General features: G+C 35.8%; 1 protein-coding gene across 1 annotated transcript; it reads left to right on the forward strand.

Moving 5' to 3' along the window:
• Positions 1 to 33,219: 33,219 nt before the first annotated feature.
• On the forward strand, positions 33,220 to 104,405 carry HTRA1 (HtrA serine peptidase 1). Its single transcript, XM_023495494.2, has 9 exons — positions 33,220 to 33,973; positions 64,867 to 64,966; positions 65,570 to 65,774; positions 92,004 to 92,198; positions 97,229 to 97,261; positions 100,304 to 100,418; positions 100,673 to 100,730; positions 102,163 to 102,258; positions 103,985 to 104,405. The coding sequence occupies exons 1-9, from the start codon at positions 33,487 to 33,489 to the stop codon at positions 104,151 to 104,153; spliced, it is 1,458 nt and encodes a 485-aa protein (XP_023351262.2). The 5' UTR covers positions 33,220 to 33,486; the 3' UTR covers positions 104,154 to 104,405.
• The last annotated feature ends 39,774 nt before the right edge of the window (positions 104,406 to 144,179 follow it).

The following is a 144,179-nucleotide window of genomic DNA, read 5'->3' on the forward strand; positions in this document are numbered from 1 at the left end:
CTCGCTAGGTGATAGAACAGAGATAGAACACTGAGTGTGGAATCAAGAAGCCTCAGCTCCTGAATTCGAATGTGACCTCAGATACTTGCTGTGTGACCCTGGGCAAGACACTCAACCCTATTTGCCTTAGTTTCCTCATCTGCTAAATGAGCAGGAGAAGAAAATGGCAAGCTGCTGCAGTGTCTTTGCCAGGAAAAAAAAAAAAAAGCTGACTGCTTCAGAGTTGTACAAAACTAAAACAATTTAATCCCCTCATTTTACAGATGAGAAAATGGAGGACTAGAGAGACGCAAGTGGCCCACAGTCAGAAATCTATTAACTTCCTGAGAGAGGAGTTGGATCTAGGTCTTCTACCTTCATATTTATATAGATGTTAATCCCAAGATTCCAGTGCTAGTAATGGAGTGTTTTCTCCTAGAATTTATTTCTTCATGTCTATTAATATTTATTTTACCCCACTTACCCTAAGGGTCTGAGAGGCCATGTTCTCCTTATGAGTGGCTATTTTTCTCAATGTTTAAAAAAAAGAAACATGTATTTCATGAAATATTTGCTAAATTAATTAAAAGAAGACAGCAGGAGGGGCGAGGGAGAGAGTACATCTTGATTCAACTCTTGTTCTTCTAATTTACTCTTGGTAAAACACTTCTCTCTGGGTCATAGTCCCAAAGTTGTAGAATGTGATTAAATTTAGATGACATCCCAGATAGTTTTCTATGTAAATATTTTGTGATTTTATTATTGTGACATCTCCTTAGCAGTCCAATAAATCTCAATTAACTTTGTTGAATGTTAACTAGTACAACTTTGATTTTTAACTCCCTAAAAAGGACTTTAAAACCACAAATCTACAAAGTAAGGTGAAATGAAATGTGGAATCTTCAACTTGGATGTTTAAAATAAATTTTTTTTTATTAGTGTTCCATTCTCTTCTACATGGAGTCCAGATATTTTCATTCGTAATATTTTACTTTATGTGATATGTTGATATCAAGTATATAAAAATTTTCCCTTCTATTCAAATAATTGAAGTAGATGATCATTTTATCAAATTCATCTAACAGCAGATTTGATAAAGATGTCCCCTGTGTCTTTGAAAGAATTGGTTAATTTTCCAAATGCCTCTACATACAGATGTGATACAAAGTGTGTATAAATTATTTTGTCACCTTTTTCATATATGCATCATCTAACTTGTTTATATTTTCTGATTTTAACATAACATAAAAAATTACTCATCTGAACATTAAGTAGGACAAAATTATTTATTCCAGTATTATCAGATTGAAATAGCCTTTAGGATTTTGATTATTATATCTAGTTTATCGATTGCCAGTAAGATGAATGGAGAGCAGATTTTTCTAATAAACTGAAATTCCAGTTCCCGTAAGACTGTAACACTCCTATGATAATAGCACCACCTTCTGGTCATATGGCAATTCTAGTTTTATAATGTTAGGTCAATTTGCAATAAATTATTTGACACTTCCCCCAACAAACTTATTTAAAATTTAATTTTTAATTTTTGTAATTAATTTATTTTTTAAATTTATTCTTTAAATTAATTACAATTTAAAATAAGTCAGATAAATTTTTTTTTAATTGCCCAATCAATAAAATTTAAGAACAAAACTTTTCTGTTGCCTAGCATGTAGCTGGAATGTTAAAATAAATCAGACTACATTTTCTCAAAGCAGCCATATTTATTTTGAATCAGGAATTGGATATAATACATTTGACACAACTCCTCAGAGCTGACTGGTGATGGAAGAAAGGGGCTTGAATTCAGTTTTTAGATTGGTGAATTCAACAGTTCCTGTGACAGAGAGCCAGAGATAGAGAGATATGAAATTTTTTACAACAAAAAAAGTTCTCTTTCAACACCTCAAATAATTACCTAGCCTGTTAGCAATGGGCATGGTTAATTTTGTGATAGTTGTTACCGTGTGGTTCTAAGGACTATTGGAAATTTTGTCCACTAAATTCCCCAGCAGTATTAGAGCCCTTTATTTGCTTTAATGAAAGATCAACTCGTTTGGTAGAAAATCACTAGAGAAAACTAAATTTGAAATAATAAAACAGGATAATCCTCTATGCTGGCTGATCTTAGCATTAGGATCCAAGAGCTCCAAAACTTAAGTTCCTTTTATGTCTTAGACTTTCAAGTCTAATCTATTTGATGACTTCATCAGAGATGCTCTTTGTCCTAGGCATTTGAAGAAATCTTTGAAGCTTAGTGATGGAGGGCTAGTAGAGGGCTGGAGTTGGAGTTAGGAACATCTGAATTTGAATGTTACTGATAGGTACTTACTGTGTGACTGAGCAAATCATTTAGCATTTCTGAACCTCCATTTTCTCATTTGCAAAATGGAGAACTTAGATTCTATGACCACTGTGGTCCCTTTCAGCTCTAAATCTATGATCTTATGCTTTCTTTAGGAAATACATTCATTTTACAGCTTGTTAGGAGACAACAATATTTTTGAAATTAAATGATATTAACCCTGATAACAAATAAACAGAGAGCCATAGCAGAGATCACACAGCTTATCAAAACCACAGTTAACTTTAAAAAATGAAAATTGAAAAAGAAAGAAAAAAAAAACAGAAAACAGTGACTATAAACAAAAAGCTTTATTCTGTTGGAGGAGGGAAACTAAACACATGTTCTCTCCCCTTTTCCCCACAGAAAAAATGTGGAAAAAAATCTCAATGTTTAGACCCATGGCTAGTCAGTGAGCTGTAACCCTTACAATGAGGGGCAATAGCAACAATATGACAAGTTTGATTCATAGCAGGACTTTTTGACCAGAACAGACTTCTTGACCAGAACATGGGTACTCCAGGTGCTTGCCCAAGCTGAGGGACCACCTGGTGCTGGTGTGAAACAATTCTGGGCTTTTGTTGTGACCGAGATCATCCAGAGAGTGAGTCGCAAAGGGTTGTTGTTCTGCCAAGCTCAGGGCACAGCTTGATTGCTGGGTTTTAGCTCTGGAAAACATGGTAAAAGAGAAGAAAAGCAAAAAAGAGAGGGGTGGTCTTGCCATAAGTGGGGGTAGGGTTCTGACAGTAGTAAGACAGATAAATTGGGATATCTTTAACTTAAATCTGGTAAACACAATATTGTAATATTGGTATTTTTATTTTTATTGGAAACCTTTGTAATTTTTAATGTACATATTATGGTTTATATTTCCTACATAAATTTGTTTTTGACAAGCTTTAAATTTGCATTCTTTTAAAAATTTTATTTCTCCCTATTACATGTAAAAACAATTTTAACATTGTTTTAAAGTTTTGAGCTTTAAATTCTATCCCTTCCTCCTTCCCTTCCCTCCCTCCCTGAGATAATAAACAATTTGATATAGTTTACATGTGTTAAATCATGTGAAAAAATTCCATATTAAACATTTTCTGCAAGAAGACTTGAACCAAAAAGGACAGAAAAAGAAAAAAAGTGGAAAATAATACGTTTCAGTCTGTATTCAGACAACATAAGTTTTTTTCTCTGGAGGTGGATAGTTTTTCATTCTGAGTTCTTAGGGATTGTCATGGATTATTGTATTTGTGAAAATAGCCAAGTCATTCATAGTTCTTCACTGTATATTATTGCTTTTACTGTGTACAATGTTCTGGTTCTGCCTACTTTACTTTCTAACAGTTCATATATGTCTCTCCAGGTTTTTCTGAAATCATCCTGTTTGTAATTTCTTATAGCACAATAATATGCTATTACAATAACATGCCACAACTTTTTCAGCCATTCCTCAATTGATAGGCCTCCCTTCAATTTCCAATTCTTAGACACCACAAAAAGAGCTGCTATAAATATTTTTGTACAAATATGTTCTTATCCCTCTTTCCCCTTTTTAAATCTCTTTGAGATACAGACCTAGTAGTGGTATTAATAAATCAAATGGTATTTGCAGAGTTTTATAGCCCTTTGGGCATGGTTCCAAATTACTCCCCAGAATAGTTAGATCACTTTACAACTCCAACAACAGTGGAGTGTTCCAGTTTTCCCAAATCCCCTTCAACATTTATCATTTTCCTTTATTTTCTCATTGCATATTCTAATTCCTTCAATTTCTTTTTCTTCTCATTGCTATTGCTATCATTTCTAGCAGAGTATAGAATAACAGTAGTGATAATGGGTATCCTTGCTTCACCGCTGATTATATTGGGAAAGTTTTTAGCTTTCCTTATTATAGAAAATGCTTGCTGATGATTTTAAATAAACATTACTTATTTTAAAATAATCTCCATTTATTACCTATGCTCCCAAGTGTTTTATATAGGAAAGATAGGTGTTATAGTTTATCAGATTTTTTTCTTTATCTGTTGAGATAGTCATTTGATTTCTGTTGTTTTTGCTATTGATGTGCTCCATTATGCTAATAATTTTTCTAATTTTGAATCAGTCCTGGATTCCTGATAAATCTTACCTGGTGATAGTGTATGATCCTTGTGATATACTTGACAGTGTTTTATTTAAAATTTGTGCATCAATATTCACTGGAAAAATTGATCTATAGTTTTATTTTTCTATTTCTTCTCTTCCCAGTTTTGGTATCAGCATCATATTTGTGTTGTAAAAGGAATTTGGTATGATACCTTCTTAACTTAGTTTTTCAAAAAGTTTACGTATATAGTATTGGAATTGATCTTTGGTAGAATTTGTTTGTGAATCCATTTGATCCCGGGGATTTTCCTTAGGGAGTTGATTGATGGTTTGTTCAGTTTCCTTTTCTAAAATTGAAAAATTGAGTATTCTATTTCCTAGGCAATTTATGTTTTTGTTAGTATTCATCCATTTCATTTAGATTGTCAGATTAGTTGACATGATTGGGCAAAATAAGTCCTAATAATTGTTTTAATTTCCTCTTCAGTGGTGGTGAATTTAATAAAAGACTGGTATTTTTAGAGAGGGCTAGACATCATTAGAAATCCATGTAAGATGACTCTAACAATATAAGAAGAAAAAAACAATACCCAATGTGAAACTGAACTCTGTAATATTCATCAAGACTGACTCCAAAGAAAAGAGGAAAAAAAATCTCCTCTCTCTCTTCTTTGGGATCCCTGGGTATGGAACATTGAATATACCAACAGACTTGTTTGATGTGTGGTTCAGTTTTGCCTAACTTGTTTTTTGTCTTTGTTACAAGAGAGGGATATGTTTGGAAAGGAAGGTGATATAGTTCAACTTTTTTCTCCTGGTAAGGCTGGTCAGAAAGACCAATATAGTTCTTAGAGTTTTCCTAGCTGTATGAAAAGAGCTCTAGGTATATTTTTCCTGTGTCTGGGAATGTAAATTCCTTTAGGTCAAAAATTATTGCATTCTTGTTTTTGTGTCTCCAGGTCTTAGTACATGAATGCTTGATAAATGTTTGTTGAATTGGACCAACCAATTCATTGACGAAATCAAACTAGTTGTTGGAATCAATATAGTTGAATCAACATTTTCATGTAGACACAGACATGCTGTTGTTTGTTCTTTGTTTTTGAAGAGGACCAGTGACAATATAGGATGATGTCTTGACTTGTGCATGAATTAGATTTAAGTGAGACCATATTTATTATATAAATAAATGTAAGAAACTACATAAAGTTTGTTTTGGTGTACTCTGGGTTTCACCTAATATAGAAAGAAATGACAAAGTGTATTATAAAAATGATAAGATTTAGAATGGGAAGAAATCTTAGATATTATCAGATTATTTTAGGCTCAGGAGTCGCAGGGCTAGAGCCAATTGAGCTCCTAATAATACTTTCTGTGTGACTTTGACTACTTTGCCTTAGCTCCTCCCTTTCCCCCTTCCAAAGTTTCAGTTTCCTCATCTTTAAAATGAATGGTTTGGATTAGATGGCTTCTGAGCTCCTTTTCAGGCCCAGGTGTATGATTCTTGATCTAGTCTAATCTGATCATTTGACAGATTAGCAAACTCAGGCTGAGAAAGGTTGTAGTATAAATGATCTAGAATTTAGAAGTCCCCCTTCTGGTCATCTATTCTCCCATTTTTCATTTTATTTTGTTCTTTCTTAACCTTTTATTTTCTCTTACCATGACCTTCTTTGGACAGTCTTGATTGATCAACTACACTGTTCTCCATCTTTGCTCTTCCTTAACCTATCCTTGCCTATACCCAATCTTCAATGCTGGGAAACATTGCTGATTTGTTGGTGTAGTTAATGGAGCCATTTCAATTGGATCTACTCCAAATTCTCATGATCTAATCTTACCTGAACTCTCTGTGTTGGAAGGGAGTCCTATTTTTCTCTATCACATTTTTTCTCAGGAACATTCCAAGCTTTTATCTGTCTTCTTGGACACGTTATGTCTCTTTTATTCCAACTTTCTCAGCAGATGTCTTTTTCTCCTTCACAAGACAAAACTGGGTTGGGTTCATCCACTATGTGCTCCACCATCTTCCTTATTGTTTTATACATCAGAATCCCTCAATAAATTTAACTATGGCTTCTTAGTTTGCCCAAGTTTCTGAAAAGATGACCATTCTTGTCAAAGCCCATCCTACTTTCTGCCATTGCTCCCATGTCATTTTATCTCCTCCAAAAACTTTGGGATCTCTCCTTTGCTGCCCACAGAGGTTTTTGCTCATCCTTAAACTTTACCTTGTTCTGTTAGCCCCTCAATTATCCACTTTCCTCTCAACTGCTTATAATCAGTCTTCCAAATGTACTAGCCTTTTGCAGTCCCTCTTTTTAAGTGTTTTTAATGCTCTCTTTAATGCTAAATAAAGTGATTTTATTCTCAGCTATAAAAACCCATTGTTCTTTTTACAATTTTTGATTTTTCACCCACCTCATCTTTCTGACTACACTTTTCTCTTGATTTTCATGATATAGCTGTCATGGTTTTCCTCCACCTATGTGATGATGGTTCCTTTTCACTCTTCTTTTTTGATTCATCATCTGTCTTCCACTTCTTTAGTATAAGTGTCCCTCAAGGATCAATCCTCTATCTATACTCCCTAAATTATTTTATGAGCTTTCATAGATTCAATTATCTACGAATTATGCATTATTGATTATTTAGTAGATGTCTATCTATGAATGTCCCATCAGAGTCTCAAAATGGAATTTATTTTTCCCCTGCTTTGCTATTCTCCTTATATATAAATTTGAAACCATGAAATTACCCTTGACTGTTCCTTCTCCATCACCTCCTTCATCCCAGTGGTTTGCCATGTCTTATTCATTTTATATATGTCCCACAATAGTTCTCTATTCCATTCTTATGGCTACCACTAGATTAGGCCCTAATTACTTCTCTTCTGAACTATAATAATAGCCTCTACTGTTTTGGCTTATCTTCTCTTTCCAATCCATCTTCTATGTAATTGTAAAAACAATCTAAGATACAAGAAAGACCACATCCTTCTTCTTCCCCAAACCCTCACTGACTATTGCTTCTAGGACAAAATATCGAGGTTTATTCTGGTTTCTGAGAGGAGCTGAGTACTCCCAAGAACTGAGGACACTTTTTAAGCCATATGCCATGACTGAACTGATCTACCCTTTTCTTGCTATCAGAAATAGGTGCTGAGAACACTGAAGACCTAATTCAGGAGCACTGATTCTAATTCCAGTTCTGTTGCTAAATAGCCATGTGACCTGAGTTAGTCACTTTCCCCTGTGATTTCATTTTTCTTTTCTTTATAAAATGTAGGATGGGTGAGGTTGGCAGGAGAACAATTCATATAGTAACAAAAACTTTGCTCATTGAAAATGACCAATTAATATCCCAGCATACTGATGATGAAGTATTTCTACCCACTTCATGACATTGGTGATGAATTCAGGATTCAGAATGATGTACATTTTTAGATATGAGCAACTTGGGAATTTATTTCACTTAACTATATGTATTTATTACAAAAACTTCCCCCACCTCATCCCTTAATTTTTGGGAATAAGATGAAAGGAAGAGGGATTGCTACAAAACAGAAAAAAGAGAAGAGGACAGAATAAATTCCAGATAAATTGAACAGACTTGAAGATTGCATGTTGAAATTTTTATTTATTAATTTTTTATTATAAAAATCTTCTCTGAATATGGCAATGCCCATTTCATTTGGTGCCGTGTAAGTTCAGAAGTTTTTTTAAAAATTTAAAAATAAATAAAATTAGAACCCTTGCCTATAACAACGATGTAGCTCTGATTACATTTATTTCAGATCATGAAAGAATTTCTAAAGAATTTTATTCCTATCCTGAAAAGTTTTTCCCCCCAAAAGAACTATCCAATTGTTTTACAGAGACCAGATCTCCTATTACATATGGGCAATATGTTAGCATGTTGTTGACTTCAAATTTTTAACCAGTGTGATCTTCAAATTTTTAACCAGTGTGATCTTTGGGCAATTCAGTGCAAATCATAGGTTTATAAAAATGAGCAATATTTGATAGATAAGTGTCATAAGGAAAAGTGTTTTTTTTTTTTTTTTGTAAATCAAGGTCCTGTAATTGTTGTTAACCACATCAAGATACTAATCTATAAATGGAAACATGATCAGGACTTAAATACTCTATGACTCTAGAATATGGAACTGGTACATCTTTGAGAAAAACGAATTGTGTAAAGTGCACAACAGAGAACAAAAGAATAACCTGTAAGGAAGCCAAGAAAATATCCATACTCATGAATAATAATCTCTTCTATTATCATATATGCTTTCTTGAAATGGAAATTTATTATTATATATTTTGAATCCTCCTTGATGTTCTAGTGGATACTTGACAATGTTTTATTTTGTTTTTTAATTTTCCTTTCTTTTTCTCCTCTGTTTTTTTCTTATTTTGTATTTAGTTCAATAAAAATGTTTTTAAAATGAATGGTATAATTCAGAAGATTTATCTTGCAAAATATTAAGGGGTTATATCTTCATATTTGTTGAGATAATAAACCTCTAAGTGACTAGCCATACATAATGTTTACATAGTTTGAGAGTTTTTGTCCACTTTTTTAAGGTAAAATCTTGTTATATCCATGAATTAGCAAAAAAATTTTCTCTATATGAATTTTGAGACTGGGTTGATAAAAATCTATTATGGCTTACATCAAACCACATCAAATATTTTGATTTAGCAGCAGATATTTTGCTGTTACAATAGTTTGTCCTTTGGTTTTCCCCTTTGAGAAAACATGCCAACACTTAATCCTCTCAGGAAAGGCAATCAGAAAGAGATGCTTTAAAAATGTGGAATGTTTTTCAATTGCTTCTGCTTTACTTTTGCTATTGCTAATTGAAAATGTACAACCCTGTTCATACCCAATTTTCACTACTGTTTTTGATAGTCAAAAAATCCTTTCATAATGCCTTTATTATATATCACTTACAAATCTATAAAGTAATTCTTTAAAAAAATATATATATGTATAAAATGTTTTTGAGCCATCAGTGAAGATACTAATGTAAAAGAACAATACAATGATTAATAGCTGAAATGTATCTATTAACAGGGCTATTAGTTTAAGATGAAAATTATCATTTAATTTGGAAAATTTTACTTTAAATCATCTGATGATTCTTCTGGTAAGATCTTTGGAGAATGAAAAATTATATGAAGTTTTTAGAGAGATACTTTGGAAGGGCAGATGTTATAAATAAAATCTTCTGTAGTTTATATTAATTTACTGAGAAGCTAAACACTTGTGAAAGGGAACAAAATCTTAGTGTCATCTGCAATTTAGAATCATAGATCTGGCAAGAATCTTAAATGCAATCTAGTCCAACAATTTCATTTTACAGATGAAGAAATAGGGTCATAGAGGTGAAATGACTTGAATAGTTGTTTTTTTTAAAGACAATAAGCAATATAATTCAGATTCAACTTTAGGACTCAGAAATACTAGCTGCTGCACTATCACAATAATTTTGATAGTGAAAATGAATCAGAAAAGTTAGACTTCACATGAATTGATGCAAACTATTCTGGAGAGCAATTTGGAACTATGCCCAAAGGGCTATCAAACTGCATACCCTTTGATCCAGCAGTGTCTCTAGTGGGGTCTATAACCCAAAGAGATCTTAAAGGAAGGAAAGGGACTCATATGTTCAAGAATGTTTGTGGTAGCTAGGAACTGTAAACTGAGCTCATCATTTGGGGAATGGCTAAATGAGTTGTGTTATATGAAGGTAATGGAATATTATTATTCTACAAAAAATGATAAACAAGTTCATTATAGAAAGGCCTGCAAAGATTTAGATGAACTGATGCTAAAGTGAAGTGAGTAGAACCAGAAGAACACTGTACACAGCAACAAGATTATGGGATGATCAATTCTGATGGACATGGCTCTTTTCAACAATGAGATAATTCAGATGAGTTCCAATGATCTTGTGATGGAGAGTCATCTGAACCCAGAGAGAGGTTTGTGGGAACTGAGTGTGGATCATACCATGATATTTTCACCATTTTTGTTGTTGTTTTCTTGTTTTTTTGTTTAATTTCTCATTTCCCCCCTTTTTGATCTGATTATTTTTATGCAGCATGATAAATGTGGAAATATGTATAAAAGAATTCTACATGTTTGACATTTAAAAAAGGAAAATTAGACTCCAATATAACCAGATTTCCCATGGGAGATGAATTTTCATCAACTGGTCAAAATTTCCAAGGCATATAGTAGTTTCATTGTTATGTTTCTTAGGCATTCTATTCAACTTCCCAGCTAACCCTTAGAATCTATATGAAACCCCTTAAATAAGAGTTTTTCACTACTAAACTTGACATTATAAAGTAACAAGGTTCTTGGATTATAATATGAAACAATACAACAGAAACTACAGAGGTGATGAATGGTGGCATTTGAAATACCAGGTTGTGCACAATTCTACAGGAGATTCGCATATCTTGTGTCTCAGCATCAAAGACAATAAGCTTACCATCTCTATTTCAGGTGAGTTCAGACAATTAAGTGCCTACTGTGTGTAGTTCTGAGAGAAGGTAATATAAGGGTGTCCATCTCAGGAGTTTAGAGTTCACCTGGGGAAGATTCTCACACTTAAAACTGCTAGGGGAGAAAATGTAAGGAAATGCTAATGGGATATGAAGTATAATAAAAAACAGAGATGGAAGATACTACTGAAAACTGGAAGTATCAGGAGACTTTGGGAAGAAATGAATTTTGAGTAGGCTCTTGAGTGATGGTGAAGGAAAAGCAGAGGGTTACACACAACTATTGTGTAACTCTGGCAAAATCCGTACATTTGAATAGAAAATGTGAAAAGTTTGAATTGGCAGATGGAACTGAAATTAGACTTTTCGTTTTCCACTGAGGATGAAGTCTTTTTCTTGCTACTTTCCATTTTCTCCCCCTCCAATGCATCTTATATAGAGTTCTGTAAGACATCTTCCCAAGTAATTCCTATAATCATATCATTCCTTGTCAAAAATCCACAATAACTCTCCTCTCCTCTTTCCCCACCCCCCCTCACTCACTGCTAATTGTATCAACCTCATTCTTCTGTGTGATTTTAAATTGTTTCTATAGGAGAGAGGGGTGAAGGAATTTGGAAGTCAAAACTTTAAAAATGTCTAACAACTGGAAAAAAAATTTATAATTTAGTTCAACTAGAGCTATTCATCTTTATGTCCCACTGTTGTCTGACTCCTCAGTTTAAGGTGCTTTGCATACAACATAGTCATCTTGACTATATTCAGGTAATCACCCACTTTTCTCTAAACAAAGTACTATCCTCAACTACTCCCCTAATTTCTCTTTTTTGAAATTTTGTTTTAAACTTTTAAAAAGTAGCACAATTCAATTTATATCTTATTCTCTAAGTGGTCTTCAGCTTCAAAACTTCTCTCAAATGATCTATAACTTCCTTAAAGATAAGGATTGTTTTCTTTTATATATTCCAGAGTATGCAGCATATAGTGCTGGGACACATAGTAGTTTCTCAATTGTTATGCAACTATGTCCAAAAGCACCACATATGATAGAGGGAATACAAAGAAATATATATATGAAATAGTCTGCCATTTAGGAGGTTACATTGTACTAAAGGCAGGGGAAAACCAACATTAAATATAGCCAAATTAATCTGAGGTAATGCTTATTTGGTTTCTGGCTTTACCTTTTGAATATTTTTAATTTCAATAATTGGCACTTGAATGATTAATATTTTACCTTGGGAAATCTACGCTGATTTAATAGTTTTTCTTTCTCATCTTTATCCCTACTAAAAGTAAATTACCTCAGAATCTTGAAGGGTTAGAAAATGGAGACAGTCCAAAGCTAGCATTTTGTTGATCAGATTGGCATCAAATACGATAAAAAAAAGACAATCTGGCACTTATGGGGAATATAACTTAATGTACTAATGAAACATTTATATAGTACCAAATCATCTTACCTCCATCTTCCTCCTCCTAGTGTTTATTTTTACCCTTCTTCTTTAAACTTTCATTACAGAATTCATTTGCTCCAAAGGCCTTGGTTTTTCTTTTTTCTTATTTTTTCTTGAAGACAGTCAAGATCCCTTCAAAACTTTTTTCATCCGTAAGAGTTATACTGTGCTTATGGGATATACTATTCTTGATTGTAAATCTAAGTCCTTTCCATTTTGTAATATTTTATTTCAAGATTTTCTCTTGTTCATAGTAGAAGCTGTCTTCCTCTGTATGATCCTGACTTTGTAGTTCCTTGATACTAGAATACTTTTTTTTCCATTCATTAGCAGCACTTTTTTTTCTTGATATTGGAACTCTAGATTTTATTTTTGGAATTTCTTTTAGGAGTTGATTAGTAGGTTATTTCTACCTTTATTTTGTGCTCTGGTTCTAATAGATTTGGGAAATTTTAATTTATGTTTTTTAAAAATATGCTATCTTGTTTTTTAAAATGTGATTTTTAGGAAGCCAGTGATTTATACACTATTTCTCCTTGATTTGTTTTCTAGGTCAGTTGTTTTTGCTGATCAAATAATTTTCAGTTTTTACTTTTCAATATTTTAACTTTATGTCAATATTCTCTATTGTCTCATTTCTTGAATAAAGATTATTTCTTTCTCTTTAAAGCTACATATTCTAATTCTTTCTTCCAGGATTTTGATTTCGTTTTTTTTTTTAAATCTCTTGCTTCATTCTTCAAGATATTCATATGTCCTTCTAGATCAATAGATACTGTGACAGATAGACTGCTGATCATGAAATCATAAAGACCTGAGTTCAAATCTTGCTTCAGACACTTGTGTGATTCTGAGCAAGTTACTTAATCTCCTTCAGTCTCAAATTTCTCCTCTGTAACTTGGAGATAATAATAGCATCCATATTATAGTGCTGCTGTGAGAATCAAAGGAGATATTGCCTGTAATTTTTTTTCTTTAAAACTTAAAGCCCTATGTAAATGTTGGCTATTCCTACAAATTCTGTTGATCTTAGGTACTATATAACTTATGGAAATCCACTTTTGTATTTCAGTTTCTGCTCATAAGATTTGCATCTTCCTTGCTTGTGACCTCTAAATTTGCTAATTTTTGATACCCTTGATCTCAAAATTTACTAGTTTTGAGACTATTTGTTGTTTTTGATTTGCTCATCTCTCCAATTTTGGATACTGCACTGGGGCTCTGTGTTACAGCCAAGTGCTCCTTCTCCTATACCTGCATGTTAGTATTTAGAGGACTGGGTCTTCAGGAGTCTCTATATAGGATATATATATATATATATATATTTTTTTTCCTCATTACATTTAAAACAATTTTTACATTTGTTTCTAAAACTTTGAATTCTAGATTCTCTCCCTTATCTCCAACCTTTATTTCCCTATTAAAAAAGTGAAGTTTTGCAACACATTTCCATAAAAGTCATGTTGTGAAAGGAAACATATCTCCTCCCCCAAAAAACCTCAAAAAAATAAAGAGAGACAGAAAGAGAGGGGAGGAGGAGAGGGAGAGAGAGAGAGAGAGGGACAGGGAAAGAGAAGGGGAGAGGGGATAGGGGGAGGGAGGGAGGGAGAGAGGGGGAGAGAATAAGGATGCTTCAATCTGTATTTGGACACAATCAGTTCCTTCTCTTGATATGGACAGAATTTTTCATCCTAAGTCCTTCATTGCTATTATCCAAGATTGCTATTACTTTGCACATAGTACATTTCATTTTGCTTAAACTCATGAGGACTTTCCAGGTTTTTCTGAGAGCGTTCTGTTCATCATTCAGGAGAGTATTAAGGATCCAAGGGACCCTGGGGCCTGAGATGTCCTGTCCTAAGTCCCACCCCATTGCACTAGACATTGCCCTCTATGATGAATCTATTCTTTTTACTGTTGCTACTAGACTGAGGCTTCCAAGGTTCCCACCCTGGAACTTTCAGACCACTTAATGCTTTCTTAGGGGTTGCTTTTCACTTTCTGCCTCTGGACATTTACTTTTGCAGCAAAAACATGTCTCTGGACTTCTGGTTGAGCTGGGAGGCTACTCTGAGGTGAAGCTGGTTTTGCTGGTATATCTTCCTTTTTATTGTCCTCGAGCTCCTGGCTAGCATCCTCATGGAGTTATGAAGTAAAAGTCACTTATTGTAATTTCCCATTAGATTTTGTGACCATTGTTTGATCTGGTGCAAACTTTAGAATTTTGCTAAAGTGCCCCCAAATTTAGGTAACCATCTTGGCTGGAAGTCAGATCCCAGGAAAAGAGTGTTCACGAGCAGACAAAAACTTAGAGAATGAATATATAAGATATTAAAGGTTCTGCACAAGCAAAATCTATATACCTAAAATTAGAAGGGAAATGTTAATGAGGGGAAAAAATCTTTGCAGCAAAATTGTCAGATGATGATGATAGTATTTATACAGTGCTCACTTTGTGCCAGGTATTAGTCTAAGTCCTTTACAAATGTTATCTCATTTGATCCTCACAACAATGCTGTAAGGTGGGTACTATTATTATGCCTATTTTACAGTTGAGGAAACTGAGGCAAAGGGTGTGTGATTTACCCAAGGTCACACAGTTTTTGAGTGTTTCAGCCTGAGTTTAAACTTAGGTTTTCTTGATTCCAGACCCAGTATTCTACTCTCTGGACCAGATATGTAAGAATAACAGGATAGAAATAGGCAGTTCTCAGAAGTATAAATACAAATGATCAAGAGCAATAAGAAATTCATAATTAAAGAATTCAAATTGAAACAGTATTGAGTTTCTACCTCACACCTGTCAGATTGGCAAAGAGGATGACAAAGGGAAAATGACAATTGTTGGAGAAACTAGTGAAAGACAGATATGCTAATTTTGGTAGAATGATAAAATGGTCTAGCAATCCTGGAAAGTAATTTGGAAATAGGGTTCCAAATTCACTAAACTTTTCTTTGACACAGTGATTCCATGACTATGCCTATACCCCTAAAAGATTAGAAACAATGAGGAAAATATCCATATGGACAAAAATATTAAAGTAACCTTTTTGTTATAGTGAAGAGCTGGAAACCAAGGGGGTAAATTTCAGAGAATTCTGGATACTATGAACTGATACAGATTGAAGTGAATAGAACCAGAATCATTTATATGAGGAGAGCAACAGTGTAAAGAAAAATAACTTTAAAAGATTGGAATGATTGTCAATGTAACAATCAACTAGAACTCCAAAGAAGCGGGATGAAGCATGTTATTCACCTCCTGCTAAGTGAGATAGAAGGAGACATATAGTTTCATACATGTCAAATGCATGGATTGGCTTTCCTTGATTAACCTTAGTGGATAGAGTGCTAGAATTGACCTGGACTTGGGAAAATCTGATTTTGGATCCTGCTTTTGACACTTGGGAGCTTTGGCTCTAAGCAAGACTTTCTTAGTCTCTGCCTGACTCAATTTTCTCATTTGTAACATAGGCATAATAGCACCTACCCAAGGTTGTGATGTGAGGGTTAAATGAGAGAATATTTGAAAGGGCTTTATGAACCTTAAAATGTTAAGGAATATTATTGTATTATGTTTTCCCCTTTTATTGAGGAAGGGATTTGGTAGTAAGGAAGGACCTAACAATAGTAATGACCCCCACACATGAAAAAAGAAATGAGAATAACTGAAGCATCTTTAAAAATGCACAGAAGGGAACATGAAGAAATTCAGAGAAAAACACAGATGAGGAGGTCAGCTTTGAAAGTAACATTTTGAATCTATTATATATTCAGTGCACATAGACTCTGTGTTTACTTTCCCAATCCACTCTCACACTACTAGGCCTGTTCTCTTAGAGTAAGGCTACTGTTCTGTCTCCCTTATGCTCCTTTTAATTATTAATGAACCGGAACTTAGAGTACATAGAAAAAGCTACAAAAGAGGAACTCAATGCTCCACCCCTCCCTGGCTGCTTTTCTGTGAGGATGAACACCTTGGGATTTGGGGTTGGAGAGAATAATACCCCCAAGAAATCTGGTGGGCATTCCTCTAATGCTATTACTTTCACACCAGATCCAGGGTGTTCCTCCCTATTACTGATTATTTGACATTTTCCCAATATCATTTAACCCTCCTGAGTGCTCAATATAATCCTTTTTTTTTTAAATAACTTTTTTTTTCAAAACATATGCAAGGATAATTTCTCACTATTGATTCTTGCAAAACCTTGTGTTTCAATTTCTCCCCTTCCCCCCACCCCTGTCCTAGATGGCTAGTAATCCAATATATGTTAAACATGGTAAAAATATATGTAAATCCAATATAGGCATATGTGTTTATACAATTATCTTGCTGCACAAGAAGAATCAGATCAAAAAAAGGAAATAAAATGAGAAAGCAAACAAGCTTTTAAATAAATAATTTACTTAAATATAAAATATTTATAAAATTCAAGCAAACAACAAAAGAGTCAAAATGGTATGTTATGTTCCACACTCAGTTCCCACAACTCTGTGGGTGTAGATGGCTCTCATCATCACAAGATCATTGGAACTGGTCTAAATCACCTTATTGTTGGAAAGAGTTAAGTCCATTAGAATTGATTATTGTATAATCTTGTTGTTGCCATGCACAATGATCTCCTGGTCCTGCTCATTTCACTCAGTATCTGTTCATGTAAGTCTCCCCAGGCCTTTCTGAAATCATCCTCCTGATCATTTCTTACAGAACAATAATATTCCATAACATTCATACACCATATCACATTCAGCCATTCTGATGGGCATCCACTCAGTTTCCAGTTTCTTGCCACTACAAAAAGGGCTGCCACAAACATTTTTGCGCATATGATCTTTTCCCCCCTATTTTTTTTATCATCTCTAGTTCAATATAATCTTGACCAGTCTCTAACTATTCAATATCATTAATAACAAATGAATATCAATTAGTTTTTACAAAAGGATGTCTAATATAATTTAATTTAGTATGGCAAAAATTGAAGTGCAAAAATGTCCCCCTGAAGTAGGATACAGTTGTTCCTTTTCATTTTAGTCTTCGGGGAGTATGGACTCAAATGGAAGTGGTTGTTACAAAACATTCCTCCTACCTAGTTTACTTGTGGGTACAACATAACTAGTGATAATTTATGGAGGAAAAATGTAAATTTCACATTTAAATATTTTATCTTTATCTTATCTTCAGAGAGGTGATCAGTGGATTCTTTCAATTTATAATTTACTCTCTGGTTCTAGAATATCAGGACCATTTTCCTTGATAATTTCTTGAAAGATGATGTCTAGGCTCCTTTTTTTAACCATGGCTTTCAGGTAGACCATTGTATAGCTAATAATAGAAAAGTCATTCACAGCTCCCATAACATTGCTATTACTAGTACACAGTGCTTTTCACTTTGCATAAGCTCAAGGAGCACTTTCCAGGTTTTTCATATCCTGCTTATTTCTTATAGAACAATAATATTCCATCATAATCATATACCACAATCTATTCAGCCATTTCTTCAATTGATGGGCTTCCCTTCGATTTCCAATCATTTGCTTTGAGAAAAGAGCTGCTATAAATATTTTTGTACATATCAGCCCTTTTTCTTTTTAAAAAATCTCTTTTGGAATACATGCCTAGTAGTGGTATTAGGTCAAAATGTATGCATGATTTTATAGTCCTTGGGGCATAGACCATATCATTTGATCATTTATTAATTAGGGAATGGCATATATATATATATATATATATATATATATATTTGACTCAGTTCCCTATATATTTGAGAAATGAGGTCTTCATCAGAGAAATATTCTTCACAATTCTTTTCACAATTACTATTGCTAACTGTATATCCTTCCTGTTTATTCTATTATGTCTATTTTTACCTTGTCCCTCCACAAAAGTGTTTTGATTTTGACTATCCTTCCCCAAATATGTCTTCTCTTTTATCACCATACCTTCTTTCTCATGTTCCCTTCCCCTCCTACTTTCTTGCTGGTTTCTATACCTATATTGAGTATGTATGTTATGGCCTCTTTGAGCTGATTCTGACAAGAGTAAGGTTTACTCATTCTTCCTTTCTTCCATCTCTTGATCTCCACTGTACAAGCTTTTTCTTGTCTCTTTTTTGACAAATAGTTCTCCTAGTACATTCTGATATCACCCCTTTTATTTTGTTTACATATCATCTCTTCATATTCAACTCACAACTATGCTCTCTGTCTATTTATACTTCTAACTGCCTTAATGATTAGAAAGTTCTTATGAGTTACAAATATCACCCACCAATAGAGGAATGTAAAAAAGATTATCCTTTATTAAATCTCTTATGGTTTCTCTTTCCTGAGTATCCTCCTTATGCTTCTATATTTGTCCTGAGTCCTATATTTGAAAATCATTTTTTCTGTTCAGCTCTGGTCTTTTCATCACTAATGTTTAAAATTCTTCTATTTCATTGAATATCCATTTTCATTCTTGAAGGATTATGCTTACTTTTGATGTGTAGTTGATTCATGGTAGTAATTCTAGCACCACTTCTCACTGGAATATCATATTCTAAGCCCTTTGGTTCTTTAATGTTGGATCTGCTAAATCTTATGTTATTCTGATTGTGGTGCTTGCTTGAATTATTTTTTTTTGAATGCTTGCAATATTTTCTCTTTGACCTGGGAGTTCTAGAATTTGGCTATGATATGCCTGAGAGTTTTCATTTTGGGATTTCTTTCAGGAGATGATCAGTGGATTCTTTCAATTTCTAATTTATCCTCTGGTTCTAGAATATCAGAACAGTTTTTTTTTTCCTTTTTTTTTTAATTTAATAGCCTTTTATTTACAGGATATATACATGGGTAACTTTACAGCATTAACAATTGCCAAACCTCTTGTTCCAATTTTTCACCTCTTACCCCCCCACCCCCTCCCCTAGATGGCAGGATGACCAGTAGATGTTAAATATATTAAAATATAAATTAGATACACAATAAGTATACATGACCAAAACGTTATTTTGCTGTACAAAAAGAATCAGACTCTGAAATATTGTACAATTAGCTTGTGAAGGAAATCAAAAATGCAGGTGTGCATAAATATAGGGATTGGGAATTCAATGTAATGGTTTTTAGTCATCTCCCAGAGTTCTTTTTCTGGGCATAGCTAGTTCAGTTCATTACTGCTCCATTAGAAATGATTTGGTTGATCTCGTTGCTGAGGATGGCCTGGTCCATCAGAACTGGTCATCATATAGTATTGTTGTTGAAGTATATAATGATCTCCTGGTCCTGCTCATTTCACTCAGCATCAGTTCGTGTAAGTCTCTCCAGGCCTTTCTGAAATCATCCTGTTGGTCATTTCTTACAGAACAGTAATATTCCATAATATTCATATACCACAATTTATTCAGCCATTCTCCAACTGATGGACATCCATTCAGTTTCCAGTTTTTAGCCACTACAAAAAGGGCTGCCACAAACATTCGTGCACATACAGGTCCCTTTCCCTTCTTTATAATCTCTTTGGGATATAATCCCAGTAGTAACACTGCTGGATCAAAGGGTATGCACAGTTTGATAACTTTTTGAGCATAGTTCCAAACTACTCTCCAAAATGGTTGGATTCGTTCACAACTCCACCAACAATGCATCAATGTCCCAGTTTTCCCGCATCCCCTCCAACAATCATCATTATTTTTTCCTGTCATCTTAGCCAATCTGACAGGTGTGTAGTGGTATCTTAGAGTTGTCCAGAACAGTTTTTCTTGATAATTTCTTGAAATTTGATATCTAGGCTCTTTTTTTGATCATGGCTTTCAGATAAACCAATAATTTTAAAATTATCTCTCCTGGATCTATTTTCCAAGTCAATTGTTTTTCCATTGAGGTATTTCACATTTCCTATTTATTTTATTCTCTTGATTTTGTTTGATTATTTCTTGATTTCTCATAAAGTCATTAAGTTACATTTGCTCAATTCTAATTTTTAAGGAATTATTTTCTTCAAAGAGTTTTTGTACCTCTTTTCCCATTTGGCCAATTTTGCTTTTTAAGGCATTCTTCCACTCATTAGTTTTTAATATTTCCTTTTGCATCACTCTCATTTCTCTTCCCAATTTTTCCTTTACCTCTCTTACTTTGTTTTCAAAATTCCTTTTGATTTTTTTCATGGTCTGAGACCAATTTTTATTTTTCTTTGTTTGTAGCAATTTTGACTTTGTTACCTTCTTTCTGAGTGTGTATTTTGATTTTCTTATCACCATAGAAACTTTCTATGGCCAGAATCTTTTCCTGTTGTTTGCTCATTTTCCCATTCTATTATTTAGTTTTTAAATCTTTGTTAAACTAGGGCTCTGATTCCAGTGGATGGTGCAATATCCCAAGCATCAGGGGTTTTATGCAGTTGTTTTCAGAGATCCCTTCTAGGGACCTGTAGTGTGAGTCAGAACTGTAATCTGGATCTGAGGAACAAAGAAACAGAGTCCTGGATTAGTGCTAGTAAAGCTGCCTTTGCTATAATCTCCTTTTGACCAGCTATTGAGCCTCTTTACTATGGACTGAGACTCTGGAAGCTGCCAGTGTTGATTCAGTGGTTCCCAGAGCCTGCTCCTGGTTTGCTGGATCTCCCCTCATATCCAAATGGAACAACCCTTTTCAGACTACCTTTCCAGTTGTCCCTAGTGGAGAGATCTGGAAACCATAGCTGTTGCTATGATTCAGAGATCCCTCTTCTGGTTTGCTGGGCTGGGGCTCTACTGGCAAGACCTATGCTGAGACTGTAGTCCAGACCCACCCTGTTACAACAGACCTTTCCTACTGACCTTCTAACTTGTCTTCAACTGGAAAATTGTTCCACTGTCTTTCTGTGGTTCTGATGCTCTAAAATTAGTTTAAAGTCATTATTTAAAGGAATGTGGATGCTTTTGGAGGGAGAGCTTGGGTGAGTCCCTGCTTTTGCTTCACCATCTTGGCTCTGCTTCCTCAAAGCTAATTTTCAAAACCACGGGAGGATCTTTCTGATTGCCATTAGTAACAATAAGGATACTATTTGACATTTAGATGATGTTTCAAGGTTTACAAAGCTTGACTCTTGAAAATCCAGTATATTCATATTACTATAAAATACTTTTATTTACTAAAACTATCTAGTTAGTTATATCTCATAAGGATCTTGTGAGAATTAAGTGATATAATACATGTATAGTTTTTCCAGAGTCTGACAGTTTATTGACGGAAGCCAAGATAGCTCTAAATCAATTTTTCTAAAATCAATTCTACTTAAGGCCATTTGCTTGAAAACAATTTGTCTAAAACACCAAATGTTGATGCTAGAAAAGCCAGACTAAGGATTTGAACTTTATCAGGTCAGGGGATATTGGATTTTGAATAAGAGGCTTGGCTTAGAATTTCAGCTTGCTCAATTAATCACTGCTGATGTGACTGTAGTTAAGTCATTTGCCTTCTCTGGAAGGGACCCAGTTTTCTCAATTATAGAACAAGAGAGTTGAACTGGTTGGTTCCCATGCCCCTTCCATCCCAATTCTGTGATGAGACCTATGTATTAGGAAGATTAAGCTGTCAGTGTTACATAAGATAGATGGGAGAGAGAAAAAGCAAGAAAAAACAACTGGATTATTGTGGTAGGTTAGCTGAGATGTGATAAGACCATGGCCAAGAGGGACTTTGGTGAAGATGAAATGCTATATGTAAGATACTGTAGAGCCAGGAAGCAGAATATAATGAGTTCTGGCTCTAGAGTGGGAACATTAGTACTGAGTTTAGGCTTTGCCATTAACCATGTGATATTGATAAATCTACCAACTCAAGTTACAGTTTCATCATTTTAAAAAATGGAAATAATAAGAATGTACTACCCACTCCATGGTTTATTTTTTTGGGGGAAGGAAAAGACTTTTTAAACTTTACAATGCTTTATAAATGTTGTTTGTTATTATTATAATGGACAAGATTTAACTTCTATTTGGAGTTATTCTGCTAGGTGGCACAGTGGATAGAGCAATGGGTCAGGAATATCTCAGTTGAAATTTGACTTTAGATACCTACTGACTGTATGACCCTGGGAAAGTCACTTAATCTTGCTGTAAATAACAACAATACCAACCTTCCAGGGTTGTTGTGAGGAGCAAATGAGATATTTATAAAGCCTTTGGAATAGTACCTGGAATATAGTAAACATTATATTAATGCTTATAACCTTCATCCTATTCCCACCTCCAACTCCAATTAAATTCAATAGTCTCATGTCTTATCAGTTAATAAAAAATTATTAAGCAACTAGTGTATGCTTGTCAGTGCATATCTTTTTAATGGACAGTAATTCAAATAATTATACTATTTGGCTTTTATATCTCCCCAATACTTACCCTTTCTCCCCCTCCCCATGTACATATAAACACTTTCTCTATTTCTTGTGTTACCCTCTCCTATTCATATTTTCACTATTAGAAATCACAGAATCAGAATACACATTTATGCTACTGTTCTTACCATATCTTACCATGAAAGATTATCAAGGTCATGGCATTACAGATTTGAGAGTGGAAGAGATCATAAAATCATTTTTGAACTTTCAACTTTGAATTATCACAGAATCACAAAAGCTCAAAATTGGAGGGGAACACCAGCCCAGTTCATACCTGAACAGTAATCTTTTCCACAATAGTCATCATTTGGTTTCTTCTAAAAATCTGAAATAAGCAAAGAGGCATTTCAAAGATCATGACCAGCAAGAGTTTTGGACCATATCAAATAATGAAGTTGAAGAAAGATTCATATAAAATCATATTTAGATACCAAAAAAACATCAATTTCACAAGTGTAAAATGGGGAAGTCACACCTACCCAGCAATTTGTCTGAAAAAGATCAGGGGAGTTTAATGAACCAAAATATCAACGTGAGTCAACAGTGTGGTATGACACCCTAAAAAAAGTTGATGTGATTTTAAATTACATTAAAAGAAAAGGGGACAATTAGGTGGCAAAGTAGTTAAAATGTTAAGCCTGGAAGGAAGACTCAGCTTCTTGAGTTCAAATCTGGCCTCAGATTTTTATTAGCTATGTGATCTTAGGCAAGTCACTTAAACCTGTTTGCCTCAGTTTCCTCATCTGTAAAAGTGAACTGGAAAATGAAATGGTAAGCCACTCCAGTGTCTTTGCCAAGATCCAAATGGGATCATGAAGAGTCAGACAGAACTGAAATAAATAAAACAATAAAAGAAAAAGGCATAGTATTCAAGTTAGGGAGGTGATCTGCCTTGTACTGTGCTCTGGTCATACCACATTTTAGATTATTATGATCAGTTTTGGGCATCACATTTTGAAGAGGCTATTGGTAATCAGAAAAGCAGCCAGAGGCAATGATCTTGATGTTGACAAGTCTCAAGCTTATGTCCATGAGGACTGATTGAAGAAAATGAGGACCTTGGAAAAGAAAAAAACCTGGGATTAGCACAGGAAGTTCAGAGATAGCCCAAAGTAGATTGACCTGTTTTGGAAAGTAGAATTTTTTCCTACTGGGTATCTTTGAACAGAGGCTCAAATGACCATTTGTGGATTTTATTGAGATCCTCATTCAAGTACATGAGAGGTTGGGTGGCAGCCCATGTCTCTTCCAGCTCTTAAATTCTGGGGTTCTGTAAAAATCTCCCTCTTGAGACAGCTCATTTAACTTTTTGTTCAGTTATAAATGTTTAGTTCCTTCTCACACAAAACCTAAATGTGTCTTTCATGCATTCTATTTTCCATCCAATTAGAACTACTGGCTATTCTTTAAGCCCTGTATTCCAACTCCCTTTTGGCATCCTTTGAATTGGTTGTATATAGCCTGTCTGGAATTCCCTCTCTCTCTACCAAGTACCTCTAAGAATCCTTAGTTTCTTTCAGGAATCAGCTAAAGTACCTCTGACAACAAATCTTTCCTGATAGCTAGCCCAAATTGTGAATGTCTTCTCCTCAAATCATCTTGTACTCAATTATCAATAGAATATAAACTTTGTGACAGCAGAGTTTTTTATTTTTATTTTCATCTTCACAGTAGCTAATAGAATGAATACAGTAGTTACTTAAAAATACTTGTTATATTGAATTAAATTTTGTAGTTCTCATTCAGTTCCTCTAGTGACAATCACAGAATTTCAGAGATGGAAGAAAATTTAATGGGCATCTGATCCAACCCGTAACTGAAAAGGGATTTCCTTTACAACATGGCTAATAAGTGGTAATTGCTTGAAGGTTGACTATGAAGAGAAAACCCACTTTCTTGAGGCAATACATTCTATTTTTGGAGAATTAATTGTTAGGAAATCACATCATATACTAAACTTAAATTTGCGTCTTTGCTAATTCTATTCATTGTTCTTAGTGTATAGGACATAATAGTTCACAAAATACTTTGTATTCATTCCTCAATTGAACCACAAAAGAAGTCCAGTGAATTGAAATACAGCAAAATTGTACCAAAGTGTAACTTGAAGCACAGGGAGCTGTGATTTGTCTAAGATCAAAGTAAGCTATAATTAAGATCTGAACTCAGATCTTTTGGCTCTGACTCAAGTAATATTTCCATTAAATTATATGTGCTAAGTTCTGACCTATAGCAAAACAGGATAGTTCCAACTTCTTTCCCAATCGACAATTGTCTTTGAAGATTTGAAATACCCTTATATCCTTGTCTAAGGTTTTTTTTTTTTTTTTTTTTTTTCCCCTCCAGGACTAAACATTCTTTCAACTCTTTCAATGGCACAGTCTTTAGGTCTGTCTCTTGTGTTCCAATTTTTCAATGCCATTTTTACAATGTGATAGCCCAACTAAACGCCTACAAATGTGGGGTGAGCAGGCCAAAGAACAAGAGGTCTAATCAGCTTTCTTATCCTGGAGCTTGTGAATTTCAACAAAATCTAATATTATCTGACTTTTTTGTCTATGAACTCATTGAGGTTGCAATCTGTTGGTGGCTCTTTTTCATATAAACTTACTATACCTTATTTATTGTACTTGTTAAGTTGCTATTTTGAGTCTTGATATAGGGCTATATATTTATCCCTATTACATTTCTTTTTAATGGATTTGGGAGTCATTATTCTTATCTAGCAAAATCTTTTGGAATCCTGACTTATCTAATGTTTTAGTTATCCCTTTTGGTTTTCTGCCATTTGCAAATTGGATAAGTGTTCTATTTATGTCTTCATCCAGGTCATTGGTAAGAATTTTGAACAGCAGAATACCATGGAGAGCCCTGAGATACTCCATAAACATCCTCCTTTAGGTAGACATTGCTTCTTTAATGACTATTCTTTTTTTAAAAAATTTTTATTATAGCTTTTTAGTTACAAAACATATGCATGGGTAATTTTTCAACAATGACCCTTGCAAAACCTTCTGTCCCAAATTTTCCCTTCTTTCCCTCCACCCCTTCCCTTAGATGGCAGGTAGTCCAATACATGTTAAATGTGTTAAAATATATGTTAAATCCAATATATGTATACATATTTATACAGTTATCTTACTGCACAAGAAAAATTGGATCTAGAAAGAAAAAAAAACCTGAGAAGGAAAACAATAATGCAAGCAAATAATAACAGAAAGAGTGAAAATTCTATGTTGTGGTCCACACTCAGCTCCCATACTCGTCTCTCTGGGTGTAGATGGCTCTCTTCATCACTGACTGGAACTGTTTGAATCATCTCCTTGTTGAAGAGAGACACGTCCATCAGAATTGATCATTGTATAGTCTTTTTGCTATGTACTCATATATATGTTGCTATGTACTCATATATCTCATTTCATAGCATCAATTCATGTAGGTCTCTTCAGGCCTCTCTGAAATCATCCTGTTGGTTGTTTCTTACAGAATAATAATATTCCATAACATTCATATACAACAATTTATTCAGCCATTCTCCAATTGATGGACATCCACTCAGTTTCCAGTTTCTGGACAATACAAAGAGTGCTGCCACAAACATTCGTGCACATACAGGTCCTTTCCTGTATTTATGATCTTTCCCTTTCTTTATGATCTCTTTGGGATATAAGCCCAGTAGTGAAACTGCTGAATCAAAGGGTATGCACAGTTTGATAACTTTTTTATCATAATTCCAAATTGCTCTCCTGAATGGTTGGATCCGTTCACAATTCCACCAACAATGTATCAGTGTCCCAGTTTTCCCACATCCTCTCCAACATTCTGCATTATCTTTCCCTTTCATTCTAGCCAATCTGACAGGTGTGTAGTGGTTTTAATGGCTATTCTTTCCAGGTCCTACTAAACCTAATTCCCATAAAGACAATGAGAAAGATTTTGTCAGATGCATAACTAAAATCTAGGCATGCCATTTCTGTGTGTTTCTTTGATCTACCAATTAAAATAGGTCAAACATGTCAGAAAGGAAATGAAGTAGAGCTTGCTTGACCCCATTTTAATAGTCATATGTCCTCAATTAACATTTCTTTTTCTAAATGCTCACAATTCATTTCTTTAATAATGTTCTTGTGTACATCTTGTAAAAGGTAACAGTCAGTATTTGTACTTTTCTTGACACAAATTCAGTTCACCAAGTATTTATTAAGACATACTGTTCAGTGACCCTGTAGTACTGGGAGAGACAAAGCTTAGATAAGATAATTTACTTCCCTCATGGAGTTTACAGTTTCTTTGGTGGATAAAATACAAATGACTTTAATTTTTAATTAGTATTTTAAATACAAAATAAAATGCTATAGGATCCCAGAGGGGGAAAATGTTGAGTGAGGACAGAGAAGATGACTCATAGAAGGACATATGAAGGATAAAGAGGTAATTGAATTTTGATTTAACAAGATAAAGAGAAGATTCCAGGCTCTGGAAATAGCATGAATAAAAACAGGTGAAAAAGTGTTTGTTGGGTTAGTTTGAGGCACAGAGAGTCTTTCTGTTTGGCCTAGAGCATGTAGAGAGAAGTAATATGAGAGAAGGCTAGAAAGGTGGATGACAGAAAATGGGCAAGCTTCAATTGGCTGAGCTTGGTCAGTTGGCTTGTAGTATCATGCAAGCTTCAGTCTACTCCAGTGGATCAACTGTGAGCCAATCTATTTCATTAGTGACAGTGAAAAACATGAATCATTTTTTGTAGCAGATGTCAGTGAAGGGGTTGTTTCTAAATGAGAACCCGAAGCTCTTGTAAACTTGCTCTAGTAATTTTATAACTAAAAGATAGCAGTCTCCATTGTTCTGATAAAAAGAGTTACAGAATTGGGAGGTGGAGAGAGGAAAGGTTATAAAAAGGGGGTGGGGGCTGTAATGCAAGTAAGCAAAAGGTTGACTTTATGGAGGTCCTTAGAGAGCTCCTTATTTAATGAATTGATAAGGATAGTTTGTGGATTAAGGATTAAAAATGCAAATTGGCTAGAGGTGGGATGCAATGTTGTGGTATGGGCAGTTGGTGGTGCAGTGGATAGAGTGCTGGCCCTGGGGCCAGGAGGACCTGAGCTGTGTGACCCTGGACAAGTGAGTTAATGCCATTATCATCCCCTCCCAAAGTATAGATATATAGATAAAGTGTAATAGAGCACTGTCAATAGACTTAACTTTCACTTGTCTTAGCTCTGATGTTTATAGCTGATCATCTTGAGCAAATCAATATTTTCATGTATCAAATAAGGTCACTTAGATCTGCCAGTTGAATTTAGATGTATAAAGATATCCCTAAACTACCAACTAGTCTAACCCACTCATTTTATGAGCAAGGAAGCTAAGAACCATGGAAGGAAGGTGCTTTTCCAAAGTCACATAATCTTGCAAAGAATTAAATCCAGGTTCTCTGATACCAAGTCCACTGTTTTTTTCCTCCTGTACACTATACTGCAATCAACCTAATGTATGTGAAGTGTTTTATAACTCTGCAATATTAGCCAAATATAATTTATTTTAATTTCTAAAATGCTTCAAAATTGTCTTCTCAAGCATTTTGTAAATTGCCATTATAATATTAATTTGCACTGTCTTTCAATAGTCCTGCTCCAATACCTCATCACCATGTAGAGGTGACTGGGTTTTTCTAGGCTATGTCAAGCAATATAAAGACTCGGATATCCCTGATCAAGGTAGAAAGATTTTAAGTAGTAGTCTGATGCAGGGTTTGTCACTGAATTCAGAAAAATTTGATCACTAGCAGGTCGGGACCATGTGAATAAAGAATTTTTATTTTTTTAAAATTTTACTACAGTAGCTCTTGAAGATAGTCTACTAAGGCTAAGAGGGATTTCAATAGTTACTGATGGGAGGAATACTCAAGCTGAGAATATCCTAAATCATTTATGTTTCCTAGTAAGTTATCACTATTATTCAATTCAAAGATACCTTGATTTATGTAATTACTTACACTCATTATAGGTTACAAAGTGGTTTCTTTTTTGTTCCTGCCCAATTCCCAAAGCTTGTTATCCTTTTATGACCAAGGTTCAGACAGGTAAAATGCCCAAGACTATTTCACAACAAGATGATGAGGTAAATTAAGAAATGTCTTTTTGAAGTTAAGTAATGAAACAAAGTTAACTTTCATTTTTGTGCATAAAATTATATGTAAAAAATTATTTATAATATTTACAATACAATTACATATTTACAATATGATGATCAAAGACATCACAATTTATTTTTATTCCTCCCAATAGGACATATTTTTTGCATTTTTCTAGTTCTACAAGAGATAAATTAAAGAAGGCTTAAAAAAAAAAAAAACCCAAGGACAGAGGGAAACAGTATCAGACATAGACAATATGGCACTCATTCTTTGTGTGAACTTGTAGAAGTTGTTTCTTAACTTAATCTTTCCACCCCACCTCCCATTGAAACATTCACCTTTCCTTTTATACCTTGTTGTTGCTGAGTCATCTCTGACTCTTCACCTCATGTACTATACTGCCCAAGGATTTTTTTTTTCTTTGACAAAGAGATTCGAATGAATTAAGGCAAACAGAGGTTGTGACTTGTCCAAAATCACATAACTAATAAGTGTTTGAAATTTGATTTGAACCCATTTTCCTGATTCCAGGCTCTATGTACTAGGTGGCGTCTAACTGCCCCTAGTCTTGTTTCCATAATATATTTTTTGATCCAGTTAACATGCATCTTCTTGCTGTTCCACGAACAAGATGATCCATTTCTTACCTTTAAGCATTTTCTCTGGCTGTTTTTTTTTTTTTTTTTTTTTTTTTTAATATCCTGAATGATCTCTGCCTACTGATTTCTCTTCCCTTCCTTTGAATTTCAATTAATATCCCACAATCCTTCTTATTTTGGTGCTTTTGTTCTGTTAATTATTTCCTCTTCATAGGAAATTTCCTCTTTATAGCTCGTTTGTGCATTATTTGTTGCTTGTTGTTTCCCTCCTTATGTGGCAAGCTCCTTGAGGGCAGAGACTGCCATTTGCCTTTTAGTATCTTCAGTACTTAACATAGTACCTCACCCATAATATGTGCTTAATAAATGGTTTTTGATTGACTAGCTTGTTATGTTTGATCTATAGTGGGCTATATCCTTTTTTTATCATTACTTCTGCATGGGTATGAGCATAAACCTCTGAAGGACTATAAAATTCTTGGAGGGAAACATTTTTAAATCAACATAAATCATTGGTTGTGATTCTAAGGCATCGCAAAATACTTGCTTCTCCAGGATAGGGGCAAAGATACTGGAGTGGCTTGCCATGTCCTGCTCCAGCTCATTTTACAGATTTGGAAACTGAGGTAGGCAGGTTTAAGTGACTTGCCCAGCATCACACAGCTAATGTCTGAAGCCACATTTGAACTCAGGAAGCTCTATGTATACACTATGGTGCCATCTAGTGGCCCCAATTAAATTCTATTTGCTACTAACCTTAGGAACTTTCTCACCTCTGGAGTTTTTTGTTCTATTAGTGAAATCCAATTCCCCAAGTCAAAAGTGGAGTAGAAGCAATGTTTCTTAAACTTAAATACTTAAATCCTTAAACTTAAGTTTAAGTTTCTTAAACTTAAATACTAATACTAACTTCACTCTACCTCAAATTACCTGGATTGTTTATGTCTGCTTGATGGTGACAATCCATTCCTGTTTCCCAGCATGTGGTTTGGTGAAAAGAACACTAGCACTCACCCACTAATTCTGCATGAGATCCCTGAGCAAGCTACTCGCTTCTGTTTCTTCACACTTGTAAAATGAAAGTGGTTGGAATAGATCACCAAAGATCTATTTCCTTCTAATAATCTATGATGAGGGTGGAGGAGGAGAGTTTCTTAGATTAAGTATTATTACTTTTTGTTTTTCAATAATGTTTTTCAATTAAGCGTTTTTTTTTTATTGTTGCAAAATAATACCCTCATATCATCACTCTGGGGGAAAAATTTAAACCCTCTTAACACATAAAAGTAGTAACAAAATTCCATATGATGTCAAAAAGTTTTATTTTGCATATTAGTTCATTTCTTCTCTGTTATAAGTAGAGCAACATTCTTCATCAATGGTCTTTTAGAATCATAGTTATTCATATCTTTGATCAGGGTTCTTAAATCTTTCAGAATTGTTCCTTTTTACAATATTGAGATTATAGTGTGAATTGTCTTGGTTTTGTTTGCTTCACTCTGCATCAGTTCACACAAGTCTTCCCAGATTTCTCTGAAACCAACTCTTCTTTTTGTACAGCACACTATTATTCCATTCCATTCATGTAATAGTATTATCTTTATAATATTTAATCATGCTCCTTCCCAGATTTGAGAATTTTACCCCATGACTTTTATTGAATGAACTAAAATCATTTATATCTGTTATAGACTAGCCCAACAATATGTCAACATGCTGAGGCCCAGGGGACCTCATATTGTTAACCAACTAATATTGTCTCTGTCCATTCAAATTATTCAACCTTTATGAAATATCTACTTTGTTTAAAGTGTATTGCACCAACTTTTCTCCTTTTACTTTGCAACTCAAAATGTGTTGGTCAATAAACATTTATTAAATGCTTATTAGGTTACAGGCATTGTGGTAAGCCCATGAAGGATTTCACTTGCTTCTAACCTTAAAACTGATGAGTTTTAACAGTATTCTTTAGGAATACTTTACTTTTTAAAATGCTTAAAAATTAATGAGACCCCATATAGTCATGTTTAGTGGCACATTGTTAGTAAAGCAAAGACATAAGGAACCCAATGTGGTTAAGGCAATTTGGCCAAGCATTGGAGGGCCCTCAATACCATCATGGTCCTGCTCCCTTAATGTATCTCAGTTTGGCAATTTTCTCAGCTGGGCTCCCTGGGATTGCTCTTCTTCCTGTTTGCCAGAGCTACTTCACTCTTGAATTCATGATTACTTCCCTTCTCTACTATGAGATTCTATCCATCTCTCCATCTCTTTATCCATTCATCTATCTACCTGTAGCTGTGGCAAAGAGGAGAATGCCAGGCCTGGAGGCAAAAGTCAGCAAGACTCATTTTCATGAGTTCAAATCCAACCTCATCCTTTTACAGCTGTGTGACTCTGGACAAATCACTTAATTCTGCCTCAGTTTTTTTTTTTTTTTTAATTCATAAAAAGATCGGGAGAAGAAAATGGCAAACCATCTCAGTATGTTTGCTAGGAAGACCCCTAAATAGGGTCATAAAGAGTCAGATGTATTGAACAGCAACAACATACACATACATATTTATATTCCTTCTCCTCTCTGTCTTATCTCTGTGACTGAGTAGGTCTAAGGTTAAGGCTGAAGGAATAGAAGCCTCCCTCTCTTTTGGTATAGGATGAGGGTTTATACTTCACAATGTTTTGTTTTGTGCCTATACTGTATCTGATCTCACTCTTATGGCTGGCAAATTTGCTTCTTAAAGGGCCACTAAGAGTATGGGAAAACTTCAGCCAGCCAATAAAAGGTTGCTTCTCGAATTCCATTATACAGAATTGTTCATTGTAAAAAGAGCAATTGTGTTCTACATTTTCATTCCTCTGTTGCAAAGGACATGTATCTATTTAAAAAAAAAATTGGAGACTAAAACAGGGATTTTTTGAGGTGGATAGTCTACTGACATAATGCCACGGCAGAAATTAATTTTCTAAAACACAGATTTCACTTCTATTTCCTTAATTGACTTTTCTTTACGATTCTAGAGAAAGTATTCATTTATACCACTATGCAACTGATCACCTCAACGATCATGCTCTAGCAGGGCTCAATCCTGTGCATATGCTTTTAAGCGAGAACGGCTGAGAACTTTTTGCCTTCCCTTCTTGCCCCACCCTTCTGTCCCCCTCACGTTCCTCTTGGCCGAGAAAGTTTTTAATTTTTTATGAGCCTGAGTCATGGAGAGGATGGAACAGGAACAGCTCTAGAAAGATGAATTGAAACAGAGGTTGCAAAAGTAAAATTCAGTTTCAGGTTGCGTTTCAAGTGTGGAACCCCTAACTCTTACCCCTTTGTCTTCCCGGGTCCTGCTGGTGCCTTTCCCCCGTTTATCATCTCCTCTTCCCCTCCCCCGTTCTGTCAGGGTTTTCCCATAGCATCTCACTGATTCAGCCCTGCCAGTCTTCCCTTGCTCAGACCCGCCTGGCATCCCTTCTTCGCCTGGCGCGCTCCCTCCGTCTCTCGGTCCCTCCTCTTCCTTCCCCCTCCACCCCCTCCCCCCGCCTGCGGGCGCCGGGCGGTCCTCAGCAGAGCCAGGAATCTGGCCGGCCCCCTGGCCAGCGGCGCTTTCGGCTTCAGCCTCTGGTGCCCTTCCCAAATCCTAATCGTCACCGCCCACAGAAGCCAATGAGCTCGGCCGGGCTCACGCAGATATACACACGAGATTGTTTCCCCCCTTCTCTTTTCAGTCGGTTTATAAAGCAACGGCGTCTCGATTCAGAGCGATTTGGAGTCTTGTCCTCTCCACGACTAGTCTAACTCTCCTCCTCCCGGCGCCCTTGGTGCAAGCGGTCCTGCTCTCTGCAGGGGCCTCGCCTCTGCTCCGGGACAGTAGGGACCCTCCGAGTTCCCGAAGCCTTGCCTCCCTGGCTGCCCTAGTCCTCGCAGATTCCTCCCTCTGTGCCTCAGATCAGCGGCTTCGCCGTGCCCCCTCTCCTCGCTCTCCGCGGCGCTTCGCATCCTCCTTCTTTGGGCTGGCCATGCCTAGCCGCGGTTTAGGGGCTGCGCTGCTGCCCTTGCTCCTGCTGCTGCTGCTGCCCCCGGTGCCCGGCGCCGCCCAGCTCTCCAGGAGCCGCTACGAGGCTGGCCCCTTGGTCTGTCCCGAGCGCTGCGACCGCGCGCGCTGCGCCCCGCAAAACGACTGCGAAGGCGGCAGCGTTTTGGATCCCTGCGGCTGCTGCCAGGTGTGCGGAGCCAAAGAGGGAGAGGCGTGCGGCGGGGGCGCAGGGGGAGAGGGCCCGTGCGGCGAAGGGCTCCAGTGCGTGGTGCCCTTCGGGGTGGCGGCTTCGGCCACAGTAAGGAGACGCGCCCAAGCCGGGCTGTGCGTCTGTGCCAGCAGCGAGCCGGTGTGCGGCAGCGACGCCAAGACCTATGGGAACCTGTGCCAGCTGAAGGCAGCGAGCCGGCGTTCCGAGAAACTCGGGCAACCTCCAGTTATCGTCATCCAACGGGGCGCCTGTGGCCAAGGTGAGCGCACGTCGGCTGATTCAGAGGTGGACCTACGGAGAGGAAGTAGGGAAGGGATGACCTGCCTCCTTGTCCTCTGATGTGGTAACTAGATGTGTGAGCCCCCTGTTTGGGACATTAATGAGCCTTTTATAGAACCATAGGATTTGGGGCACTTATTTTCATAAGAATTACATATCCGTCTAACTCAATTCTTGGTTTTATAAATAAGGAAACTGAGGCCCACAATATAAAGGTACATAAATAATAATTTAGATTCAAACTCTGGTCCTCTGATTTCAAATCTAGGCCTTTTCCTTTATTATCCACAGCAAATTACATTTGCTTGGCAGTTTGCATTTTTCCCAAGCCCTGCTTATCTATTATCTCATTTGGCTACAACCAAGGGAGGGGTAGACCTCAAGGTGAGTTTATGCTATCTACATTTTTCAGCTGAGATCTAGAATTCATGTGACTTGCCCAGTCTTACAGTTCAGTAGTAGAGCTAATACTAAATCTGAAATATCTGCTTCTTACTCCTAATGTGATGCTCTTCATCACATTGTTTCCTTATTGAAGGAAACAGAAGTGTTAACTTTTGAATTGGTGCCCTGGCAAGCCATACCAACCTCGATGGCATCAGCCTAGTACGGGGTAATGAGGAATGAAAGGAGATCAGTGGGAAAGGCTCATGGAGGAATGTGGAGGATAAAAGAACAACTAGAATTCCCATGTTTTCATTCAAAAAGTTCCACCTTCCATAACTGAAATCATTTTAAAGGGAACATTAATTTAATAGTTGTGATGGTTTGATAGTAGAACCACTATATGCTTTGCTGTTTTTAGTGTTTCTCATGATGTGCCCCAAAAAGAAAAGGGAAAAAAGTAAATTGCCCACTTGAATAAGAAATTATGATTTAGATAGCTGATGTATAAAGAATTATGGAAAAGGATGGATTTAACTCCTTGACTTCTTTCCCATTTTCAAAGTAATTTTAAACAGAGAACTTGAGGGACAAACATAGGGTTTGTTGAGCAGAGAGTTAGAAGGAAATGTGAAAAGAAAAAAGAGTTTACATTTCCAGGTGGAACCTTAACATGAAGTGTTTCTTAAGCGGGGCAAAGGGGTTGAAGGATGTAAAGAAACCTTATGGGAAAAAGTCCATAAGCAACATAGAGCTGGCAAACCCTCCTCTAAAACCAGATGTTTCTAAATGAATAAAACCTGCCAGTTTGAGTACAGTTTGGCAAAGACCTTCCTGTTGCCACCCAGAGCCATATTTGTTTGTATCAACTGTCAAGCAAAGGGAAGAGGGAAAGGAAATAAAAAGGAATTTAGAGTTTTATCCAAATTTTCTTTATAGGAACATAGATTAGTACAGTAAACCAGGAATATTTAACAGTGTGACATAACTGAGAAATCATCTTGGGATTGGGTTTTTGGACTTCATAAATAAACAAAATAGTTCTTGTCCTCAGGGAGCTTACAGTCTTGGGTAGTCAAAATAGACTCACGTGAAAAAATAACCAAGGAACTTAAGTAAATCAGTATGAAATGAATGGCAAAAAATTTAATAACAATAGGAAATTATATGAGGGAAAAATCACTGTGAGCAGACAGGGAAGCTGTGGAGGCCATTTAAGAGATTTGAAGTCTGAAGATGAGGGTTCAATTCTTAGCTTTGAGCCTCAGTTTCTTAATTTGTAATAGTAAAAATTTCTGTAGTGTTTTTTAAGATTTGGTCTCTAAGTGGCTGAGCATCAAAATCTATTTTAGGGGGAGATTTTAGCTGAACTAGAAGGGAAGAGAAAAAGGAAGGACTTTGCAGCATTTGTCCAGCATGGACAAAGGATCGCAAGTAGGACAGCACAAGAGATGTTTGTAGATTACTGTGAGCAGACGGATTCATTTGAGCGGAAAGCAATGAGGCTGTGGGGATCATTCGTGAGATCTCAGTCTGGAAAGGTCTGAAGTTTGGATTAGGGATGGCCTTGCATTCCTGGCCAAGCGCAGACATTGGATTTGATCCTGTAGACAGCAGGGAGTTATCAAAGATTTTTGAACTGGGGAGTGACATAATGAAATGAAAGTGATATTAAGGATTAATCTGGCAAAGTACATAGGAGTAGGGATGGGTGGGGCTTGGTGGGACCTGTGACCAGACTGAAGGAAATTATAATAGTCTGAATAAAAGGCAACAGTTTTGAAAAAGATATTTTTAGAGAGCAAGCCAATTGTCACTGTTTGTGTTTTAACTGCTCAAAGGCCATAAAAGTCTCAAGGTAGGAGCAGCAGTTGAGCTAGTTCTATTTTATCCTCAGCTGGGAGAATTCACTTAACCAGCTTTGGAATTCACTGAGTTATTAACACTTGGGAGTAGAGAGCAGCCACTTGGTTACCTTAATTACTTTAGACAAACACTGGAGTCCCCTTCTGCCTGCAGCTTTGGAGAAGAAGTATGGGAGAATGTGAAAGCCCTAGAAGCCCCAGGTAGTTGTCTAGACTTTAATTTCCCCAAAGGCAGGGATGTGTGTGCTGTCTTGTATAGGCAGGAAGACAGGCATATCCTGTAAACTGGTGAGATAAAGCTAGAGATGATTGTATTTGCAGGAGCTTTGTGATAAATGTATAGCCAGGGATCCCATCTGAGTTGGGACTGGTTATCAAGTGGTAATTAGAGGTTCCTGTGAAGTGATACTGATCAGTACACAGCCATCCTGGGAATGAACTGAGAATAACTATAATGGCTGGCATTCATGTAATGTTTTTAAGATGGGCAAAACACTTGACATATGTTTTAGCCTCTGATCCCTTCACTATCCCTGTCAAGCAAAGTAGTCTTTGTCAGCATTCACATAGTTTGCTTGTGTTGAAGGTAGAATTCCCAGTTGTCTGGAACCTCAATCTAACACTTTCTCACTGAAGAATTGCAGCAGGGCCTGCTTACTTCTACTTAGTCATTTAATGGAGGCAGCAAGATGATGGTGGAAAGAGAATGGGAAAGGTCCTGCCTTTTGTTTAGCATTTAATCTTGGAGGAAAATCACCTACCCTTTCCTAGCCTTTTTTTCCCTCATTCTCATTTAACTACAATGGAATAGAGAGATATTGAATGTTAAAGGGCTTTGTTACCACAAAATGCCTTACGGTTATAAGCAATTATTATAATTTCTAGATTTCAGTAATTCAAAGAGATTTTAAAATTTCATTTGATTTCATTGATTTGATTTCGGTGGTACTCCCAGTCTCGCTATAATTTAGTAAAAGGTCTTTGGGAGTTCTTAAGCAAAAATAATTTATTACCTTGGATCAAACTGATGATAAGAAGGCATGTTTTACTGCCTTCCACATTGCTTTTGATCCACTGAGATTGATTGACCTTCTTACTGGTCCTCAATGGGTTTTCCATCTCCTGACTCTAGGAATTTTCACCCACTGTCCCTGTGCCTGAAATTCCCTCTCTTTGCATCTGAGTCTCCTGGTTTCCTTCAATGTTAGCTAAAATCCAACCTCCTACAAGAAACTTTTCCTAATCCCTCTTAATACCAGTGACTCTCCTGTAAGTTGATCACTAATTTATTTTGTATACATCTTTTTGTGGATAGTTTTTTTGTATGTTGTCTCCCCCATTAGAATGTGAGCTCTTTGAGAACAGAGATTGAATTTTACGCCCTCCCCTCTCCCCCAGCACTTAGCTGATTTGACCAATGCTTATTGAGCTGGTTCTGAATTTAGCTAGTTCAATCTCCCTCAATTGGCTTAGGAGTTGTGAGAATTTGTGCCCTGCTGGCATTGCTGTCAGGAATGTTCAGGATCACTTCCTCCCCACAATGAGACATCAGAAGAGAACTTTGGTGAAGGATCACTGCTATTATTCTTAAATGTTTGTTGAATGAGTCTATTCCCTGAGTAGTAGTAGATGGGGAGGCAGCATTTTGTAAAACCAAGAAAACCTACTTTTTTCCTTTTCTCCCCATCCTTTAGTAATATATATATATATAAATATATATTTTTCCAATTACATTTAAAGATAGTTTTCAACATTTACTTTTATAAGATTTTGAGTTCCAATTTTTTTTGCCCTTCTTTTTTCTCTTCCACCCCACCCTTCCCCAAGATAGCAAGATACTGACATACATTATAGATGTACAGTCATATTAAACATATTTCCATGTTAGTCATGTTATGAAAAAAGAATCAGAACAAAAGAGAAAAACCATGAGAAAGAAAAGAACAACCAAAAAAATTTCAAATGGTATGCTTTGATCTGCATTCAGACTCCACAGTTCTTTCTCTGGATATGGATAGCATTTTCAATCATGAGTCTTTGGAATTGTCTTGGAACATTGGATTGCTGAGGATAGCTAATTCTATCAGAGTTTTGAGATCACCTTGAATGCAAAGGAACATTACTCAAGTTCCTTCTATATACCAATTGCTGGAGGTATAAAAAAATTGTTGTTTTTTAAACACCACCAACAAAAATGATACACAGTCCTTGCTGTCAAAGGTCACGTATGAAGCTTTGCCCTTCTTGCTTTCTTGTCAATGGGTAAGTTTTGGTTTATTCTTGAAGGGAAAAGATATCCTGAATTTTACCTTTAGTATATTCCCTAAAAGGAATCAAAAAGCATGGTGAAAAGAAAAGAAATATGAATCTAAATATGAGAGACAGATGGGTAAAAAAAGAAAGGAAAAATGGGATGAACCCATTTGAAGCCAAGATACATGCTGAACAGTGGGAAAACAGTTTCTGAGGAAATGATTCTTTTTAGTCTCTAGATCCATAATTCATTGGGAAGAGCAGTGATGGTTGAGAGTATTTAGGTGAAAAATAGAAGCACTGACCTTTGGGGGGAAAATTGTCCTGATTCATACACCTTAATGTATCCTCCTTTTGGTTGCTCTAGCTCAATATTAGAGTTTAAAAATCAGTAATGGGCTTGAAAAAATTATATCGAGACATCTACTTTGTTGCTTTCAAAATAGCTATATGAGTGCTCAAAATAACTATGTATTCAATAAGCAATTATAAAGTATCATGAGCTAATTGTGGTTAGAACTAGTGGAAGAGCCAGGAATTGTGGGCTAGTTTTTGACTCCTTTTTAGATTTATGTGATCCTAGACACCTCTGGGCCTCAAACTGGGTAAGTAAATTTTCCATGAGCTTATATTTTAAATGAATAAATAATTTTGATGCCCATGCTTAGTTTTTTTTTAAAAATATGACATGTCTTAGTGGTGCTTGGGATTTCCCTAAGGACAGATAAATAATAAGCAGGAATGTTGAAGGAAGAATAGGTTTGTGTGATATAATGCCCAATATAATAGAAATAGTTTACATCTCTCTAGTCCTTTACTTTTGAGCAAACCTATGAAGTAGAAAGGAGAGATCATAGATTGACTGTTGGAGTTTCACATATCACCGAGATTGTAAGGAGCAAAGTCAAGATTTGAATCCAGATCTACTAGTTATATCTAATAACTTCTTCTATCCAATAAACCATGATACTTGTCTGTGAAGGACTGAATTAATTTTTTCTTTCCCTATTCAAACTTCTAGGTGGCTCCTTAGTGTATAGAACACCAGGCCTGGAGTCAGGAAGACTCTTTTTTCTGAGTTCAAATCTGGCCTGAGACACTTACTAGCTGTGTGATCTTGGATAAATCACTTAATGCTGTTTACCCCAGTTTCCTCATCTGTAAAATGAGCTGGAGAAGAAAATGGCAAACCATATCAGTATCTGCCCAGAAAACCCTAAATAGGGTTTGTGATCACAAAGTGTCAGACAAGACTGAACAACAAAAATGTCAGATTACATATTCATATAATAAAATATAAATGCAAATGTTATTGATTTGTATAGATGCACATAGAATATTGCTATTATATTATATTATACAGACTACATATTTATGTGTTTTAGAAAGCAGCATAATCTAGTTAATAGAGGACTAACTGGCCTTCATATGAGGAAGACCACATAGTGGCTACATGACCCTCCTAAGTCAACCTTTCAGTGCCTTAGGACACTCTGTAAGACTTTAAATTGCAGAGAAGGTGCCAGCAGGCTTTGGCAGAAGCCTACTTCTGCCAAAGCAGTTTTCTAATTCGGAAGTTCTTTATACCAATGAAATAACAAGTCCAGTCCTAATCCCTACAGTTGAATGTCATTGATGGTTGAAATGACATTCAACTTTGAATGGATATGACTCATTTTCTGTCTGATTATGTTTTAAAACATTCTTAGTTGGCAAGGTAATTTTTGATTGACATCAAAAGCTCCCTTATCCCTCATGTGTTATGGTGACCATATTTTCCAAAACAAAATCTGGACACATGGTCTGATTAAAGGATATTCCTGTTGGAAAGCAGCATTAAAGGGCAGCAACTTTTCTTGCCATTGAGATTCTACCTAAGAAATTTGGATTATTACATGGAAGGAAGGGTACTGTAGTAGAAAAAAAACAACACAACAACATTGGAGTCAAATGAAGAGACTAGAATTTTAAATCCATTTCTGCCATTTCTAATGCCATGGCTTTGGACAAGTTATTTCATCTGAAGAGCTCTCACAGTTCAGTAATTATCAATGAAATGGAATTAGATGGACTAAATATTGCTTATGATTTATTCTAGCTGGAATGCTCTATGATTCTAAGAATCAGGATTCCAGTTAAACAGAATAAGGGGATGAATGAGAGGGAGATACCCTCCTGCAAGCAGAGAATTGTGCTTTCTTTCTAAATCAGCAACTGCTTTGCCCCATGACCCAGTTTCTTCAAAATCCTCTTTGCAGCCTCCTTTCTTGGTAATTAGTAAGATGTGGATATCTTCTGCCTAGGAAAATTGCTGGGATGGTGCTGAAGTCTGACAGATGAGGGCTATGGAATATTTGAGATATTCAAATAATTTTTTTTGATAGTGATAGTGATTTGATATTGGGAAATATTTATTCTCAAAGAATCTTCTTCTCCTTCCTCCCTTATAAACAGACAGCTCTGGTAATTCAGCTTTATCATGCATATTTAATAAAGAGAGATGACCAAGATGATCCCCCCAAATAATCCTGGAGATAGGGCCACCCTGTCAATTTAAGATTCTTGGAATTAGTTGTAGAATACAGTTATTATTATTATTATTGTTAACAAAAAGTAATCCCTTATCACATGGTTCCAAAGCTGTCCTCCCTCCCTCTCTCCTTACTTCCCTCCTTTTTCTCTCTTTGTTTCTCTCTGTTTCAATTTCTCTCTTTCTCTCCTTCCCGCCTTCCTTCCTTCTCTTTCTCCCTTCTTTCTCCCTACCGCCTTCTCCCTTCCTTACTCCTTCCCTCCCTCCCTTCCTTCCTTCCATCTTCTTTCCTTCCTTCCTTCCTCCCTCCCTTCCTCCCTTCCTCCCAGGACATTACTCAAAATAAGGGGTGATGGAGACCAGAAAAGGTTGGGAACTCTTGCTCTATGGTCCATAGAAGGATACAGAAATTGACATAAAGTTATAACAATCATGATTCACATGTGGCCTTAGGTTTATTATTGGAATCTTTGGTAATTTCCAAATTTAATAAACAATCACTCAACAAGCATTTGTTAAGCATCTACTATTTTGCCAGACACTATGCTAGATGCTGGGGAGAAATTATTCCTCCTCTGAAGGAACAATAATAACAATAATAATTGCTAATATTTATATAATACTTTAAGATTTTCAAAACATTTTACAAACATGATCTAATTTGATTCTCACAATCACCTTGTGAATTTATTATCTCCATTTTAAAGGTGAGGACATTGAGACCAAATATACATGGCCAGTATGTGTCTGAGACAGGAAATGAATTCGGACCTTTCTGACTCCAAGTCTAAGACTATCTGTTGTATTACTTTACTGCCTATGAGGAGCCTACATTCTAATTATAACAGATCAACATGTCTTGATCAGTCGGGACTTTGTGCATAATTTTCTAGGCTTGGGAAGTCCTTTCTTTCTTGTTGTGCAACAGGATTCTGGGGAGAAAACAGGATTTGCTTAAAATACATTTTCTTTTCAGTTTTGTATTGGGGCTCATTGCATGGAGGAAGATTTGATATGGACTTCATTGTTCTAATATCTTCCAAGAGCTGAGTCATCTTTGTTCAATGTAAATTGAAGAACATTTGGTAGGCTGCCAGTATATTAAATGGCTAATCAATTCTCAGTGGGGGAGGGGAAATGATACTTATAGAAATTTCTGCCAATTTTGATCCGACTAGAAAATGATGCCATCTGGAGGCTGTAGGAGAAGGCAGTAAAAAAAATCACGATTTCTTGGCAGACAGCGAACCCCAAAGAGGAAATCTTTATTCTACCCCATCCCCCTAGTAGTAAATTCTCCTTGACAAAGTGTGGTAATGAGATGGGCAACAGATGTGGTACCCTGTTGGGACTCCTACCATGATTTTATGAATCAAAAGGTTAAATTATAAAATTTTCTTGTCACTGACTTGTCTTAGTAATTTAGGAGATTTTACCTCCCCTCCTCCTTCTTCAAGACAGCATGAAGTAGCTCTTGATAGACCTTTGCTTTTAAGTTGTCTCTCTCACAGATGTTCAAGATAAACAAAAGTAGGTCTAGAATTAATCAAAGCTATTCAAAAAGAGCCATGATCAATTTTACAACCCCCTCCACTCCCAAGTTCATAATTTATTTATTAGTAAGTAGCACAGTGTAGAGTTAAGGAGTCAGGAGATCTGGGATAGTTTTAGCCTTGCTGACTTTGAGCAAGTCACTGTAGTGTAAGAGATTTCAACAGGAGAATTTCTAAGGTCTCTTTTCAGCTTTAAAGATCCACAATCCAATGAAAAGTCTCTCCATTTGACAAAAAGCTATTGGTTGAGAATAAGTAAAGCCAAAGCCACTGACTTGTCAGCAAAAGAGGGGAGAGCATCATAGACATCATTTGGGAAGTTCCAACCTCAAAGTGCCTGAAGCTGTTTGCCTAGTGAAGGCTATGATTTTCCATGCAGCCTTTAAAAAAAAAAAAAAAAAAAAAAAAAAAAAAGGAGCTGAAACAGCTTTTAAAAACTTCCTTGACCTATAAGACTTGTAAAAAGCTATCCATCTAACTCTGACTCCCCCTAACCCCCATCTCCCCATAAAGTTCTAATCTCAAAAAAATGTCACTGAACCATAATTACAGTGTTAAACTGGAGAAGAACAATCAGCACAGGAATTAAAATGAATGTAATAAAGTTAGTGAATCAGGGCAAAAATGTTTCTAGTTCTTCTAAAACCTCATCAGCCTTTCTCTGGGACAAAATGACCAACCTCTTAAGTCTCTGAAAGCCATGATAACCAATAAGAAAGCAGTTTTAAACTGGAACAACTGGTATAGGATAAAAGTCACTCTATACTCAGTTATTAAATCGACTCCTCCAGTTTACAAAGCTTTCCAGTTAGTGGTTGTTCTTGACTTGGGAAAGACAAAGTATCTTATGATGATCTGTGGTAGGAAAAAGGCAAATGTAATTGAATGATGCTTTGGAATAGGGTGGAGCAGGGTTTGAGTAGAATCAGAGAATGTTAAAGCTTAAAATCATTTAATCCTGTCTATTCATTTTACACTTGGGGAAACTGAGGTCCAGAAAGGGTGACTTGCTCAAGGTCATATAAAACTAGGAAGTGGGGGTTGTTGTTTGTCCTTCCTTTTTCAAGAGGACCAATGACATCACGTGTGATGTCTTGACCTGTACATGAATTGGATTTAAGTGAGGCAGATTTGGACAGAGTCATCAGCCTCACTCACTCTTCCAGAGTCATCAAAAAGTCCAGTGTCAGTTATCCAGTGAGTGGTAGAGCCAGGGGGGGAGAGAATGTGTCTGACTCCTTGTTTCCCATAGCTCATTCTGTGCCAAAGTAACAAAGCTTGTCTTGAACAAATATTTCCTAAATTCAATGGAAGAATGTAAGACAACAACACTTCCCACTTTTTTCCCCCCTCTTACATCATCTTAACCTGAAAGTGGTTTTCTATCAAATCGCTGAAAGGCATTTTTGAATTCAATGTTGCTAAGACTTTTCATGATTATAAAATTATAAGGAAGAAAATGAATATAGCATTAAATAGGAGAATATTTTAGGGAAATTGCAATAATTCAGTAGATAAAAATAACTATAATTTTACATTTGTGAAATCACAGAATGTCAATGATCAGTGGGACCTCCAACATTTTCTAAACTGATTTATTTTAAATATTTGGAAACTAATGCCCGGAGGGGAGAAACCGTTTACTTTCACTCAAATTAGGCATTAGAATGTGACCTTGTGTGTGAGCCTAGACAAGGTACTTAATTTCTGTTTGTCTCAATTCCTTCAACTCTAAAGTAGGAATAATAATGGCAATCTACCTTGCAGAATTATTGTGAAGAACAAAGCATTTAGCACAATGCCTGATACATAGTTGGTGTTATATAAATTATTATTCCTTTCCCCTTTCCCTTAGTGGGAGATTAAGGATTAGAACATAGTCTGACCTCTGTTAGACTAAGGAAGTTGCTTCTACTAATGTGCCCTTGGTTTTAATTGTTCCTGAGCTGATTACTTGAGCCAGAAATTATTTCTGGCATCTGCTTGCCTTTTTCTGACTTCTTCCATTCCTTTCCCCACCCTTTGCTCCCTGAACCTCACCTTGTTCCTTTCTAAATCTGTGTTTTCTTTTTCCTGAGAATATCTTATCAGTCAAATCTATTTTCCTTCTATCTAGTCCTTTGTATCTTCCCCGTTTCTCAGCTTCACTCTGATTCCTTGCTTTTGTATGAACTGGAGAGGCAGCATGATGGGTGCTGGAGTTGGGGACAAATGACCTTCCTGGCTTTATTCTATGTCACCTTAATGACCTTTAGCAAGTCCCTTTAACCCTATGCCCTCTACTTCCTCATTTGTAAAAATGGGTTGAATTAGATTAAGGCTTTTAAACATCTGGAAAACCCTTCTCATTATTTTATAATTTAAATGTATAAGATAAAATACATAGGACTAAAAAGGAAACCAATAATATTTTTTAAAAAGACATTTTATTTTCCATGAAAATTACTGGACCACCTCAAATCTATTCCCAGACTCCAAATTAAGATTAGCCACTTTAGAAACCTGTGTTCCTGCTAGCGATAGAGGACTGATGTGAGGTCTGGCCATTCCCAACATCACCCTCTTTGCATTGTATCCCACTCTACCCAGTTTCCCCCCACCCTACTTGATAGAGGGTCTCCATTCCTTCATCCAAATCTCTAATGCTTACTTCATTCAATCCCTTTAAGCAATTGATGTCTTTAGAGTCTCAGACATCCCACTCTGGGCCACTTTGCCTGAGGAAAGAGAATTCCAGAGGGAGACTGAATGATTTTGGCAGAGCAGTTTCACAACAAGAAGTAGCCAGAGCAGGAAGACTGCTTAGCTGAGAAATCTGGGAAGGTCAGGAACTGAGCCAGATGCTTATCAAGGGGAAAGTTGATAGTGTTTTTGTGAACTGAGCTTTCAGCTGTTTCCCTGAAGATAATAATAGATGCATCATGTTTGGCTTTTAATGGAGATTTTTTAAAAGAACTTGTATGGGTAGACTTGATTTAAAAGTTTAAAAAACTATTAATTAGATCAGAAAACACTGTTATATTAAAAAACAGAAATTTCCATCAAAGACCTCCAATTATCCCATTGAGGAGAACGATATCGAAAGAGGTCCTGAATCCTGACTCTAATTCTCCCCTTGGCTGTGGTTTTGTCCAAGACTGTGACTTTGGGCAAATGTCTTCATATCTCTTAGCCTCAGTTTTTTTCCTCTGTGATATGGGGTCAATAGCACCTGTTCTACCTCCCTCCATTGTGTGGATCAAAGATAGAGTCTCTGCAAGCACTTTTGAAATCACAGATTGAGAAATTCAAGTTAGGTACTATTGTAACATGACTTTTGGTTTTTTAGCATTAAGGTAATAAGTAAAATTGAATGAAGAAAGAAGCATTTATTTATGTCCTGTGAGTAGGAACATAGGGATGCAAATAGAAGTTTGGTCCTTGCCCTTAAGGAAGTCACACTCAAACTTGGAAAGAGAGAAAGAAAGTTCAGCTGTATAGAGGATAGAGGCCTAAGAGCTCTGAAGCAGGGTAGTTGGCAAGACCCAGTTTACATAAGTATGTCACATGGGGCTGAGGCAAGCCAGATGGCCTAGAGGCAGAAGTCTTGGTGGTCCTCCATGTGACAGGAACAAGCAGAATGGGTCACTCCAGTCTTATCCAAGCAGTCAAATAGTCTAAATGGGTTCTGGGTAACTATGGGAGGGGGTAAGGGAAAAAACTCCTCCTCTGTGGCTGAAAAAAGAAAGGGACTGAAAAAACAGATCCAAGCTGTGGCTTCCATACCAGTAACTGGTGGATAGAAGTTTACTATTTGTCTGCCCAAGTTACTGCTAGTTTTATGATCCTGAGCTTTATTCTCAGGTTGTCTTATTGAGTTTTTTAGGTCCTCTTTCACTTGCCTTTGTTTAAAGTTTGGGCCTGAATGAAATATTCTCTTATATCACCAATTAAATGATGGAGAAATTTGTTTTCCAGGACTACAACCTGGCATGTGGCACATTTCCCTCACAGTAAGCATGCTAAGCTGTCTGTGTGACAGGACCAGAAAGAGAGGGACAGCCAGTCCCATGTTGGAAGGCTTAATAAGGGTGGAAATAAAGACTGCTTTTCTCTCCTCTCTCCCCCATTTAAACCATTCTACAGGGATACCAAAAACAAAACAAAACAAAACAAAAACCCACCAAAATAAAAAACAAACAAACAAAAAAACTGGAGTTTACCTTCAATTCCTTTTTGATCGAAGTAGGTCATAAGTAGAACCAGAACAGAGTGGCTGTCTTCAGTTTAATTTTAAAGATCTATTGTCTTAAGGCCTCTGGCTGAGGGGACTTTTCCTTTAGTTGCAGAGACATGTATTAAATTCCTCTTATATGCAAGACACAACCTTGTCCTGGAAGGTATTTTCCTCTCCTCATCCTTTACTTCTTGGATTTGTGGCCCCTATCAAGAAGAAAGATGGGTCCTTTCAGGACTTGCCCTACATCTTTGTAATTCTTTAGCTATTGTCCTGGACCATTTCAGCATGGTCCAGAAATCCCATTTTTGCCATCCTCTCCCTAGTTCTCCACCCACCCCCAATTACCACGGAATTTGCAGTTGCACCACTGATTAGGATGGGGGCTGGTTTCCTGGACTTGCTTCTGTTTTTGTTTTTCTCCCTGCCCCAGACTGTTTGGGGGCCAGACTTTGAGCTGCAACCTTTTTTGACCAGTTTCCTTGGAATTTACGTCGTGGGCCAGACAGATCGCAGCCACTCTAGTTAAAAGTGAGGCAAAATGAGTCTTGTGGGATGTATCCATTGGCCTGTTATTTCTGTAGCATAGTGGACAAGTATTCCCGCCTTTCCCCAGAGCAGTAATTTCTGCACAGAAGACAATACTATCCCCGCTTCATACTTCATTATTTCTAGTGACAAATTTAATTATTTCTTCTTTGAGTCTCAGACTCTGTTTCCTGAGATATGATCCACAGGGAGAGGTTAATCAAAGCTCACTGGAGGAATTCTAGGCTAAACAAACAACAGGTTCTATGTGCATCTGAGCCATTCATTTCTCCCCAAATAGCCCATTTTAAATGTAACTTTCCTGGTTCATCATTTTCACTTCCTCCCTTTCCCCTCCTCACCCCCTGTCCGATCTGGCCTTTTCTCCTTGGGTTTCTCACAATAATTCTTGTATGTGAGCATGGAATCCCACAAAACAGGCTTTTCTTTTAGTAAACATCATCTTTGCTCTCACTGAATATGTCCCATCGCTTCTCTCTACCAGCTGCAGAGTTATTTTATAAAAGGGGCCAGTGTCAGGTTGAAGTGAACATTCTAACCACTGTTCCTATTGTTCAGGCAAAGCCTAACTTCCTCAAAGCCACCTAACCTCTGACCTCCTGGTTGGCATTCAGGAGGTCCATCTGTACCTCCAGCTCTCCCTAGCTTCATTTTTCATTCCCAGTTTCTTTCCTCTTCTTCTTTCTTTGCTTTTCTCCAATCCTCTCCATTTTCTCCATTGTTTTATTTTCTGTAGTTCAAGCCTCCGTTCCACAGTGACACGCACAGGCATTTCTTTGACCTATAAAGGCTAAAAAGATTGCAAAATCTTTGCATTATATCTTGTCAAAAGAGGCACTGTGGTTTAGTGAGAAGTGAAGTGAATCAAGAAATCTGAGTAATAAACATTTGTGTGGAATGAATTAACTTATGAGAACTCAGAGGAATTTGTATCACTCAGAGCTGAAGTTTTCTGTAAATGAAATAGGTTAAATTAGGTGACTTGTGGACTCAGGAATTACTGAATTATAGAACTGGGAGAATCTATAGAAACTGGCTAGTTTAATCTTCTTCATCTTTTGCTGAAAAGAAATCTGAGGATCAGTCCAGAAAAGTCAAAGAAGCAGTAAGTAACAAGGTTGGGACATGTCCAGTGCTTTCTGGACTCTTTCGACTGTACCACATTGTTTAGTGAATCTCTGTTGAATGAATGAATTGAGGACAAAGATGGAGTACTTACTGGGCCAAGTGTAATAAAAAGACACTAGACATTGAGTCCAAAGTCCTGAGAGTTCTAGTCTCAGGCTTGCCACTTGTTTTATGACTTTCAGAAAATCAGTTTAGCTCTCTAAACCTTAGGTTTCTCATCAGTATGGTGGGATTAATAATACATACACTATATTACCTGTGTCTCATAGGATTGTTATGAAGATAAATTAAGTAATATATATACATATATGTATATATATACATACATATGAAATGCTTTGCAATTATAAAACCATTAACTTTTCTGGCAAAGTTCTAGCATATACTATCAAGGAATGATTAATGGAATCTAGAAAAAGAAGTAGTACTCTTAAAAGTGGCAACTAGGTGGTAAAGTGGATAGTATATTGGGCTTGGAATCAGGAAGACTCATGTTCCTAAATTCAAATCTAGCCTCAGACACTTAACTAACAGTGTGTGACTTTGAGCAAGTCATTTAACCCTGTTTGCCTCAGTTTTCTCTCAACTCTAAAATGAGCTGGAGAAGGAAATGGCAAACCATTCTAGTATCCTTGCCAAGAAAATCCTATATGAGATCATGAAGGGTTGGACAAGATTGAAATGACTGAGCAACAATCATAAAAGAGCCAGCATAAAGAATTGATCATATTAGCCAAATCTTTTCTTTTTTGAGAAGTAAGCCTTGAGAATGCAGTAGAATTTACATAGATTTTAGCAAAGGACTCCACAAGTCTTTCAAACTCTGCTTTTGGAAAAAGTGTTAAGGTAGGAGCTAGATCAGGGATTCCTAAAGTCTGGGGCTTTTTGTTTGTTTTTGTTTCTAGATTTCATTAGATGACCAGAAGGGTCCATGATACTCAAAAGTGAAATGTGAAGGTTAAACTAGCTGATTTCTGTGGATCTTCTTAATTCTACCATTCAGTAATTCTTGAGTTCACAAATCACCTAATTCAACTTGTTTGATTTACAGAAAATTTCAGCTCTGAGTGATACAACTTCCTCAGAGTTCTAATAAATTAATTCATTCTACACATGTTTATTACTCAAATTTATGGTATAGTTTGGTGGAACTGGTTGGGTAGCCAGATTCAAAGTGTTAATTAATAGTTTGACATCAATGTAGAACTAAATTGCTAAATGAATATCTCAGGGACATATACTTGATTCTATACTATTTACAATTTTTAAAAAATAATTGAGTTAATTAAAGGCATGTTTATAAATATGTAAATGACAAAAAAGTAGGAGGGATAATTATGTGTTTGGTGACATGGTCGTGAATCCTCAAACATCTCAACAAACTAGAATGTTGGGTCAAATATGATATGATGAAATTCAATCAGAATAAAGGTAAAGTATTGCATACAGAGTAGGGAAAGCATGATGAGAGAGAAATTATTCTGAAGAAAATCTGAGAGGTTTAGTGAACTGCAAGTTCTAGTTGTTAGGATAGCAAAAAATCCAATGAAATTGAGTTCCACTGAGTGAGGCATAGTGTGAAAGACTAGGAAGATGGTAGTCTTGCTGTTCTTTATATTTGCCCATGTCAGATTAAATCTGATATATTGTTTCTAATTTTGGATGCCATACATATATTACATATATAATATATATTATATATCTTTTTTGCTGAGGCAATTAGGGTTAAGTGACTTGCCCAGGATCACATAGCCAGGAAATGTTAAGTATCTGAGGCCAAATTTGAACTCAGGTCCTCCTGATTTCGGGGGTAGTACTGTATCCACTGCACCACCTAACGGTCCCTTGGATGCTTATTTTTTTTTCTTCACTAAAGGATAGTTTTAATGACAAAAGTTAAATACAATATATGCATACATATTTATACAGTTATCTTGTTGCACAAGAAAAATCGGATTTAGAAAGAAGGTAAAAATAACCTGGGGGAAAAAATGCAAGCAAACAATAACAGAAAGAGTGTAAATGCTATATGTGGTTCACAGTCATTTCCCAGTGTTCTTTCTTTGGGTGTAGCTGGTTCTGTTCATTACTGATCAATTGGAACTGATTTGGATCCTCTCATTGTTGAAGAGCGCCGCGTCCATTAGAATTGATCCTCATATAGTATTGTAATGATCTTCTGGTTCTGCTCATTTCACTTAGCATCAGTAAGTCTTTCCAAGCCTCTCTGTATTCATCCTGCTGGTTATTTCTTACAGAACAAGAATATTCTATAACATTCATATACCATAATTTACTCAGCCATTCTCTAGTTGATGGGCATTCATTCAATTTCCAGTTTCTAGCCACTATGACAAGGGCTTGGATGCCATATTTTAGGAAAGATATTTATAAATGGGAAAATCTCTAGAGATGGATAACCAGGATTATAAAGGGTCTTGAGGTCACATCTCTGTGAAGAGAATCTGATGAAGAAACCGGGTACATTTAATTTGGAAGATAGAAAACTTGAGGGAAGATGATACCTCTTTTCAACTGTTTTAAGGGCTATCCTGTGGAAAAGTATAAAGTCTCATGCCTGGTTTCAGAAAGCAGAACTACAGGAGAAATAGAGACATTTTTTGGCTCCATATTAAAGAAAAGACCCCTTTGGAGCTCTCTAAAGTGAATAGGCTGCCACAGAGGATAGCTAAGTCCTCTCTCACTGGCGATTTTATTGTGAAAGACATGAGAAGAGTAGCTAGAGAAAATGAGTAGAGTAGATTTTTGCTTAGGTATGAGTTGGATTAGCTAGTTAAGCTTATCTTCTCATTCTTAGTTAACTCTTGGATTTAGTTAATAATGATGATGATGATGATGATGATGATGATAACTATCATTTACATAGAACTTTACTTATGTTAACTTACTTGATCCTACAAAAAATACGTAAGGTAGATGCAATTATTTTTCTCATTTTATAGATTAGAGAACTGAGGTCCAAAGAGATTGAATGACTTGCCAGGGGTCATACTACCATTTAAGTGTATGAGGTAGGCTTCAGACTTGAGTCTGAACCTAAACTAGTATGGTTGTGTGAGCAGAGAAGGGGTGGCTGTGAACCCAGTTAGGAGATAGAATTGACAATAACTGGCAACTGCTCGGAAATGAGTAGATGTGAATATATCTGAAAGGTGAGGATGATTCTACCTTGCAACTTGGATGGTTGAATGAATGATAGTTACCAGTAAACAGAAATAAGAAAGTTTAAAAGAGAGTATAGGTCTAAAGGGAAAGATAATGAATTTGGTTTTGACATATTGAGATTGAGATGCTAATGAAACATCTACTTCAGTTGGAGAGGGGAAATTGGATGGAGGTCAGGAAAGATATGAGGGCTGAATATGTAAATTTGAGAGTTAGTTGACAAGAATTACTTTATGCCAGGCACTGCGCTTAGGCACAGAGGAATACAAAGTTAAAAGTGAAACAATCCCTGTTTTCAAGGACATATTTTACTTGGGGAGAATATTGATCATTGAATCCCTTGGAGTTGTATTTCACAGAGGAAATGTAAAGTCCCTAGGACAGGACTCTGTGGTGTATATACCTAACAGATGAGAAACGGATGATGATCCTATAAAAGAAATGGAGAATTTGTCAAATAGGTATGCTGAGACTCAGGGTGATAGCTTGTGTCATGAAATATTAGGGAGGAGAGAGGAATGAGGTTGCTAGCAATGGGTCCTACAGACAGGTCAAAGATGAAGAGTAAGAAAAACACTGGATTTGGCAGCAAATCATTGGTGGCCTTGGAGAAGGTAAGTTTAGTTAAGTGGAATGGAAAGAAGCCCAAATAGAAAGGGAGAAAAGAAGTGAGTGGGAGGTATTAAATTGGAGTCAAGGAGTATAGCCAGCTATTTTTTTTTCCCTTCAGAATTTGGCTGTGAAAGGAAGGAGAGATATAGGACAAGAGCCAGTGGGGATATTAGGGTCAAGAAAAAGGTGGTTGTTCTTGTTCTTGTTCCTGTTCTTGTTCCTTTTCAGATTGGGGAGATCCAGACATGTTTAGGATTCAGGACAGAATTCAATAGATAAAGTGAAATTGAGGGGACCCGGAGTTGAGTGCAAGTTGAAATAAAAATTCCTTTAGCTGTCTGCAACATTTAGGGAGTCCATAGGTCACCCTAAATTTCCCTGATGCACTCCTCTGACACTTAGAGCAATCAATATGGATTGCTACCCTTACTAAGATGAACAAACTGAAGTCTCAAAATAGTATGGGATTTCCAAGAAGTAATTAAGACTTTTGGTGATTACTTGGGCTTTTTAGGTCCAGGAAGTCTTGATTTCCTCCCTCCTTCCCTCCTTTTCTTCCCTTCTTCCTTTCTCTCTCCTTCCTTTCTCCCTCCCTCCTTTTCTTCTCTCCTTCCTCCCTTCCTCCTTCTTTTTCTTCTCTCCTTCCTAACTTCCTTCCTTCCTTCCTCCCTCCCTTCCTTCTTGTTTCCCCCTCTTCCCTCCCTCCCTCCTTCTTTCTTCTTTTCTTCTTTCTCATTGTTCTTTTTGTTCTTCTTGTTCTTCTTGTTAAAGATTCCATTGGCAGGTTGGAGAAATCTTTGAACTCCCCAGATGTACATTTTTAAATACATAAAATAAAAAATAGAGTTACAAAGGGAAAACATCCTTCTTAAGGACAAGCTATCTGGACTCATTAGAATAAAGTTTGTCATTTCTTGTAACTTAATAATATTCTGTTTCATTCATATACCACCATTTGTTTATCCATTTCCCAATTGATGGGCAATCACTTTAGTTCTCATTCTACCACATTAAAGTACTGCTAAAACTAATTTGGTTCACTTGGAAACCTTCTTTTTGTCCTTGGCCTCCAGGAAGACCTAACTATCTTTGGGGAAGGAAGGGAATATTCATGTATGTAAGTGCCTACCATGTGCTAAACACTGGGCTAATCTTTTTTTTACAAATGTTATTTTATTACAGTTGAGGAAACTGAGGCAAACATGTTAAACCATTTTCCAGAGTCACATAGCTTGACTTTGAGGTCAGATTCAAAGTTAGATTTTCTTCACTTCAAACCTAGTACTTTATCCCTTTTTTCTGTCTCTTCAAATTTCTTTTGAAATGCAAATGTGTATTAGGTAACCAGTTAAGGGATATTCTGAAGAAGTGGGGAATTAAAAGAATTTTTATGAAGAATGAGCATGGCATAGTGGAAAGCACTGGATTGGTATACTTGGGTTTTAGAGCCAATGTTGGAACTACCCAGCACTATACTGAACCAATCAATCAATAAATATTTATTAAATACCTACTATGTATCAGACAGACACTGAGCTAAGCTCTGAAGATAGAAAAAGAGGCAAAATACATTTTCTGGGGCTTATATTCTAATAAATGAGAAAGTCATTTTACTTTGGAATATCTTTTTCTTTTTCATCTATAAAATGAAGGAGTTGGACTAAATCATTATGAAAGTCTCTATAAATTCTAAAATCCTATTATAGACTGTATATTTTTTAAAATAGTATTTTATTTTTTTCCAAATATATACAAAGATAGTTTTCACAATTCACCTTTGCCAAATCTTGCGTTCCAGATTTATCTCCCTCTCTTCCTTCTCCCCTCTCCAAGCAGTCCGATATAGGTTAAACATGTGCAATTCTTCTTAACATAGTTCCATATTTGTCATGCTGGACAAGAAAAATCTGATCAAAAGGGGGAAGAAAACCATGAGGAAGAAAAGAAAAACAAGCAAGCAAACGAACAACAGCAATAAAAAGGTGAAAATACTTATGCTTTGATCCACATTTAGTTTCCATAGTTTTCTGTCTGGATGTGGATGGCACTTTCATCACAAATCTATTGGAATTGTCTTGGATCATTTCATTGTTGAAAAGAACCAAGTTATGCACCAAATCTTATCTAGATCATCTAGTCTAGATCAAGAGAAGATAGTGCAGTGGTATAAAGACTTTTAAATAAGAAGAAGGGTGTAGCACTTGAAAAGAAAAGATAGAAGAACAGAACTGTTCAAGAACAGAAGAGAGTGACATGGTAAATCCAAGATGGTGGCTCAAAAGTACTTAGTCTAGAGTCACCCAATGATCAGAGTCTGTGAAGAAGATGGTAGAGGAGTAAGGATTTTATAATGTTGGTGCCGGGGACACTGGGTGGGTTGGTGAGGGAACAGGCTATGATGTCAAAGTAGTTTGGATCAGAAGCTAAAAGAGTAGACTTGGGTCTTGAACAGGAAAAAACCTTGAGGATTCATGGAGAGTGATGACAGGTAGCAACTGGTTATTTAGTGCTTTTAAACCATCATCTGTAACCAGAATAGTGTGACTGAGAACTTTGAACGTTAAGTAAAAACACTGCATCTATTCTTCAACTTACTATTCCTAGTAACTCAAATTCCTTCAAAAGCTTCCCATTGGAGTTGTAACAGAAAACAATGCAAAAGGAAGTCAATAGGAGTGGGAAAAGGCTGGCTAAACAGATTTCAAAAAATCTTTCCTGAAATGGTTGGTAGGAAGTTGGTAGGTGGCACAATGAATGGAGTACCAGACCTGTACTCAGGATCATCTTCTTGAGTTTGAACTTGTCTCAGACACTTACTGGATGTATAGCTCTGGGCAAGTCACCTGATCCCATTTGTCTCAGTTTATTCAGCTGTAAAATGAACTGGAAGAGGTAAAAGCAAACCATTTCTTCATCTTTGCCAAGAAAACCTCACACAGAGAAGCAGATACAACTAAAAGTATGACTGAACAACAATAACAACAAATTGAGATCTTAGGAATACCCTTGGTTTATGCAAGTAAGAAATAAATGGCAATTTAGAGAGAGCAGTGAGTGAAAGGAGATGATGGGGAAGACAAGGATAGTAAATGGCTTTTTTCAAGGAGTCTGTAAAAAAGAGAGGACAAATTGGGTTAGGGGTAGGATCTGGTGAGTGTTTTTTTTTTTTAATGATGTTGGAGACGTTGACAAATTTGTAGGAAGCAGAGGAGCAAATACAAAGATCAAAGATTACAGAGAAAGGAGATGATTTAGATGCTGATATACCTGAAGGAATGGAAGAGAATGGGATTAGGGGAAAGTAATAGAGATATAATCAGAGAGAAATATAAAAGACCAATATGACCTCCTTCATAACTTCCTGCTCCTCTTCCAATTCTTTATTTCATTCTGTAATATTTGAAAGGACGTTGTATTTCATCACTGCAAGGACATCCTCCATACTATGGGTTGCCTTGGCCAAAAATCATCTTTATTTGGAGACTAATCTTTTTTGCAAATGTGTTCTAATCTCTAGACCTTTCTTGCCTTAGATAAAAGTGCAGTGTGTGTCTGTGTATGTGTTTTTGTGTGTGTGTGTGTGTGCTTCTTTTTCTTCCAGAAGTAAAAATTCATTTCCTGATTACCATACCATTGATTGCTTTTCCTTTACGTGCAGTGTGCTTTGGATCTCAGTCTTAATGTAAGTCAGTTTCCTCATAAAACTCCAGGGATAGGAGACTTGTCCCTAGGATTGATGTTCACAAATTTATGTAGCTGCCTGATAATATATAATGAAAAGAGGATCCTCAGTGCTTTCCTCAATATGAAAGCTAACAATTAGTAAATTCAAAAGCAGACAATGTGGGCGGCTTCTCTTATGTTGGCTTATTTGAGCTTTCTCTAGTTGTGGGGAGTTTAAAACTCAGTAACCACAAACATATGTTAATGTGGTATATGATGAGAGTTTTCTCTATTCAGAATGTGACTCATCTCAGTTGCTCTTAATGTTTTGCCGTACAACAAATTGTTAGATGCTTATTATTAATAATAATGATGACTTAGTCTTTTATGGAGATTCAGAATAATCTTAGCCATTAATCACTTAATATTTTATCATCTCTTTGTTCTGTAGATACTGTGATATTCACTGAATTATTGTTTCTTTGGTTTAGGTTGCATTCTATCTGTACCTCTTTCCAGTCTACTCATGTCTTCCTCTCAGTCTCTTATAAAGTATCCATCTAATAGTCCTTTATATTGCTCAAACAAGATATATTGTCTCCCAGCTCCACACTTTTCCACTGTCTCCTGTAACTGGAATGCTCCCTCCTCATCTCTGCCTCCAGATTTCCCTCCAGTTTCAGCTGAAATCTCACTGCTAGAGGAAGTGTTTTTCCAATCAAACTTAGTGATGGCTCTTTCCTTCTGAAATGACCTTCCATCTGTATATATCTTGTATATACATAATTGTTTTCATGTTCTCTCCCTCCTGCTCTGAGCTCCTTGAAGGCTGGTCTTGTTTTTGCCATTCTTTTTATCTCCAGCACTTAGCAAAGTGACAGGAGAGTAACAGGTGACTAATATATGCTTGTTGGCCAGCCAAAAGACACTAGAATCCTTTCTCTCTGTGGTTACTAGTCTGACGCTTGACCTGTCCAGTCATCGTCCCTTATTTTTGCTATCTTTCTAGCACATTTTCTTTTCAAATCATACATGATGATGACTTTTACAGCATCTCTCACATTCAGGTCTCCTAGGGGCACTTAGAAATGCTATGTGGTTTGGGAGCAAGATAGTTCTTGTACTCCAGTTGAACGTTCTATTAATAAGTATATAATGCATCAGTTCTAATCAAAATGACAGAAGAAAAATGGAGCTATTCCTTTATGGAGATACTTCTTTATACCACCAAAATGCTCTTTAGCCACCACTTTCCTGAGTGTGTTTTCCTGTATTAGAATGTCCTTGAGAGCAGGAACTGTTTTTTCTTCTATATTTGTATCTTCAACACTTAATACAGTGTTTGATACATAGTAAATTAGCAATAAATGCCTTTTCATTCATTTATTCACAAAAGATATCTTCTCCCTTCCTTTTTCTTAAAATATTACATTTTTGCTATTTAATCTACATGGATGTTTTCTTGTCTATCTACTTAAAATTTTACCTAGTTACTGAAGTTTACAAGTTGTGTTTGGGATGTTCTTTAGGTTTGATTATGATGATGATGATCTAAAACTGATGTTCTTAATTTTTTTTTTCTAACAAACTACCTTCTACCTTTCTCCCTTACTTCACTGGCAGTCAGGGAAAGCTAGGGTACCCTTCCTCAAAATAATGTTTTTAAAAGGACAAAATAACAAAATAATGGAGTTATTAAAAGATTTTTAAAAGTTCATCGATTCTTGATTAAGAACGTCTTATCCAAACTAATGATGATAACAGCTACCCTTTATTTATTTTATTTTTGCAGAAACCTTTTCACAGAACTCCATGACCTGAGAAAAAATCAATTGGAGCTCAGGAAAAGTAGATAATTTACACACACTTAACACGCTGCTACTAAATGTTAGCCCCAGACTAGGAACCCAGGTCTTCTGACTTCAGGCATCCTACTGATGCACTTTATCATAGGCTGATAGTAATGGTGATGAAAGACACTTTCCAGTACACAATGGAAAAGAGACATCATTAGTATTTTTTTAGCTCAGAGCAAATAGAAATATATCTGCCCTACTGCTTCCCTATAAAAGACACTGGAAATCTAGGTAAAGTGCTTAAAGGCAGGGCAAAAGACAGTGTGGGCTGCCAAAGTAACTTTCTTAAGGCACATGTCTGATTATGTAATACTCCAACTCAATAAACTAATGACTTACAGTTATTCCCGAGTCAGACGTAAACTCTTTTGCTTGTTTAAAGCCTTTAACAACCCAAACCAACCACATTTTTAGCTTGTTTCCTCTTGATCTCAGTGGTATAGTCAAAATAATCGCCTTTTGTGCATCACCCACACAGAGCAGGACATCTCTGATTCCCTCTTTATCCAGATTGTCTCCCATGCCTGGAATGTGCTCGCTCCATTTAGAATTTCTAGTTTTCTTCAGAGCATATCTCAAGAGCTACCTTCTATAGGAGGCAGAGTTATAATTCTGGCAGGATATTATAGATGACTAGAATTGCAAGATTGAAAATTTGGGGGGAAAATGTTGAGGCTTAGAGAAAAGCACACAAGAGTCAGGTGTATAAAGGTGATTCTTGAAGTCCCATCCTTTCACAACCTCTAAAGCCTAGCATGGGCACAGACTTAGGATGCCACAATTCTCTTGATACAGTTTTCCAATGGGAAAACAAATAAGAAACCTAAACTCTCACAAGTCATATATCTAGGGTGTCTCACTACAGTGAGAGTACTGCTCTGACTTTTCTCCAATCCATATCTGACTGCTCCTTTGTTCTCTACAACCAAGTCTCTCTGTGGACCCCTGGAATCAGAGTGGTCCCTTTTGTCCAAAGATGCTGCAGTAGCATTTGTTTTGTCTGCTTCCCTTAAATACCTTAGCTCCTGAAACCAGGGGCAGAGAAGTCAATGTGAGCTGAGCTGTCTCACCTCAGCTGCTCTCTCTAGCTGGGTCATGGTGGTGGAAAGCTTGCCAGGACAGTTTCCAGTGCCTAGTTTGCTTTCTTCTTTCCTACCTTTAAGCTTTGCTTCCTCCTCATTCCTCCACCCCCCACCTACTGTCCAGACTTAAGATGAGGAAACTGAAGCTTGGAGACATTAATTGACCTGTCTTCCTTTTCAGCTTTAGGAAGCTTATTTCAGACAGTTATGAGTTCAGTCACAATCACTCTGAGCCCCCAGTTAGGAAAATTACTAGCACGTAGGCAGAGGTTGGGCTTTCTGCCTAACTTTACATTTATATCTATCTCTAGTTCATCCTTAGCCTTTTTGTGGTTGAGGGAAAATTCAGTTTACTGGAAACATTTGAGTAGTGAAGCAGCTGATTATGTTGTAATGTTTATGGATAGACAGACACTAGGAAGAGCAGATGAAGAAAAAGGAGACATTTTCTTGGACCCTAGCCTTGGTCTTCTTAGAGGATATTCTGGTGGAGTCAGTGATACTCTTTGATGTCTCCCTTTTCTGACATCTCAGTCCTACTTTTGCTCCTCAAAGATGTGCTGGAAACTCACATGCCTTAATTTATGGCATTCCTTCTCCTTCTAGCTAACTCCATTGAGTTAAGTGCCACATTGGATCCAGAAGAAACACCTAATTCTCTAGCTTGTTGGAATTTAGACTTCTTTTCTATCTTTATTTATCTTCTTCCAATGGCTTTAAAAAGATTTTTTTTCACATTTAATTTAACATAATTTGATTAATATGTATTTTCTGAGCTCAAATGGGTTGTTGCTTTTAATCCCACCCTTAAAACACACACATGTTATGACTAGAGTAGTTATGAAGTACTGAACAAAACCATTTTTCCAAAACCTTTTCCTCATCATTCCAATCATTAAGTGATTTTAAAGTAGGTCAAACTTCTTTGGTCTAGTATATTGCTATTAATTTTGTTTGGCCCTAAAATTAATATTTTAAACTTCCTTTTCTTGATATTGTGCTTTATCATCTGTTTGATAATGCCTCTGCTAATGTTTTTCAGCTACCATACTTAGTTTTTTTTTTTTAATCTTTAGTTGGGCCCTTGAAAATTTTATCATTTAGACTTCCTGTTCTGTTCTACTGTTGTTTCTTTCTGTAACAATTTAATATTGTCATGTCCAATACTGAATTACACACAGAAATGTGCTGATCCAGTTTGAATAGGTTCTTGAGAACTGATTGGTAAATTTTCACTATGAGCATTTGTGTCTCATAAATCATTAAATGCCTCAAATCCAATTTTGATTTATTGGATTTTTGGGGATTGTCTAGACTTAAAAAGTGATGGAGAAAAATACTAAAATTCCACATTAAACTTAAAAGTGTGTCTTGGTTATGGTCCTCCCCCCTCCAATCCTGCCAGACCTGATTGTTTAACATTTAACAACATGTGCGTGCCCCATATCCTGTAGGGAGATGGAGTGGAGGATAAACACAGGAGTAGCATCTTAGGATGTTGGACTTGTTTTTAAACCTTAGATCATCTGGTCCATAGTTTACAGATGAGGAAAATGAGAACCATATTTTGGCTTAGTGACCTTCTTAGGGAATTAGGGGCAGAGTTTGGCTAAGACTGGAGAGTCCATATTGCCTTTCCAATTAGGGCTATGTTTCCTTGTTGGAGTTAATTAAATGGATTTAGCTACAACAGTTAGGTGATTTAGGATTGGATCGGGTCAGGAGGACCCGAGTTCAAATCCAATCTCAAGCACTTCCTAGCTGTGTGACCTTGGGTAAGTTACTTCATCCTGTTTGTTTGCCTCAGTTGCCTTATTTGTAAAATGAGCCAGAGAAGGAAAAGGCAAATTGTAATTGGCTGAAACTGAGCAGATCCATTGAGGTCTGAGCACTTAAGGCTAATTACCAATTGGACAATACTCTTTTAGTATATGCTTGGAGAAAGAATGGCCCTGCCCATTACTCTGTGCAAGTTTTATCTGTTGTATAGGAGATTGGGTGAAGTATTTAGGGGGTGGAGTAAGAGAACGAGAGTCACTCCTGGATTCGTGTCTCAATTCCCCTCACTTCGTATCGCCATTCTGTTCATGTCCACAAATAAAGACCAAGGACTTTTGCTGATCCTGACTCCGGCTGATTCTAAAGTATCCAGGGTGCTAATGCTGTCCAGTATCTTTGCTAAGAAAATCCCAAATGGAGTTATAAAGCATTGACACAACTAAACAACAGCAACAACTAGATTTGGAGTAGTGGGGAGTTGAGAAATCCCCTCAGTTTGAAACTAAGCCCTCTACATATACCTGGAGACAAGCTCTAGACTTATTTTCTTCTTATTAGTTTGTACTAGAATAACTAAATGATCTCTTGTCCCTTCCATCTCTATACATTCTACAATAACCCCCTCCCCTTTTTTTTTTTTTTTGCTCCATATTGGATTCTAGTATGGCAGTTTTACAAGTATTAATGGGAAAATAAAAAACAAAATAAAACAAAAACCAAATCTCAGCTTGAAGCATTTTAACTCATTACTCAGGCAGGAAGGTTTGAATGCTGGAAGGATGTGCTTGTTAGAGGTGTCCTTACACAGCATTCCAAAAACCCAAGACTGCTTCTAAGCGGTTTTCGACCTTAATGGAGTTAAACCTTTCCTTCTTTTTTCCAAGGAAGCTGAGCCTAAGAAAGCATCTAATGTACTTGCTTACAGATTTCTCTAGCTTAGTATTTTTCAAAGCTTGTTTACACAGAAGGCATATTTCCATTCCCTTTATTTATATTTTCCTCTAACAGGAAGACCTAAACAGCTTGCAGATGGAATAAGTTGAAATACCTGGAAATTAGAGAGAGAGAGAGAGAGAAAGAGAGAGAGAGAGAGACAGACAGACAGACAGACACACGAAATCAAGTCAGTCACAAGGAACAAATGTGGTACAACTGCTAGTTTCCTGGGGCTTATTCATCTTTCTTTTTCTATTTCATCTGGATATGAGTTGTGAGCAGAAGGAAATTTGCATTAATTTGATTAAAACTCTCACTGTACTGGGTCTCTTTTCCAGCCTTTAAAAATGGGAGTCATAATATTCACTGTCAATTTTTCAGTGGTCTTTTAAATGTAAAACCAGCTAATATGAAGAAGCACTTCAAAAAAAGAGTCACTTTGATTTTAAATGCTATTATTTGAAGTTTTATTATAGAATTTTCTTTGCATGTAGTTTTATTTTTTAGGGGGAATATATTTTTAAAAGGTGACTTTTAAAAGTAAAACAAAAAAATCAACCCCCCATGTTTCTTCCCCCTTCCCCCCCCCTCGTCCCTGCCTCTAAAAAGAGATACCACTTGAATTTCTGAGAGAATAGCTCTTCCCCCAAAGCAAGGAAGATGGATACTGTGGACTCTAGCAGCAAAGCTTTTGACAATGACTCTTTGAAGAAACAATTCCCCACAAATGTTGCTCTGTTGCTGGAAGAAACTACTGATGTGCAGCTGGGATGACTCAGCAGCATTCCCAGATGTCCAGAGGTTTGTAGGTATTCCAGCATTTCTTTTAGTAGTTGCTTATAGCACAGTAATAGGAGTAGCGACTTGTGGGCAATGGGTTCTAATAGCACAACATCCTACTCTTTTCCCCTTCTCCCAATAAAAGTGATTATGATATTGAAAGTCTCCTTGGGAGGTAAGTGTCTGTGTTGAAATGGAAATTCAGGGTTCTCAGGATTTTTTTTTCAGATTTTTACTTAATTTTCCTCCTGATTTTTATTTATCATTCAGTTTTGTTCATCTCTTTGTGACCCCATTTGAGGATTTTTTGGCAAAGATACTGGAGTGATCTGCCATTTCCTTCTCCAGCTCATTTTACATATGAGGAAACTGAGACAAACAGGATTAAGTGACTTATTTACGATAACATAGCTAGTAAGTGTCTGAGGCTGGATTTGAATTCAGGAAGATGTCTTTCTCACAAGATGGTGCTCTAACCACTATACCACAAAGTTGCCCTTTTCCTGATTTAACAAGCATTTATTTTTCTTTCCTAAAGGGCTCTTTTAGAGAAAGTTGAGGAAAAAAGATGAGGTTGGGTAGGATGGGATAAGTACAGAGACAATTGTAACTAGTATGTGATAATTCTAGAGACTAGACTGAGTAAAGTCCAAATTAGATAAAGAAGAATTCAGAATGTGTTAATCATTTCTAGAGGAGCCAATTTCAAAACCTTGAAGATTTATCAATTGAGAAAAAAAAAAAAACAAATGTCTGAGGGACAACAATGAATTGAGAAAAGACAATGCCATTTCTTTTTTAAAAATTACATTGTTATTGATGTATTTTTTTTTAACATCACCATAGTTTTGCCCAGCACTTTCCTCTGCCCCCTCTGAGTCATTCCAGAAACAAAAACAAAAAAAAAAGAGAAAAAAGGTGAAAATACCAATTAATTGAAAAAGTTGAAAAAATATATGCTGAATGTACCACCTGGGACCTCTTCCTTTTGCAAAAGGATTGAATTTGGAACAAAACAAATCTATTTGAACAAGGTGCCCATGGAGGTATTCTAGAGTGTCACAATGAAAATGATAAATTATTGCAAAGATCAGATTGGGTGGGGGGATTTAAAGGCAATAATAGAATTAAGTATAGAATCTATAAGTAGAAACAATGGTAGGTCTGGGGCTGGAATTTGCCATTTGTGGCTAAGGCACTTAGCTATACTGGGCCTCAGTTTCCAACTCTAAATCTGTGACTTTTAGGCATCTCCAATTAAATTAGATCAAACGAATACTAAGTGCTCTGGAGATTTAAGACCAAAAAAGAGACATTTCCTATCTGTAAGGAGCTTATAATCTATTGGCAAATAGATGGGGATTTTTATGTATGACTTGGTTTGACATATAACAAATACAAAGTAATAGGAGTTTGAAAGAAGAAGCATGTAATTATGTTTGCTATTATAGGAGGAGTGATATCGTGTGATATTAGATGGTATAGATGAGAAAACTGAAGCTCCACAACTTAACTAATGGGAACGGCAGTGCCCACACAGATGTATATATGAGTATAACAATAATAATAATAGCTAACATTATAGTGATTTAATATTTAAAAAGTAAATATTATAAATATCAACTCACTTTATCATCATAATAACCCTGAAAAGTATTTCCCATTGTATTTCCATTTTACAGATGAAGAAAATGAGCAGGGTATTACATTTAGGATGAAACTGGATTTGAGTTAGAATCTTTTGTTTTTCAGGTTTAACAGTCTGTTCAAGGTACCACTTATCTGCCTGTGCGTGTATTTGTACACAAACAAATATATTGGAATGAATAGTTGACTTTTTTGTCTGTGTGGCTGAAGAGTCAGGGTTAAGTGACTTGCTCAGGATCATACAGGGCCTCCTGACTCCAAGGTCATTACTCTATCCACTGTGCCACTAAGCTTTTTCAATTTACTTATTTTCTATTAATAATAATAGAATTATTATTCATTATCTCCTTGGAACCATATCAGAAGCATCACCTGCTTTCACTTGCTTTCTGCTTATTTCTAGCTTATTTTCTGTCCCTTTTTGGCACTCGAGTAGATGAGAAAATACAAAAGGTATTTTCTTCTGCTCAAGTGAATCTACAAAAGTCTGAAGTTACAGAATAAACAATAAGGATGTAGTAGTAGATGGTCATAATTGTAGGTCACAGTTGTTTGTGGGAACCCCAGCCATCACATTCTTGTGGAGAAATGATAGAGAAAAAAGAAGCCAAGAATAGCAGTTAAATTTAATAGATTATGTTACCATATCAGAACAGGATTCATTCCTCGAGAGCTGGAAAAGAACCTGGAGAAGAATTTTCAGGGTATTGTGCTTAGAAATACAAAATATTTTTTTCTTCCTTGGGAATTTCAAAGACCTCAGCTGGTATTTTTGGCTGCTTTTATGTAACCCTTGTCTTCGGGCAGTTAAAATACAGATTTTTTAATGTGTCTCTTTCCATTTCTGTTTCCAGGGCAGGAGGATCCCAACAGCTTGCGCCATAAATACAACTTTATCGCAGATGTTGTGGAGAAGATTGCTCCGGCCGTAGTTCACATCGAATTATTTCGCAAGTATAGCGAGCATTGCATTTTTATATTTCCACAGGGGCTTTCTACTCAATACACACACTTCAGTTAAGAGAATGTTGTAGTTGAATTACTTTTGAGATGAGCAAGATACTTTAACTGTTATTAAATACACACAGAGACACCCAGACACATATATAGACATATGCACACATACCTATATATGTATACACACAAATATATACTTATGCATGTATATATATATTATATATATATACACATATATATATACATATATACATATGTATATATATATATATATACACACACACAAATATCCTTAGAGAAGGACAGATAAAGGCTTTTCATTTAGGAAGCTTTCTTATGTGATCTGTCTTAAAAAACCTATTGTCCTAGATTTTTTTCTCTGATAAATTGCTAGTCGTTCTTGCCCTGGAGAAGTCCCTTATACTTCTGTTGCATAGGATTTTGTTTTAACACATTAAAACACTGGCATAAAATTATGCTGCTATATTTCCAAATATTTAAAGTCACAGTTATAGAAAATGTGTTCAAGGGCCAAGAAGTTTATGGTTAGTTAGTCTGCTTTGAGGCTCTACGGGCATAGCTCTTTGTTCTGTGTTTCAGGCTACCCTTTTCGAAGAGGGAAATTCCAGTGGCCAGTGGGTCTGGATTCATTGTGTCTGAAGATGGCCTGATTGTTACCAATGCTCATGTAGTGACCAATAAGCATCGGGTTAAAGTGGAATTGAAGAATGGGGCTACCTATGAAGCCAAAATCAAAGATGTTGATGAAAAGGCAGACATTGCGTTAATTAAAATTGACTATCAGGTGAGTCTGCTATATTTGGCACATAATACCTTTCTTTTGAGATATAAGGAGTGAAGAGGTTTGTACAAGGAAATTGCTGATTACATCTCTCACAGCATCTGTTTTCACAATTTTATATAAATTGTTAAACGAGACACCACGATCAAGAAATTCATCACTTTACTGGTCAATTGGCTTTGGTAATTTGCTTGTTGGGTAACAGACCCACTCCATTTCTCAGACTTTCCTTGAAGCCTTTCCAGCCTGGTAAACCCTCTAACAAGAGTCCTCACGCTTTTTAAATAGGGGGCCAGTTCACTGTCCCTCAGACTGTTGGAGGGGCGGATTGTAGTAAAAACAAAAACTTTGTTTTGTGGGCCTTTAAATAAAGAAACTTCATAGCCCTGGGTGAGGGGGATAAATGTCCTCAACTGCCGCATCTGGCCCACGGGCGTAGTTTGAGGGCCCCTGCTCTAGTAGCTTTTATTCACTAACAAAAATTCTTTTAAATTCAGGGTTGTCTTTATATCACAATGACTTATTGGTATAGTACCCTAGTAGAGCTGGAGTTTATGAAAACCATTTATGCTCTATTAGTTTAGCTACACTGGAGTTACATAGTTACATACAACTACCTCTGAAATTGTGCTACATGAATGCCAGCTATCATCATCATTATTTTTATCATAATATAAATCCCCATGTAATTTTAACTGTTGATTAGCATTTTTTCCAATGAAAGGCAGATGTTGATGTTAGTCTGCCCCTGTCTTGAAGGATACCAATTTTGAATTGGTAGAGTCCATGTTAGGATGGTACCAGAAAGACATGGCAATCAGGAGATCTAGATCCTTAGTTCTAGGTCTTCCACTGTTTCATAGTGAACTTAGTCTCCTTAAAATTCCATTTCCTCATCTGCAGAATGAGGAGTTTGTACTGGCTTGCCTTCCAAACTCTATCAGGCTATGACTCTGTGGCATGTTTGTACCTCCAGAGAAAGTATGTGCTGTAAGAGTCTTTACACAATCATAGTAGGTGGTGGTCTAGATTCTATATCAATTTAGAAATTAGACACAGTAATAACTAGCATTTATATGATGTTTACTATACTGTGTCGAGTATTTTACAAATATTATCTCATTTGATCATTGTAACAGCTTTTTGTTTTAGATTTTTTCCCCCTGATATATTGCTTGTAGTTCTTTCTCTGGAGGAGTCCCCTGTACTTTTATTGCATGGGATTTTGTTATAATACATCAAAACATTGGTACAAAATTATGCTGCTATATTTCCAAATATTTAAAGTTACAGTTATAGTAAATGAAGGACCAAGAAGTTCATAACCAAAAAGTATTCTGTTTTGAGGCTCTATGGGCATAATTCTATTATTATTATTCTTTCTGTTTTATAGTTGAGAAAACAGAGGTTAAGTGACTTACCCAAGATCACACATCTAATGATTGAGCTGGCATTTGAAAGTACTCTTTTCTTACTTGCATTCATACTTAACCTGGATCTGTCATCATCAGAGTCTAAACATTCAAGAGTGTGCAGGCTTTTTTAGCCCTTACCTAAAAAAAATGGCATTGGAAACATTTGCTTCTAGAAATGACATCATGGACAATGTTTGTTCAAGAAGTAAAATCCTACTTGAATTGTGTATCTTTAAAAAAATATTTTATTTTTTCCCAATTGTTTGTAAAAAACAATTTTTAAACATCCGAGTTCCAGATTTTCTCCCTTCTTTTTCTCCTTGAGACAGCAAACAACTTGATATTAGGTTACATGTGTGCAATCATGCAAAACATATTTTCGTAATAGTCATGTTGTAAAAGAAAACACAGACCAAAGAAAACCCATGAAAAAAATAAAGCGAAAATAGAATACTTTGATCTGCAATGACTCCATCAGTCCTTTCTTTGGATGTGAATAGTATTTTTCATCATGAATCCAGTGGAATTGTCTTAGATCATTGTATTGTCTTAGAAGAGCTAAGTTATTGAATTGTGTATGTTGGTTTTTTTCTGTTGTATTTGCCTTAAAGGGTGGTATATCTGTGAACTGTTGTTATTTGTAAATGTTGTTGTTTCAGCATATTGGCAAGAAACAGGCATCTTATGCCCTGTTTTAGAAAAGAAAAGGAAACAAAAAGAGACTCATTCTGTCACTTTCCTACCACTAGAGTGAGTTAGTGATCTGGCATTAGCCTGTAGATGCCTGTTAGTAAAATCAAGCTGTCTGTGAAGTTCCATAAATAGTGAGGTGATTATGGATGTATATAATATAATTTTTCTACATGCTGTATCTCCTGGATGGAATATTATATCCTTGAAAACAGAGATGCTTTAAAATTTGTCTTTGTGTTGCCCAGAGCCTGACTCATAGTAGGAATTTTAAAATGTTTTTTGATCGAATGGTTGTAGTAACAATAATAAGCAGCATTTATGTTAGATGGGAGGGCTTCCAAAATGCTTTTCATATTATCCTATTCAGTTCTCACAACAACTATGGGAGGTGGATAATATGATCATCCTCATTATAAAGATGAGGAAGGGAGTCAAATGATTTCTGCTAGAAAGTTGTGTGGTGCAGTAGATAAGAGTGTCTGGCTCCAAGTCAGGAAAATTCATCTTCCTGAGATCAAATTTAGCATCAGATACTAGTTGTGTGACTCTGAGCAAATCACTTCATCCTGTTTGACTCAGTTTTACATCTTTAAAATGAGCAGAAGAAGGAAATGGCGAACCACTTTAATATCTTTGCCTAGAAAACCCAAATGAGTTCATGAAGAGTTAAAACTGACTACAAATCACTGAACAAAAAGTATTTCAGGCTGGATTTGAATTCAAGTTTTCCTGCCTCAGGCCAATACTGTATCCACCAAGTTGCCACTGATTAGTTTTGATTAGCATTAATGTATTTTCTGCTTCTCCCCGTCATAAGAAAATAAAATCTTGGCCTTTGTTCATTTGATTTTGTGTTATTGAAGATAGTATTTATTGGGAGCAGATAATTAACACTTTACTTCAAGTGTTGCAGTGAATTATATCTCTGTCATACTAACTATTAAACATTTTATTGAGTTCTTTCCATTTAGAATTAGATTGAGAATCACTTTTTGGGGGAGGGAGGGAAAGAGGTTCTGACTTGTGATTTCATTGGTGGTAGCAAATGCCTCTGCGGTTTTTCTCCAAGATATAGACTAAAAGAATTGTCAAAAGCCTAGGTCTGTACAATCAGTACATGTCAAAGGTGAGATTTAAGTCCATTTTTTCTCCCTCTAAGGCAGAGTTCTCTATGCAAGGGTATCATTATACCTCTCAAGAATTACTTGGTCCATTAAAAATGTTTTTTTTTTTCTGGTAAGGCTAATAATCCTAGAGCTAAAAAAACATCTAGACCTAGAAAACCATAGTTATTAAAAAAAAAGTCAACAGATGCCAAGATGTCTTTAGGGTCCCTTTGAAATATTAGTTAACATTTTAATTAAATTTGTATTATGAGTACCCAATTAAGTTTTGAGGAAGGAAGATGGTAGTTTTGGTCAGTCAACCAATAAGCATTTATTAAGCTTTATGTGCCAGACACCATGCTAAATTTTGAGAAGAGGAAGAGATTAAAATAATCTTTCATCTTCCTGTTGGTCTTCTCATTTCTTTTTTTGAAGTGTTTACGTTAGAAACATTTACAGATTATTTCTACTTCCTGAGAGATTTCTTATAACAAAGTAAAATAAATAGTTAAGTGAAATAGCTAATACATGTTACAGTGATAATGATAATAATGATAATGATCTTGTCTGAGAGAGCATACAATATTTCACATCCTCCTTCTCTACTAAAAAAAATGAACAGAAATCTATTTTCTCTCCTTCCCACTCTAATAGGGAAAATAACCTGAATTTCTCATGACACTGATATATAGCTAAACAAAGTAAAGTCCCGAAGTAGCTTTAATAAATAAATAAATATAATATATACATTATCACATATATATGCATATGTGCATATATATATATAAATGTGGGTTTATAAGTATGTGTATATATATGTACATATAAGTATGTAAATATGTATGTATGCACACTCATAAAATTTGATACCCTAAAACCATCACTTCTTTGTAATGGATATTTTATTTTCTTCATTTCATCATTTATCCTTTGTTTTTACCTCAGTCATCTTCACTGCTAGTCCATCTGCAATATTGTATGTAATAAAAAAAAATTCTTGTTCAATATTAATGAAAAGAAAAAATCTACCTCTTCTTTGTTTTAACCTCTTTATCTATCTTAGTTGTTAGTTAATTAGCATTTTTAAAAGCACTATGTTCCAGGTGCTGTTTTGGATGCTAGAGATAAAAAACAAATGGAAAATCTTTACTCTTAAGAAGATGTTATTCTATTGGGAGAAATAACACAAACACAAACACACACACACACACACACACACACACACACAAAGTATATCTAAGGTAGAAGTAGGGGTAATATGGTATGAGCACCTGGGGGGTTCTGGAAGAATTTCATGTAGGAGATGGAATTTTAGCTGACTTTTGCAGAAAGCTAGACTTTCTAAGAGGCAGAGGATGAAGAGGGAGTACATTCTATGGAGATGGGAGATGGAATGTCATGTCTGAGGAATTGTAAGTAGGATAGCTGGGCTGGAATGTAGGAGTGACTAAAGGGGAGTCATGTCTAATAAGCCTTGGAAAGGTGGGCTGGGGCCAGACAGTGAGGAGCTTTAAATGCCAAACATTCTTCTGTAGTTGAACCGAATTGGATCGAATGTCTATGGCACTCACCTAGAATGGCTTCAGATATATATTAGCATGAGGTTTGCCCTGTAGGTCAAGTCATTGTGTTTTGCAGGTGCTGGATGATGTTAAAGATCCTTGGGATGTATTTCGATGATAGACTGATGGGAGAACTGCCTCTAGTGATGAATTAATCCCTTGGCAAGACGAGAGTTTTAGGAAAATCTTTTGATCCTGTCACTTGATAGTGTACCTTGGAAGCTGGCCTTATGTATAGTATTTGTGATGAAGTAAAGATCAAAGTTTGAGGATATTTAAGTTGGAAAAGTTAGTGTTTAGTTTGAGTGGTTGGATGAGCAGAAAGATGGCAGTGAGTAGGAGTGAGTGACTGTGGGAATTGGAGAGGGATTGAATACCTGTGTATTTGGGTGATTTGTCTAATTTGAGGGTGCATTTTTTATCTTTGTGCACTCCTGGATTGTGTGTTCAGAATGTGTTAGTAGTGGGTATGAGGGAAAGAGTGGCTTCTAGGGGTAGGGATATTATGTCTCTTGCTTAAATAGTAGATCAGAGAAGCTATTTGGCCCTAAGTATTGCTCCCAATTGCCCCAATTCTGGAACAACTAGTTGGCACAGTGGATAGAACAGTGGGCTGGAATCAGGAAGTTTTATCTTCCTTAACTCAAGTCTGGCCTCAGATACTTATTTGCTGTGTGATCCTGGACAAGTCACTTAAACCCTGTTTATTTCAGTTTCTTCTTCTGTAAAATGAGCTGGAGAAGGAAGTAGCAAACCATTCCAGGATCTCTGCCAAGAAAACTCTCTAAAAAGGGGGTCATAAAGAGTTGGACATGACTAAAACAACTAAATGCAACAGAATTGATCCCAATATATCATTTTTTGAAGCTATGATCCCAAAAAGGAAATTGTATATACATCTATATATACAAACAGTATAGATCTAATATATATTATAGCATATGTCAGATAGTATATATCTGAATGGCACAGTTTTGAGCCCCTCGTAATCTCTTGTGTGGGAAAAGAGTGCTTTGTGCAGAAAGAAGGAAGAATATGTGGGTTTAGAGAGTAAGCATGAGAGTGTTTGCCAGAAGATCTGTGTCCTAAGGTAGCTGTGGTTACTTCTCTCCATAACAGTATATAAAACAAACATAAGTAAAAGGTTATCTTAAATGCTGAGAATCCTTCAGGTGATATAATCTGAAACTGTCATATTGTCATACAAACTACTCTTTTGGGCAAGAGTAATTCAATTAAATTTGGCCATTTTTAAGTGCCTTCTATATGTAAAACTCAGCATTAGGTTCTGAAGTTACACCGAAGGAAAAGAGAGTTGCTCTCAAGAAATTTATCTTTTAGAAAGGATAAAACATTTATGTGTACAGGGAAGCAAAGGCAAAGTCAGTTCAGAAGGGAAATCCAGAAAGAATTCCTATAAATAATGGCAGTGGTCCTTAAGTTGGACCTTGAAGCAACTAGAGGTGATGAAGGAATGTATTCCAGTTATAAGGAGCTATCCTGGGCTGAGGCTTAGAGACAAGAATTAGTAGAATGAGTTCAGGGAACAGCTAGATACAGGCTTTTGATGGCTGCTGATGTGTGTAAAGGGGAATAATAAGAAATATCTCTGAAATGATAAATGAGGGCTAGATTTTGGAGAGCAGACTGAGGGGAGTTTGTATTTTATCTCAGAAGAAGTAAGAAACCAGTAATGATTTCTGAGTAGGTGAGTACATGGTCAGTCCTATGTCATTTGGAAGCTCTGAATAAAGTATGGATCAGATTGGGGAAAGAGCTCAAGCAGACCAAAAGTTAGGAAGCTGTTCCACTAGTACTAGGCAGGAGGTGACAAGGGGTTGAACTAGAGTGGTAATTGTGTAAGTGGAAGTAATTTATCAGAGTTACTAGAAAAACAAATGAAGTTGCATATCGTTATTGATACCTATTTTAAAATTTCCTTTCTAGAGAGTGAGTAACTCTGTTTAGGAAAACATTGTTTATTCCAAGAAACCAGAAAAATTGATGCTGTAAATATGGTCTGCCTTACTCATCCAAGCTAACCACATCCTGTAAATCTAACCTGTGCGGTTGGTTACAGATCATTCTTTTTTCAGTCTCCCTTCCCAAATGCATGAAGCAAGCAGTGCTTTTTTGATTAGTGGTATGTTTATGGACATATATATATATATATATATATATATATATATATGCAATGTACTTATTATAGATTTTGAACATTAAGAAATGGTTTTTTTGTATCCCTAGTGAGTTATCTAACATTGTAGTTAGTCATTCTAAGTAGACTCTGGACAACTACTTGCTGGTAACATCATAGAGGAAATTTCCAAATGGGAAAGAGTTAAGACTAGAATCAATTAATATTGATTATTTATTTCTTTTTGCAAATATTTATTAAGCACATGCTAAGTGCTAGGCACTGAAGTTTCAAAGACACACAAAAATGAAATGATTCCTATCTTGAAGGATTTTATAGTCTAATCAGGAAAACAACATGCACATGCATGGGGTTTATACAAAGTAGACATAAGATAATGGTCTTAAAGGTTCTTTCTAGATCCAATGTTTTACTAATCTGGCTTCTCTTTTTTGCTCCTGGTCACTAGATGTTGTAGGGGAGATTTTTTTTTCAGTTTGAAGCCCAAATGAAAACTTGATTCGGGTGTATGCCTTGACATGTTCAGTCAGGACCTGGAACAGCTTAGCCAGATGAGGCTTCATGTCCTATTTCCGACCTCCCTCTTGCTACCCGTAAAAGTTTAGTCATCCCAGCAGCATGCACGCTATTGACATGTGCTTCTAGTAAAAAAAAAAAAGGGGTGCCTAAAATAATGTGGCTTTTCAAAATGGAAAAGGAAATGAAAGAGGATATTGAGCTGTAGGCACCTACACAAAGGACTGCTTTCCACTGACTAAACTGCTTTTCTGCTGATAGTGTTTGGAAGTAGGAGGGCAAAAAGGACTCGTCCAGATTTTTCCTTTTGTTTTCTTGCTTCACTAATAGAATTTTCTTGATGGGCTTGAAATTATTTTACATTCTTTATGGGAAGTGAAATCCCACCTTGATAAAAAGGGAGTGAGACTGTATCTGTGACTTCACTGGCAAGAGAGCTCCTAGATTATGAAACTTCTTTCCTCCACTACCTCAAGTCAAGTAAGTTAGAGTGTTGAGAGAATGGCTGAGAGCAGTTGAACATACCAGTTCTCTATCGATTATATCACAGACCCCCATTGATAAATACAAGCACAAATGTACAGTGAGTGGGAGTGCACTCAATGGAATTTGGTGAATTGAGGGTGATCTTGTTGGCTATCCTCTCTGACTAGACAACAAAAACAGATGAATTAGTTAGGTTGGCCCCAAAGTTAATAAATGGCTGTTGCTGCTGCTGTCAATCCTCTTCAATTCTTTGTGGAGTTTTCTTGGCAAAGATACAGGAGTGTTTTGCTACTTCCTTCTCTAGTTTATTTTACAGAGAAGGAAACTGAGGTAAACTGGGTTAAGTGACTTGCCTAGAGTCATACAGCTAATTAAGTATCTGTGGCCAGGTTCAAGTTTTTGGAAGAGCTTTCTTGACTTCAGGCCAGATAATCTATCCACTGTGTCACTTAGCTGCTCAATAAATGATTACACTTAGCAAAGAAATGTTTAGGGTAAATAATGAGATTCACTTCTAAAACATGCTCTGTGGTGTGAGAAACAGTCACCTAAATATCTTTCAGTCATTTTGTCAACAATCAGTCAACAAGCATTTATTAAGCATTTACAATGTGCCAGGCTCTGCTGAAGATATGCAGAAGGGCCCTAAACAGCCCCTGATCTCAAGGAGTTTCCAGTCTAATGGGGGAAAATTAGGGCATTAATGCAATATAGAGAGAATCTCTTGCTGGCAGATGGGATCTGGATGATTAAAGTCCTGCTTCCAGCTCTTTCCTCTGTTCACTTAAGGACATTGCTCTTCCAAGTAACTCAGCTTTGAGTTAGAGAAGATTTATGTATACTTTCCCATCTTGTCCTGCGTTAATTTTTCCAAGCCCAAGTATATTAGAAGAAGCTTATCTTTTGAAGCTGTTTACACTTGAGGTTAATGTTCTGCTGCTGTCTGTCTGGACTTGTGGAAGGAAACAGGATGTGTTTAAGCTCCTTCTCCTCGCCTTTAGTCACAGAAGAGTCACCTGCCTGTTTTGGGCTAGGAAGCATCATTCACAGTGTGCAGCCAAGTCCAGCCCCAGGATACAAAACACATGTCCCTGTCATGCATCAGCAGACACGGACCCCGGAGCAAGATTTTGCTTTACTTTGAGAACTCGAGCTACAGGAAGCAGAGACAGCATTTCTGGTGTGCATATCAACATTTTAATGGGCAGCAGCTTTGAGAGCAAACAAGTTCATCTTTAAATATGTCTTGCTTCCAAATGTGCCTAACAGGAACCACTTGTGGAATTGGCAGTTTATTAGTATTCATTTAAAGCTTTACACTGGAGAGTTTCCTTTTTTTTTTTTTGGTGGTAAGCCATTCAAAAGAAATTTAAAAAGGTGGGAAATGTGTTTCAAATGAATGGAAAAGCATTGTTTGCCCAGGAATGCAGTTCTGAAGTGCCAGGGAGGTTCTGAAGGAGATTGGAGGGAACACTTAGTGCAGGAATTAACCATCTTTTTTTTTTTTAACTCTTTGTTTCTCTAGGCTTTATGTAAGCCTTCCTGTATCCCCTATTCAATATTAAAAGAAATAAATTCTAGATTTTGTCACATATGTGAATACAAGATAAACTTTCCTGTATTCCTCTTTAATATGAAAGGAAATAAATTCTGGATTTATCATACTGTGAACATAAGATAAACCTTCTTCTACCCCATTCAGTATAAAAGGAAATCAGTTGTAGAGTTTGTCATATATGTGCATGTAAGAAATACAACAGAAATAAATTTCAATAGGAATATGATTATTTACTATATATCCCCCATACCTCCTTGACACACTTTTCATACCCAATAGAAAGGAGGAGAAAGAATAATATATACCTTCAGGTTGGGAACTCCTGAGTTAGAATAATTAGAATGGACTGTCTTATTCTGACTCAGAGACTTACTAGCTGTTGGCTCCACTTTTTATTAGATTATATTGCTTCTAGGTAGGGAGCTAGTACACAATAAACATTCTTCTCCTTTGCCCTTGGAACATATACCTCCTCAAAGATTCCATTGGACTTTCTAAATTCATCCATTTTAGAAGAGAGAAAAAATTCAAACCTTAAAGCTGTTCTACTTTAAACTTGATAGCATCTTCTCCAACCTCCTTGATTTTCAGAAGGGGAAACTGAGGTCCAGAAATGTGAATTCTTCCTCAAGGTCACACTTGGTCACACAAGGTCACACATACTGGATTATTACCAGGGATTTCTGACTCTTATCCCAGTGTTCTTTCCAGTATATGTGATTATGGGGATTGCTCAGGGATATGGCTTTGCCCAGAAGTACAACAAGATTCCTGGTGTTTGGTGGCTCCAGATGGGGTGGCTCCATCTGCTCCACATGGTAATGTAGTTTCTTGTGGGTATTCTGCCCAGGTGCAGAATCTCTGATGAGATTAGCATTTGGAAAATAACTGGATTGAAGTTTGTGTATTTTTCTTTTGGTGCACATAAACTATATCCTCTCTAGCTCCAGCACCATCCGTAGTCCTGTTTGAAGTGGCTGCTAAAAGGCAAATTTTTAGGTGGAGTGTGGTTATTTTTTCAGAGGGCTGTTTCACTGCTGAGTCTGCTGGCAGCAACAAAGTGGATTGCTTCAACCAGACACTGAAAGTTGTGGGAGAAAAAGGGGAATGAGTAAGAAAGGATGAAGGAGAAGAAAATCAAGGTAGAGGAGAGCAAATGGAGGAATCTCTACTCTGACTTTATCAAGACAAATTATATTTGTGAAATGGACTGGAGATTATATACGATCAAAGCTTACCAGTAAGAGTGGCTGTGGTCCCCGGTCCCTAGGATTCACCCTTTGGAGAAATCACTAACAATGCATAATGGAATGGGGAAAGAGGAATGTCTTTAAAAGCCAGGATTTTCAGGATTCTGCTTATAATTATAACAACTAGGTAATCACCACCTTAGTCTTTGTAAATAAGATTGAGCCAAGTGGGGAATGGGAACATAGTAGTGATTGGACCCTTAATTTAAAAAAATCCAGATAGCAGAAGGCAACCAGTTAAATTCAGGCCCTCTCACTGAAATTTCAGATAGCATTCCTTTGTAATCACAAGGGAAATCTCTCTAGCCCTTCTGCTGAATTTAAGTGAAGTGAGAATCCTAAGGAAATTTGGCTTCTTATAGTGCCTTTGAGGTTTATAATAATTTCCCATAAAGGAAATGTTTGTTTCAGGCATGCTTTAGGACTTTAAATCATCTTCAGTTGCTCATCTCTGAAAGATACCAAAGCTTCTGGTGCATTCATTGGTTAGGAAACACTTTGGCTTTAGACTGCTCTGTGATTTCACTGGTGTGGACACCCCCTTCTGTATCAGCTTCCAACTTCAATGGGCTTTTTTCCTTAGGTGATTCTAGCCCATGTCTTTCTGTAAATGCTCTCAAGAATCTACCTAGTGTAGTGGAGAGCTCTTTTGGGACTGCAACACTGCAGTTCTCCATCTATCATCTCTCATCTGTGACACATGACTTTTATCTTTTCTTTTAAATTAATTTGTATGAATATCTCATATTTTTATATCACCAACATCTCCCAAATATCCTCTTCCTCCCCCTTCTACAAAGTTATTCTTTATAACAAAGAAATAATGAGAAGAAAAAAGTTCAGCAAAACTAACTGAAATATAAAAAATGTTGGAAAGTATGCATTGTTGTATTTCTGCAAAGAAAAGGGAAAATACATTCTCATTTCTTCTTTGGGGCCAGGCTTGGTCATTCGTTCTATCTTTTCTGGTCAAATTCTTTCTTGATCATGTCTGCTCATCTACCACTTCTTGAGAGAAAGTTATCATTGGAAATATATGCTGGGGTCCTTCCATTGTTCTTTGGGGTATTTGTGTGCAGTAGCTAGAGTTCTAGGCTTGGAGTTACCAAGTTCAAGTTCAGCCTCAGCTAATGGTGTGACCCTTGAAAAGTCACAAACAAGCTTTTTTTTTAGCTTCAGTTTGTTTTGTAAAATGGGAATAATAGTAATGCTCAAGATGAAGAGTTGTGAGGATAAAATGAAACAATATTTAAAGTAGCTTGAAACCTTTAAAGTACAATATAAATTCTAAATATTGTTGTTGTTGTTATTGTAGTTGTAATTTTCAGTATAGTGTTGAACAGGTCTTGTTAAATTATTCTCTAGATGATCTAGGAGATTTCTTGGATCTCTTTTGACATGAAAAATTAATTGTTCATTTGTCCATTCATTTACTTATTCAGTATTTGTTGTACACATATGCTAAGCATTGAGAGAGGTACAAGACTGAACTATCCCAAATTCCCATTACTGTAACTATCTGGAATAACACTTGGAGAGGGGTAGTGAAGAGGATACATTGGGAAGTTGTACTCTGGAAAAAGAATTAGATTTGTTCTGCTTGGCCACAGAGAGCAATAGGCAGGTTAAATATTGGCTCACTACAGAGTAAAACTTCCTATCAATTAAGAGTTGTTCATAAATGGAAAGTGTTGCCTTAGGGAGTAGTGAGTATTCCAGCCTTGGAAGTCTTCAATTGGAAACTGAATGACTGTCAGGGGCCAGGAATTAGCTGAACAGGTATCCCTTCTAACTCGGTGATGGTTTTTCCATGAGGAGTAAGACCACGCTGTTGCCCAAAGGGCTATTGCTCTTACATTAGGCTTTCTCCTCTCGTGTGGGCTGGTTCCTGCCAGCCCAGCGAAGCGGGTGGTGATGGGTATGCTTGCTCAGCAGCCCAGAGCTGTTTGTAGATATGGAAGGCTAATTGGAAGAAACAGAATAGTGAAGACAGATGGGAATGAAACCTGGGAGATGACTTTTGGTTAAGTGTGACTCATCTAATAGCACATAGCACAGAGAGTTCTCCTTCATGAATTTTATTTTCAGAAGGAGCTGCTTAAAGTAGGGGATGTGAGCTGCACATGGGAAATTGTTTCTAAGAAGATTTCTAAAATCATTTGACACATAATGTAAACATTTATATTCAGATCTGTCTCTCAGCTTTTCCAGACTTGGTCAGGCATTCTTGTAGAACAAGATGATTTTCAGCAAGTTGCTTTTAGCTGTTTTCGTTTTGGGTTTTGTTTTATTTCCTGCCTTTTTGGCAATTCTTTCTCATTCTCTTCTTTCTTTTCATTTTCATTTTTAATCTCCCATGTGTTTTGAATGCTGTCTCTGCTTTTCTTTGGAAATAATTCCTATTCAGTGATACCATTGGTTATTCAGCTCCTTTAAGGTCTAGATCTCTTATAGGACTTTAGAAGACTGCGTGAATGGAGTTATATTTATATGAAAATATGGTTTTCTTAGCATTTTTAGGGTAAAAATCATTTTTCACTAGGAATGTAAATCCAGACAGATAGCAGAGGTGCAAACGGCTTAATTGTTCTGAATAAGCCATATGTTCAGAAGGTTTAGCTTAATGAGACATGTTGGGAAGGTTTCTGAATACATTTTCTTTTGGAATGTGAAAAATATTACAGTTCTCCTAAACTATCAAGACTGGAAACCTTTTTGTATTCTTTGGCACCATTTTAATAACTTTGTTGATTGTTAAAGGACATTCTTTGGTCACATATTTTTTCCTTAATATGGTAATGCCTATTTTTTTTTCCTGTTTAAAGTACCTTCTAATATCCAGGAAGATAAAAATAAGGCATTATTTATGGTTATGGCAAAGCTGTTCCAAGGGACTAGTAGGATTGCTGTGCTGTAATAAAATCCTAATTTGTGTGTTCCGCCTCCTGATCCTGGCCTCCAGAATGCCTTCTATCCCTTTTCCTCGTCCATGAAGGATTATCACTTTGTGTTACTTTTCATAGTAAACCAAAGCTAGAACAATTTGTCTCTGCTCTTTACTGGGTGATAGATTTATGCCACATTCTTTATGAGACTGAACGTCTGCCTCAATGAGAGGAAATCTAGCCCTTCTCAGTAGACATTAAAGTGCTCTTCATTAATCCCTGGATTATTTAGAAAGTTATTATTATGATTATGTGTTAAAATTGACAATTCACATAATGTTGGGTACTGGTGTTTAGTTGGTAGAACTGAGTTTTTTTTTTTTCTCTCTCTCTCCCTCTTTCTCTCCTCTTTGTCAAACCCATTGCTTTGGACCAATCCCAGCCAACATTTTGAGACTTAATTGTCATGGACCTCCAGGATAATATAGTATTTACACTTTGTCAGTTTTACATTGAGTTTTTTTCATGATAATCCTGGGAAACAGGTAGTATGAGTATTATTAGTTCCATTTTTAGAGATAAGGCAACTGAGGCTCAGATAATTTGAGTAACTATAGATTTAAGTTGAGGAATTCATCTATAATCATGAAGCCATGGTACCAGCTAGAATTTGAATTTAAGTCTTCTGAGTCTAAAATGCAGGAGGCTTTTTTTCCTATTTTACATGATAATGCATAGACTTATGTCCATGTGTATATATGCACAAATGTGCCTGCCATTTGCTTTAAAAAATAATGGTTTCATGTAAGGCAAGTTTGTGTATAGTGTGTACAGGTGCCTAGTTTGTGCTGAATATGTCTTAGGATCTTAGATTGCTTCAGCTGAAATAGAAGCTTAAAGACCATCAGACAAAAGTTCACAAATCTAACACTGTTTCCACTATTCTACAATGAAAATGTATTCAGTTTTGTTTATAGAGGGAAGGGAAGAGAAGAGGGAAGAGAAGAAAATTTTTGCATTTAAGTTCCCAGTATGTGCCAGACATTGTACTAAGTGCTTTAAGTATATTATACTTGTTATATTTTAAATATATTATCAAATAAAATACCTGGGAGGTAGATGCTGTTGCCAGAGATTGATCTTATTTAACTTTTCCATTCAGGTCCTTTACTTCTTTTTCAATAGATCTGAGGAATTTTATTTTATGATTTTTTTATTTGTTCTTTTGGCTTGATCATGATTTTCAAAAAGTCCAAAGATTTTTAAATTATCATCTTTCCATCTTTAGAAATTACTCGTTTTTCTTATAATAGACATTTATATATTCTTTTCTTTCCCTCAAACTTTTAACTTCATTCTCATATTTTTTTTTCATTTTCTTATAAAATCATTGATTTCTACTTGTGCCATTCTATTTTTTCAGGGAGGTTACTATTTGAGCAAGGTTTCCTATATTTTTAAGAGCTATTTTTTCTTCTTCCTGTTTTCTTTTTCTCAATTCTCATTTCATTTTTTATTTCTTTTTTCATTTGTCATCCTTATGTAGTCCTTATGTGCCAAAGCTATTTTTGTGTTTTCTTTTGATTTCTCATTTTTTGCCTCAGTTCTTGGTTTAAAGTTTTATAAATAGAGTACCCTTTAGCACTTCTGAATGGGTTAAGTAAGTAAATCATGTTTGATCCTCTCTGTATTCTGAATATTACTTATGGATCTGGGAGGGATGGTTGATATCAGGTCCCATTTCTGCCTCAGTCCCTGGCTTTTGTTTCAATTTCTTGGCAGTCCACTGTAGGTTCAGATCTCAACTACTGCTTCTCATTCTTTGTGCATGATTCTTTTTTGGAGGTGGAGCAGGAAGAGTGGGTCTCCTATCTCATTTAGGTTGAAGAAAAGTGACCAACTCATGGGCTGACTCCACTACTGATTGGCAGATGAGATTTGACTTGCCTCTGTTTTCAATCTGGACTGTTCCCTTTCCTTCTTCTCCGTTGCTTAGAAAGTTTGATTTCCCTCTACCCCACTGCAGGGGTAGAATTCACCATATTGATGCTGGAACTTACTTCAAACACTAAATTCAAATTTTGAATTCCCCTTTCCTCTCACATTCTCCCTTTCTTTCACACCATCCTCCCTTACTCTCCTTCACAATTTCTCTATCTTTCTGTCTCTTCCTTCCCTTTTTCTCTTCCTGCCCCCTCCTGTCTCCCTCTTTTTTCTCTAAGGCCAAAAAAAGAGACTTAATCTGACAAGATGTCTCAGTGAAGATGTTTAGTCTGAAGAAGAAAAGATTTAGAAGGAAGGCATGATATCTGCCTTCAAGCATTTGAAGGGCTGTCTTGTAGAAAAAAGGATCACACTTACTTTGTTTCATCTCAGAGGGCAAAAGTAGAAAAATTGCAGATGGACAGATTTCAGTTTGACTATAAGGAAAAACTTCCTGACAGGTAAACCATCCAAAAGGAGGAAGATGAACTTTTTTAGAAGGGGAGGATTTGTCTTCATTGGAACTTTTCAGGTAGAGGTGAGATGATGATTTGCTAGAAACTTTGTCAAGGGCATTCTTGCTCATATTTATACTAGATATTATACTAGACTTCAGAAGTCCCTTCCAGTCCTGAGGCTTTGTGACTATAGCATCACATTGATAAAAGGAAAAGAACTGAAAGGATAATATGTGGTGACAGACAAATGATTTGGCTTTCATTAAGTATACATTTTTCCTTGTCTGAATGCCATGAAATGTATACAGTTGCTAGCCATTAAGATTTTATTTAGGAATATTTACATTTTATAGTTGAAATGATAACATTAAGGAACAATTTCAAATGTTAAGCTTTTTCCTCTGCTCTCCCTTCCTACGCCACCACCATATTTTGACATTTTAATAAGCCTGTAAGCATTTCTTCTCGAAATTTAAGGAGGATGTAAGTATTGCTAGAGCTTGTAGTTTGTGAATTGAGGGTCAGTTTCAGGCAGGCAGAATTTTTTCCTTTAGCACTCATTAAAAATAAAATAACACAAAACCTTTTCTAAGGCATGTGTGCACAATATGGCTATATTATTTTGTCTTGTATATAGGCACTTTCTTTAATTTTTTTTTAATTTAAAGAAAATCAAAGGCTAGGATAACTATTTCCAGAAGACACATTGAGTCACACAGATAAACTGCAGCCAACTTGTGTAATTTTAGCCTTTGAAGCAAATGTGAACCAGCACAGGACCCAGCTGGAAAACTCGGCACAATGAAAATGTAGGGTGGCGGCCAACAGCTGGACTGGTTGCCTCCTCCTTCAGTGGCCAAATGCAAATTCAGCAACAACAAGGTTGTTTTTTTTTTTTTTTTTTTGTGACATAGGAGCATTTAGGATTTTTCACTTCACAGGGAAAAAAGTGACTTCAATTAGTGAAGGAAGACATTGCCAGTTTTCTCCTTTGGCTCTTGGTTTACTCATTTTCACATTTCTTCTTTCTTCTTTAGAACCTTGGCAGTGGAAGTTACTAGAGAAAGATATCATAAAGGGTGATAGTGAGGGCACATAGGAGTTAGAGTAAATTGAATTCTTTAAAAATTATCCACCTCAGTAGGAGCTGAAATACTGATTGGTATATTGCATTGTGTGGTCATTTCAGTTGATTTATTGGTTTAGCCCGTGCTGCTGGATTTTGGGCAACCTTTTCCTCTCTCTTGAGGCTTCAGAAGTTGCTAAGGATCTTACTGTGTTTGGAGAATTGTACAAAAACAATGTGTTATTTTGAGAAGACTTTTGATCCTACTTAAATTGCATTTAGATAAGGTCCTTGACACATAATTTGTTATATTGTGCTAATGTGATCAGATCCAGCTAAAATATTCTCTGAAAGGTTTGTTTAGTAATTGGAAAGGATAAAGTCCTTTGAGCTAGGATCATACACTCATACATCCATAGAGTTGGGAAAGACCTTACGGATTATCTAATTCAATATTCTTGCTGGCTTAGATTGAAAGATTTATCCAAGGACTTAGAGCTAGGCTGCAAATTCAGTGTTCTTGATTCCCATTTTTCCATTGTCATGTTCCTCCAAAATTAGAGATTATTATTATTATTTTTATATTTCTGTTACTCTTCACCAGTCCTCCCTACCTCTTGCCTTATAAGATGGCTATGAATCTTAAAGTAAGGGATAGGAGGTATTGGATTTGTGGTTTTATTGGTTTAAGAATTTTCTGGGTGAGGAATTAAATTCCCTCTACTAATTCAGATTGGCACTTTCATTGCAATTTATAGTCTTAAAGAACTGTCTAGGAGACTGAGAAGGTAGATGACTTGCCTGGAACCACAAAGCCCATATATGTCAGAATATATCCAGGTCTTCCTGGCTAGCCACTTTGTTCTTTGGAACCACGCTGCCTCTCTCCTGCTCTCTTAGAGTAAACTTAAATTTAATTATCCTGTTGAGTAATACTTCAGCTTAAAAGCTATGGAGAATAGATAGTCCAAATCCCCATAGAATCTGAACTCGTGTCATATTTTACTCTCTTTGCATCCACATCAAATTTGTGAGTCCAGACTCATCAAATAGTACTCATTCGTTCTTGTTAGTTGTTGTTTACTGCCATACACATTCATTAAGAAATGTGTTGTCTCTGGACCAAAGTCAGCTTTGTGTTGATGTTTCTTATATATAAATTCACATCTTGGTCCTTCTGTCCTTTATTTTTAGCCACAAATTTTCTTTATAATCTTATTTCCCTGCTCTCTTTTTTAGGTCAACCCCAATAGCCAGTCCTGAGACCTTAAATTACAAGAGTTCTTGATCTGGGGTCTGTAAACTTTAAACCAATGATAACTATTTTAACATATTTGGTTTCCTTTGTAATCCTGCTTTATTTTATATATTTAAAACCATTATTCTGAGAAGGGGTTCATAGGTTGCTAAAGGCATCCAATCCCTATTTTAGAGCATAGTCACAACTTGGACCAACCAAGGATTAGGAAGTGAAACCTTCACAACTTCCTCTAAGCCATTAGGTACATCTTTCAACTATGTGGTTTTTTTGAATCACAACTAGCTCTGGCTCAGCTGGAGCAGACTGACCTTTCCAGTTAAATCCTTGGCCACCATAACATTCACAGGATCATAGAGTTTTAGATTTGGGAGAGATTTCAGAGGCCACCTTGTCTAACCTGTATCTGACCAACAATGCTCTCTAGAACATGTCTGGTGGGTCAATCATTGGTCTAAGAGCCTTAGTTTTTAAGAAAGGCCCATGGGATCCATTCATATGATAGATCTGCTTGTTCTTCTTTACTGACTGCTTGGAAGCTATCAAAGAGTCTTATGAAGCTTAGTAACTTACTACTTTTTTGGCACAGTATCAAGAGTCGGGAAGAAAAAACCAAACCCTTAGCTTTGAAGGAGCTTGAGATCCAAATGGAGAAAGGAGACTTCAGTCATGGGATTTCTTTATTTCAGAGGATTTCTGAAGCATTGATCTATTTGGTGGAATCTTCCTCTCAGGAAATCTGTAGGCTTAGAGAAAGGGCAGTATTTCTTTCTGAGCTCCCCGTCTATGTTTCCATATCCAGACCTCTCCAGAGCCTTTGATCCAACCCACAGCCTGCAAATTCTCGCCTTCTCCCAATTAACACTGTTTTGCATCAGTTGCGCATGGCTCCAATTGGTTGATCCCCTAAATCTGCAGAATATTTTCAAGTACTTCTTGCTGGTATGGCCAGCATCTATAGTTAGTACCAAAGGAATCAAGGTGTTGGAAATTTTTAATTTAAAATAACACATGGTGCTTGCATCCTCTGAAAACTTTCAGAATAACTTCATGCTGTTTCATCTTATTCTCACAACAATCTGTGGTAGAGAGAATTATGTTCATTTTTTTTTCCTGAGGCAATTGGGGTTAAGTGACTTGTCCAGGGTCACACAGCTAGGTTAAGTGTCTGAGGCCAGATTTGAACTCAGGTTCTCCTGACTTCAGGGTGGTGCTGTGCTGTGCTGTTCATTATTTTAGTGCTGTTCATTATTTTTATTGGTGGATAAAGAGAATGAGGATATTGTCAGGATCAGATCCCTTGACAGTGACACAGGTAAGCCTAAGAATATGAGGAAAAGAGTCCCTGAAGGAGTTGTCAAACAGGCAGAAGAAAGTCTTTATTGCCTAGCCTTTGATGTCTCCTATCCCCGAGATTCTAAGTAGCTTATTTCTGTCATTGTTCAGTCATTCAGCCATATCTGACTCCTCATGACCCCAACTATTCATGGGGTTTTCTTGCCAAAGATACTGGAGTGATTTGTCATTTTCTTCTTCAGTGGATTAAGGCAACCAGGGGTTAAAGCTGGTTATAGAAAAACATAACATTTTTCTAGAGAGGCACACAATCTAAGAATATAGGGGGAAGATTTCTAAGTATCCAAATTTGCTTAATCTGCTTTAATTCTTGCTTTCCCCATTTCCAAAATGTGGAGCTGAACTATGATTTAAATGAGCCAGCATAAATGACAGCCAAGATGCTTGGGTTCTTCCTGCTTTTATTTGTTGAAGAAAAGAGTGATACCTTTCTTTGTTACAGCTGTTGGAAGCAGCTATTGTTTTACTACATCAATCAACTCCTTTGACTTCCTGATCATGGTAATAGATAAGCCAAGTGAATTCTCAAAATTATTTCATTTGATCAGTCAGATTTCTAACTGCTGACCTTCCCAGCTGCCTTTCATAATTAGAATCCCAGGTTGATTTCCTTCATTGATTGAATAAATGTACTCTGGTTTGATTAGGCAGAGAGAAAAGTAAAGAAAACATGCTGGGCTGAATGTCTGATGATTCTTTAAAGATGTTGGGCATTCCTAGACAGATAACTCAGGCAGTCAGGCACCTGTGAGCCAGTGCTCTTATTCCTGGATATTGTTTTACCAATGATATGGTCAATTCTCTGTGTATCTTCCCTTGCTCAGTAAAACTCTTTGCTTCAAGGCAATGATACCAGTGATAGGAGTTGTTATTGGTTCTGGTCGTGAGTATTTATGTGTAGGAGAGGAGGGAGGGAAGGAAGGAGAGAAGGAGGGAGAGAGACAGAGATACAGAGAAAGTTTTTACCTACAACTAGCATTTACTTATTTACATTGCAAGTCACCAGAATAATACAGTTATGCCTTCTGTCTTGGTGACATCTGTATTTTTGATTTCTTCACCTTCTTGACAGAGTGATATTTTATTTAGTTTTAAGTCTTTGGGGTTACTTTCCAATGCAATTGAAATCATTAAGAAAATTGGAATCAGGGATCTGTGAGATATTTTGCTTGTTTTATTTAGATATATATGGAATTTCCTCCATTGTCTTTAGACTCTTTTCCTTTGTCACCATTAAACTGCAAACGAATATGATTTGTGAAAAATGAATGGAAAATTAAATTGCATAAAACTTCCTGTGTTAAAGAATTTTTCTGGCCAAAGTATCTGAGCCAAGTATTGGTAAGGCTATCTGAGTTATTGTATATTTTTGTGGGGCCTCTTCCTTTCTAACTATTTTGTTATGTGAGACATAGCCTTCATAATGGGCCTTTTCCCTTTTTATGATGAGAGTCACTTCATATTAACTCTGCTGATTTGACTTCCTTTCCTTCTAAAACCTGATTTATTTTTGTTTCCTTCAATGCTTGAGGTAACAGTGTGGATCTTAAAGGGGGTCACAAACATGGCTGTTCAAGCAGATTTAAAAACAATTTAAAACAAAATAATAATCCAAAATATTAGGATGTCACTCTGATTTCCAAAACATTCAACATGTCCAGTATTTCATTTGATGAGTTAGAGAGATCATGTATCATTATATTCATTTTACAAATAAGGAACTGAGGTTCAGTAGGTTGTGAATTCATTCCAGATCTTCTGAATCCAATTCTTTCTTTCTACTCTATGCTCACTGCCTGCAGAAGCAGTTTTTTTAAACTGAGGCATTGAATAGAAACATGTAAGTGTATGTCATTTATAAGAAGCATCCCATGTATAGTAGGTATCAATAACTACAACACAAACATTAGCCCAATTCTACCCGGGATTTTCTGGATTCTACTCTTAGGGGCTTATAGAACTGTTGGGGTGACAGGCTCCCTAAACCTACTGATACTATCAACCATCAACATGGCAATAGTGGGAAGAACACTATCTCTAAAGAAACTCTGTGTATTTGAAGGAGAACTGCCAGCTAGAAACAGAGGCCCAGAATTCAAATATGATTAGATGCTTTCTACCTATGCTATCTTGCAAATCTAATTGCAGTTATCAATTGCCATGAAATAAATACAATAAAACCAATTGCAATGAAATAAATGTGCATTTCCCCTTCCATATAAGTTCTTGGCTCCTTAAACATTTATATTTATAGATTTTTTGCTTAGATCTCTTGGTCGAGATGGCTTCTGAAGTCTCTACTAGTCCTAGACAGCTATTTTGGGATCCTATGCGCTATCTGAGATTGTTGATTTATGTAGATGATATTAAGTACAAAGCAGACTCCACAGATATATTGTCCATACATTTTAGGAGCTTAAAAGCTGAGAGATGGCTCTGTTGTAGCTGCTCCAGAGAGAACATACAGACATTGGAACCAAACCAAATCTTAGTACAGGAATAGAGTCTAAGGGATTTTATGCTTTCAGAGCAGGAGCCAAGATTTTGCATGTAATTGCACTCACTGCCCATATCGACATTTCATTCTTTTAAAAAAAAATAAATTCCCCACTGAGTAAAACATGTGTCTAGACGTTTGCTGAAAAAAAAATGCTAATTTCCTAAATAGCAGGTTGGCTAGTTTATATATTACAATCTTAAGCAGACAGGCCTGAGGTGAGGATTAAGACTGGAAAAGATCCTGGCTTTTATTCAATGGAGATGGATCCCAACACTATTGCCAGAGTCTAGCATATGCAATTTAGCTAGAGCCAAATTTGGCCCCATAGTGGGTTGTTAACTGGTGCGATGGCCAACCAGACCAGCCAGTATCATCATCTTTTCCTCATTCTCCAATGTTTTCATGCCTGCAATTAGTATTAAGGAAGAAAGAAGAAGAATGATTCTCACGCTTTTCTCACTGAATTCTTCTACTCTTATGGAAATAGACTAATTCGTTTTCACACCAAAGGAATTGTCCCTGAGCTTTGTCTGTTATCTTAATGTCTGTCTGTCTGTCTGTCTGTCTATCTATTTATGTTTAGGTTTTTGTCAATGTGCTTTCTCAAGTTGTATAGTTGAGGAAATTAATTTTTAAATTTTTGTTCATTTTGATAATATTAATTGAGCACAAATGCCTAACACTGGAAAGATCTGAAATCAGATTTCATCTTTGCCATTTCTGAGCCACGTGGGCAAGTCACTTATACCTCTGAACCTCAGTTTTCTCATTTGTCAAATGAGGATAACATTGCCTATGGTATCCATTTCATAAAGCTGTTAGTATAATTGAATGAGATAAAGTATATGCAGCAGTTCTCTCCCCTTAAAACACTAGCTATATGCTAATTTTTCTTCTTTTTACATTGTTACATATAAAGAGGAAAGAGAGATTCATTTTTATGCCATCCTAGAGAGCTGAACCAGAAGAAATGGGGAGAAGTTGCAAAGAAGCCAGTCTGTATACTACAAGGGGAAAATTTTTTTTTTTTGATAAATGGAGTTGCTGTATAGTGGAATGAGCCGCCTTAGTAGATGTTTTTTTTTTTTTAATCACTGGATAGACTCCTTCTCTGCAAATTATACTTTATTCTTCAAAAGTTGCTGGGATATTCAGAGATTTTAAACTTGCCTGAGGTCCTAGAGTGTCAGAGGTGAGATTTAAACCCAAGATTTCATGGCTTTGAGGCTAGTTCCCTAAGTGACATACTGCCCTTCAATTATGACCAAAACAGGAATAATAGTCGATATTTATAGAGCTCTAATGCTTGCAGGGTAGTGTACATCCATCATCTCATTTAATTCTCCTAACGACTTTATGAGGTAGGTGCTATTATTTTTCATAGATGAAGAAAATGAGGTGGAGAGATTAAATGACAAGTCCAGGTGGGCAGCGAGGCAGGATTGCAGCTGAGATCTCCCTGACTCCAAGTCCAGAGCTCTCTCTACCCTGCCACCAAACTGTGCTTGTTACTCCTACTGTCACTTCTCATCTTAGCTTTGGAAGAAGTGACTCTTTGCTGGTGGCTGGGAAATCTGCCATTCATGTTCTCTTTATCCCCTAATTCCTAAAAGTCTCTGGCCACTTCTTCCCTCTAGCCGGTCTCAGGCTTAAAACCCAGTGATTTCCCGTGGAGGCTCATTCCAAGAAGTAGGGGACTGAGCACACATTTACTTTTAAAAGTTCTCTATCTAGCAAAGTAATGTGCTGACTCCTAACCTGCTGTGAATGCTGGAGAAAGTAATTTCTTGGCAGGGGTCACTGGCCCCTGTCCATTGTAAATATTCAGTTTTAAGAAATCTCTGGAGTGCTGTTGGACTCAAATGATCTCCAAGAGCACATCAGACTATGTAGGGAATGTTGTATGTGCTTGTACTTCTGGGGAGGCGGGAAGAACTCAGATGGGAGCTTCCCTCTGTGGGGAAGGGACCTATTGTAGTATAAATCTATGATTTTCAGTGATGAGCCTCCGGCTGACACTGGGCTTTTTGGAAGCCATTCCTTGGGGAATGCTTCTTACCCATTTTTTTGTTTTGTATGTAGAGGAGATGACACAGTGTGATGAAACCCCCCTCAACAACAGTGTAGCCAAGAGTTGAGTTTAAATTCCCTGCCTCCTCCTCCCTGTGCATTTGACTTTTGGCCAGTGTGCTTAACCTGTAAATGCTTCATTTTCCTCATCCGTAGAAAAAGAAGGTTAACCTAAAGTGTCTAGCTCTAACTTTGATAATCCCCTGCAGAAGTTAATACTTTTACTCTTCCTGTCTCAAAAGCAGGTTTTATTTCTTGAAGTTATTTTTTTTTCTTCTATATCTCTTTCTGCCTTTCCCTTTGGGTCCTTTGCTATGTCTTTCTTGTGATTAATTGTATCCTCAGTAGTTAGCCCAGTGCCCGGCATGGCTTAAAAGCTTATGGGTTTATTCCTTTCCTTTCTCCCAGCTCCCTCTCTGACTCTTGGCTCTCTTGACGAACTTTTGCATCTTTGTGGGGTCAAGGACACCAGTTCTTCTCTGAGGTTGATGAGCACAGAACAGACATTTGCTTAGTGCCAGTTGGCCTAAGAGTCTGGGACAAACCTCCCCCTTTTGGAAAACATCTATGTCCAGGCAGCTGTTCACTTTAATTAACTGAGTAAAAAGTAGAATTACTCTGGAGACTTGTTTGGCTCCAGCTCGAGGACAAGGATGGAGTTGTCCTCAGGTGTTCTTATCCTGTCCTCTTAAGGCTGCAATGTATTCTCTTCTGTGAGGAAGAATTGATACTCACGGTCCTGTCAAGAGAAATAGGGAGCCCAGATCATGAAGAAGTGGCTTAATTTTATTTTTGTCATGTTTCACACCTAAAGAGAATTAATTGTAGACTTCAGATATGTCTTGCTTTTAGGAGCTATTTAGTAGAGTCCCTTAGTGGGTCAGCTATTCTGGACTGGGGAGTAGTAAAGTCATATATTCTTTATTTGTATATATTTATACAGCACTTTCCACCATGGTTGTCTGTCTTGGTTTTGTCAGTGAAGGGGAAAGAGGAAAAAATTTGATCATTTTCTTTTTTCTTTTTCTCTTTTTTAAGCCTAATCTATAAGTAAGTTGTAATATGAACTGGGATAGGGTAGCTGTTTTGTTTGTTTGTTTTTTTTTTTTTTTTTTGGCTCCCTTTCTCTCTGTTATATATTTATTAGTTTAAGAGGAGAAAAAGTAAATCAGTTTAACATTGACTATGAGCTTAATCATCTCAAGGCAGCTGAATTCACAAAACAGTATAGGGTCATATTATTAATAAGGGCATGTTTTCTATCACTTGGCACCTTTGCCAGACAGACACCTGAGATGGTGAGACTCTGTTCATGCTCTCACACCAGCCTTGATCTCTGATGGATGATGATAAATGGTTGGGGGCCGTGTTGGGGTAACCTTAACAAGCTCAAAATCTGCCTTTCCCCCTAAGGGCTGAGTCTGATGATTCTGTGCTTAATCACTAAACCCTCCTGCTCACTTTTCCTTGACAAAGATGTGAAATTCATTGTCTTTTTGCCTTGTCTTTTAATCTCTCCCCTGGCCCTGAAACAATCATAGCAAGTGAGTATTAATCATTTCAAGATGCTATCAGAAACAGAAATGCACTATAGCCCTAAGACATTTTCCTTGGCAGGCAGAACACAAATATCCATGTGTTTTATAATAGCTTATGATTTATTGGGTACAGTTTGTAGAAAAGGAAGTTTTGCTCTCTTATACCTCTCCTGGAAAATCCAGGGAATATGGTTACCATTAGCAACTACCAGAAATACCTAGTATGGACTCCATGGTCTGCCGTCTCCCTGTGTTTTGGGGTTGTTTTTTTTTTGGCAGTGCAATATCTAGGAATGTGGTCCTTGTGTAGTCCACCTTGTTTTTAGCAGAAAGGCCATATGCTATTTTTTAAAAAGAAAAATTTTTGTTTACAGGGAAAGTTGCCAGTCCTCCTTCTTGGTAGATCTTCAGAACTGAGGCCTGGAGAATTTGTGGTTGCAATTGGAAGTCCATTTTCACTTCAAAATACAGTAACTACTGGGATTGTTAGTACCACCCAACGAGGAGGAAAAGAACTCGGACTGCGAAATTCAGACATGGACTATATACAGACAGACGCAATCATCAATGTAAGTCTTGTTTCTTATTCATCTGAATCTGGATAAGCCAGTGGGGCCTGAGTTGGTTATGATGACATTGCTTTAAAAAAAGAAAGATAAAGATTAAGAGTTCAGATTGCCTCCTCTTCAATCTGAGGTTTTAGGTTCAAATTTCAACTCTTCTTAACTTGTACGATATTGGGCAAATAACTTTAAGTGGTTCTGGTTATTTTTTGTGTGTCATAAATCCCTTTGATGGATTGGGGAAGTTTATGGATCCCTTCTAAGAATAATATTTTCAATGAATAAAATAAAATAGGATTACAAAGGTAAACAATTATATTGATATAGTTATTAAAATATTAAAGAAAATCTCAAAGACCTTGAGTTAAGAACTGCTCATGTTAAGCTAATTGTCTCCTGTTTCTCCCAATTCAAGGTTTATCAGATGGAAACAATGATTTTAGAAAATGATTAAGTTTATCAGCATTTTTTCAACTCCTGAAGCAGAGTCACTCAGGATAGTCACCATAGATTGTCAGTTGAACTGCACAGTTATACATTTAAAAGTAATCATGATATTCACTAGCAGTGGGCAGATTTCCTCTTGTGGGATCTTCCTCATCTTTGACAGCAAGAGTTCTTATTTATATAATGCTTTAAAATTGTCCAAAGCATTTTTTGCATGATCAATCTTTTGATGTGCAAGTATTACAGATAAGCAAACTTCTTGGAAAAGTTAAGTGGCTTGCCAGGGTCCAACTGCTAGTTGGAACAGATTGTGCAACAATAATGTCTGACAAAGGACTTTATGTATGTTTTCCTGTTTAGTTTTCACATTGTCCTTATGAGACTCAGTTAGAGGTAATATGGTGGAATAGAGAGAGAGCTAACCGTGGGATTAGTATGTAAATTAGGGGTTAAGTCCCAACACTGACACATACTGGCTTTGTGTCCTTGGGCAAGCCTTGTAACTTCTCAATACGTCCAAGGAACTTTCTAATACTTTAAATTGCAGAAAAGACTGCTAATCTGCATTGATAATTCTCCATGTGTTTCCCATACCAGACTGAGCTAATATAATAAAAAGAACTATTCTACCAAATTAATCTGCTTATTCAGTGCCATAACAATCAAACTGCCAAGAAATCATAGAGCTAGGGAAAAAAATCATCTGGAAGAACAAAAAGTCAAGAATTTCAAGGGAATTAATGGAAAAAAAATGCAAACAAAGGTGGTCTAGCTGTACCAGAGCTAAAAAACTATGTTATAAAGCAGCAGTTACCAAAACCATTTGGTACTGGCTAATAAATAGAGTAGTGATTCAATGGAACAGGTTAGGTTCACAAGACACAATAGTCAATGACTATAGTAATTTAGTGTTTGATAAACTCAAAGACTCCAGCTTCTGGGATAAGAACTCACTATTTGACAAAAATTGCTAGGAAAAATGAAAAATAATATGGCAAAAATAGGTAATGACCAACAGCTAACACTCTATACCAAGGTAAGATCAAAATGATTCATGATACTATAAGTAAATTAGGAGAACAAGGGATAATCTACCTCTTAGACCTGTGTAGAAGGGAGGAATTTATAGCCAAAGAAGAACTGGAGAACATTATGAAATGCAAAATGGATAATTTTGATTATGTAAAATTAAAAACATTGTATACAAACAAATCCAATGCAGCCAAGATTAAAAGGGAAACAGAAAGGTGGGGAAATTTTTTTTTTTTTCACATCCAGTGCTTCTACTAAAGGCCTCATTTCTAAAATATATGAAGAATTGAGTCAAATTTGTAAAAATATAAGCCATTCCTCAATTGGTAAATTGTTCAGAGAATATGAACAATTTCCATATAAAGAAATTAAAGCCATTTCTAATATAAAAAATTCTCTAAATCATTATTGATTAGAGAAATACAAATTAAGACAACTATAAGATACCATTTCACACCTCTCAAATTGGCCAAGATGACAGGAAATGATAAGGCAAATGTGGGCAAACTGGGATATTAAGACACTGTTGGTGGGGTCGTGAATTGATCCAACCATTCTGGAGAGAAATCTGGAACTATGCCCAAAGATTATTTGAAATCCCATTGATTCAGCAGTGTCTCTACTGGGTCTGTATCCCAAAGAGCTTATAAAAAAAAGGAAAAAGACCCACATGTGCAGAAATGTTTATAGCAGCCCTTTTTTGTAGTGGCAAGGAACTGGAAATTGAGTAAATGCTCATCAATTGGAGAATGGCTGAGTAAGTTATAGTATATGAGTATACTGGGATATTACTATTCTAAAAGAAATTACAAGCAGGATGATTTCAGAAAAGCCTGGAAAGACTTATATATTTTGATGCTAAGTGAAGTGAGTGGAACCAAGAGAACATTGAACACAGCAACAACAAGATTATGTGATGATCAATTCTGATGGAAGTGACTCTTTTCAACAATGAGGTAATTTAAGGCAATTCCAATAGATTTGTAATGGAAAGAGCCATCCATATCTAGAGAAAGAACTATGAAGACTGAATATGGATCAAAACATTATTTTCATCTTTTTTTTTTTGGTGGTATTCTCTTGCTTATTTTTTTCTCTTTCTCATATTTTTTCCCCTTTTAATCTGATTTTTCCTATGCAGCATGATAAATATGGAAATATGTTTAGGAGAATTGTACATGTTTAACTATAATAGATCACTTGTGTCTGGGGAGGGGAGAGGAAGGGAGAAAAATTTGGAACACAAGGTTTTGCAAAGGTGAATGTTAAGGACTATCTTTGGAAAAATTAAAAGCTGTTATTAAAAAAGAGCTTCCTCTACCAATGAAATCACAAGCCTAGATCTACTTACCTTCACCCCTACCAACACAAAAACAACACAAAAAATGCCTTGACATTAATCACCCTGTGAAGAAGGAATTTGCTAGTATTATTTCCACCATTTTACACATGAGGAAACTGAGGCGTAAGAGAGTTTAAGAAATTTACTTATGATTCTATAACTAGTAAGTGTCAGAGGCTGGGTTTGAACTCAAGTCTAGCTACCGGGATTCTTTCCACTAATATCATGCTAACTTACAAACCCAGATGTCCCCTCACTCTAAGTCTGTTGTGCTTTATAGGAAGACTTTAACTCTTCAATACTCCTTGAAGCTCATTCCAAACAATTAGTGATGTTATTCTTGCAGCATTCTATAGAGTAAATCTGCATCTTTTTTTTCTCTTTCTTTTCCTTCTTTCTTCTCCTTCTCTTCCTCCTCCTTCTCTTTCCCTTTCTCCTTCTTCTGCTCTTCCTTCTCCTCCTCCTTCTCCCTTTTCTCTTCCTCTTTCTCCTTCCCTCCTCCTTCTCCTTTTCTCTTCTTTCTCCTTCTTCTCCAATTTTCCCCCCTGATTTCAATAGTGTTTTATTTTTCCAATTACATATAAAGATAGTTTTCAGCATTCATTTTTGGAGTTCCAGTATTTTTCTTCCTCCCTCACTTAATTCTCCCCTCCACAAGACAGTAAACACTTTGATATAGATTAGATGTGTACAATCATTTTAAACATATTTCTATATTTGTCATGTTGCAAAAGAAAATCAGAAAGAAAGGGAAAAAAAACATGAGAAAAAAAACCAGCCTCTCCTCAAAAGATGATTTTTTTAATCTGCTCCAGTCTTTACAGTTCTCCCTCTATATGCAGATGGCATTTTCTTTCTCAAGTCTACTGGAATTGTCTTGGATTTCTGAGAAGAGTCATCTATCATAGTTGATCCTTACATAATCTTGAAGTTACTATGTACAATGTTTTTCTGATTCTGTTTACTTCATTCAACATTTGTTCATATAAGTCTTTCCAGGTTTTTCTGAAATGAGCCTGCTCATCATTTCTTATGAACAATAGCATTCCATTATATACATAAACCAGAACTTATTCTGCCATTCCCCAAATGAATTTCCAAAATTCCTTGCCACCACAAAAAGAGTAGAGGAAGTCTTCTTAAAACTGTGGGTTGCGACCCCATATGGGGTTGTGCAACTGAACGTGGGGGTTACGAAAAATTTGGCAACAGTAAGAGGAATCAAGTATTCTGCCAAGATTTAATTCTTTATGTAAAAATAAACAAGCACATCATCTTATTAGTACGCTAAATTGCTTTTATTTTTAATAAATGATAAAATTATATGCAAGCAAGCCAAAAATTGTTTTAAAATAAATTTCTTTCTGATTTGTCAGCAAATATTTGATTTGTATACCTATTTTAAACACCTATATGCCCAGAGTTACCTAAAATTTTCTGACAAAAAGGGATCCCGAATGGGAAAAGTTTTAAGCCTTGTTTTAGAGGAGCTCCCAATTTTGCCAGTGTTTGGCAAGTTTTGAACCCTGAGGGTGGAGGAGGGGATTAATCTAGCAGTTTTTTTTATTTTTTCTCCAAAAGGTGATCACTTCTTTCCTAATAGACACAGCATGAAGCTTTGACCCAATATATTAAACTTGTCTTGCTAAAATGAAGCCAAAGATTTTCCTGTACTTTTTTTTCCCCAAGCAATCTTTAAGAAATCATATTTCCCCCCTTCAAATGTCTCCTCATAGGATTGACTTTCTGAAAGCCATTTTTCATGTTGGACCAATTTCTAAGAAACACGATGCGCTCTTAGGCACTCTGCTTATAACCAGCAGGCTCTATTCCCAAGCTTTCCTGACATCAGGGTTGTTGAGACATGAAGTAATGGAAATAAAATGGAACCAGGTTTTAACTCTATGCTCTCAGGGCAGGGCAGAGGTAAAACAAATGAGTGTTCTTTGGATTTAAATAAAGTAACATCTTATTTCCTTTTAGAAAGTAGGAGAAAATGTGTTCATTACTTCATAAGGTAGTCTCTTGTATTTTGTTAGTTTTCAAAAGTGACCTGAAGTTTTCCATTTACTTTCAGTGAGAAGGTAGATGACTGATAGGAAAGAACTACAGTTCAGATTAAAGCAAATCACTGAAAATTGCCATTGATACAATAGGTGGATTGTGAGTGCATTGACAGAAGTCATCCTAATCATTTAACTTTTGTTTATTTCAGTATGGAAACTCGGGAGGCCCCTTAGTAAATCTGGTAAGTATTTTGTGAAATATTAATTTTAATTATTATTAATTAATTTTATTAATAATTTTGTTTAGCACTTGAGAAATATATATATATATATATATATATATATATATATATTTTAAGAAATGAGATTTGCCAAAGAAGTTTTGGAATTCTAGTTAGAAGTTGCTCTGTGAACATCCTGGGTCCTAACTGCTTATCATTGTGAATTTATGTAAATAATTAGGAGACCCAGTTGAGTATATGAATTAAAATCCAGCTTCAGATGTTTATTAGCTCTGTGACCCCCAGACAGGTCACTTAATTTATTTGCCTCTGTTTACTCATTTTATGAATTGCAATGACAATAGCACTTAGTTTCTAGAAGCTGTTGTGAGGACAAAAATGTAATGTTTGTGAAGTGCTTTGTAAAGCACTAAATAAATTCTGGTTAATAATAATAATAATAATAATAATATCTTTTTTGGGACAAAAATGACTACTTTACTTATTCAATAAATATTTATTAAGTACTTATTGTATGCAGAACATTATGGTAGATAGTAGACAGATACAATATTTAGATAAGTTCCATAATCTTGGAGAGGATTTGATAAAGTGGCAACAAATGTATTACACAGTGAAACCATATTTTACATGACATTACATAGGAGGTAGCATATTATGGTGGATAGATAACCTGTTGAGAAGAGTTGTATTTGAGTCTAACTTCTGACATTGGCTGTGACCTTATGCAAATCACTTATATTTTGTCTGCCTTGATTTCCTCCTAGATAAAATGGGGATAATAATAGTACCTACTTCCCAGGGAAGTCATAATGATGCAATGAGATGCTGTTTATAAAGCACTTAGCACATTTCTTGGCACACAGTAGGTGCTTAATAAATGTTTGTTCCCTTCCTTTGAGTTATTTCTGCAGTAATGTGATAGATCAGTATTTACTATCCACACGCTGTGCTCAATGATTCTGAAGACCAGCAGCTGAGGTTAGACTGAAGTCCATGGAATAGAATCACAGAATTTCAGGATTGGAAGAGACCTCCCTGGTGAACTCCAACAGAGATGTCAGACATATAGCCTACAGATTATAGACTGCATCCCTGCTCACAACTCTACAGACTATGGCCTAACGAGATTAAAATGCAATGGAAAAATACTTAACAAAAATAAATAAAAATAGAGTAGACCACAGATAATGTTAATTTGTGGTTTTCTAAGTCAAATTGTAGCCCACAGGGATCCTTATATACAGTTTAGTGGCCCCTATTTCCATTTAAACTTAATAACTGATTTTGACTAATCTGTACCTGGCAAGACTTCTCTCTACGTTATGGCTGACAAGCAGACCTTGAGCCTTTGTTGTGAGAGTTCTAGATATGAGAAAACCAGTACCTCTCAAAGAGTTCATTCCGGTTTTGGATAGCTCTTAAGTCAAATCAAAAAAGCAAGCATTTATTAAATACATACCATGTGCTATGCAGAAGGGTAGCTAGGGAGCACAGTGGAGAGAGTATCAGGTCTGGAGTCAAGAAGACTCATCTTCTTGAGTTCAAATATGGCCTCAGGCATTTATTAGTAGTGTGATTCTGAACAAGTCACTTTGCCTACTTTGTCTCAGTTTCCTTCTCCGTAAAATGATCCGGAGAAGGAAATGGCAAACAATTCTAGTATCTTTACCAATTAAGCCCCTAATGGGGTCACAGATATGCTGCAGTATTTTGCCTTCTTTCCCACCAACAGAACAAACCTATTCTCTAATCCATATGATTGCTGACAAGACTTGTTTTTTCTTATCATTAATTCTTTCAATTGATTTTCATAGGATGCATTGAAGCTCTTTATCAATCCTGATTGTCTTTTTCTGGACATTCTCTATCTTAGGAATAGCCTTCCTAAAAAGTGCAAAGCTATGAGTCCACATGGATTAAAACTGTAACCCTAGTTTCATTCATAAGTTATTTGGCCTCAGATAAGGAGTTAATTGCTTGAAGGTCCAGAGAAATTTCATATGTCCATAAGTCTTCCCGACCAAAGGTCATAGGATTATAGAATGTTAAATCTAGAATAGATTTTAGGGATCATATATTCCAATGGTCTCTTTTAACTTATAAGGGAATTGAAGTCAGAGAGGTATGTCTCTAATCCAAACTCAACAGGGAAGTGAATAATGGAACCATGACCAGATAGAAACCATTTTTCAAACTTCTATATCAATGTTTTTTCCATTAATTTAAAGACTTAAAGGTCCTTTGTGGAATTTCCATTTCATACAGAAAAGTGTTTGCCAATTGTGGTTTCTGAAGTTGGCAGTTTACCTTTGTAATCCAATATTTGACAACATTAGTCAATGGTATTAAGTCAAATATTTTAATGGTATATTAAACTTCCATTGAGAGAAAAAAAGAAGAAAAGCTATTGTAATAAGTTTGCACAGTTAAGCAAAATAAATTTCCCTTACTCTGTCTGGAAGTGGGTGATAGACTTTATCATTGTCATCTGGAGTTATGGTTGCCCATCATTGGTCATTTTTATGGTTGGTCAGAGTTGTCTTTAGATTCCTGGTTCTACAAAGACAAAACTGAAAGTCTCTGACCTTGAGGAAATTACATTTTATCAGAGGCATAACATTTACATATTTAAACTATAAACTCCTTGAGGGGAGGGACTGCCTTTTACCTCTTTTTGTATTTCCACTGCTTAGCATAGTGTCTTGCACATAATAAGTGCTTAATAAATGTTTATTGAATGAAGAATGAAAAAGTGGTGAATGAGTTTTAGGAAAAAGATAACGAGTTAATGTGTGGAGATATTGAGTTTGACAAGTCTATAGTTTATCCATTTTGAAAAGTCCAAAAGGTAATTGGTTATGAGGAACTGGTACCAGTTAGTATGTTGGATTTATAATTCAATAGTTGAATTACTTCCTTCTACTGAACTTCTGCCAGCAGGAACTGACCTAATACATTCTTTGAGGTTACTAGCAAAAATTTTCCACTTTCTATTTTTTAAAAAATACATTTAGTAAACTACTTATCTTTCTGTTTCAGGATGGTGAAGTGATTGGAATTAATACTTTGAAAGTGACTGCTGGGATCTCCTTTGCAATCCCATCTGATAAAATTAAGAAGTTCTTAACTGAGTCTCATGACAGACAGGCTAAAGGTATGATTTCACCAAGACATTCATGGAGAGCCAGTGCAGAGTCTGAGGTCAGCACCCCAGCCTCCCTTGCATGAATCACAGTTGTTGTCAACATCGTGGTACCTTGCACATACACTGTTGCCCAATTTCTTAGTAAGCCCTGTAAAATCCTCTGAACCTAACTTCAAAACAGAGAATATGGTGCCAGAGCACTTACTTGTTCTCTGTGAACAACTAACCAGGATTGTTTTATATTTTACCTTTTGCTTTCATAGGAAAAGCTGTCACCAAGAAGAAATACATTGGAATTCGAATGATGTCACTTACATCTAGGTGAATAAACAGGCTTTTATTTTATTTTATTTTTTTAAATAACACTGAGAGTTAACTTCAAAGTTCACAGTGGTGTCCCTAAATGCCAGTGAAACTTTGTCTGAATTTCTCGAAATATGTTAAGACTAATGATGATATATCACATTATAGTAATTCACATTTATGTAGCACTTTGAGCTTTTACCAGCTACTTCCTTCACAATAAGCCTGTAGTACAAATAGAACTAACCTTATTTTACAGATGAGGAAACTGAGGCACAAGAAGATTACATGCTATGTCTCATAATCAGAAGTATTAGTACCAGTCCTCAAATAATCTAAGACCTACTGCTCTTTCTATGACCATATGTTGCCTAATATTCTAAAGATATCTCTTTAAAATGAGATCTTTCCCCATCATGATGGTGCATACACTAATCAATGGGAATTTTCACAAAGCTGCTCTTAAAATCTCAGGTTAAAATGAGAAAATCTTAGCAATGAGATGAGGGACTAGAAATGCTGGCCAAGAGTTTAAACTGACTCTCAGATTCTGTAAATTATTCTTTCAACCAAAAGAATTTTGTGGCATTCTTTTAAAAGCTAGATCTAGAGAGCAGTTTGATTTTCCTTGATTCTTGTCTATTTCTTATTAATTATTTTCCATTGATTTTTGTCCTTTTCTTATTAATTCTATTGAAGCATACATCCCTAGTAAACTCTGAACGTTACCTTTCTCATCCCAAGGAGAGAATACTTTGCCTTTCAGATATTAAATTCTGTAAAGTGTGTTGGACTTTGTTTGTAGGAATGCTAGGTCAAGCGCATTATCTGATTCAAATAACTAGTGATTCTTCTTTTCCTCCATCTCTACTCTGATCTTGAGCAATTTCATTTTAATTTTTATATGTCATGACAGGTTCATAAAAAAAAACTTTATGAAGAAACCTGATATAAGACTCTGAGGGATGGGGTTCTACCTATTATTGCTTGACAATTAAGAGCAGTGACTAAAGCTATGATAGTTTTTTTAAAAAGGTTTAGATATAAATAGCACATTTCATACCATTTCCAAGAGGTTTAATGATTTTGCCAGGATTTAAACATGGTGAGTATTTTTTAGAGGGATTGGTGGATAGAGAGGTTGCATTTGGGAATATTAACAATAAAACAGCTGGCACTTCAGATCAAAACTTTAATCATTGTAGAATTTATAATTTGTAATCTACTCAAAGCATTAAAAAAAAAGATAATAGATAGTCCTGTATAGGGACTTAGGAAGCTGAGTAGGTATATCCTATTCTAACAATATGTCTTATTCAGACAATAAGGTAAGGAATGATAATAATAATAACAACTCATAATCATAATGTGCTTTAAGATTTATAAAGTGGGCTGAATTGAAATCTACACAGCTGGATTAATTTGGATGATGTGTTTTCTTCCTCCACAGTAAAGCTAAAGAGCTGAAGGATCGTCACCGAGACTTTCCTGATGTCCTTTCTGGAGCTTATATCATAGAAGTAATTCCAGACACTCCAGCTGAAGCGTAAGTTATAGAAATTTTACCTTCGATATCCTGCCTCTTCCCATGACTGACCCAATATAGTTCCTTAGAGACACAAGTGGTTGTTTTTGGACTTGTGACAAAAACGTGAGATCTCCAAGTCTGTTCCTGCTCTGGGATCTAGCTTAGGGTAAGACTCAATTTGAGTTGCCTCAGATAGAAAAGAGGAAAGAGGTCTTGTGTTCTCTACAGGAATGGCTTAACTCTTTTAACAGATGTGTATATATCCATTATGAGTATGGGACGGATCTATGATTTTTGTCAGCATGGGGAGCCCCTCTTGGAATTCCTCCCACCAAAGCAGCTTGAAATTCTATCTGTTCCTTATAAGATTAAATCCTAGGGAGTTGTTTGAAAAATATATTGATTATGTGAGTTGTCTAGGATCATATGGTTAATGAATTTCAGAGATGAAATTTGAACTCGAGTCTATCTAACTATAGACCACACTCTATCCGCCATGACATTTATTTTGTATAATGGCTGTACAAGAATAAATTCTTTGAGAATCTCTGGGGTCAGGTTGGAGAAGGAAAACAAAAAGGTCATTTTTACAGTTCACATGAAAAGTATTGGCTCATCTGACAAGCTATATACAAGATATAACATATTTCTAAAGAAAGTGGTATCAATATTACTTGTACTGATGAGGACAGGAATAGGGAGCCACCACCTTACGTTAAAATTAGAGAATCATCAAGCTGAAGGAGTATTATGAAAGCAAAAAGTGCTCTCCTATAAAAATAGCAGATCTGGAATCAGAAAACCTGAGTTCAAACACTACCTTCCCTATGTAATACCATCATGACACTGGACAGTTTCTACATCTCTAAAAACAAGGGACTTATATTAGATAATACTCAGGGTCCCATTTAGTTCTGAATTCTAAGATCTCTTAACACTGAGAAAATTGCTTAACCCCTCTCTGCTTTAGTTTGCTCATCTGTAAAAAGAGGGCAATAATTGCTTGTACTATTAACCCTACAGGATTGTTATATATAAATGGGCTTGTAAAGTGCTATGTGAATGGGTGCTACTGTTTTTTTCCTAGAGAAATTGTTTTCCTGACGTGCTTGGAAATGGGCCTACAGTTACTTCACCCTGTTAGAAATGACTTGGCTGAAATAAATTTGTCCTGCTCATACCAGTCTTGTAAAATATTAACACTTTTGTATAAAATTAACTATTTAGTAATTAGCCGGGAGAATCCCAGGAGGCATTTCAACAATGGCAGTAATATTTATTTTCTTTGGGAATTTCTAGAGTGCTTTTTACTATGAGATATTGAAGATGAATCCTTACAACTCTTCCCCCCAACATTCCCATTCTTATATACTAACTAGCTTTGTGGATTCTGGTCTGTATTTTTATTTGGGAGGAAGAGAAGAAAGGGACCTAGAGGGAATCTCGGTTTCTACCTGGCAAGTTCCCAGCATTTCCTCTGCTCAGAAGCAGGTAGAGAAAGAATATTAGACCTTGGAGTCAAAAGAACAGTTGGAGGCTCAGCTCTGGCATTTACTAGCTATCTGACATTGTGCTTCCTCATTACCAATAAGGTGGCATTGGATTAGCTTATTTCTATGGTTCCCTTCATGTTTTAAATCTTATGTTTCTCCATCCCCTATCCATACCACCTCCAATGATCAATATAGAGGGATAAATTGCAGTGGTGCAATGAATGATGCATTTATCTTCTTTTGTCTTTCAGAGGAGGCCTTAAAGAAAATGATGTGATAATTAGCATAAATGGAAAATCTGTGGTCTCTGCCAATGACGTCAGTGACGTCATTAAAAAAGAAACTACCCTGAACATGGTTGTCCGCAGAGGCAATGAAGACATTATGATCACAGTGATTCCTGAAGAAATTGATCCTTAGGTAGAAACACGAGCTGGATTCCGTGTTTTCCCTGAAGTCATTCCCAATCGACTGCTTATAATGACTCTGTGCTGGTACAGGAAACATTATTAAACTTTTGACCAACATTTTGCTTGTTCAGCAGAACAGCACTGGCCAACAAAATAACTTTTAATAGATTTAAGGCAAAACAAATGTAATGTTACAGATACTCAGACAATAATTATTTCCTTCTGTATCTTATGTACACAGCATTTTCTCTTCTGCCAACTTCGTCTGTTCCTGCTTAGAGGGTCAGCATTTGTTTCTTTCTTTCTGCTGAGTCTTCATCTTAGCTTGACTAATGAAATTGGTCAAATTAACCATTCAGAAGAGTGCCAAGTGGATTTCATAATGGCACTTAGAGAGTTGGTTGGAGGCGCCTCTGCAATGGAACCAACTATTGGAGACCGGGAGTGGGTGAATGCTGGCTTATGAACAGAATTTGGGCAGCTTCCTTTCAGAAGCCGTGCCCCGCTGGGAGTACTATGGTCTTTGACTTAGAACTATTAAAGTACTTGTACATATTTTCTTCTCTGTGTCATTTATTTATCAACAGATGGATGCATTTTTTCTGAAATGATTGTTATTGATGGTCATCTCATCAAAATTTATCAAAATTCATATAAAGCTGAGTTCTTAAGGTTACATATCGACTGTTTTAAGCCATCCTGTGTCAGAGAGGGATCTCACTAGATGGCCTCTGAGGTTCTTAATTCTTAATCAATTAATCACTAGAACATTTATCAAAAACCTACTATGTGCCAGGTACTGTGCTAAGCACTGTGGATACAGAGACAAAAAATAGTATCTGTCCTCCAAGAATTTAACAATCTAATATATACAAAGCAAGTTATATCAGGATAAATAGGAAATAATTAGCAGAGGGAAGTTACTAGAATTAAGAGGTATTAAGATATATTGATTCTACAAATGTGGTAATTACTCTCTAAAAGTCCTGAGACAAGGATTCATCAAATTAAAAACATCCTACCATACCTCAGAGGCTCAAGCAGTTTTGGAGGAACAAAGCAAATCCAGAAGGCAAGTGCAGAATACAAACAAGGCAGCATTCATGCTCTTTCGATGTAAGGTGTCAGTTGATTTTAACTGCTATGGTAAGACTCAGGATAAAAGCAAAGAACTTTGTTCAATTAAGCCAGGATCTTGAAGTGATTCAGAGAAAATAAAAAGTCCAGCAAAACTTAGACTCTCCAGGGTGTTCAAGTAGCTAACAGCAACTCTCTGACTCAGTGAAAGCTTGTAAAAGATCTGGAAAATCAACTTTTGAAAAATAACTGTTACAAAACCTTTGCTGATTTTTGAGGTTCCAGCTCTAATATTCTTCTGACCTCATGAAAGTTCCTTAGCTTCTCCAGAATTGCAAAATCCTAGGCTGCAAATCAGGCAGACCTACCCTAAGTCTTTGTAATATAGCCTGAAAAGGGAAAAATAATTATTTATGCCAAGAAAAGAGATTTCAAGCCTGCTTTATTTTGAGCAGTCAGAAGTTGGATAGATGCGGGGCACCTTCAACAATGCCTGCTGTAGTGTTTTGCTATTTAGATCTATCTGGGTTAATTTTTATCTGCCAAAATGGTTCTGAAAATCTCTTCCTGTTCATGAATACCAAATTGATACAGCTAAACAAAAGACGTTAGTTATTGATTTCGCTTAACATGAATGTTAAATTTGGCCAAATCCCATTAGGGATTAGTCAACCAGTCAAATAATCAATAGCCATTTATGAGCCTGCTGTGCATGCTAGAGGTAGCTTAGCTATTAAAAGACAGATATTCTGTCTATCAAAGCAACACTGGAGAGTCTAGCAAGGTCACAAAAGGCTTTCAGCAACATAAGTCCTATTTGTGAATTGATACTGGCAGAAGTGACCGATTTTTCTCCCTTTTTTCCCTGAATGTTTTTTCTTTTTTTAAAATTCAATTAATATTTGATGACAGCAACAAGAGGGCTACACCCAATAACTATGTCCTCAGCCTCCAATGTGGAAAGAATTGGCATCTGTGCTTTGCCTCTCTGGGTGGTCTCTACAACTGCCACAGGTGCAGGGAGCCTGGACTCTGTGTGCTGTATTTCTAAATATGCCTTGGAGGCCAAGAATGCCTATATTCAACCTATATTCTATTATTTTCTGAGCAGAAGAGGAAACAACCTTAGCAAATGGAAAGGTTGAGGGTTTTGTCAAAACTCAGTAGCATCTCTATGCAAGTATTGTGGTGTGGGCAGGGCTAGGGCACTTTTTGAATTAAAATGCCATCTGGCAAAAATTGAGAAATACTAAAGTGTTTTTTAACCCCCCCCCCCCATTTCTACCCTAATTCACTCTTTACCTACTTTCTTTAGCTAAATATTTGAATGTTCGTCCCTTAGTCTCTCTTCTTACTCCACCCTGTTTTTGGCTTGGTGAAATTTTTCCATATGGACTGAAATTGCTAAGGAAATACATCTCCCAGGGTTAATCTCTTTGTCCTGTGAATTCTAGCAAACTGAAGCCTCTCCAACATACCAGATAAATTGGTTTTTAGGATAGCTCCCATGCCAGGATTTCTCCCTTTACGTATTTTGTGCCATGATGGAAATGTTAGCAAGCCATTTTGATGAGAAAACTTTCTGTTCCTACCACACAGTTACAATATTATAGATATAGATTTTTTTTTATTCTGGAAAGCCATTACTGCCTGCAGGTATAGGCCTGATGTATTCTGCTCCCCTTATATAAAATTGCTTCTACCTGCTTTTCCTTTAGCTGCTTGACAGTTATAGCAAAATCCTGGCATTTCAGCATCTCCAGATTATTTCCCAATGGCACCTGGCCTATAAGATGATCCTCCTTTTTCTTTCTAAGCTCTATTAGCTGAGTAATAACATTAATTTTACTTCCTTTTCTGGCTTGCCTTGTATATATCTGCTCTTCCTTTTCTAGATGTGCCCTCCAACGTCTGTCAAAATTACTCCCCCCCCATCCCGAACTTGTAAATAATGAGCAATGACAGTTATCAGCATTTACCTAGGATGCTGCTTGGTCCTTGCCAATAAATTTGGCACTTGATTTACATAAAATCTTGCAAAATATTCCTTTTAGATTCCCTGTTATCCAGTCAGAACCACCACTGAAAAGTATTCTTCCAGTGTTAGAGGCAGAAATATTACTTATACAGACTTGCAGTGTGGTCTTAGGAAGTTCCTATTCCTGATTCAACTTTTCCACATGAAAATTCGTAAGAAGACCTATGTCCAGTAGGTGTGAGGTTTTATTTAGCCACTAACGAATTTGTCTCATTGCTTGAGACATGAATGAGATTTTAAGTCACCCAGATGGTTGGTTCTCAAGCACTGCCAAAGGAGTGCTAAAGCCCATCTTGGCAAATGGTGCTGAGGTGAGTGCCAAAACTGAGCGAAGCTGCATTGGCTTAGAACGTTACTGGATGAATGCTGCAATGATGCAAGATGCAAAATGCCCTATGGCCCCCAGACTGGGTTGAGTTCAAGTCCTTTGTAGGAGTGTCCATTATGGGTTTTGGTCAGGCTCATTTACAACAGTCTCATTGTAGTCTATATAGTTGCAAAGACTGACATTGCTCTGAGAAACTTCTTCAACATCTTTCCTTGTATCGACACAGATTAGCAAGGTCTCTGTGGACTAATCTGTATCTGTATAGAGGAGAATAGTATAATGCCTAAGGATTATTAAATACTGGACTTCTTTGAACTGTTTTTTCATCTGCAAAAAACAAATATTGAACTAAATGGCTTCAGGGAGATAGATAGCATAGTGGATCATCAGATAGACTGCATGCAAATCCTTCCATAGAAATTAGCTGTGTGACTAGGCAAGCTATCTAATTTGTCTCAGCCTTAGTTTTCTAATCTGTAAAATGGGGAAGAGATTGGATTAGATGACCTTAGGTTCCTTTAAACTCTAAATATATGATCTTATCTGTGTTACTTTAGGAAAGTCCATCCATTATGCTATTTTATCATTCCCATTATCTGTCATTTGCCTTTCTGTATATAGGCTAGTAGATGGCATTCCTATAATCATAAGAGTCACCCATTATAATCATGGATAATACATTGCTAGAGTTGGAAGAGGCCTTAGAAGCCATCTAGTCCATTTCCTCCCATGCAGTTGAGAAAACTGAGGTATATGGGAAGGTTAAGTGAAGTCCTTAATCCTCTTCCAGAATGAAGGACAAACAACAATCATATAAACAGTGCACTTTAAAGGTAGTATTTGAACCCAGGTCTTCTACCTGTTGAACCAGTACAAAGAATCATGTCAAATTTTTTCCTGGAAGATTCTCTAAGTTGCCCTTTTGTACCTGTCTCAGGTGGGTATTTGTCAAGTTGATGTCACGTCCAAAGTTTACATTTTGAGATTGGTTCTGGGATCGGGGAGTTTCTGATGCAAATCATCTTTGTGTAGTATTATATGCAGTAATAGCATGTCACATGATAATAGTACTTCTTTTGGATTCCATGAGTTGTTCATATATGTTTGTTCAAGCAAAGAAATTGATCCTAAAATCCTTTCCCTCTAGGAATATGACTTTTTTTTTTTTTTTTTTTTTTTTTTTTTTTTTTTTTTTTTTTACTGTTCTTCTCTGAGAAGAGAACTCCTCTCCGGGATATAATATTTTTTATCACTCTACTTGACAATGGAGATGCATAAATTCTTTGTAAACTGCAATATACATATAATCTTTTGTCCCTGGCAAATTTGTTGGAAATACAGAAACTAAAAAATTCTGCTTTACTACATCACATGTCTCTTTGGCAATCTTCAAGTTGGGAGGGTTAAGGGAAGGAGGTCTATCTAGAGAGGGGGAAAGGGTGGTCTGACACTGCCATAGACTTTCCACTCTGGTTTCCTATTTAGGGTTACTTGAATAAAAATAAAATAAATTCCTTTTTCTCTAAAAAAAGAAAAGGAGGCTTTAACTAGTTCTTATGAAGTCTCAAGATTGTTTAGGACACATTAAAAATGAACAAAATGCCTTTGTCACAACACCAGAGAGCACAGATTCATATAGACTCATGAATGGATATAATCTTATGCAAAGAATAGATTCCCTCTTTTCAGGAACCTACTGAGTTAAACCATAAAGTTAATTAAGATACTTTATTAGACTCCCCATTCAGGTCATTTTGATGCTATGTCAAAATTGCCGCAAACTTCATAATATACTTTTTCCTAAATAATACATGACAAGAAAAAATTACTGAGTTCCAATATATTGGATTTGGAGAATTTGGTAACACTCCACAATCCTCCTCCCTCACCCCTCCAGATTACTGGAAGTACTTCAATGGTATTGAAATAGAACTGGAAATCATTATACCAGAAACTGGAGAAGTGTTTGTGTTCACTGATGCAATGGAAAAGGAATATACTGATGTTGCAGAAACTTTAGAAGGCTATGAGACTAAGCTCTTTGAAGGCAGGGATATTGCTTATTAACCTTTATACTGCCTCTATAACCTAGCATAATGCAGACCCCATAGCAAATGATTAATCAGAGTGTTTTTAATTGAATTGTTTATATATTTCCTTCAGAGTCTAGCATAGTATATTTTTTGTAGTTTTTTTGTATGTAATTTTACTGGTGGCTCATTGGTCTCTGCACTGATTAACCATTTTAATTTAATTCAGGAATGTGAGAAACAAATATAAAAGAAATATGTGGGGTGTGAATAGGTATCTTTATATAAAGATTGGAAGTAACTGGAAATAAGGGTAAATTAATTATGGAGTAGCTGGTTGGTTTTGTTTAATCTAGACAAAAAGCTGAAAGTATTGGAACGGGTATCTTAGGCTAAGTATGAGAAGGAAAGTAGTTGAGACCAAAGATCAGAACTAAGAGGATCTAAGCATAATAATAAAGTCTAAAGTTTCAGATTCTATAACCTTAGAAAATTGGAAAACTTACTTTATTAAATAATAAAATGGGAAATCTCACATGTTAGCTGTTCCTAGTATAATAGAAAGAATATTGCATTTTGGTCAAAGTCCTAGAGTCAAATCCAGGGCTGCTACTTGATGATTATGCGACTTCGGACAAGATGCTTAACTTATTTAGACTTAGGTTTCTCATCTGTGAAAATAAGGTTGAATTTAAATTGTCTCTAAGATCCTTTCAGCTCAAAATCTATGATCTTATTCATTATTACCATTTTACATCTGTAATAGAAACAATTTCATCTATCATAGGTATGGTTACTTGGTAAATCATATGTAGGAACAGACTTGTGATAGTCCTAAGTGTACAATATAGTACAGTACCTAAGCCCCTAGAGTACTTGGAGTAGAGCTGAAAATGATTAGTACAAAGCAACAAAACAACCAAGATGGTAGCCATGTATGGAGGAAGGGTAAGGGGAAAGAGAATGCCAGGACAAACCAAATGCAAAGCCAGGTTTGGTGTGTATGGGCTAATATTCCAGCCTCTGAAAGACATCCATATATTCTATAATATGCTTCCTACAAATTATCATATAGAATCCTGAAGTTAGAAAGAACTGGAAAGGCCATTTGGTTCAATCTCTTTCGATGTGTATATATGCATTTCTTCTACTGTGTCCTTCTCCTGAGACCACTTGGTCACCTCCGATAGTGGAGAACTCACTATTTCATTCCATTGTTGGACAACTTGGATTCATTCCTCATTATGTTGGATCAAAATATGGCTTCCTAAAATCTCCTCTCCCAACATTTTCTCTAGTTCTGACTCTATCACCTGTAGATCACTTCTAATGCTATTCTTCCAAATAATTGAAAGTAGTTCTCATAGATTTTTTCCCCCTCTTGCTTAAATTTTCCTATTTAAAAAAAATTGATTTTCATGTGTCATGACTTCAAATCTCACCACCTTTGTTGCTCTCTTCTGAATAAGTGTCATCTTGTCAATGTCCCAATAATGGTGCCCAGGATGAAATAATCAATTTTTTATTATAATGGTCAGTTTATGTAATTATTATTTAATGAATAAAAATCCAAATCAACAATGATATGGTGATTTAGGATTAATTCTGGAACTTTAACACATTTAAGCATTGCCTCACTACTATTAATTTTTCTTTTAAATCCCTCCTTTATTTATATGACTCCTAAACAGAAATGATCTCTAGTCATATGAAAGTTATTAGGGTTACAATTCAATTTAATGCAGGTAAGGCACAATGGGGTACTAATTTTTTTTTTTTTTTTTGCAACAGATAACATTTAGCAGTCTGGATCTTTTGTCAGAGTAATATTTTAAAATACATAAAATACACATGATTCTATATTGAAATAATATCAAAAAATGTTTCCAGTCTCCAGATTAGGAACCCCAATAAATCTTTTTGGTTTTAAATCATAATCAATAATAAACAGTAAGATATATTTGCTACTTGTACCAATAAATTGTGTAATGCTAAAGATGTGATTTATGGTAGAAAACTGAAAGTTTGCTTATTCTCTTCTTATATTTTCACCAAGAATGCTATCAATATGCCAGCATTTAATGTTTATCAAATTTTTATAGCGATAGATATTTTTGTTGGAGTGAGGATTTGGGAAAGTTTGCAGAATAAGGCAACTTATTATATCTCAAATCCCACCTTCCCTCAGTCATTTAAAATGATATTTCAAACTGAACTTTAGAGCAACAGAAATAATTACTATCAGGATAAAGATTTGGAAATTAAGGGGATAACCACCAGCTGGGGAATAACTGAATAAGTTATAGCATATGAATTTGATATTTTTGTGCTAAAAGAAATTACAAGCAGAATGATTTTAGGGGGGAAACCTGGAAAGGCTTACATGAACTGATACAAAATAACATGAACACAACTAGGGCAACATTGTACCCTGTAACAGCAATATGGTTTTATGAACAATGGTGCCCAGAATGAAAGACAGTCCTTCATATGTAGTCAGACTAATATAGAGCAGAAGAGGACTAGCTCCTTTCTCAAACGGGTCATACTTTTACCATTGGAACCTAACATACTATTTATTTTTAATTCTCTAAAACAACTGATTTACATGGAGATGAGCATATGATGATCAAATTGGATGTTTAAAGGAACACTTTTACCCATTCACTACTTTTTTGGACAAGCATTTACCAAGCAGCCAGTGTTATATGTAGTAGTCTGATGGATGAGGGAGGAGTGACAGATCAACAGGAGTATTCAGTGGGTGAACAAGCAGTATTGTTTTTTCTTAATTTAGCACTGCACCGTGTGTCAGTTACTGTGCTAGATGCTGTGTATGCAAGGATATGAAAACACAGTCCCTTTCTTTCAAGAATTCATAATCCTGGCTTTGCATGCTATGGTTCAGGTTGCTTCTACATTTCAAAGTGATTTTTCTTCCCTTAACAAATCAAACATTAAGTCCTTATTATATATCAGGACCTGACTATGGCTATATCTGGAACAATTCAAACAGAAGGTCCTAGGTATATAAGACAAGTCCACCCCCAATTGAAGAACTTGGGGAAATGCTTTTCTGATAACATCACTTGATCATAGCTTACATAAAGATCTTTAGATGCCAAGAAATTATAATAATTTTTGGAATCAAATAATGCCCCATGCTGGAAAAATGTCATTGGATGATTGAATGCTGATGGCACAAAGTGTTTGAGCAGACAGCACACAGCAGACTTCCTCGGGCATCGGCCATTCCTATGCAGCTTTCTGGGACTTGGAAAGATCTGCCAAGACACTTATCTGTTTATTAATGGAAATGTTGATTCACCAGAAGCACTGGGCTAAGAAAGAGAAGTGGGGTTGGGCTTGAGCCTAAGTAAGTCCTACTTATTCCCTGGTTTGTGGATCAAAATGAGGGTGGAGCAGGTAAGAAGGAAAATCCATTTGTGCTACTAAATAATTGCTTATTTAGGATATTTTAAAGAAGTTTTCTCAATCTCTCTTTTGAGAAGCAACAGCAAATAAAATAATGATGTGTTTTAAGTCTTTTTTTTTTTAAAGATAAGATAAAACATTTTCTAATTGAATCTTTTTTATTGTAAAGACTCAGGCTACATAATGTTAGAATTGGAAGAGATCTTAGATATTGTGCAGTCCAACCTCAAAAAAGGACAATGATGCTCAGAAAAAGGAAGCTACTTGCACCAAATCACATAATCGGTCCTTGAGCCCAAATGTCCCACCCTCAAGGTGTTCCTTTCATTGATTTAGGCTTTCTCTACATGTCAATATGTCAATTTTCTATGTTTTATTTTTAGTTTTGCACTTGGCTTTTGTTTTCACACTATAATCATTTTCCTTTAAACCCCATTCAACACAGCGCCCTTCATTTTCTCAAAAACATTTCATTGAAGCCAGCTGACATAAAGGAGTTCCTCTGATAGTATTTATCACATTCCATATCCATATTTCCCCATCTTTTTAGTAGGCAGTTCTCAGGCTGAGGACTGAGCTAGTTCAGTAAAAGAAATTAAAATTGAATTGTTCTTTAGCAATGTTATTTTTATGTTGTAGTCATGTATCAGATGATTGTTCTCCTGATTCTACTCTGGTCTAGCTTCATATAAGCCTTCCATTTTCAAATCATGTCCAGTTCTCCCATTTTACAATAAGAATACTGAGGCCCAGAAAAGTTAAAATGTCCTGCTAGAATTGAGAACTGTTGGATAAATCATTTCTCCTCTTTAATCCTCAGGTTTCTCACATATAAGATAAGATGGTTGGATCAGATGTTAAAAAAACCTCAGCTGAGGTTTGGTGTCTGAGGACTTCTTTCAAATCTGACATTCTATGATGGTCTGTGCTCTTTAGAGATGAGCTGGTGACTTTCACAGCTGCCTCTTTAGGGAAAAAATGTATGTGTGACACCCTTTAAAGTTTAAACTTCATTATTAACTTTCCCCCCATCATTTTCTAAAACCTATTAAACTGACAAAAATAGTAATTCAAGCCCTTGTTTGTAGTAGTTACTGTGTAAATGCTCACACTGAGCATTTAATGATCAGATTTTGTGAGTTGACATAAGCTGTCTCTAATACATTGTATATTTATATATAATTCAAGCAGTTTATTTTTATTCTGGTTACACATCTAAAAACATGTTAATCTTCACAGAAAGGGCAGGAAAAATTGGGAAGTACAGAAAATCATAGAATAACAGAATTTAAAAATCAGAAGGGACTTCAGTGACCATCTTGTTCAACTCATACAAAAGAAGTAATCCTCAATATAATGTACCTAAAAGGTGATCATTTAGCCTTCCTCTGAAAGCCTTCAGTGACAGAGTGTCTACAAATCTCTTTGGTCATTTTTATTTGTTATTTCCTGACATTGAAACTAAATTCACTTTTTTCCCTCTTTCACTGACTGCTCCCTATTCCCTCTCCAAGAGCCAAAGACAACATGTATAGCCCCTTTTCACATAACAGCCCTTCAGATACTTATATAAAGGTATGATTACTAACTTTTCAGGATGTTCACAAATCATTCCTTTAATAATTTATTCCACAGTTTCCCCAGGAATCAAAGTAAAAATCACTAGCCTATAATTTACAAGTTATGTTTTCTTCCCCACCCATTTTTTTTAATTTTGGAAAATCAGCACAACATATACCCCTTCTCAATTCTACAGTACTACTCAATTCTCTGTATTTATCGTGCCTTAGCAATCATATATAGCATTTTACATGATCTTGATGTGACTTCATCCAGTGAAACCAGGGGCTTTCTTACTATCTTCATACTTAACTCTGGAGTCAGGCGAACTAATTTTAAATACTGGCTCTATGACATTTGTCAAATTATTTGGCCTGTCTAGTACTCATCACTATGTCATGCATGACTCATGACATAAAATGGAAGAGTTAGACTTTCAGCTCTAAATAGATTATCCTATGTACTCTGTATTAGTAATTTTTCTTCCTTCATTTCCAGGGAAAGGTTATTTTTTTCACTGTGAGAAAACAAGCAAAATAAAAATTCAGTAGCTTTGTATATTGCCATTTTCCTCATCTCATCCATCCTGAGCAGTGATCCTATCACTTCTTTAAACTTTCTTCTTTCCCCAATAAAGCTTTTAAAACTGTTATGTTCTCCTTAGCATTCTTTGCCAGCCCTGGTTTATTCTAAGTTTTTTTCTATCCAAGTTTAAAAACATTATTTATTTTCTAACATTTTTTTCTCTTTAAAATTTTGAGTTCCAGATTCTCTTTCTCTCTCCCATTTCCCCTCCATCCACTGAGAAAGCAAACAAGATGATTAAGTTTGAATTTGACATTCTTCACAGTAATGTGCCACATTCCTACCATCATTCTCATTTATCTGCCCTGTATTCCATTTTCTACATATGTATGTATATTCACACACTCACAAATACATTTATGCATATTTATATACATATATGTACATGCATGTATATGTTATCACACACTGTTTATATGGGCAGTTCTTTCTCCCTAATCCGTTTTTTTTTTTTTTGTTGTTTGTTTGTTTGTTTGTTTTTGCTGAGACAATGGGGATTAAGTGATTTGCCCGGGGGTGACACAGCCAGGAAGTGTCAATTGTCTGAGATCAAATTTGAACTCAGATCCTCCTGAATTCAGGGCTCTGTCCTCTGGGTCACCTAGCTGCCCCATCCCCAACCCTTTTAAAGTCAATTTGATAATCTGTAAAACAACAGATTAAATACATTCAGCCAAACAGTCTCATTGTCTATTTCAGAAGTCCAAATCCCATTGTCAGACACCATCATTTTAGTCAGGTATTTACTTCCCGAATCAATTTTTTTCTTTTTTTCATCTTGCATTCAGTGTTTGGCAATGAGGAAAGCAAGATCTATATTACTGTTTTCTTCAGTTTCTTACACAAGATTCTTACACAATAATCTTTGGCAAAACTTGGTAATTTTCTTCTGGGTGAATCACTAGAGCTGGGCAAGAGGCATCCATTCCAACAAATCTTGGAAGGTTTTCTATTGCATCTTGGACCCATAGTGGATTATAGAGCATTCTATTCTTGTTATCGGAGGAATAAATAATTGCTTCAATAACCATCAACAATACTCTTTCCTGGATCTCCTCAGATCTGTCTAACCACTCTTTCTCAGTCTCCTTTGCTGGATTCTTATCCAAGTCTTGCTTATTAACTTGGGTATCCTTCAAGACTGTCTTAAAAGTACTTTTTTTTCCTTCTCCTTTTGTATTGTTTTCTTTGTGGCCTCATCAATTCCCATGGAATCATCTCTACACAGATGATTCTTTGTTTTATCTATCCAGCTTCAATCTCTCTCCTGTCCGCTAATTTCTCATCTCCCATTGTCTTTTAGACATCTTGAACTGGACATCCCATGAATATCTTGAACTCAACATGTCCAAAACTGAACTCGTTATCTTTTTCCTTGAACCCTGTCAACTTTCTAACTTTTCTATTTCATACAAGGGCAACACCCTTCTCCTACTCATCTGGGCTTGCCACATAGGGATCATCTTTGGTTTCTCACTCTCTCTCACCTCCTATATGTAAGTTGTTGTTAAATCCTGTTAATTATATCTTTGTGACATTTTTAAAATAAATGACCTTTTCTCTCCTCTGACACTGCCAGCTCACTGCTGCAAGCTCTCATCACTTAATTCTGAATTACTGCAATAGCTGCTGGTTGCTTTCCTTCTTTCACATCTCTCCTCACTTCAGTCCAATCCCACTCAGTTATTTAAAAGGATCTTCTTACAATTTAAATCTGATCATGTTTAACTCAACCTTCTTTTCCCTGCCATTCAGTAAATCACACTGGCTTTTCTATATCTCCAGGAACAAATATATCATTTGACTTTTATTGTTGTTTATAACATGTGCTCTTCCTGCCTTTCCCATCTTCTTATACCTTATACTTGGCAACCCAATGATATTGACCTCCTTTCTTCTGGCACAAAACATTCCATTTTTCAATTCTACTCACAATGACTAATCTCCATGCCAGAAATTCTCTCCTTCCTTATTTTCACTTCCTGACTTCCCTGGCTTCCTTCAGGTATCATCTAAATTCCCATTTTTGGCAACAAACCTTTTGTTTTCTTATAACATATTAACCGTGAAAACAAATGACCAAAGAATCACAGAGATTTAGTGATCACTGTTAACTCTGAAAATGCCAAAGAGCTCACATAAGTCATCACGACCACAATTAACTCTGAAAAAAACAACAACAACAAAATAAAACCAAAGAGAACAGTGGTCATAAGAAAAAGCTTTCTTTATTCATTTTAAAAATTTTTCTTAATTAAAGAATTAAATAAAATAAAAATATTAATTAATATTCTTTAATTAATTAATTCTTTAATTAAATAAATTAATATCTTTCATTCTTTATTCATTTTTTTTAATTTGAGAAAAAAAATGCCATTGTCCCTGTTCTATTTGAGTATGGAGAGTTAGTCCGAGTTAAGAGAGGAGGGAAATTAGACATAGCTGTTGTTCCCCCTTTAGTATGTGACTTACTTTAATATGTGTAAATCTCAATACATACAATAATGGCAGTGAGTTGTAGCTCTGATAATGGTAGGAATAGTAACAGCAACAATGAGACAAATTTGAATCATACCAGGACTTTATGATTGGAACATGGGTACTGCAGATTCTTGAGTTCAGGGACCACTTGCTGCTGGTGTGAAACAATTCTGGGATTTTGCTGTGATTGAATTCATCCAGATGATGAGTGTAAAGGATTGTTGTTATGCTAAACTTGGGGCACAGCTTGGCTGCTGGATTTTAGCTCTAGAAAACAAGGTATCTTCTAATAGGCACAAAAATAGAGTAATAATAAAGAGAGATGGTTTTGACATGGGGATTCTGACAAATAGTAGTGTCTTCCCTTCCACTTTATCTCCTATATATCCTGTTTTTTCATAGATGTCTATATTATTAGACATAGATGTCTCTTTATTAGAATATAAGCTCCTTGAAGTAAGAGACTTTTAAAAAATTTTGTATCTGTAGAACTTAAAGCAGTGTTTACAATATGGCAGGTCCTTAATACATGCTTATTGAGGTGACTTAACTGAGTAGAGAGCCTACACTATTTTCTTCTTCCCTTACTCCTGCTGGACAATCTCTCCTAATAGCTTTTGTGGCTTGATTTTATTGTTCTTTAGAAGACCACAACAGCTTCTTCTTCAAGGAACCTAATTCTCTCTCCCACAGAAAGAATCTCAGTTATTTTTTTTTTCTTTTTAACTCCCAGAATTCAGTTGTCATCCCTTTTCTTCCTTTCACCTGTGTGACATTTTTCTCCCCTCTACTGTCCTGATGAATTCATCTTTCTTCTCTACCACTTCAGATCTCTTTTCCTTTATTGATTCATCATTCACTTTTCATCATTTTTTTTTAATTTGAGAAAAAAAAATGGCATTGTCCCTGTTCTATTTGAATATGGAGAGTTAGTCCTTGGATTTTTTCACCTTCTCTTTTGGTAACAAGCTTGACTAATTTTTGGAAGAAAACTAGTAGTTGCTTGTCTATGGAAGCAATTCATAGAATATCTAGTACAAATCATTACAAAAGCTACCATGATTAGCTTTATTCTTTGATCTACTTGTGACTATTTACATCTTATATACTAAACACCTCCTTGAGATTTTTACAATTTTTAGTACCTCTTAACAAAGACTTGTTTCTTTTTACAACTTTCCAACTACACCCTACTTCCTTTCTAGCTCTTAATTGTTCCGTCAATTTGTTTTACTTACCAGTTTATTTGTTTACCTTATCAACTTCTCTCTGCATCTCCTTATCCTAGAATCCTTTTCTTCAGGATTTTCTTTAATTTTCGTTTTTTCAGATTAAGCCCCCCCCACCCACCCACTTTAATTCTAGCTATTTTCCTTCAGTTTATGCCCAAATTCTTCCAAATTTCTCTTACTCCAAATTCCATCTTTTGACCAATCCAACCCCCTCACAAAGCCACCTTAACACTTTCTTTCTCCTCATGCAGTTTAAATCTTCAAAAATTCAGAATGGAGTACAAGCCTTGAGATTATTCTCCCATTGTCACCCTCCCCCCCAATTAAATCTCTTTCCTTCAAAATTCCAAATCCTTTCTGAATCATCCCCAGGATTTGTCTGCACTTTACTTGTCAGGTAGTTTTGTCTTCTCCCTCTCCCTTTCCCACCACTTTCTCCTCTAGAATTTAGGAATAGAACAAACACAATGTATTCAGAGAATAATATGTGTTTCTGCATTCACCTAAGTGTATATATATTTCTTTCTTTTGACCAAATCAGAGTTTTCCCCTCCTCTTTGTTTTTATAGAGGTCTACACTCTGATTCTGTGAAATTATTTTCCCTAACCTTCCTTTCCTTACCTCCCTCCTCTAATATATTCCCCTTCTCTTTTTTTCCATTTTTTTTCTTAAGATCATCAAGATATTACAGAATCACTCTCAAGTCTTGTCTAATTAGGCTCCCTAGGCTCCCTCTATTATTTTTGATGATTATAGGATTTCAAGGAGATTTATGTATCTTTCTTTCTCAGTTATGAATAACTGAGATTTTTCCTGTGGGAGAGAGAATTAGGTTCCTTGAAGAAGAAGCTGTTGTGGTCTTCTAAAGAACAATAAAATCAAGCCACAAAAGCTATTAGGAGAGATTGTCCAGCAGGAGTAAGGGAAGAAGAAAATAGTGTAGGCTCTCTACTCAGTTAAGTCACCTCAATAAGCATGTATTAAGGACCTGCCATATTGTAAACACTGCTTTAAGTTCTACAGATACAAATAAATAAATACAAATAAACTTATGTATCTTATGTATCTGAGTGAGCAGTTCATCCTTGATAAGTCCTTTAATATTGTTCATTCATATTTACCTTTTCATGTTTTTCTTTCCTGTTTCTGTACCTAAAAGTTTCTTTGCAGCTTTGGTCTTTTCACCAATATAATGTTTGGAAATCCTCTTTTTTATTAAAAGCTCTCCTCCTTTTCCCCATCATTATAGTCAGTTTTACAGGGAAAGTTATTTTTGGTTATAAACTCATATCCTTTGCCTTCTGGAATATTTTATTCCAAGTTCTCTACTTCTTTAAGGTGGTGGCTACTAAATCATGTATGATCCTGACTGTGATTTCTTGGTACTTGAATTCTTTTTAGCTGTTTGCAGCATTTTTTTTCCTTTGCCCCAGAAACTCTAGAATTTTATTCCAAATGATCATGTTGTTGGAAATTTTCATTTTGAGGTTTTTTTCTCCCCCTAGGAAGTGACTAGTAAAAACTTTTAAATTTATTTTGCCTTTTTTATTTTCTTAATTCTAAGTGATTTGGGCAGGTTTTTTAAAAAAGATTTATTGAAATATCACATCAATTTTTTTTTGCGGGGGGTCTTGGCATATAGAAAGTCCAATGCTCCTTAAATGTTTTCTTTTTTATTTGTTTTCCAGATCAATTGTTTTTACTATGACATATCTCATATTTTCTTGTATCTCTCAGCCTTTTGAATTTGTTTTGACATTTCTTGTTGCCTTGTGGACCTAATGGCTTTTATTTTAACTATAAAATAATTTTAACTAATTATATTTAACTATTTATTTTAACTATTACTTATTTTAACTATTTTTTCAGGGAGATTGTTTCTTAGGCAAGATTTTGTGTGTCTTGTACCAAGCTATCATTCCCTTTCCAATTCTTTCTTCCACAACTCTAATTTCTTTTTCACTTTCCCTAGCAGTCATTTCATTTATAAAACATTTTTTTAACACTTTTAAAAATGCTTGCTTTTCATCTGTATCAAGAATGCTAGTTGAATATTTTCCCAGGCTATATTTTTCTCTGAGACACTGCTTATACTTTATTGGAGTCATTCTTTTCTTTTGGATTGGGGTTGCTATAATAGCTCAAATTGGTAGGGTTCTTTTTTTCCCCTTATTTTTTCAGCCTAATTCCTGATTTTGGACTTTATGTTAGGGCTGGGTTCTATGATACTTCTAGAGGGAAAGTCTGGGCTGGTTTGTGCTGAGACTTTCTTGGAAGTATTGAGTGTTGTATTATTCTAGAACCTCAGGGACTGACTGAAGACCTGCAAACTATCAGTGCTCCCAGAATGGTCTGAATCAGGACAAAATCTGATTTCTCTGTCTCTTACTTGCCTTTCCTGTCTCAGCTCTACAAATTCTTGATATGGATTTTGAATTTAATAAAAGTAGATTCTTGCTGAATTAAACTCTTGTCTGTTGAGAAGGACAGAATTGTAAGCTTCAAATTCGTCTGGAATTCCTACATTGGTTATTCATCTGCAAACTGAGCTAAATGCTGCAAATGAGAGCTTGCTTTGTGCTTAAGCTTTGAGTCTATATTGTTGCTGCTGACTTTTGAAACTTTTTATTTATTGGTACACTCTCCCAGATCTTATCTGAGAATGTCACCTGTATCTACAAGTCCCCTTCTAATCTGCCTTGGATAGTGGTTTACAAAGCTGATTGTTCATACCTACCCCTGTTGCAGTGCTCCAGTATGGGTCTGGTAGAATCCTAGCTTGGGGTCTGGGACCTCTTCTTGCCCAAGTACTCAGTTTCTCCCTGGCTACTGAACTCCTGGCTCTATTCCATTCTCAATATCCATGGACCTTTCTAACTGTCTCCCTATACTGGGATGATCTGGACAAATGATGCATTGTGACTTTTTCTAGATTCCATCATCAATATTAGGTTCAATACATTTTAAAGATCTGTTTAGAGTTTTGTGGAAGGGAATTCCATTGTACTAGTTCCTATCATGCCTCCATCTTGGCTCTGCCTCTAACAATATAGATTTTTTGTTTGCAACTTTTGAAAAAGAGGAATTTAAAGCCCTTGAAAAAGAAAGATGACAAAAATGAGAGCAGGGACTATTTTTCATCTCTGTATCTGCAGTGCCTAATGTGATATGGGAAGACATTCCCTGAATTCTTTTGTATTTTCATCTAGGAGAGAGATTGTCCAACTTTTTTTCCCCTTTAAACACCCTTTTTTTCTTTTGTTCAGGCTTGAGATTTTACTGGTTAGGTGAACATCTGGTGTGGAAGCTGCTTCCACTGATACAGATGAAGACATAGTCTTAGAAAGTTGGGGGAGACACTAAAGAGTAAGTGGCCTGGTTATGTCATCATCATCATTAGTAGTAGCAGCAACATGTATAGTGATCCTTTTCTTATATATATATATAAGAGGTGGGACTTGAATCCAGGTCTTCCTGACTCGTAATCTATCTATTATCCACTATGCCTTGTACATGTAGTATATAGCATTTATTAATGCTATAATTTTATTTATATAGCATATAGCTATATAAATTATTTATGCAGTATATAGCATTTATTAATGCTTGTGTGATTGGAAGAATAATGACTCATTTGAGAAACTCAATGACAAGATTGTATATGTCCTAAGTTGATGGGGAAGTTATTGGGTCAAGAAAGTTAGGATTCAACATCTGTTAAAATTGCAATAGTCTCAGACCAATACAGAACCTAAGGATACGTCATGGTTTCCCTTTCCTTTCTTTACCTAGGTGATATTGACACTGCTAGTGCATTTTTAAAATAATAACAGGATTGATAATAATAGCTCCTGTATAAGGAATTCCAAAGTACTTTCTCTACTGCAACCCAAGAAAGAATGAATTTCAAGTTGCCTTCTAGTTTCTGAGTGGTGGTGATGCAGACTTGGGAAATCCTAGATCCCCAAATAGGGCTACCGTAGGGAGACTCTGAAGTCAGAAGGCTATAATGGCAAGAATCATAGACTAGTAGTTAAAGAGGTAACCTGGACTTGAGAGATAACATAGTACTGAGGAAACAAAACAGGTTTGGGAGTCAGAAAATGTCAATTTTAATCCTGTTCGATGGTCATACAATAATAAGTGTCAGAAGTGGGATTTGGATCTAGGTTTTTTTTTTAATCTCCAAGTCTAGCACTTTCTAATAAATCATTCTGTCTATCCTAAATAGATGTATGGTTTTGATCAGGTTAATCATATTTTATTTCTATATTTTTTCATGTTTTTAACATAAAGTAGTGCCATATTTTGTCAAAGATCTTTTGTAGATACATGGAATTGTATGATTTTAAAAATATTATAAGCTAGTAATTTTTCTAAGATTGAATAATATCTATATTTCTGTCATAAATCCAACCTGGTCATAGTGAATAATTTTTGAATAGCTTCTTTGCTAATATTAATATTTTGGTAGTAACATTAAATAGTGATATTATTGCATATTATCTTTCTCTGCTTTATTTCTCCTTGGTTTGAATATGTGTTTTATTAGGATTTCAGCAGCACCTTTCTCTTTTTGAAAACAAGTTATATAGAATACAGAGTATTGTTTCAAAATAAATTTACTAATATTTCTGGCCAGGATTTTTAAAATTTCCCTTTGAGAATTTATTTGGGACTTGATGAAGTTCTCTGAGGTTGGATTAAGATTCTTCCCGTGCCTTTTAAAATTTGTCCAAAGAATAAGAATAAGCTCTGAGTCAAATGTAACTACTATTTTGCTCCTTTTATAATCATTGTACTTTTTTTCTTCTGGCTGTGGATATTCGGATTTTTAATGTGTTTGGTTTGAAATATTTCATTGGTTTATATTGAAAATATAAGATGTAGTGGAAAGATTGTTGATCATGAGAGCTACAATGAAGTCTTGACTCTATCATGGGTTGTACCTTATTGTATTAGTCACTCCTCTCTCTTTGAGGATCACTTTATTTCTCTATAAAACAAAGATTTTAGATTTGATGACCTCTAAAAACATTTTCTACCTTTAACATTAAAAAGCAATAGCATATTATACACACGTGTGTATTTATTTTGTTGTTCTTTAGCTAGTGAATTGACATAATAAAAGTCAGGAAGAAATCTTTTATGGATGTTTTTCTTGTTACTGCTACTGGGTAGTTGGCAGTAGGTGGTCAGATTGAGAAAGTATTAAATTTTTATTGGGTACTGAGTCCTAATGTAGAACAGGAGAATGTTAAGAATATGAGGCAGTCAAGTTAACCAAAAACTCCCTTTGCTTACATAGTTATAGACTGCCCCTGTTTAAAGTTTGACTGTTTACTGTGGATAACAATCCAGGTCAAGGACACTCAGAACTAATGTACACCTGTGCACATCCACTTCATGGAAGCTTCTGAGGACAATATCTCTTTCATGCTTTTATTTCTGTGTTCTGAAGTGTGGTCTTGTGCCACTGATGAGTGCTTAGGTTCTTGTTAATGGCCTTTCCCTCCTCAATATATCTTGTATTTCATTTTCTCTATTTATATTCTGTATCACTCTTGAAGGTAATGGATATTTTTCCTCCTTTTCTTTGTATCTCCAGCATTTTGTAATACATAGTATCATAGAATGGTAGATTTGTAGCCAATAGGCCATCTAATCCAAATCTCTTGTTTTATAGGGGAGGACACTTAAACCCAAATTGCTGAAATGAATTTCCCAAAGACATATAGATAGCAAATAGCAGAGTTATGATTTTAATCCAGTGCCTCTGATTCCAGAACTTAATAAATATTGATTGAATTGAATTGAATTTGAGACAGTATAATGGAAAGTGTGTTGTGTGTGTGTGTGTGTGTGTGTGTGTGTTGTGAAAAGCATGTACATCCTTTGGACCTTATATTCATTACCTGTAAAATGTTGGAATTGGATTAATGGTCCCTTCTAACTGATTGATTGAATCCATAAGCTTTTTTGTTTAACTTATTATCTACCAGGCATTGTGTTAAGTGTTAGACCCCTATAAGTGTCCTGACCCTTAAAGGGCTTACAGTCCTATTAGGGAGATGACATGCAAACAAACAAACACAAAGAAGGATGGGGGTAAATAAAAAATAATTTAAAAAAGGAAGGCAGTAGAATTAAGAGGAATTGTGGAGGGCAAGACTTTAATTAGGACTTGAAGGAAGCCATGAAAATCAGTAGTTGGAGTTGAAAAGAGACAACTTTGCCATCATAGGAGAGAGAGAGCCAGAGAAAATGCCCCAAACAAAGAGGTAGAAGTGTCTTAATGGCAAAAAAAAAAAAAAAAAAAAAAATAGCCAGGAGACCAGTGTCATTGGATCAAAGAATATGTGATAGGGAGTGAGGTGTAAGAAGACTGGAAAGGTATAAAGGAAATAGTTCACAAAAGGTTTGGAATACAAACAGAACATTTTGCATTTGCTCCTGGAGGCAATAGGAAACCCTGAAGTTTATTGAGTGGGGGGATGTGTAGGGTAGGGTGACACTTTAATGGTTGAATAGAGGATGGATTGGAAAGGAAAAAAGACTTGAGGCAAGTGCACTCACTAGAAGACTATTGCAATTATTTAGGAGATAATGGCCTGGACTAAAGTGGACTATTATAAGGGTAACCTTGGGAAAATTATGTACTCTACAAAACTTATTTTTCATCCTCCATGTCCCTTTTTTGTATCTGGGTTTCTCTTCTATGGTACTACTTTCTGTTTCTATTTACTACACAGAATAACTTTACAACTTCATTAAAAACTGTTCCCCCTAAATCTCTGATAGTCATTTATATTCTAGTAAAAAAGTAAATCCCTATGTCACCTCTTCAAGCAAGATTTCTCTTATAACAAGGGCAATGAAAGGCCTTACAGGCACCATGGGAAGAGGGGCACTGTTTGTGAGGCAGAAGCTTTGTGAGTGGTCATTTTGATGCGGGAAAGATTCCAATCTTTGATTCCCAACCCCCCTAGCTAATGTAAATTACCCTTTGACTCACAAATCCTGGTCCCTTTGAATTCCAATAGAAGGTCCGGACCTGTCCCAGCCCCACCCGGATCTGAGCCAACTTTGGGGCTACACCCCAAAGCCCTTCGAGCTAAGTCTCCGACTTAAAAGGACCACACTGGGAACCCCTCTTTGCAGAGATTCCAAACATGCCAGCCATGTGAGGACCCTCTGTCCACTGGACCCTCTGTCCACTGGACCCTCTGTCCACTGGACCCTCTGTCCAGTGCCCTCTTTATCTCTACCTTCACCTATCTCCTACTTCTAGACTCAATAATAAACCTCTTTTATTAATCTAGCTCTCTGGGCTAATAAATGCTTTTATTGGGAATCCGCGCCGCTTCTAGACCTCATATACCGCCGTATCCTTGCGCCGAATCTAAGGGGGTTGCAGGGGAACTCTGTTTGACTCCCTGTACCCCAATCCTACCACTAGACCTTAACTAAACCCTAATTTCATTTAGGTACCCCAAATGTAGACCTCAACATTCGGTTCCTGACCTCAACAATTTTACTGTAGATAAGTCTGTTATAGAATAGGAGACCTGAAAATTAGGTGAAAATTTTTCCTTCAGTTTACTTCCAGGAACTTAGCTCTCATGGTGAAATGGTTTTCTTTTTCTAATCTGAAAACTAAACTATGTAACCCAAGTGTTTTTCTTTTGGTCTTAGATGCCAGAAAGATTTGAGTCAAATTCATTGCCCAAATGTGGTAATTCAATTAAATCAGAAAACTGGAAGCATCTACTCTTTTATCTGAAACCATATCCTACCTCTGTTTATTGATTGACCATGGGAAAGTCACCTGAACCCCAGTTTTTTCCTCTGTAAAAATAAGGAGAATACCTGCATTTTCTATTTCACAAGGCAGTGGGGAAGACCAAATAAAATGAAGTATCCGAAAGTGTTTTTGTACACAAAAGACTCAGCAGTCCTTCCTTGTAACTCTCTTCACTGGCTCATAGGGGAAGGAGGAGAGATAGATATTCTCCTGTTTCTCCACTGATAATTTCAAGTGACTCCTTTGCTATCTTTCTTCAATCATGTTTTCTGGTAGTAATATTTACCAGTCTCCTGCCATGTAACTTAGTCTGGTTTTTCTCCTAAAAGGCAAGGAAACTGTCCTCAACACTGGGTTGGTCAAGGGGGTTAATGCTTACATTATGTAACCATGATGGGATTTTCTGGTCACCCAAAGACATCACAGATGTCCCATGCTTGCTCAAAAAGCTCTTTTCTTTATGGTGGGAGAGGCACATTTGCCTGAACCAATGCTATACCCATATTCTTTGCCTCAGTTTTTCCCTACCCTTAATCACAGAATGGATGCGACCTCAGTCAAACTGAGACCTATTGAAGACCTTACCTTAAAAAGGCCACCATCTCCCAATTCATCCAGGGCCATCTCCAGTTATCCTGATCTATATCTGGCCACTGGACTCAGATGGTCTGGAGAGGAAAGTGAGGCAGGTGACCTTGCACAGCCTTCTTTCACTTAAATCCAGTTCATTAAATCCAGTGTCATGGCATCCCCTCCCAGATGTCATGGCCCTCTTCAAGAACAAAGAACAACAACAACAATCTTTTCCTTGCAATGGCTAATTAAACTTCCTTTTATTAGCTGTTGAATTATTTATAGCAGCATTTCCTTTCATTCTGGTCTTGGAGTTGAGTTACTAACTTGGCCTAAGCTTAATTCATTACCTTTTCTGTTTTGAAATCCATGCATTCCCATCTCCAATCTCTCCATCCTGATTGCTCTAATTTACTGATTTTTATATCATTTTCTTAATTTTTTTCAATGATTTCAGTACTTGGTTCATAGCCTTTCTCTCTGTCACATATTTTTCCACCATCCTTGGGGGAGCTTCATTATTCATGATGATAATTTTATCACAAAATTCCTCAACCTACTTAATACTAATGATTTCCTTCAACCACATCCTTACCTCACATCCTATCATCTCTTAGAATTATACTTTAATCTCCAACTTCTATTTCCTATCCTTTCCTATCATCTCTCAGAATTATACTTTAATCTTCAACTTCTATTTCCTATTCTTTGTATTTCATATCTCTGTGCTCCAGCCAAATTAGGCAAACCTTTATCTACCCTTTGTTTTCCTTTACATGTTAGGCTCTAACAGCTCTCTGACTTTATGTAGATAGTTCCCTAGGCTCACCCTACCTCTCCCTGTTTGTTTAATACCCACTCTTCCTTTAAAACCTAACTCAAATGCTACCTCTTCAATGAAGCCTTTTCTGATTTTCCCCATTGCACTTTGTTCTCATTAAAGAACAAATGCTCTATAGGCCATATAGAGCAATCTTCTTATTTTTTTCATTTTGTAATTGAGAAAATAGTAAAACTATGAGGGAGGAAGGCATTAGCCCAAGATTATTCAGCTTTAGAAATAGAATATAAACTGTGGCTCAGTGGACAAAGCATTAGGCTTGAAGTAATGGAGAAGATAGTTCTGTAACTCTGGGCAAGTTACTTAACTCTATTTGCCTCAGTTTCTTCTTCTTTAAAACAAGCTGGAGAAAGAAATGACGGGCCACTCTAGTATCTTTGCCAAGAAAACCCTAAATGAGGGCACCAAAAATGGACACCATTAAAAATTATAAAACAACAACTCCTATTCAAGTATCAGAGCTCATTTTATTGTATTATGCATATTTTTGTACAATATTGCATTTTATAGATTTATGTCTTATGTAAATTGTCTGTTTCTTTATGTTCTACCCTAGTGATCTTAATTCAATAGACATTTGATAAATGTGTGAGGCATTCTATCATGAATTAAAGATACAATGCTATTGTGGTCATTACCCTATGTATGTGTGTGTGTTTTGCAAAGGACACTGGTTATACCAATGTAAAATTATGTTATTTTTACTTTGTTCCATCTTTAAAGTTAGCAGCCATGATCTCAATGAAATGTTCCTTTTGTACACTTTTTATTAGACTGTTTCAGTTACTTCTTAAGAATGTTGACATCCATTTGGGATTTATGAATTCCCGCAGTTTTATTATGTCTACAAGGGGAAAGATTGCCACTCATATTTGGTCACTAGAAGCTACAGTGATGTTTCCTGGTGAGGGGATGACAAAATCAAATCGATATTCACTGATTTAGTGACTACTTTTCCAAATCCCAATTAATGAAGTATAACAAAGAATTGTCATTACTCAAGACTACTATTAATAACTTTGTGCATGACTGTTTCAGTAATCAAATATTTAAAAGGGAAAATATGGTGAAAGAAAATTATAAAAGGAGCTTTTTTTCCAGCTTTATTGAGAACAGAAACAGTTCAGAATGGGTCTAAAGTGGCAGCTGCCCAGCAGTGGAATGGGGCAGGATTGCTATGGCAATGCTTTCCTGATTTGGACACAGGGCATTTCCTCTAGTCTGGTAACAACCTCAATTTTAGTTTATTGTGGTGGAAAGTAACAACTAAATAATTTGGCAATGGTCCTGGCCCAGCACAAGTATCAGAAATGACTTCTATTGAGATGGGGAACTATACTGTTTATCTGTAGCTGTGTGTGTATGTATATATTTTATGTGTCTGTATATTTTATTTGATTTTCTAATGACTATCCATAATCTGTATCACATCAATAGCTCATTTCTCATAGTTTCCTATAAGACTTGAAACAGCTGCCCATGAAATGAAAATGGTCTCTCCAAGTCAGATACTACAGAGAGCAGCTTTAATTACAAGAGAAGAATAATTGTAAAGTGGACCAAAAATTTGCAGAAGACAATATTCAAGAAGAAGAGAGCATGCAGAAAAAAATCCATAACTTTGAGTATCTATTAACAAATAAACATGATAAAGTGAACCAGACAGCCATGAAAGTATATTCTTTTTATCTTTGTATATTCAGACGCTTAATAATTATTCAATTGCATTGAATTTGTCATTGAATCTCAGCTGAAGGAAGCAAACTTGACCTCATGGGTAAGACTTGGTAGAATGGGACTTGAAGCCAGACTGTGACTTTGAAAACATGTACAAATACATTTTTTGCAGTGGCAAAACCCTAGGAAATTAAGGAGGGGGCAGAGTTTGCTCATTGATTGGGGAATGGCTCAATAAATTATGCTATATGAGGATTTTTGAAAAATTTGATATATTTTCAGTTCCATGTCCTCTCCCTCCTTTCAACTCCTCCTCTATCCATTGCCATGGCAAGAAAAATGGTATTCATTATATAGTAAAACCATATTTCTGTGTTATATGCTAAATTAATATATTTGACCATTATTGCATTATAAAAATGATGAAAGGCACTGTTTCAAAGAGATTGAACAAAATTTTTCTGATCCATAATGAAGTGAGTAACTTTGAGACAAAATTTTATTCAATAACAATATTTTAAAAATAGACAAGTTTGAATGACTTAAAGACTCTAGTCAATAAATGCAATTGCCAACCATGATTCCAAAGGACCCGTGATGAAAAACTATGACAGAGAAATGGTGGACTCAATATGCAGACTGAGATATTAATTTTTACATTGCCAAAATGGAAATTTGTTTTGTTTTTCTAATGGCAATTCTTATAAAGCTTTTTCTTTTTTTAGGGGAGTAAAGGAGCTGGAGAGGGATTGAAACAGAATAAAGATGCAATAAAAGAGAAAAAGTACATGAAGGAGGCTCTTAAGAATAATATGTATATGTAATGTAGCATCTTACAAAATAACATTTAATATATTTTATTGATATCTTTTGTTTTTACATCACCTTTATTTCCTATCATATCCCACTAATCCTTCCCAAAAAGTCATTTTTATAACAACGAACAAAAAAGGGAAAAACAGTAGATGAATGAAACTTTCCAAAATATCAAACATATTCAACAACATATACAGTGTTCCACATCTATAGTCCCTTATCTCTACAAAGAAGTAGGAACTCTTCATCAAGATCAAATCATTATAATTTCACTGTAATCAGGCTTTTTTTGTTGGTTGTTAGGGTTTTCATTATATTCTTATAGGCTATACATTTGTATGTATGGTATACATGTCTGTCTATCTATCCATTATGTCACTTCATAGGTCTTTTCAACCTCTAGATTCTTAGTATTCATTTTTTCTTTCCACCCAGTAATATTACATTATATTCATGTAACCACAATGTGTTCAGCTATTCTTCAATATCTACAATGATGAAATTACAAATCTACTAATATACTAAAAAATAATCTCTATAAAAAAGAATGATATTGAACTGGTAGAGCTATTTTTTTCTTTTTTCTTTTTTAACAGTTTTTTAAACAGCTTTACAAAAAACAGTTGTTAACAGTTATGGTTAGTAGGAAGTTAAAACTCCAAACAAGTGGATTTTGTTTCCCATTTTTTGATACTATAAAAATGTTTCTACAAATATTTTGATGTATACAGGATCTTCATATTTATCATGGACCTCATCGGGGTATATGTCTAGCAGTGGGATTTGTGAATCAAAAGTTATGGACATTTTAGTTCAGAAAATCCATAATTTTCAAATTGCTTCTCAGAATCATTGGACCATTTCACAGTTCTATAGATAATTCATAAGTGTATCTGATTCTCTATAACCCCTTCAACACCAAGTATGCTCAACTTTAGTTATTTTATTTATTTTCTGTGTTTAAAGTGAAACTTAAGATTTCTTTTGATTTGCATTTCTCTTATGTAACAATGATTGTGAATAGGGAGAAGGGAAATCCCTATGTGGCAGAGGCTAGAAAGGATACTTCTGGAAGACCTCACTTTTACTGGACAGGGTCTTCTGAATGCACTTTAGTTTTAGCTATATAGCTAATCAACAGTCTGTCTCAATTAGTTGTAGAATGTCTGCATATTTTCTAATTTAAGGAGAAAGATACTTCCATTAAATGTTTTCATGACTTTCTAGAAGCTGGCTCCCCAGGCTTCTATGTGGGCAATTGTCTGTTGTATCTGTTCACCAGATCCTTCCTCTCTCCTTATTATTAATACAATTATTAATACACTCATTATTAATGATTTGAAGCATTTTCATTTGGTTGGAAGTAGTTTATGATTCTTCTTTTGAGAGCTGACCATTCATATCCTTTGATTAACCATCCTTTGGGGAATGGCTTTTGTTCTTATATATTTTGCTTCTCTATATATGTTTTTAATATTAGATTATTATCAGAGATATTTGATACCATATTTTCCCCAATCTATTTCTTTTCTTCTTATCCTAGTTGCATTGATTTTGTTTATGCAAAAAATAAAGATTAAAAAATTTAAAAGCCTTAATATTTAATAATAATGGCTAGAATTTATTATAGTGCCTTAATATTTACAAAGCGTTTGAAACATACCATCTTACTTGTTCCTTGCAAGAACCTGGAGAGGTAGGTTGAAAAATTCCCATTTTTTATATGAAAAAACTAAGACTAAGAGAGGTGAAATTATTTACCCAACATGACATAGCTGGTAAGTATGTGAAATAAGATTTGAACTCAGGTTTTCCTCATTTCAAGTCTATTTCTATTTCATTTCAAGTCAATTCTATTTCCTGCTTTTTTTGAGCTTCCTTTTTTTCCCCATTTACCCCCAATGAATAAACATTTGTTTTAGCTCTTTTCCACTAGAGAAAATCCATAATTCTTATTTGTTTTCTACTCCTCCCTTACTGGAAGAACTCTGGAATTCATATGACAAATATGCATAGAAAATCAATTCAAATCCCCACATTGCTCATGTATGTCCCATTTTCTATATGTAGTTTATCACCTTTCTAGTTGCATGAGTAGTCACTCTCTTGATAGTTTTTAAAGTTATTTGTCATTACAAAGTTGTTATGATTGTATAAATTGTTATACTCTATCTCTCCATTTTACTTTGCATCACTTCATACAGATCTTCCCAGGTGTTTCTAAAACCATTCCTTTAGTTATTTCATAAGGCAAAATGGCATTCAATTACATTAATATAGAATTATTTGTTGAACCACTCCTTAATGGATGAATATTCCCTTAGTTACTAGTTCTTTGTCACAAAGATTCTGGACCTGGCTGTCAGTGACCTATGGAAATTCTTGTAAAAAAAAGTTATAGAGAATGAGAGAATTGCTCTTGAACTCAAAAAAGTATAAATATCTAAATTTCCAAAAAAGGTCAGAAGGGGAGCCTGAAAGTAATACATACACTAACTCCTGACAAAACTCTAAACCATATTTTTAGAAAGAGATACTGTGATCATTAAGAGCACATTTCCCTAACACAAATTGCTCATGCTAGACTGACCTTATTTTCTTCTTGGACAGAGGTATCTATCAGAATTGTAAAACCGGCCTTTGTTGAATATGTAACATATCTGGATTCCAGCATGTTATCTGAGCAAAACTGTCATGTTAGTAGCTCTTTTGCCAAAGTGGAGACATATGGGAGTAGCTGAGTAGGTAGATTTGCAACTGGTAGAATGAATGGATTTTGAAAGTAACTATGATTGTGTGGTCATAAGGTCAGGCAATCAGTCAATAAATATTAAACATTCATTCCAGTCACTGTGCTAAACCATAGGGATAAAGTGAAAGGCACAAAAAAGTCCCCATCTTCAATGGATCTTACAGTCTATTGGAGGAAACAAAATGTGAAAAAACTATAAACTATATAGAGGACAAACTGGAGATAATCTTAGATGAAAGTACTAGAATTAAGCGCGATTTGGAAAACTTTTTTCTTGTAGAATCTTGAGATTTCAGCTGGGAATGAAAGAAAATCAAGTAAGTCAAGAGACAAAGATGAAAAGGTAGAGATTCGAGTCATGGGAGACAGCCAGTGAAGATGCTAGAGTTCAAAAATGTAGTGTTTCATGTGAGACACAGAAAGGATACCAGAGGTGCTGAATTTCACTCCTTTCCTCTCCCCCACTACATTTTGATGTGTTAAAGAAGAGATTTCAGTGGGAATTCCAGTAGAGGTAGGGTTTAAAATGGGTAACCTCTGACGTCCTTTCCAACTCTGAAATTTTATAAATTAAAAGGGAATTGCTTTGGTCTGCTCTCCTAGTTCAAGGTTTTAGGTGAGGATTTTAGTGCCTGTAACTCATGAATGCTCCAACTGACAACTTAACCACTGTCTTTTGATGTGAGGGATTCATAAGAGGTTAAGAAGGAGGGAGGGTAGAGAGGAGTAAGATTATTTTTGTTGAATGTTCTATTTTTTCACTAGATTTCCTTCCTAGTGTAATTCTTCCTAGTCACAGTTACCACAGTGTTGGTAGAGGGTAGAAAACTATAAGATGGCTATTGACAATTCCTTACCCTTTTCCATAAAGTAATAGTTAGGAAACTCTTTTCTCATGTACTGTGGGAGGAAAATAGGAACCACAATTATTCCATATATATCTTGAAGGACTAAAAATATAGAAATCCCCTAACACTCTGCTGTTCTATTATTAGAAAGTCCATAATCCCTGTGCAAAGACACATTTAAGTGGATTCTCTCATCCCCTTCTATAACAACTATTTGCTGATCTTGTATAAGAGGCCCTGCTGTTTTGTCTAAAAGGACTTCTTTCACAATTGTGAAAAGTATTTGGTCTCCTTCCCTTCTCTCCTGCCTTTGAACAGGGAATTTTTCTTATTCCAGTAACAAATCTGACTGGTTGCATTCCAAATTCCCTTCTTTGGCTGATCCCTTTTTTTCCTCTACCTCTTCTGCTTCCTTGAAATGCTTTACTTTTTAATCCTGAGTTTTTCACAGAATGCTGCTAGTTGGTTACTTTCAGTGGTCTTGCAAGTTTGTAAAAACCAAAAGAAAGCTGAAATTGCCACCAGCAATATATTCATCTTAGTAGGTTAATAATCTTTTTGCTTTCAGTTTGACCTCATCTCTTTGAAAAGATACACCTCTCTCAAGAAATTGAGAAAATTCCTCAATCATACCAACTATTCTTTTAAATTCTTCATAACAAGTTCCCCTACAATTCCCCCCAACATCTAGTACTTTTCTGTCTCTGGGCTTTGTTAATACCATTATCATCTTTTTCCTCTTTCTTTCTAATCTTTACTTTCAAGGTCCAAGTCATATATTACTTCTTCAATGAAATTGTCTCCTATTATCCCAATTAGATATGATTTCTCCCTATTCTCTCCCTACAAATACTTATTGATCATATTGTTCACATGACACATATACCGATTTTGTTACTAATTAAATTCAATAAGCATTTATTAAGCATCTATCATGTACAAGGCATCATGCTAGTCTTTGGGTATACTAGAGACAAAACAGTCCTTGTCCCAGTTTATCAGAGGATCATAGATTTATAGCTAGAAGAGATATGAGAGGATAGCTAGTTCAATCCTTCATTTTGTTTAAAAATTTTACCTAATTTTGACGTTAAACATCAACAAACCTGGAAGTTTTTGTATTCTACAAAGTACTCAACACTGTCCCTTCTGAACTTGCATTTTTTTTCTTCTATGTGTTTCTAACATTTCATTAACATTTTTTTTTTATTTCTTGTTTTGTTTTTGTATCACTGTCACTACCTATTCACTCTTCCACAAAAATATTCCACAATTGCCCTCCAAAAGTAAGGATCCTCTCATAACATAAGTGTAGTTAAAAATCATATTCTCTCAAATTTATCTTCAATCTGAGTACTTAGAGCATCTCTTCTACAATAAAAAGTGGGAAATGTGATTCATCAGTCTTCTGAAGTCATATTGGTCAGCACATTGATTGCAATTATTCCTTTTTTCAAAGCTGTTTTTCTTTGCATTACTGCAGTCATTACATTAATTGTTTTCTAGATTCGGCGTGAGTTTGTACAATTCTCAGATTTCTCCCAATCTTACTGTAATTTCTTATAATTCAATAAAAATATTCTATTACATGCATATACCATAATTTATTCAACTATTTTCCAATTGTTGATTGCTCACTTTATTTTCAGTTGTTTGACATAATAAAAGTGATGCTATAAATATTTTTGTCTATGTAGGTACTTTTTTTTCTGTCACTGATTTATTTTAGCCTCTATTTTAAAGATAAGGAAACACATTGATAAATAAATCAAGATAAAGTATATGTAAAATAACATAAAATAATTCTGAAAGGGACATAGGATTAATATAAGACCTTGTGAAAGAACTGGTACCTGAGTTGTATTTTGAGGGAAATTGGAAAAAAGAAGGGGGTATTTCCAGACATGGGATCCTCTTTGTACAAAGACTTGAAATATTTTGTTTCAGGAACAATTAGCATTTTAACTGGAAGAGAGAAAGTACAAAGGTTAAGTTATCTGAGATAAACCTAAAAAGGTAGGGGAGGGTGATGTAGATTGTGGAAGAATTTTAACACTAACCTGAGGATTTGTGTGTATATCTCTTTTATCTCTCCAATTGTATTATAAATTCCTTGACTGTATGCAGTTTTATGTAATATAGTACCTAATAAATAATTTAAACTCTAATTAAATTACTTAAGTGCCACTGACCAAATGGACAAAAAAAGATTCTTTCTCCTCACCCCCAAACTGTAATGTCATCATTTTAGGAAGCTTCTTTCCAACTATGTACATCAGCACTTGGGTTGCAATTTATAGTTATAGAAAGTTATCTAAGGGACACTCAGAGATTAAAAGACCTGCCCAGATTCCTACAGTATGCATCAGAATTTGCCCACAGGACTTCATGACTACAAGATTTTTTTTCTGTTCACTACATGATACTACCTCTCAGGCTATCCCTCTTCCCACCTTAAAACAACAACTATTACTGCAAAGAGTAGGGGAAGGTGTATTTGAGGGGAGGAATATGAACAATATAGTCATTTCAAATTTTTTTTAAAGTTTTCTTCATTAACTTAAATATTTGAAAACCAAGGTGAAAACAAATATTTATAATATTATGAAATGGGAGCAGACACAGCTAGTTCTTTGGTTTCTTGCTGGGAAAGACCATGATGGCAGCTAGAAGCTAATTCACCACCTCTTTAATAAGGTACACAGGATATGGTCAGCAAATAGGCAAAGCAAGCACAGAGGAAGTGTCAGAGAGGCAAGGAATAGAGTGATGGAAGAAAACAGACAACAGGGCCAGGGGGAAGGGGAAGATAGGGAGGAGGAGAGACATGGAGAATCATTCATGTGACCATGGATCAAAGTTGTGAGCATTTAGTAGCATGGACTCAAAAGAGATGGAGAGTACTGGGGAGAGGCTGGGGCAAGATTTTAAGGTCTTATTGCTATAGGATTTTGGCCAATTCCATGTAGGAGTTAGTTCATTAACAGATCCAGATCATTTCAACATTGTCAGTAAGACTTTAAAATTAACATGTCTATATCATCTCAGAATCATCAGCATCAGTTGGTCTTCTGTTGTTCTTACTAAGGATATCTGGAACTTGTTTGAAATTTGCATATCATAGTACTAAAAGACCCTGATAACAAAGCCCAAACTGGCTTCCCTTGAATTGGCACATATTACCAGGATGTGATTTTTTGTTACTGTATGATAGAATTTGCAAATCATGCTCCTTTGATCTTTGAGATTGTCTCTATGTGATTTCCAGGTTCCTCTTTGCAATCTTATTTCCTGCTGTTGCCTCTTTATACTGGCTGTTTATAAGCTATTTCCTTTACTGACTGGAAGTGTGGTGGTAGTTAGGGAGACCAGAATGAGATACAATTTTAACACAAAGAGAAAGAAGGGAGAAAATTAAGATATTAGAAAGAGGGGGAAAGGAATAGGAAAAATACGAGTAGCATACTCTTCAGTTGTTCAGTTGTTTTTCAGTCACGTTCATCTCTTCATGACTCCATTTAGGGCTTTCTTGAGTGGTTTGCTATTTTCTTCTCCAGTTAATTTTACAGATGGGGAAATTGAGGCAAAACGGGTAAATGACTTGCCCAGGATCATTCAGCTACATATTTGAAGCCAGCTAGCTGGCACATGTTATAGATAATCTCTTTACCAAGAGTGAAGCTATTTTTTAACCATCAGATGTTAACATCTGCAACATCATTGCAGAGTTCTGTGTTCTGATATAACATAGTGCAGGTTTCTTTATATTTTTGTGTCAATTATGAATGTTATTCTCATTATTCAGTTTACTTGCCCATCCATCTAAGTTTAAGTTTCTCTAAATTCTTGTTATTTTTTTCTGACAAAATAATATTTCATTGTCTTCGTTCATCATATGTCATTATCATCATACATTTCCCAGTTGATGGGCACTCCAGCTTAAAAAAAAAAGAGTGGTGATTTCTTTCTTTTTTTTTTAACCACAAAAAGTGCTGCTATAAACATTTTGTTACATATAGAATTTTTCTTTCTGTCACTGAGCTATTGGAAATATGCTTAATAGTGTGTGTTCCTGATGGAAAGTTATGATCAGTTATTGGTGAATTTTCTTGTATAGTTGCACATTATTTTCTGGAAAAGCTGGTTTTATTCATAGCTTTGCCAGCTTAGTATCAATATGATTGTCTTAGTCCTACAACCCCACCAACATTGGTTATTTCTTTTTTTTTTTAAAGTTTTTTTTAAAGAGGGTTTTTATTTAAAAATTTAAAAACACCAAGAAAACGAACATTTCCATGTGCAAATAGAACAAAAAAGAAGATTGTCTATGATACTGTGAATGTTTTATTTATAGGTAGATTGCCCTTTTAAGTATATAAATGCAACATCTAATTTTCAAAGCTGCCCTATTTATCTGTGTTACTTCTTAGCTTTCCTTCTGTTCTGTGCATTTAAAAATGCTTCAATTACCCTCTTTTCTTTGTTTTATTTTATTTTGGGCAACTTTATCATTCATCTCCATTCTCCCCAAAATAATTTTTAAAAAAGAAAACAAAAACAAAACCATTGTAACATATATGCCGAGTAGGGAGAAGGAGATTTTTACATTGGGTATATCTAAAATTGGATGTCTTTTTTCTAGTGTTGAGTATATTACCTCTCTTTGGCCAACAATATGATTCTATTTTTTAAAAGAAAGGTGAAATGTATATGTGTGTGTATGTATGTATCTATATGACATATATGGAGGAAGAGAAAGAAAGAGAGAGATGTGAGAGAAAGAACAAGAGGAGGAGAGGGAGGGAGAGGAAGAGTAAAGAAAAGAGGAAGGAAAGCAAGGATGAAAAGAGGAGGGGGGAGAGAGAGAGAGAGGGAGAGAGAGAGAGAGAAAGAGAGAGAATGAAAATGAGATTGTGTACATCATTTGCATAGGAATGGAGGCCAACAAAATTATAATAGCTCAAGTGCTCCATTTTTTCAACTTGAGAAATCCCATGTTTGCTGATTAGATGAACTGCTAGAAGAAATTTTTGTTTCCAATAAACATAGCAATATCTCTAGCTCAGTTAACCAAAAAGCACAACTTAAGGGTGAGTTGTTTAAAAAAGATGTTTTTTTAGTATGTGAATGGATGAATGGATAGACCATCTTTTAAAAAAATAGCCAAGTCTAGAAAGTGAAAATACAATTCTTTCTCCTTTCTTGGGGATAAAGTGAATGGTTCTCCTTTTTTTTTTTTTTGGCAGATTTGTGGATGTAAGACAAAATCTCAGTGTGGTTTTAAGTTCAATTTCTTTTATTGCTAGTGATTTTTGATAATCTTTTTATGATTGTCAATCATTTGTTTTTATTTTTCCAAAAACTGCTCGATCATAACTTTAGATCACCTATCTATGAGGGAATGGATTTTCCATATGCTTACTCTTCCATCTTTTCATAATATGAAAAAATATTTTATGACAATTACCAACAAAGGCATTAAGGGCACTCTTGCCAAATGATTCAAGAAGGAGCCAAGGAGTCATTTGTAAACTATATTCTATGGCTGTGGTTATACAAGTTCTAGAGAATATAAAATTGTTAAGTTTCTTTTTGGCTGGAAAAAAAAAAGCATATTTCATTTAGTAGCAAAATACTATCCTAAAGAAATATTAAAATTACATACTATATGATTCTTTGAAAGATGGAACAAAAAAGATGACATTATTAGACCTGTTGATTATTAATAATAAGTAAAACATGAATAAATTAGTTGATTAATACTCATTGTGTAATTATACACACACACACACATACACACATATATACACACACATTCTTTTTTGATAGGAAAAAATCCTAGCTAGCAAGTGGGTGCATACTACTGAGAAATATATAAACAAAATGTGGTCAATGAATGTAATGGAATATAGTCAGATCATAAGGAAAAATACAAAGGAATAATTTTGAGATACTTGGAAAGACTAGAATGGACAATTGTAGATCAAGGTAAGCAAATCTAATAGGAGAATTCCCTAGAAGTAACAGGCCTCATGGTTGTAATAAAATAGCAAATAAATGTTTGCTTATGAAGCATGAATAAACAGATGTTCACTCAGCAAAAGTGATTGTCATTTGCTCAGAGAAGAACCTAGTGAAAGGATTTCTTGTAGTTGTTGAAATTCTCCCAATGCTAATTTCATTATTGTTGAATTAGTGGCCAAAACAATATGACCCTAGGAACACAGTGAAGGAAGGGGAGAGAAGAGCATTCTTTAGTGACTCAATTATACATTCTCAATTTAATTCTTTTACTTAGCAAAATATTCTTCAATATACAAATAGCAATATGATATGAGGCAGTGTAGTGTAATGAGTACAGTAGTAGATACAGAGGTAGGGAGACCTGTCATTTAAGAGCTCTGTGTTTTTGTTTTCTTGTCTGTAAAACAATGGGACCAGATGAGGTGACATAAAAGATCCTTTATAGACTCTTATCTATGATACTGTAAAATCTGAACTAATGCATATTTTAAAAATATGATTCCCATTCTTTTTTGGTAGGCAAGTGGGGTTAAATGACTTGTGTGGGATCAAACAGCTAATAAGTGTTAAATATCTGAAGCTGGAGTTGAAGTCAGGTTCTCCTGACTCTAGAACTGGTGTTCTGTCCACTGCACTACTTAGCCACCTCTTTAATTTGCTTTTCAAGCTCTAATGAAATGTAATCCTAGAACTGAAGTGTCCTAGTGTTTGAAAAACATCTCATTTATTATTATGGAAAATAAAAGTCAGCATTTTATGCTATTTACAGCACCCTGACATGACTAGTAGGTATTGATTTCTGCAGATTACAATTTACTATTCAGCAAGTTTACTAAATCATTTTAATTATGTGCCATACTCAGGGTTGGGTAATCATCTTCCTTTAAGAATCATATTGATCAGAAATATGGGGGGATGATGGACTTTGTTAGACTATGGTTATCAGAGTAATCCATAATAAAGGGATGTCTTAGATAAGGTAATTTCTAATAGAGTGAAGGTGAGTAGAACAGAAATGTCTATAATTTTGGCATTCAATAACATGGCACTGCAATAAAAACAAATCAGGAAGTTAACAAATTACATTTATACAGTTTCTCTCCAGTTTTATCTTGTTTGTGATCACATATAATGAACAACCTTGACCTAAACATTTATTGATTTTTTCATTACTGCTATTAGGCCCATTACCTTTATTAGATCTATTTACCTTATTCTACAACTGTCCACTCAAATCTTTCCAAATTTCTCTGAATCATTTTAGTTCTATTTTTATTTATGACCCAAGCATATTCCATTACATTCATCTGCTACATTTTGTTAATTTATTTTTCAGTTGATGGATATTCCCTTTCTTACTAGGCTTTTGTTACCAAAAAGAATACAGCTCTAGATATTTTATTACCTAATAGAGTAATTATAATTTCCTCTGTTTGACATTTAAAGCTCTTCATTGACTTTACCAGAATGCCAAATGGGTTCATAACATAAAAAGGATAAGAATCTATGAAGAATCTTTCCCATTTAAAAGATGATTGCTTTAATCCATTTTCAAGTATTGTTCAATAATGTAGGACTTTGGTATTCTACACAAATCCCAAAGAAAACCTCATAGACAACTCTGACGTCAAAATTTGATATACATGGGACCCAAATACTTTCATCCTTAGTATCAAACACAGTCAACTTAGGGGAGATTGAATGAGAGCTATTTATGTTTATTTTGCATCATGGGAAGTGCTTCCATAAGGGATCAGAAGCTCCAATCATGTCTGTCATTTTGGATCCATGATTATGAACCCAATCCCAGCACACATACACTGCATCGGGTTGCAAAGTTTTCCTCTTGAATAATTTTACACACTGCTCTCTTTTCCCCAGTAATTTGTTTTGGTTATTATGTCTTATTGATTCTCTTTAATTTTTTTACATCTTTCCTGATATGTTCTCCTCTATGGAATAAAGAGAAAAATCCTTCAAAAAAAATTAATGTAAGTTCTTAAATCTTTCAGAGTTGTTAATCAAAAATATAATGTTGCTGCTATATTATAAATTGCTCTTTTGGTTCTGCTAACTTCACTCTACATCACTATATCTAAACCTTCTGAGGTTTCTCTTACCTGTGTCCTTTATTGTTTCTTATGTCACAGTAGTATTCCGTTTAATTTATATGAAATAATTTATTCCATCATTCCCCAGTTGTAAAGTATTAGTGTAAAGAAAGGACCAGTTTTTTTTTAGTTCTTTGACCAATTTTTTTTAGTTCTTTGCCACCACAAAAAGAGCTGTTAGAAATATTTTTTCTTTTTCTTTTGATCTCTCTGGTGTAGGCTTGGTAATGATATTACTAGGTCAAGGAGGATTCACAAGTTATTGACTTTTCAGGCATAATTCCAAATTGATTTCCAGAATGGCTTTCCCAGCTCATAGCTCCACTAACAGTGTTTTAATATTCCTGTTTTCCTACAACAATTTTAAGATTTGTCATTTCACTTTTGTGCTAACTTTGATAAGTTTGTAGCAAAGGGATAAAACATCAGAGATGGTTTGATTTACATTTTCCTAATTATTGCTGATTTGGACCATTTTTTCATATTGTTTGTTATTCTTGAATTGAACTTTATGCTAACCAGGCTAATCCTGCCTCCAATCTATTCTCTATTCTACTAGTCTCTTAATTTTCCTACCATATCTCACTTTACTCAAAAATCTTTAATATCTCATCATTTTCTATTGAATAAAATATAAACCTCTGAGTGGAATTCAAAGCCCTCTATAACCTACTTCCAATTTATTTATCATGATATTCTTTAGGTGATCTACATTTCAGTCAAACTGGACTTTCCCCATTTTCTCCATTTACTTTCTCTTGTACTCCCCTGCCTTTGTTCATACAAATACTAATCCCATTTCTTAAATAGATCTAGAGATAAGGACGATGATGGAAATGTTCTTATAGGTCTCCAATATGGAGATATATTGTACAGGTTATTCACTACCACCTTACAAAGCAAATAATGAACATAATAAATTTCTCTTGTTCAGGATGATGTCAAATGCTTCCCTTTTTACTAAAGAATTGGGTTTAAGTTAGAGCAAAAGGGGATATATAAGCAAACAATGTGCCTGTAAATTAGATAAACTAAAATTGAGACAAAATGGTGATCTAGATCCCAAATAATTAAAAATTGAGAAGACACAAGGCATTGCATGACTTTTCAAGTTGCTTTAATGAAGACACCTACAGAGATTGAAGTAAACAATTTCCCTTGTTTTTATGTAACTGCTTCCCTTATTAATTGTCTAGTTTGTACTTGAATATTTCTTTATCCAGTAGTTATTGGGGTATTCATTTTGTTCCAAGAATAAATAAGGAAATGACTAATTAGGAAGGACATTGATAATAGTGTCTACACATGAAACAATCCTATGTTTTATTATTTCCCTGAAATTTAAGTAGTAGATTGTAATTGTTTTTTATGGCCTAAACAAAGGACACCAGATTGAAATTCTAAATATCTGAGTTTTCAGCTATATCTCCAATTCCTTCTACTTCCCTCCCTAGGCTGAGAGAAAGATGAACATATTGGTTTATTTGATCAGATGTTTTGAATCTTTTGGATTAAAGTTTCTAATGTGAGATAATGGAAAGGATTCAGACCAGGAAGGGAGTTAGAAGATTTGAGTTCTCTCTTGTCCTGGCTCTATCACTATTAGATGTCTAACCTCCAGAAAATTATTTTATCTCCCTGTTTCTTCATCACCTGAAAGATGAAGAATTGGAAGAAAAGTTTTCTTAAATCTCTTCTGGGTTAAAATTTTATGGCACTACCCTTGAGTTATTTAGATAGTGGCTAGAAAACAATAATGCTTGAAAGAATAGACTGGAATTAACTTGCTGTTCAATGAAAATTTCTGGGAAAATCAGATAACA

This window comes from Sarcophilus harrisii, chromosome 2, assembly GCF_902635505.1.
Source record: "Sarcophilus harrisii chromosome 2, mSarHar1.11, whole genome shotgun sequence".
Classification (NCBI taxonomy): Eukaryota; Metazoa; Chordata; class Mammalia; order Dasyuromorphia; family Dasyuridae; genus Sarcophilus; species Sarcophilus harrisii.

Coding starts and splice junctions, on each gene's coding strand:
- HTRA1 (XM_023495494.2), top strand. CDS start 33,487: ATGCCTAGCCGCGGTTTAGGGGCTGCGCTGCTGCCCTTGCTCCTGCTG. Junction 92,199..97,228: donor AGACAGACGCAATCATCAAT/GTAAGTCTTGTT, acceptor TGTTTATTTCAG/TATGGAAACTCGGGAGGCCC. Junction 100,419..100,672: donor TCATGACAGACAGGCTAAAG/GTATGATTTCAC, acceptor TTGCTTTCATAG/GAAAAGCTGTCACCAAGAAG.